The 126183-nt window shown below is 32.2% G+C and overlaps 10 protein-coding genes across 30 annotated transcripts in view; 5 read left to right on the forward strand and 5 right to left on the reverse strand.

The window, feature by feature from the left end:
* The window catches only part of LOC107066231 (uncharacterized), a 23852-nt gene extending 6121 nt beyond the window's left edge, over positions 1 to 17731 (reverse strand). Inside the window, exons 1-17 of one of the 11 annotated variants that reach the window (XR_016177303.1) lie at positions 15817 to 17731; positions 10563 to 10789; positions 10271 to 10505; positions 9372 to 9481; positions 8769 to 8885; positions 8552 to 8624; positions 8077 to 8276; positions 7819 to 7994; positions 7550 to 7623; positions 7326 to 7455; positions 7001 to 7222; positions 6455 to 6787; positions 5732 to 5788; positions 3421 to 3872; positions 2644 to 3352; positions 2274 to 2344; positions 1 to 1980 (exon numbers count right to left, since the gene is read on the reverse strand). The exon at positions 1 to 1980 is cut by the window's left edge and continues 4720 nt beyond it. Coding sequence is in view for 10 of the 11 variants with exons in the window: in XM_089174589.1 (XP_089030715.1) it covers positions 1920 to 1980; positions 2644 to 3352; positions 3421 to 3872; positions 5732 to 5788; positions 6455 to 6787; positions 7001 to 7222; positions 7326 to 7455; positions 7550 to 7623; positions 7819 to 7994; positions 8077 to 8276; positions 8552 to 8624; positions 8769 to 8885; positions 9372 to 9481; positions 10271 to 10505; positions 10563 to 10640 (3027 nt within the window). In the remaining variant the exon portion in view is untranslated. Of the gene's footprint in view, positions 1981 to 2273; positions 2345 to 2643; positions 3353 to 3420; positions 3873 to 5731; positions 5789 to 6454; positions 6788 to 7000; positions 7223 to 7325; positions 7456 to 7549; positions 7624 to 7818; positions 7995 to 8076; positions 8277 to 8551; positions 8625 to 8768; positions 8886 to 9371; positions 9482 to 10270; positions 10506 to 10562; positions 10818 to 15812 lie in introns of all 11 variants that reach the window. The other 10 variants (XM_089174589.1, XM_089174596.1, XM_089174595.1 and 7 more) reach the window with 10 other exon arrangements.
* A 29787-nt stretch (positions 17732 to 47518) lies between these two features.
* Positions 47519 to 85326, forward strand: MICAL-like (protein). The gene is given in 13 exon segments (XM_089174608.1): positions 47519 to 47841; positions 47960 to 48644; positions 63375 to 63685; positions 70053 to 70231; positions 74820 to 74908; positions 81827 to 83430; positions 83510 to 83682; positions 83771 to 84117; positions 84178 to 84313; positions 84397 to 84625; positions 84696 to 84808; positions 84919 to 85001; positions 85003 to 85326. Coding segments are annotated over 11 exon segments (3213 nt in total). The 5' UTR covers positions 47519 to 47841; positions 47960 to 48644; positions 63375 to 63533; the 3' UTR covers positions 85111 to 85326.
* Positions 85279 to 87009, reverse strand: LOC107066209 (protein-lysine N-methyltransferase EEF2KMT). Its single transcript, XM_015320631.2, has 5 exons — positions 86673 to 87009; positions 86450 to 86596; positions 86194 to 86379; positions 85608 to 86109; positions 85279 to 85525 (listed from the first exon to the last, which is right to left on the reverse strand). Exons 1-5 carry the CDS (start codon positions 86742 to 86744, stop codon positions 85419 to 85421), a joined length of 1014 nt encoding a protein of 337 aa, XP_015176117.1. The 5' UTR covers positions 86745 to 87009; the 3' UTR covers positions 85279 to 85418.
* Positions 87010 to 87332: 323 nt separating this feature from the next.
* On the forward strand, positions 87333 to 90161 carry LOC107066210 (CUE domain-containing protein 1). Of its 2 annotated transcripts, none has more exons than XM_015320633.2 (5): positions 87333 to 87646; positions 87982 to 88107; positions 88207 to 88582; positions 88644 to 88742; positions 88800 to 90161. In XM_015320633.2, the coding sequence occupies exons 2-5, from the start codon at positions 88000 to 88002 to the stop codon at positions 88934 to 88936; spliced, it is 720 nt and encodes a 239-aa protein (XP_015176119.1). In that variant the 5' UTR covers positions 87333 to 87646; positions 87982 to 87999; the 3' UTR covers positions 88937 to 90161. The 2 variants fall into 2 exon arrangements, with proteins under 2 accessions (XP_015176119.1, XP_015176118.1); XM_015320632.2 differs by having other exon boundaries at positions 87336 to 87646; positions 87982 to 88116.
* Positions 90162 to 90486: 325 nt separating this feature from the next.
* Positions 90487 to 94083, reverse strand: SWIP (strumpellin and WASH-interacting protein). The gene has a single exon (XM_015320630.2). The coding sequence runs from the start codon at positions 93941 to 93943 to the stop codon at positions 90695 to 90697; it is 3249 nt and encodes a 1082-aa protein (XP_015176116.1). The 5' UTR covers positions 93944 to 94083; the 3' UTR covers positions 90487 to 90694.
* Positions 94084 to 94198: 115 nt separating this feature from the next.
* On the forward strand, positions 94199 to 96248 carry LOC107066211 (G patch domain and ankyrin repeat-containing protein 1 homolog). The gene is made up of 4 exons (XM_015320635.2): positions 94199 to 94352; positions 94511 to 95827; positions 95891 to 96110; positions 96195 to 96248. The coding sequence occupies exon 2, from the start codon at positions 94610 to 94612 to the stop codon at positions 95708 to 95710; it is 1101 nt and encodes a 366-aa protein (XP_015176121.1). The 5' UTR covers positions 94199 to 94352; positions 94511 to 94609; the 3' UTR covers positions 95711 to 95827; positions 95891 to 96110; positions 96195 to 96248.
* Positions 96249 to 99232: 2984 nt separating this feature from the next.
* On the reverse strand, positions 99233 to 105113 carry LOC107066247 (Rho GTPase activating protein at 71E). 8 transcript variants are annotated; one of them, XM_089174599.1, is made up of 12 exons: positions 104957 to 105113; positions 104439 to 104537; positions 104286 to 104346; positions 103839 to 104110; positions 103558 to 103759; positions 103122 to 103133; positions 102475 to 102637; positions 102264 to 102350; positions 101954 to 102111; positions 101730 to 101852; positions 101494 to 101638; positions 99233 to 101405 (listed from the first exon to the last, which is right to left on the reverse strand). In XM_089174599.1, exons 1-12 carry the CDS (start codon positions 104974 to 104976, stop codon positions 101041 to 101043), a joined length of 1707 nt encoding a protein of 568 aa, XP_089030725.1. In that variant the 5' UTR covers positions 104977 to 105113; the 3' UTR covers positions 99233 to 101040. The 8 variants fall into 8 exon arrangements, with proteins under 8 accessions (XP_089030725.1, XP_015176198.1, XP_015176197.1 ...); XM_015320712.2 differs by having other exon boundaries at positions 104439 to 104714; positions 104957 to 105093; XM_015320711.2 differs by having other exon boundaries at positions 104439 to 104714; positions 104962 to 105092.
* Positions 105114 to 105217: 104 nt separating this feature from the next.
* mRpL23 (mitochondrial ribosomal protein L23) lies at positions 105218 to 106079 on the forward strand. 2 transcript variants are annotated; one of them, XM_089174607.1, is made up of 4 exons: positions 105218 to 105378; positions 105440 to 105459; positions 105595 to 105719; positions 105796 to 106079. In XM_089174607.1, the coding sequence occupies exons 1-4, from the start codon at positions 105365 to 105367 to the stop codon at positions 105940 to 105942; spliced, it is 306 nt and encodes a 101-aa protein (XP_089030733.1). In that variant the 5' UTR covers positions 105218 to 105364; the 3' UTR covers positions 105943 to 106079. The 2 variants fall into 2 exon arrangements, with proteins under 2 accessions (XP_089030733.1, XP_015176204.1); XM_015320718.2 differs by having other exon boundaries at positions 105440 to 105719.
* A 147-nt stretch (positions 106080 to 106226) lies between these two features.
* TTLL1B (Tubulin tyrosine ligase-like 1B) lies at positions 106227 to 109152 on the forward strand. 2 transcript variants are annotated; one of them, XM_089174603.1, is made up of 9 exons: positions 106227 to 106849; positions 107076 to 107207; positions 107303 to 107368; positions 107454 to 107632; positions 107893 to 108079; positions 108153 to 108354; positions 108501 to 108731; positions 108787 to 108896; positions 109011 to 109152. In XM_089174603.1, the coding sequence occupies exons 1-9, from the start codon at positions 106737 to 106739 to the stop codon at positions 109144 to 109146; spliced, it is 1356 nt and encodes a 451-aa protein (XP_089030729.1). In that variant the 5' UTR covers positions 106227 to 106736; the 3' UTR covers positions 109147 to 109152. The 2 variants fall into 2 exon arrangements, with proteins under 2 accessions (XP_089030729.1, XP_015176205.1); XM_015320719.2 differs by having other exon boundaries at positions 106227 to 106839.
* Positions 109153 to 109239: 87 nt separating this feature from the next.
* Positions 109240 to 117633, reverse strand: arr (low-density lipoprotein receptor-related protein 6). The gene is made up of 7 exons (XM_015320730.2): positions 117309 to 117633; positions 115191 to 117138; positions 114802 to 115086; positions 114120 to 114655; positions 112950 to 114044; positions 112359 to 112868; positions 109240 to 112262 (listed from the first exon to the last, which is right to left on the reverse strand). The coding sequence occupies exons 1-7, from the start codon at positions 117376 to 117378 to the stop codon at positions 111889 to 111891; spliced, it is 4818 nt and encodes a 1605-aa protein (XP_015176216.1). The 5' UTR covers positions 117379 to 117633; the 3' UTR covers positions 109240 to 111888.
* Between the last annotated feature and the right edge of the window lie 8550 nt (positions 117634 to 126183).

The raw sequence follows: 126183 nt of genomic DNA on the forward strand, positions 1-126183 counted from the left end.
ATGTGCTCGGAAGTGTGTGTGCGTGTGTGTTTATTTAACGCGTGTCACATACGATTAAGTTTAAATAATTTAAATCTAATTTCGCAGACTCCTGGCTCTGGGGCAGTTTCAGTTCCAGCAGTCATGCGATTTTAAGCGATTTATTATCTGCAATGACATTTTCACAATTATTATTTTAATCTAAGTTCAATCATTCCAAAGTTATTACACGTTAGAGACCGTAATAACTCATTTAGGCTCGAAATTATTCACAATCACAAATATCATTCATTCCTCTTCTCAAAAAGACGATTAATCGTAATATTTGCGTATAGGTTATCATCTTCGTTCGATCTTCATTTTATTTTATTTTTTTTTTTGGAAGGGGTGGCTTTTTCTTACGTTTTTCTATTTTTCTATTTTTTTTTCTTGAATTATTTTTTAAAATTACTTTTTTTCTTTTTATTTTAGATCGAATAATATATTCGTAACACTAACAAGTAGAATGAATTATTATTTGACGCGTTTTCGTTTATTAATATTTTATAATTAGACGTTTAATTAGCGGAAAAAACGATGAATAAAGCGACAATATCAATAGCGCAAAAAGACTTGTACATTAAATATTTTTATTCTAACGACACAAATTTATTATTATTATTATTATTATTATTATTATTATTATTATTATTATTATTATTATTAGAGAGACGTTTTATGCTTACGTTGTTAGCTTCTTTTTTTTCCTTTTTTTTTCTATTTAAAGCGATAGATTATAGTCGATTTATGTTAATCAATTTATTTTTATTATTATTATTATTATTATTATTATTATTATTATTATTAATATAAAATAATAATTAAATTATAAACATTTTCTTGTATTATTTTAACAAGAAAATAGGAAGAAATTTTATAGAAATAATTAACCAAATGAAGCTTAATTTAAATCTTATTAAAATCATACGAATAATTTAATTAATAATTATTAATTATTAATTGATAATTAATAACGTGGTCTTTGCGTGCGGTCAAGGGGCTCATTGTTGACAAGCATCCAAAGGCCACGCTGCTTATGGGGTTGTTAAAAATACCAAAATTTAAATTAAATATATATTAATTAAAGCAAAAAACTCGGAATAATTTTGTTCTCAAGTATAATTTATCGCTTTATTCGATGCATAACGAACGATAATCATTTAAAAATCATCTTCGATTAATATTTTTTTGTTCTTTTGTTTTTTTTTCTTTTCTTTCTTTTTTTTTGACACAGAAACATTTGAATATTACACACCACTACTACTGCACTATTAACGTAGACTAAATGCATATTTCTAATACAATTTGTGTATTACAACAATTTTCTCGTTTATTTCATAATCTTCATGAAATTATTATAACTAAAAAATATGAAAATTAATTTAAAATTAAAAAAAAAAAGAAAAAAAAGAATAAAATATTAGGTTAAGATAAAAATGGCTTTAATGGCTCAGTCGATAATCGTATCGATAAAAATCAAAATTTTAGGCCATATCAATTTGTATTAATTTGTTTTCAATTTAAAAATATAAAATGATCGTTTATAATAATCATATTCTTCTAATTCGTAGATCTAACGTTTTCATTTATTCGAATCTTTGAAACTTTCAAAATGCAATTCGAAGATTTACGCGAATCTGTTTTATCGATGGTGCATGGATCATCAAATCTGTTTGACCGATATCTAAAGATTTTTCTTTCGATCATTCGATATAACACCATAATCTTTTATCGAATTTCGAGAAATAACCATACGAAAGTTCATGCACTCGAGATCAGTTATAACAACTATAACAAATGAAGTAAATTGTTAATCGAATTTATGAATGTTAGTGTGTGAATGTGTTTTTTTATTTTTTGATAATGTAAAATGTAAATATTATAGCGCGTTAACGCTAAAGTTACAAATAACCTAATGTTGCATACGTTTTTACATAGGTTGTATCCACTTTACAGTTCTCCCTGAAACAGACGGTTAATCTTAGTACAAAAGACCATTCTTTTTTTTATACAAATCCTGATTACTTTCGTGGAAACGATGATAGAAGTTCAACCAGCTCGATGTATTTATCCGTTAACAACAATAATAATTAAAATTCAACAAAATAAACAACAAATAAAAAATAAATAAAGAAGAAATGAAAAAACAAAACAAAACAAAAAAAAAAGAAAAACGAATAGATGAAGAAAAATTAAATGTAAAGAAAAAAAAAGAAAAATAAAATAGAAAACAGTGAATAAGATAATCGTCCTACCTTCATACTCTATTAACGCGTCTCGTCTTCCATTTCAGTCTTCGATTCTACGCCTCTACGAGAAATTATACCTACAAAGGGGTGCAGAAAAAATGCGAGAACACAAAAAAAAGAGAGAGAAAGAGACAGAGACAGAGAGAAAGACAGAAAGATAAGGATATAGAGATCAGAAGCATATGTTTGCAAGGTGGATAGGATAAGAGTAAAGGAAGTATGTCTATATTTGTTAAGGTAGGAAAAACAATGTCTTCGTCATATTTGTTCGATATGACCGGAAAGGATAAAAAAAGGAATTTGTTAGGTAAAAAGAAAGCAAGATAAGGTGTGGTATATAGAGAATGAAGGTTTTTGTTATTTTTGGTTTACTTACTCGTCCTCCCACGGGCACACTTCGTTAACATTATTGTCACGCTTATCCCGAGTGGATACAGTGCTGGTTGTTGTAGCTGTGGTAGTTGGTGCCGTTTGGTCTTCCTGTTGAGTGTCTGGCTCCCAAACAGGAACAACCTGAGCTTCTTCAGTGAGCTCATCCTTTTGTAGTGTTTCGACACCAACTTCCTTGCTTACTTTTTCATCATCCTTTTCCAACAACATCACCACTTCTTCTTTTTCTTCTTCATCATCTTCTTCTTTTTCTTTATCTTTATCTTTTAATGTTTCCTTCTCTTCTTCCTTCATTTCCGTTTCTTTTTCTTTGTCCATTTCCTTTCTCTCTTGATTATCTTCCTCTAATTCAATTTCCATTAGAGTTTCTTTAGACGGCGTAGTAACGTCGCCAGTCGTTGTACCAATACCCTCGGAATCACTTGGCAAGTCTCCGACTATAGCACTGATGCTTATCAACGGTGCTTTCGTTGATAATCTTCTAGTACCTTTTTTCGTTTCATCTAACGTTACAACTTTGTCCATTTGTTGCGTTGTTTCTAACGATGATGTAGTCGTTGTAGTTATAATTAATGTTTCTGGTTCCTCGATCGTTGCCTCGGATATCGTCGCCTCGAATTTTTCACCAGCCGCATGGCTATACTCGAATGATTCCCGAGGCGATGGTAAATTGCATGATGTGGCTAATGGCCGACCTGTTTGTTACCAAAAATATGTATATCAAATTATTCAATTGAAAAAGTGAATAATAATGAAGATTTACCAATGTCCGAAAGTTTGACTCTGTTGCTAGTAGAACCAGTTGAATAATTTCTGGTAATTGTATGTCCACCTGATCCAGAAGCAATACCATGACGTTCCGTTCTGGCAGTTGGAACAGCACTGTGCTGAAGACTGCAGGATTTTCTCAACCTGTCCGAGACTTCGGTCATAGTAAGACTGACTTCGGAAGAGGAACTGCATGAATCCAATTGTGAAGAATTTTTTCGAGATGGACGAGCCACGTCGATAAAATGTATGGACGTTTTGGTAACGTCGTTCCCATATTCCCAGGATTCCTGGGTAGTGTCAGGCCACGGGTTCGTTCCAAACGTTGCCGCCGCAGTCACCACCGCCACCGCATCCGGCCCGGTTTCTGTACTTGGCCCTGGGATCGCGTCCCAAGGGCAAACGTCGTCCATAGGGCGAACCGTCGCCTCCGTGGCGCCAGCATCCCTGACAACACGAACTTTATTACATATGCTTTAGTCTCCACTTTTTTTTATCTCGCCAACAATGCCACGCGATTGTTTTCTTTGTATTTTTTACTTTTTCTTTTCTCGTGTCTTTCACGTTTCTCTTCAATCTGACAAAGCAAACACACATTTTCTTTACATTTTAATCATTATTGCAAGTAGGGTAAACAATCGTAGTCTGATTATAATTTGCATTTTAATTGTTTTTGGTCAAATATGTTACAATCCAATAAAAAAAAATCTATATGATGAAACAATCAATAATTTTATCGTTTACCCTACCCAATACATATATGTATTTACATACGAGCGATTTCATAAAATCGGCGAGAATTTTGGAAAACATTTTAGATTGTTCGGAATTAAGGGATGATGGTGGATAATGGATTATAGAGGTGATGGTAGGAATAATTTAGTTAACGTTCAAAATAGTACAACAAATATGGATATTCAGATCAAAAAGTGAATCCACACGTTAACGTGCTTGTTCTCACACAATGCATAACACAAATAATTATATTATTATTTGTACAGAATATTTCGATTTAACAATGGCATATACATATTTCATTGAACAATAATCGATGATTGCCAATTTCAATCAAAATATGCTATACATACACATATATGTATATACATATATTATTTATATAGAAAGAAATAGAGAGAGAAAGAGAAAGAGAAAGAGAGAGAGATAGAGAGAAGAGAGAGAGAGAGAGAGAAAGAAAGAAAGAGAAAGAGAAAGACGCGTGCAGTTACTCGTGCAAATATCTGCATTCATTTATAAATTATCGATTAGTAATTGAACACACGTATGTAGTTTTTTTTTTATTATTATCTCAATGACACTCTCGAGATAACACGTGAAAAAAATGTAACAAGTTTCTTATCAAATTCCTTATCAAAGATTTTTTGTTTTTTCTTTTTTTTCTTTTCAATGACAGATATTTTTTTTTGCTTTCATCACGAGTAACCTGTTTCTTTTTTTGATTTATTGTTGTTGTTGTTGTTGTTCTGTTTTGTTTTGTTGAAATATAGTGTACCGAAGAAATCCAGTGGGGAGCAATAAACAAAGATACATAATAAATATAATAATAATATATACACATAATTAATTGAAAAAAGAAGAGAAGCTTGCCACACAACAGACACCAAATATGTATATATATATATATATATATATATATATATCGAATAACCGAATATACAACTAACATAAATTACCACAATTTTATGTTACAGAGAGACGTAAGAAATCAACAAAATATTCTTAAAAACACAATGATAAAAATTATTTCATTCTGTTTTTTGTTTTGTTTTGTTTTGTTTTGTTTTGTTTTGTTTTGTTTTGTTTTGTTTTGTTTTGTTTGTAAAAAGAGAGACATTCACGTTGAGCTTCATACTGTTTTCAGGGATTTTATACAAACGTTTTTTTAGAGGTCAATTCTTTTTTTTCTTAAGTTCACACAACATACACGCAAATGATAATTTTAAAGAAGTGCGAAAATATTAATCAGATATAAGAGAGAAAAAAAATAACAAAACAAACACTCAGGATTATTTATAATTAATTTGAATTTTTTTTTGTATTTAAATTAATATTAAATTATTGATCTTTTATAGATAGTTAATTTGTATTTAAAAAGAAAAGAAAAAAAACCCGGTTTTGTACAATTAGAGAGAGAACAAAAATATCTAGAAGAAGATAATTAAGTCGTAAAAAAACAGGTCGTGAATGAAATATAAAAAAAAGAGAAGAAGAATAAGAATAAGAATAAGGCAACGACGTGACAAAATGGAGAGATTGTTTTCGCACGTATGCGTTATATGGGGACTTACTGAATACTATGTGGACTAGGCCTCGTAGGGGTCTTTAGGAGTCGCGCCAGATCACCCCTGAAAATACCGTACCGATAAAAGCTATCCTATGTTCTTTTTCCTTCTGACTGCTCAACCAATGATGCACACTTTCAACGCGATTACCGACATTATTTCGAACGAGTATTATTTCGAACTTCCTATTTACGATTAAATATCGTCAGAATAAAGAAGAAGAACGCGTTAACCTTACCGAACTATGTGGTTGTTGGGTTTGATTAGCCAATGTTCAAGGATTTCTAAGGGTACTCTGTGAAACGGCTCAACGTATTATGTGATACAAAATATAAAAAACAAAATAACATCAAAACATAGCCTATATCGAGAAAAAGATTACATTTCTTAAATTTCTTAATAATTATTCTATTTTTAAACCCTTTCGTTACAAATGTCGACCCCTATGTTGATCGTAGTAGTAACGAAAGGGGGTTGATTGAAATAATACAAGTTTTTATTAAACGAATGAAAAGAAATAACCCAAATGAGTAACAAAAAAATTAGTAATAATAATAATAATAATAATTAAAAAAAGAAAAAAGGCGAGCGATTCGTGTATCTGAAGAGGCACGAAAACAATTTGTTGGTTGTTTCGTTCGATAATTTGATTTAAAAGGATATATTGCTATGATGTGTTTGGAAAAAAAAAAAGGAAAATGTTGTCATATACGAACGTGTCCGCCGTACCTGTATGGAATATCGGTGAGATTTGATTGGCTATGAGAATGCGGGACTCTCGGCGTAGAACTTATTTCACGAACTCCACAAACAGCAAGTTCGTGAGCTGATCCCGAGAGGCTTCGATCGCTTCCTCTTCTTCTACCACCACCACCACCACCACTACCACCAACACTACCACTACCAACACCACCAACACCACTACTAACACTACCACCACCAGTACCACCTCCACTGCTTCCTAGATTGCCACCATGTTGTTGTTGTTGTTGCAATGTGCTCGTCGTAGTACTTGCGCTAGACGCCATTTTCTTTTTTGCTTGACCACCGAAGCTGAAGAATCTGTGAAAACACAACGGGTTGCGTCTACAGTTTAGAAATAACCTTCGCATATTATTCCTTACTTACAATCAACAAACTCGTCCAACCGAGTAAAAGAAAGAAAGAAAGAAAGAAAAAAAAACTCTTACAATTGCTATTTCAATTTCTTCTTCTTGCCTTAAAGAATAATAAAAGACGAAGATAGAAAAAAAAAGCAGGATTATATGTAGGTACCTTTTCTTTTGCAATGGTTGTACACCGGCCGCTAAAAGATTTCGATATTGATCCGAGCGAATAAATCTGGGATAACAATCCTTCTTCAGAAGTAATGTATATACATGCTCGGCTGCTGAATCGAAGGTAAATCTGCTGGGATTTCTCATCTCTTGATGGACCTTCTCCATTGTCTTTCCATCTATGTTGATCTCGCAAGGTGCACCCGGAGCCAGGAATTCTCTGTTTTGTAAAGAAATATTTTTTCATAACTTTTACAATTCAAATTGTAAAATACTCGTGCTAAAAAAAAAAAACTTCATAACAAAATGTTTCGATAACTTACCTGAAAATTTCGTTAACCTTTTCCGGTATTTGTGCTTGATAACTGTGTCTCAAATCTTTAACGGCCAACCAAAAACGAATATTTTCGTGACTGTATTCTTTTCTCAAATAATTCGTGAATTCTTGTAAGCCTAAAGAAGAGAAGAAAAAAATGTAATCGTTTAACATCCAATTAGATAATGAACAGAATTATTATTATTGGACAATGGAAAAAGATTTGATCACCTGTTGGATCGGACATAAGTTCTTCCATCGATAATTCCCATCGTTTGACACGCTTTTCCGTGGGGATTTCCACCCTGAACAAAACAACACGTTGGGGGAAAAAAAAAAAATAAACGATCGATTAATACGCGATAGGATCTTTTTACGAGTTTGATACATAATTTTCATGTTTATATAAATAAACATGATTTTTAATATTTTATATTAAAAAAATTAGATAAAGTATGAAAAAAATAATCTTTCTATAATATATATATATATATACTAACACTGGACTATTTAACGACCAGAATGTACTGTCATCTGTGATCCACGGATTTGAAGGTAACGGATGTACAAACATCGGGTCGTATTCCACGTATGTTTCAAAATATGATTTCAAATTTTCTATAGCAGCTGAAACCTTGATTCTCGTGCGTGTTAAACTGTTTTGAAGAAAGTCCACCTATTCAATGAAAAAAGAAAAAAAAAGAAACAAAATAAATCAAAGATAAAAATGAAGGAATACATTATAAAAGGATTATTACCTCTCGTTGTAATTCAGCGACAGTTCGTTTACGTGGAGGAGGACGTGGTAGTCCTGGACGAAAACGTGTTGGTCCTGGAACTACTTCAAGACTGCTAAGACTACCAGGTGGTGGTCGGTAAACTCTCCAAAATGCTCTTTCCTGTGAATCGCTTACTATCTTATCCCCCTTCTTCCGGTCTTTAGCTAATCGTACCTGAGCCCACAAAGTTAGTACCATTTCAAGAAGTTAGATGTTTCTACATTTAAATTTTCCAAACGATTTCACCCTAAATCTACCACGCTTCTGGTCAAATTTTACTACAACTTTATATTATAACTTCGAACAAGAATTTCGTAGAAATTTCAACGAAACTCATTTCATTTCGGTGTGTTGAAAAAAGTACACTAGTCGATCGATAACAATACTTTCTCCAAATAAAAAAGAAAGACAAAAAAAAGTTAATCGTTTAAACGGAATATAATTGAATTATTCACCTGTTCCTCGGCTTGCAGTTGTATAATATCCCATTTATTTTGCAGATTCTTCCGTAGACTGTTTAATGCTTCCTATATAACGAAAAAGATAGAAAGAGAAGAAGAAGAAGATACGTAACGTAAAACATATTCGATACGAAGAAAAACAAATTAAAAAATGGACAATAAGAAAAAAAAAAACGGAGATACGATTGAATAAGTGAAATTTTTACGTACGGTTTCGTAATCTTCAAGAGCGTGACGTTGTTTGTTCCGTAATGTTCGTTTAGCCAAATAAATAGCGTATTCCACGTTGTCAGGATTCTTATGTTGCCATGGCCAATAATACGGTGACTGTGAGATAGTTGAGAGATTGAAAAGAAAAAAAAAAGACAGAAAAAAAATAAAATAAATATGAAACACAAAACTCGTTAGATTGATTCAACAGCAGCAACCGGGAAAAAATGTTTTATCATTTTTTTTTTCAGAACTAAATTGATGCAATATTTAATCCTCTCTCACTATTTTTTCTGTTTCATTTTTTTTTAAGAATACTACGAAATATTAAATTTATTTAAGGCTTTAAATAATTTCTTTTGTTTTGCAAATATATTCAATTGATTTAGGGAACCAAGTATATATATATATATTTTTTTTTTTTTAGATGCTAAATTAATTCAAATTACCGAGTAATTTTTCGTATTAAAAATATTAAATTGATTCAAGGTAAACTATGAGAGATAATATTTTCTTATCTTCTCTATCTATTATTCTTATTTGTTTGATTATTTTATATGTATATACAATTGTATGAGGGTGGGATAAACAAAAAAAAAGTACCTGAAATCTATATAGCGAGCTATCATCCTTAACGGTAAGCGTCTTGGAGTCGTTCACCGGGAAGAAGTAGCCATACTGGCATAGTTGATTAGCAATATGGAGCGCCTCTACTGTCAACATAACCAATGCACTTTCATACCTGAGAAAATGACTTTTTAAATCTGGGAATTGTGGCGTAGGGATTTATGTTATTATAAGTACTAGAAAAAGAAAAAAAAAACTCCGTCTAGTTACGTGCAAAACACCCCTTTTATGTAACAACGCGAAACGTAGTCCAACTACGCGATATATATACGAATCGAATTCTCATAACCCCATATTGAAGCAAATCATTTTCAAAAGCATACATCTAACGTAACAGGAAGAGGAATTCATGCCGATTGTATAGCGCGTGTCTCTCGTCGTCGACGAACTCTATTCATTTAACACACGTTTTTCTTCCTTTTTCTATATATATATATATATATATGCTTTAAATGAAAAGAAGAAAAAAGAAGCAAGCAAGGAAGGAAGGAAGGAAGAAAAAAGAAATGAGCTATGCAAGGGTTTCTATTTATCGGGAACATATTAAGTTCATGTTGAAGAGGTTTCCGTAAGCAAAAAAAACAGCGAAGCTTCAATGAAAAAAATTAAAAAAAAATTACAAACCTTACGTGCTTTTTTTTGATAGAAATTTAAAACCAAATGATGACGATGATAATAATAATAATAATAATAATAATAATAATAATAATAATAATAATAATTAATATGTTAAATGGAATTGGTAATATAGAAAGTATTAAAATTAGCATTTGTAAGAGGCGCGAGAGCACAGCCGCAGGAGACCCTTTTTTTTTTGGAGACGCCAGGATAATCTGCATTAGACATCCATTAGAAGGGTCCATAGACATTCGTACCTGATTCCTCGATGGAAAGCCGATCCATAAGCCACTCGACGAGATCGTAACCTGCAACACGCAGGCAGTCTACTGTACTCTCCTGGCCGTGATGGCCGCTTACGTTTATGCCACAACGCAGGTACCGATGGCACTCACCCATGAACGCTGAAGGGATCAAGGTGAGAAATTGTTTTTGGCTACGCACGGGTACCCCGTTTTGAGGGTCTTGCATCTCCCGCACCAGCCCCTCCATCTGTTAATTCATTTGATTTTATTTTGGGTGATTTTGTTATAATGAATAATTTGTTACCTTATCAAAGGCATAAGGCCTGTGAACACGTGACTCCTTCTCTTTTTGTTGTAATTGTTGATTGCTAGAGGCCTCCATCGCGATCTTGGGGGCCCTCTGCGTCTTTGGCAGGAGCAGTGGCGATATTTATGGCGGAGGGGGCTGGGGAGCTGGGCCGGAGACGGGTCTACCCGAACTCCATGGGGCTCTGGCCCCATCCCATCACTCCAGTCACCCCCGCACGCCCACTGCACATATTCAAATCAAACAAACAAACTTGTTACATATTTTTTCAATTCAACTTTTGATCACTAGCACAACCCATATACGAATACTTATTAATTTGATTAACCCGTTAACTGCCAAATTATTTTTTGTTTGAAAAATATTTATATTTTTCAAAATGTCTTAAATGGGGATTATGGCTAGTTGCACGAAAAAAACTAATAAGAGACTATTATTTATTTCTTTTATTATTATCTTATACAGACAAAATAGCCATTATTATGCCATTTTTCCATACAGTCCATATAAAACCGAGTGGTGTACGTAAAATTCCAAAATCTCCAAATGGGGATCGTGCCAGCTAATGGGTTAATTTCTTTTCTTTTTTATAAATACACATTTACTTTAGAATCATGATGGAATGGATAGAAAATAATACAAATTTCTAAACTATTATATTAGAATTTTCCTGTTGGAAATATAATTGAACAATCCCCAACGTGTTAATCAATGCCACGAGAGTTTACTACTCGAAGCAAGGAGAAATAGTTTGTAATAGTAGTAATAGTAATAGTAATAGCAATAGTAGTAGTAGTAGTAGTAGTAATAGTAATAGAGAATGGTAAACTCGCCTACGTGAATATAATTCTTGCGTGCGCCTGTAAAGTATGCGACCGTTTCTACATTGTCGTAGTAGACATCGTAGGAATTTCAAGGAACATTGCTGTTGGGCTATAAAGTCGCGGGGCGTTATGGTAAAACGAGTTTTCTATTAAAATAGATTTAACCATACACTGGTTAACAAACACAACATCGTTATTTTGTCGAAGCAAATTCCATCACGATAAAATGGGAATGAAATTTTCAAAAGGAATTCGAATGATTGTTTAATATACTAACATATACGTAAAGAAGAACATGTCTGAAACAAACAAATTAATTGTTGTCTTGTTTATCGTTATTTAAAATCTTTCATTTGTTCAATTTGATTTCTCTTTCTCTCTCTCTTTTTATATTTGTTTTACTTTCATTTTCTTTTTATGTCGTTCGATGACACAATTCGTAATGAAAGAACCAAGCCTTGTGTGTGTTCTTGTAATCCCATCGGACAAGATTCTTTAGAACCCCTCCCCCAACCCTTATTTATTTCTCTTGCTTTTCTTTCGAATTAGATTTATGTCACTTTCGATGATCATGCCAATTACGTGTTAGACATAAGTCGTTCTATGCTCGGACTTATTGTCTCCAACATGAAGATACATATCGATCTTTATACTGAAATAATAAAACTGACCATATACGCGCAAAAAAATCTCTGTATGTGTGTTTGTGTGAACGTTAATTAAAGAAAGAAAGAAAAAAAAAGAAAAAAAAATTCCACCCCCCACAAGTTCCAACAGCTTATCACAACTTTTTCACCAAAAGGTTTTTCCTGCTTTTTTTTGCTCTTTTTTTAAATGACATTTTTGAGGCCCAACCCGTGACGTCAATCAAAATGTTTGACACATTTTCGTCGAAATTCTCTTCGTTAATTTTGAAACCAACCTCGATGTATGTTTGCATTTGTATTTTTCTTTTTATGTGTATGTTTGTGCATGTGTGTACGTGTGGGTTAAAGTTTCATTCGAACGTTCAAAAAGTTTTTCTTTTTTTTTTTGCAATTCTACCCTCATTAACGTTTATGGAACACAGTCGACGCGTTTAATATAATTATGCGCAAAAACGTGTACGCTCGCATATGTGCAAGAAGAAGAAGAAGAAGAAGAAGAAGAAAAAGAAGAAGAAAAAGAGGAAAAAAATAAATGGGGAGGGATGGGGAGGAACCGCATATTATATCCGTAATGATGAAAGAGCACATTTTTTCTTCTTCAAGGAGAATCAAAGGAAGGCATTAATGAGAATAATTTAAAAAAAAAAAAATAAAAAGAAAAAAAAAGCTATCAAAGTTCGTGCTAAGTAAACTTAAATATAATCGACTCTTTCAAACGATTTCTTTTAAATCATTTCGATCAAAATTATTTGAATACGCGTGATCGAGAATAAAATAAATTACATTACAGTAATAATTGTACCACATTTCATATCGAATTGAACTATTTTTTTTTTTTTTTTTACTAACAATTAGAACATTATTTGTTATTAAATTCAATACTTCTCATTTCAATGTCTTTTCTTTCTTTTTTTTTTTCTATATCGAAAACACAAGGGAATACAATGTGTAGCATATTTTATATTGGACTTTCTACTCTTATCATTAAAGTATACTTTTAATTCTTTTAATGTCATATAAAAAATATTTATATATACGTATAAAACATTTGAAATAAAAAATGCAAACACTAAATGTCTAAGGGTATTCAACATGGTTGATGAAACATAGAAAGGTGTGTTATAGAAATCCAATAACATTGCGTGCTAACAATATGTTCTGTATGTTTAAAGATAAGATTTTGGTGCTGTGAACAAATCCATTGAGGAAAATGAACATGTGACGATAATCTCGCGCATAATCAATAACACAAAATCACTTTGGAGAACGATGCATACAAACAAAATGTACACTAATGTGACAAATACACATCATATATAATAAATATATTTTTTCTCCAAAGTATATCAACAAAAATAAAAAATAAATCACGAAAAGAATTTGGTGACGTATTAAAAATGAAATAAAATTAAATTAAAATAATGATGATAATAATAATAATAATAATAATAATAATAATAATAATAATAATAATAATAAAAACAAATAATAAAATGTAGAATTGGGATTGAATTTCTATCTCACATTTCTCGGATCACCGATAATCGGTTGGGCTCTTTTTTTTTCGTGACGATAAAACGACGGCAGTCGCGTATTACAACGAAATGGCTCTCAAATTGATCGGGCGAACGGTCGCACGTAGTAGACGACGCTGATTTTAGTCCACCCCCTATCGTCCTCTTCCTCTCCTTTAAATCTCTCTCTTTGTCTCTTTCTCTTTCTCTTTCTCTTTCTCTAAATCGTTGGTAAATAAAACGCTAAAATTAAGCACCCGTCGAAAAAGCTCAATCTCTCTCGTTCGTGGGACGATGTCGACGATAGATTGAAATTTTAATTGGATTCTGCCTATGGAACATACAGAGGGATGAGAGAGAGGGAGGTGAGAGGGGGCGGAACGGAGGCGGAGGAGGAAATTTCAAATCGTACAAACGATTACGCAAGGGTAACAGCACTCATTCTACCTTTTTCATAATTATTGACACCTTGTTAACCAAAGTTTATTATTGTGATCGTTAAACTAATATTTTTCATATTATTCATATTTTTCATACAAACATGCATACATTTGTTTATGCATTTATGTAGATTCAATCAATTTAGAATAGATAATTAATAATAATAATAATTATTATGATTGTATATGCATGAGTATTTATTAGAATATTCGATGCACATATCAGTCAAATTAAGTCAACAATATTGGCTATGTGTTATTATTATTATTATGTTTGCTATGACGTTAATTGATTATTATTGTGTTTATTACTATTAAATATAATAATAATTATAATAAATGTGATTTTTATATGGTACTTGGTGTGTAATCACATTTCAATAAATTGATAATGTGTTGAAAAACAAGGCAAGAAGTTAAATCTTTTGTAACATGAAGCAAATAATAATCAAAATGAAATATTAATTTTGTTTCGTTTTAGATTCAATATATTCTATCATGGTAGAGGACAATTATCGGAACAGTAAATTAAAGAATCAGGACACGACATACCTTTTTCGTTGCCACAGAACCGTTAGAATGGAAAAGTGTTAGCAACGGAACAAGAAATAGAAAGAAAGAAAGAAAGAAATAGAAAAAAAAGAATAGAAAAATTCTTATAATACACATACACATACCTATACATAGAGACACGGATATATTTGAAAGGAAGGCAAGCCTAGTCGTTTCCAAGACTTTACTCGTTATCGAAGAACGATTCATTTTCTCGATGACTTGCAATCACTCTTCTCCCTTCAAAAACATCGAAGAAGAAGAAGAAAAAGAAGAAGAAGAGAAATAGCATGTTGCTAGCTACTCTACTTCCTAAGAGTAAAAGTCGAGTCAGTAAGCTCCTCTGCTTGGTAAAATATCGAAGCACGTTTTCATTTACAGCTACCTAGCTAACTGCTATTGCTTTGATCAAACGACTTGAACGAGTATCGTTCGTAAATACACACACACACAAATACACATTCACATACACACACCTTCTTTTTGCCAACCCTTTTTTTCGTATCCAGATCGAGTGTTCAGAAAACGAGGTCATCGGTGTTGTAGGCGAATATATGGTAGTCAACTTTTGGCCATGGACGTCGTAAAAATGACTCGCGAAATTGTAATTGATTGAAAGGAAAACGATAAGAAATCAGGATTCCTAATGTTTTAAAAACCTTCAACATTATCGATATACATATGTATGTTATATGTACGTAGGTATACATATATATTTTCTCATGATATTAAATTGTTTATTAAATTATATGCATTTTCGCGTCTAAACACATTCACACGAGGTTTACTATCTTAGATGGAAAATAATATGACGTGGCTTGGTTGGTTGGTTGGTTGGTTGGTCGGTCCACTTTTCGCTCGTCGCACGATATCTGATCGATATTTATTACGGTTTACTTGCCTTAGTCGGGACTCGGTATGCGAATGCTAGCAATGCTTGATCATTCCCCATTTCCATATTTATTTATATATTAGTTTCTTAGAGAGAAAGAGAGAGAGAGAGAGAGAGAGAGAAAACTTATCTCTGCCCCCCCTCCCCTTAGGAAAGCAAAACATCAAGAAAAACAGACAAACAGAGAGAGAAAAAGAAAGAGGGAAAAAATCTAAACAACGTCAGACCAAAACATTGATAAGTAAACAGTATCCCGCATACATAAATATGTATACATGTGTACGTATATGTATATATATATATATATAGGATACTCTGATGCTTTGTATACTACATGTGTCTATATGCATTTATATTGATGTGTATGTGAAAACGCACCCACCGAGATCGTATCAAGGTACAGAGAAGTGGTTCCGTTCGTCCCCGTCGCTAGTCAGTCGTGTTTCAAAGGAGGGAAGAACGTACGTACAGCCATCCGTCATCGTGAGATCCGCAGCGGAGATGCACGAAGCACGATCTTCCTCGTTCGAACGTAGAAATCACCTCTTCCTCTTTCTCTTCCTCTTTCTCTTCCTCGTTCTCTTCCTCTTTCTCTTCCTCTTTCTCTTCCTCTTTCTCTTCCTCTTTCTCTTCCTCTTTCTCTTCCTCTTTTTCCACCACTACCACCAGCAGCACAAGCAACTTCTCCACCACCGCCACTGGCACCGCCGCCACCACCTCTTGCTGCTGCTGCTCCTCCTGCGCCTCGGCCTCCTCCCTACCACTTGCTTCCTCGAGCTCTGGATCGACCGCCGTCGTTGCGACAGAGCTTGGAAAAACAACCGATGGGTACCAGAAACGGTTACAGAGAGACCACACTACTATACAAAAACTCTTCTCTTCTTCCCACAACCTTCTCTGTTGTTCGGCAAACGTTCCCCCGAAATTTTTTTATTTCACTTATTTCTTCTTGTTACCCTTCTTTAATTTTTTACTATGATAAAGATAACCAAACTTCAGCACTCTGGATTCACACGAGGAACACTAAAAAGCTTTTAATCCAGGACGAGACACTCCTTTCATTTGACCTTAGCTTTTTTTTTTTTCTTCTATCTTCTTAGATGAGGAAATTGCACAAGGATCTCATTATCGACCGGTACTCTCTTTCTTTCTCTCTCTCACGCACGCACACACACACTCTCTATCTTTCTCTCTCTCTCTCTCTTTCTTTCTTTCTCTCTCATACATTCAAGTTCGCTTGATAGCGACGAGCTTTTTTTTATTTTCTCCCTTGTTTGCAAATATGCATCTAATTGTATCTATTTTTTGTTGTTGTTGTTGGTTGTTATTATTCTTGCGTGCTTTTTACTCTCTCTTTTTTTCGGCTTATTATTTTAGCAATGAAGTAGTACACGTTGAGCTATCTGGTAGAGCTCGTACGAGCTTGCGAGATTTTCTTCAGTAGCTCGACGAGTCTCTCCAAAGTTAGCACCACTGTCGTTTCAGTAGCGTTCTAGCTGTTAAGGCAGCACCGCGCGCACCCGCGCTACGCTGCCACCAGCACCAGCACCAGAACCAGCACCAGCACCAGCAGCAGCAGCAGCAGCAACAGCACCAACACCGTCACCGCCTCCGACCATATTTTTGGGGGAGGGAGAAGCTTTAAGGGGTGGGACGAGGATCCTAGTCGGTGGTAATGGTGGTGGTGGTGGTAGTAATAATAGTGGGGGTTGGGGTGGTGGTGGTGCTACTGCTGCTGCTACTGCTGCTGGTGGTTGTTACCGCCACCAAAAAGAGAGAGGGAAAGGACAAGTAAAAAAACGCAGTTAATACTAAAGGGAAGATTCCGCCTTGTCCTCGTCCTCCTTCTCCTTCTCGTCTTCGCCTTTTTAAGGAATAGCAAACGTTCAATCGCATCCGTTCACCGATGTGTGTATTCAAATACTTAGCACAGCCAGTCTGGACAAAACCCGAACGCTTTTTACTTCATCGACGACAATTCATGAAGCAGCATGACCACCACTAACAACAACTGGGAACGGACATGCGCGTCTAACTAAATCTTCCCCTTTTTATTATTTTCTTTTTCTCTATATAATTCTATTGCGATTAAATATGATTCAACTGTAAAGACTTTTTTTCTTTCTTTCTTTCTTATATGTTCTTCTTAATCTTCTTATTTAATTTGAAGCCGCACGTTCGCTTCCTCTTATTCAACGTCGTATTCCTCATCGTTCCTCGAACGCAAAGGAACGACGACGGAAGCTCGACTCCTCAGCACGGACTCACAATATCTCGTTTCCTTCCTACTCCAACAACGACGTAGGTTCTCTCCTCCGCGTTCGCTGAGCTTTCGGTCGTATTCGTGCGTTTTCGTATACATTCGCGATAAACCGGCTAAGTTCGGCTCCTCTCGTCCACCCACCTTCGTGAAAGCTCTTTCCCTCTCTTCTCACAGGTACACATATGTGCTACATATAAATGTGTGTGAGTGGGTGGTGTGTTTGTGTTTGTGTCTGCTGCTGCTGTTACTGCTGCTGCTGTTACTGCTGCTGCTGCTGTTGCTGCTGCTGCTGCTTTCTCGCACTAGGTCTCCCCGCAAAGCCTGAGTATATACTTACCTGCACACACGAACCTCACCGAGTTTCACCGAAGTCCAGCGAGAGCTTATTCTCTGCACAAAGCCGCGACACGCAGCTGGGGATTTCGAACCTTTCTTCGTATGCCTTGGTGACACGTATCGAGAACGTCTTCTCGATATATTCCTCAGACATGTTTTTAGGGTTGGCTATTTTCTTTGGATCACTATTCTCTCGAAAAAATAATCATACATCAATCGTTACTTGTTCGTTAAATGAATGAGCTTTTGCAACTTTGTTAGCAAACGTTACTCATGAATAAATTTTTGTTATTTTTGTCAAATAAAATCCTATCAATCTCGATTTATTATTATAGGAAAATCATAAATTCCTTTTCGCATTGTTTCGATGTAATTAACGGATTGAAACTTTGTCAAATAGTTAAGACGATAAAGTTTGTTCATGATAGACATTTCCCTCTCTCTCTCTCTCTCTCTCTCTCTCTCTCTCTTTTTCTATCTATCTCTAAAGAGAGTAGCATGAAATTATACGAGTTACAAGATATTCGTTGGGTAAAATTCAGGGCGTTCGCTTGATACCCATATTACATAGAAGAGATCCAACGTACCATACATATATACCATACATATATGCGTGCATGCACAGGTATACTAAACTTCAACACAAACGCGAGATAATTGCTTTGCTTGGAAGAGTTACCAGCTCGATTTTCCTATGGAAATAAACGGAGATTGATAAGTTTGTTTTGCTCGGTTGTGTGTGAGAGGAGAGAAAATGGAATGCGTCGTAATAACTAACCGAATGTATAATGGAATATACATATCCATACTGAAATCTGAAAAACAAGCAAAATCCCGGATGTCTCTTTGCTCGTTTCATCGGCCCCGAAAAGAGAAACAAGAGTAGCAGGGTTTCTGTGTGGGTGGTGGTGGTTGTAGTGGTTGGTTATTTGCTGGGATGAGAAAAAGAAAAGAAAAGAAAAGAAGACAACAAAAAAAAAAAAAGGGGAATATCGTGAAAAACGAACGCTTTCAACGGTGGGCGGATTAAAAGAGATAGTAGTGCGAATACACGAAGGGATAAGAGATATCCTAAGAAGACGTATAGAGATTTGCCAAGGCAAAGGCCAGTTTCCTAGCAGATGGAAATATGTGAATAAAAAAAGAAAGAAAGAAGAGAGGCACTCTTAGTTATGAACATCCTTGGAATAAATAGAGACGAAGTGAAACACGCCGAGGTAAACTCCCGACGTGTCCAATGAGAGAATGAGTGCACGTGTCCTCGAAAGGGAATGAAGGGTGTAGTCTAAATCCCGAACAAGTTAATAAAATTAATAAGAATTTCATGATTTTTTGAATGTAATAAAATTATAGAAATCAATTAAAGATAAATAAAAAAAGAACTCTACCTTAACGTCTAGTTTTTCACGATAAACGAAAAAAAGAAAATAAAAGCACGGAGGAAAATAGTTCTGGATCCAATTGGATCCATTTAATTGCTAAAGGTTTTTTTGGAACAACAACAACAGCAGCAACAACAGCAGCAGCAGCTAAAATGCTACTTGAGACGAGCTTGGACATTGATGATCATTAAAAATATGCTTTGTGGTCATAGATGGTTGGGAAGAAAAAAATACTCAGGGAGAAAGAGAGTTAGAAGCCTCGGAACAAAAGGGTCTACGATCCGAATAAAAGAGCGTGTTGAGATATTTCGATCTCGTGGGAGTAAATGGAGAAGGGTCGGCGTAGCGCCGTAAAAAGGTCCTCGCAAAGAAGAGTAAACGGGGGATAGCTGAGAGACATCAGCGTGCTGACGGTTAGGGTGCTGCTGAGTAAAAGTAAAAAGAAGCTCCGCTAAATGTGGGAAAGAAGAAAAAGAGGGATACCTATATCTATATATATATATACTTTCCTTACTTCCTTCTTTTCTTTCTCCGATTTTTTTTCTTCTTCTTCTTTTCCTCGGTTAATCAAAACTCCGAAGAATAGTTGGAAGAAAAAAATGGAGGGTGGAGAGGAGAAGAGCTTTGCTCTAATGCGATGTATGAATTATACATTCACTGGTAAACTGTCTTGTCTTCAAAAATGGAAAGAAAAGAAGAAGAAGAAGCTCTTGATGAGGAGAGAAAGAGGAAGAGAAAAATAGTGTACGAGTTAAAAAAAATAACTAAAAAGTAAAGGATCAACTAATAAAAGGATTTATTCGAGCATTGTGACACACGTTAAACCGTATCAATTTATTTTTTTTCTTATAGTTGTTTAATTAGGATTAATAGTTCTCTCGTACCAATTTTTTGGATTTGTTCATAGATAATGGATATATGTAAATATTGAATCAGATATGATGACGAATGAAATGAATATTTTTTTTATGTATACATCTATTGATTAGAGAAGTTTCATATGAAAATCTGGTTATACAGGATTGATATTTATAGAGTTTAGCGAGGGGTGATTTTTTTGCTGATTTCATTTGACCTTGATAGAAGAGCGGCAATCTCTCCATCTCTCTCTCTCTCTCTCTCTCTCTCTCTCTCTCTTTTCTGCGTGTCACGATGTAATCGTCAGGTTCTTCTAACCAAGGAGGAGGAGCAGCAGCAGCAGCAGCAGCAAGTGCAGTGGCGCAATAAAAACTTGTGAGTAGCTTTGCGAGCGTTCGGGAATGTAAAGAAGGTGGACTCTGACGAGCGTAAAAAATCTGATGCATCGTTTGTTATTGGTCGTTTGCTTGCGAGCTTTAAAAGAGAGATTTGCACACGGGTTATGCCAATAAAGCAGAAGTAATAGCGCGTATGTGTGTGTGTGCGTGTGACGTTATTCAAATATAAAAGCATTCGTGTTTTTTATGCATAAAGAAATTTGCAATCGGTTGAGGGGGGAGTCTACGTCAAGCTGTATACTAATTAGACGTATGATAAAAATAAAATTGGATAAAATGAAACGGCGAAAATACGAAGGGTTGGCTGATTGTGTCGAGTTAGACGTTGAATCAAAGTAAAGTCACCTTTGCTAACACCCTTTTTTGGGGAATATCTTTTTTTTTTTTTGTTAATCATTTTACAACCGTATCTAAATTTGTCTAAAAGGGGATCACCTTTTTTCTTAATACAGCACTGCTTTCACCGAGGAGGTTCTTATTGATCAACGATCAGTATAGACACGTCTTGCAGCTTCTGGAGTTTCACACGAGCCAGGAGTTTCTACGAACGTATATGACCATATTTACTTCCAACTTCTTCTTCTTCTTCTTCTTCTATATATGTTTTTAATCTTATGTGTGTTTAACTCGTTTTACGGTTAGTTTCCTAATTAATGGATTATTTCGTTGAAAATTTAATTATTCTTATCTTTAATTCTAGGAAATAAATCTTTCTTTAAATCAACTTTCAAAGTTATCTCGACTACAATATAACTTGTATTATATATAATTTCAATATATATATAAATCGATATGTGACTTGTTCTTCTTAAGAAAATGCTATCATCTCTTTCATTGTTATCTTTATTATTATGTTGATAAGTTATGATCGATAGATACGTCAAAATCAGATGAGTTTTGAGAACGCTAAGGGTTCGATATCATCGAAAAGAGTAATTATGCGTAATTTGTAGAAAAAGGAGAATGAGAAAGAAAGAAAGAAAGAAAGAAAGAAAGCAAGAGAAAGAGAAAAAAAAGGTCGAGGTAAATTGTCCATGGACCGTATTAAATATCGCATGGAATAATTTACGGGTGCATCCGTATCTTGTTGCGCTTGACCTATTTTATCTTGGACTCTCGGGAACGTGGCAAGCTTGATGTGTTATTACTTCTTCGGAATTTAATTAATTCCTCCTTTTTCCCTGAGATTTTCAACCGTTTTCACAATTTTCAAGTCGTGATCTATAATATATTTTTCTGGCTATTGTCTTAATGAGAGAGATATTATTGTCCTTCGTCAATGAAAACTTCAAGGCCAAAATGTAGAATGAAATAATAAAACAAAAATTCAATATATATATATATATATATATTGAATTATTGTGAGGGTTCAGACAGAGAGCAATAATATAATAAACTTAACTGACTGATGAAATATATGTGTGTGTGATACTTTATTTAATTATGACGTGATGTCGAGCGGTATTTACATAAGTTTACACAAAGTGGCATGGTTACAAAAATACAGAATACAAAAGAGTTACAAATATAAGACCGACTGACTGACTTGCAGAACTGACTGATTTGCAGAATAACAGATAATACACAGACAGACAGATACAGACAGACTGACCAAAGACAGATACACATGGATTAACTAAGGACTGAAGACTTAGGACAGATACAGACTGAGCACTAAGGACTAAGGACTGATACAGACTAAAAACTAACTAAGGACACCTTCTTACTTCTTTCCACATATTTATATCAGAAATGAACTATACCCCTTTAGAGAGGGAAGGAGACTATGAATCTTATTGACCAATAGCAAAAAGGTACACCCCCTATAGTAAACCGATAGGTACAGCTTGTGTTTTTTAGGTAAAGATTGTAGTGAAAAATCATGCATAAAGGAACTTCGTTTCAAATAACGGAGTATTGTTTCTTCTTATGTGTCACACGTGTTTCCATAGAAATCCGAAATTATCCGAAGGACCTGACACTTGCACAAAGGGTTTTCATCGCACCAGTAGGTCCCAATAATTCTTAAGTTTTGTTTTATCATTTTATAGTCCTCCTAAATCTTTCCTTTTAGTCTCTGAATAGAGTTTTCCTTTCGAGAAAATAGAATATAAAGAAAAGAACTGAATACTAGTTTTTTGTTTACCTACAATATATATTTTTGTTTCTACAATGAACACACAGTTTTCTATGCAAACAAGGATATATCGAAAAGTGATATATGCTACTACGATGATATATGCAGTCCACTCTCCCTCCTTACCATAATATTACCGGGGTAATATGATCATTATCCAACATAAATTTACAAGGCACGCTCTTACCGCGAAGTATCACGAAAGCCCTACTTCAAGTAGTGAAAACTTTCTCGACGTATGTGTTTGATGGTGGTACACGCACGTGAGAAGAGAACTCCTCTTGTGGTGAGTTTAACCGACTGCACTGCATACGCGTTCGAATTTCATAATGAATGGAAATAGAAATTCTTTAAAAGAGACTCTCCTACCTATTTGTTTGTTACACCTTACCATTTAATCTAGGTTCAATTGCTTCAAAAATTACTAAATGTTTAAGAAAAAAAAAAAGATAAAAATCTCGACAGTAAAAAATAGAAGACGAAGAATAAAAAAATAAAAAATAAAAGCTTTAACAACAAAATAATAAAGTCGATAAAAGGGAAAAGCTTTAATTAACTAAACCAAACGCGTAACTAGTGATCATTAAAAGTTCTTTTTCAACAGAAGACTTTCTTTATTTGATAATTGGCTATGTGATTTTATTTCTATTTTCTTTTTTTCTTTTTTACTTTTATTTATTTGTTTAAATTGACCGAGAGGAAGTTCTCTTACAAAAAAAAAAAATATGTAACATACGATGATTTTATGCAAAACTAGTGTGCGTGATGTTGTTTTTTTCATCTTTTTCAGTTTTATTTTTTTTTCCGTCCTAATTGTTAACTCATCGCGTTCCTAGGCATATTCCGAGTACCGGAAACTAAAGTGAAAAGATATAAGTAGGTACATACCACAGTTTGCCATAATTCTTCATAGTGCGTGTGCAATCACGATTTACGCGGGCTCGTGCATATTGTATATTTGCATGCACATTCGTCCGTATTATGCATGCGTGATATTAAACACTATACGCACAATATGTAATATTATGATACATATTCGGTCAACATCACTATAGTCAGTCAATCAAATCCCGATTTCATATCGCGTGTATAATTATTATTCCCATTTTATAAAACGCGTACGTGTATATATGTGTCTATAAAAAAAAAAAAATAATAATAATAACAACATTTATAAAAAGAAATTGATGTCACGAGAACGAACATATGTATATTACGTAAAAAAAAAGGGTCACACAGTACAGGTTTTATGTTAGAGAAAAAAGTACGTATATTAAAAACCCATACACATATATATCATGTATAGATCTACATGGTGTCCTGTATTATCAATCAAACTTAAGCTACTTCATAATATCATTTTTCTTTAATTACGTATTTTGTGTACCAACAAAAAATATAAATACCAACAACAAAAAATTGGATAACGTTGATGTTTGATTGTACAGATTATATTTCTAATTTTAAATTAGAAAATTGATGAGAATGAAAAGTAGAACACAGTGTATATATTGATGAATATACCTCGATGGCACGCACGCAAGCAAACAAGCAAGCAAACAAGCAAGCAAACAAGCAAGCAAACAACACGGTCCAATTTTGTTCGTCGGTGAGGTTCTGTACTTCTAGTGCTTACGATTTGCGTGCACCAAATGTGACAGAGAAACGAATGCAACGGATAAGACTACACACGCCTTATGCTTCTTCCGTTCTACTATGCAATAGGTGGGGTCGAAAAATAATACGTGAATTTTACGATCGCATTGCAAACGTTTTACGTCCTTTCTACATATTTACTTACACATATTACTTATAGTTATATTTGTATGCGTATTTTTTGTATTCATTTATGTATGAGTGTGAGTGTGTGTGTGTGTGTGTGTGTGTGTGGTGTGTGTACAATAGATGTATTTTTCTTTTTATCTTGGGTTCCGTACGCGACGTGTTATTTTATGTACGTGTGTATACCATTTTTGCATTTGCACACGTGCCCATCTTGAAAATAAGAAATATGGATAAACGTAGAACACGTGCGACCTTTACTGACAGTTCTTTAACATTTTTCCCCGTATAAATCTCGATGACGTATCAGGATTTGTAGAAAATTTGTATTTATGAATTTTGTATTATCGATATTTTTTTATTTATTTGTTTATTTTTATTGAATAGAATAAACTGTTTAAATTTTTGTTATGTACAAGTTTAATACCTTGATAGATGTTATATATATATGTGGATTAAATTTGTATGACACGGATTATAATAAATCCTTCGTATATGGGGATAAAGAAAAAAAAAACAAGAAAAAAATAGTAATAAATTGTATATAGTTAGTTTATATAAAGTAGGATAGATAGCATAATTATTAGGCACTTTATAGTCATTTATTTAATTACATGTAGGTGAAAGTCGCAATATGTGTGTACTGGTTACCTAAATTATAGACCATTAATTTTTCTCCAATTGTTAATTGTGATTATCAACGTGATCCGATAATAAATTGTAGAAAAGTAGGCGAGGAAATGAAATGTATAGAATATTAATTTATCTAATAAAAAAATATGATAAGGGGAAATAGATTTGTTCAACTTTCGATCTTGAGCTTTCCCTAGTTTACATTTTTTTTTTTTATATCGATTCTACAACTCAAATGTTACGATTTTTGTGTGTGTTTTTTCCTTAAAATAAAAAGAATCTTAAAAGTAACGATAATCGTTTAGATCAAATGTTGTATTTTAGATCAATTTATCGAAAACGAATAGAAACGATTTGAACAACCTTTTGGTATAGTGTTTGATAGTTCTATTAAATCGAATTCATCAGAGTTGAAGTTAGTTGTAATACTTTAGGTAGATGACCACTACACCACCACTACTACTACTAGCCACCACCACTGCTAGGAAAACGTTTATTTCTGTCGTTCTGTGATGGTGATCGAATGTATCATGTCGACCGGACGGATATAATACATTCGAGTCCCCGTTTTTCACGGGACGATGAACACCGACCATAATGCTTCGCGATTTGAAAAGCGAGCGTCAAAAGATCCGGTCTACTTCCAACCGTTCAATTACCCACTTCGATGTGCATGGTGTCCAATGCTTCTTCGATACGATATTTTAATAAAGTTACCAAGTTGAAGAAGATTTTCATTTGAAGAACAAGATAGTTAGATAATAAATAAGAATTTTATGATTTTTAAATTAATAATAAAGTAATCAGAACGGTTGTTGTTGTTGTTGTTGCAATAGATGAACAAACTGTTTTTTTTTGTTTTTTTGGTACTTATGTATTAAGGCCACAACAGCAAAATTCCGCTAATGCGCCAATCTACACCTTAAATTGTTGCGACAAATCATAGAATAAAAAACTTTATTTAAAATCGAAACACTTTTAAAATTCAAAACATTTTATTTATAAAAAGTAGTCAATCGGATTTCGGTGGAAAATGAGCTGATATAGAATTTAACATAGATTCAAAACAGTCTCTATTTTCTTTAAGTTGATGCTCTCGCCATAACCTTGACAAAACCCTGACGAAACCCTGACGAAACCCTGACGGTTGCTGTGTGCAAACAACAAGATTGCTCTTTATTGGCGCATTAGCGGAATTTTTGCTGCGGTGGCATTAATACGTAAGTACCGTTTTTTTTTTTTTTATTATACCACTCTACTTTTGTTCATTTTTTCAAATAAATATATATTTCGATTAAGCCTTAGGTTATTATAAAAAAAAAAAAAAGAAAATAAAAGAAGAAAAAAAAAACAAGAAAGTCCACCTACTATCTCTCGACCCAAATAAATATATATCAGAAGTTATCGGGCGCGAATTAGAAAGCGACGCAGGACATTTAACGTTCTAATTTAAGAAAAATTTAAACACGCACATATGTATATACCCATACAAGAAATATAAATACGCTCTGCTTGTTTTATCGCATAGAAATGAGGATAGTTGCATATGTGGAAATTATTTTAAAAAAAGAATAAAGGATGATGACACGATTCGATGTTGGCACTCGAATATCATCATTTTTACATACGCACGCGTTTCTTTCATCCCCCAGAAAAGGATTGTTAAATAAATGAAACATCATCGTAGTAAGTTTATTCGAAACGTACAAGTCTATATTACTTCCTACTAGCACATTAAGAGCCGTGATCGATGAACTAGAGAAAGTCGAACAGGGTTTTACAATTTCCATTGTTCGTTGTTCGCGTTGCATCATGCATGAACGATAAACCGGCCCGAATCATTCGTATCGGCCATCTTGATACGATGTGAGGTAGCAAGTGATCAATTACGAATATTTCCATATAAATACGTAAGATATTTCAAATCAATAAAATGTTTATTCACACACACACAAATATGATATCAACATATTTCGTATATTATTTTTTTTATTACATTCGTAATAGCAAGATTAATTACGTATATCTGCGAATATAATTTATTAATATTAATTTTTCTATATAAAATTAAAAAAAAAAATGAATAACCGCTTGGGATCTTGAAGATTAGTTTGCACTTTTAAAGTCATGTAACTCTATGGGTTAAATCGAAAAGAGGTCAATTATCTTTACCGAACAGGATAACGACATTAATGTGAAACGTCGTTATCCGGAAACGTAGTAGATCAAAGGGCTTACGAAAACTGACTCGTTCGATTTACTCAATTCGTCCAGGCCTCTTGGGAATCCTTGCCTCTTCTCTTTGAACAACCTTAACACTTTTGCAAAGTGAAGAGACCGATATCATCTAAATGTGTGTGAGGGTTATGGATTATAGTTGCTTTGTGTGTGTTTGTGTTCGACTGAAAGATTGGTTAAAAGATAATTCCCCCAAAAAATAGACGAAACGTCGCACGATACTCGATTTTATGCAAATTGAGATGAACAAATTTTAACTGGGTTAGATTACAGTCACCAATTGTTGCCTCGTTTTACTGCGTTGAACTTGTTCTCCTTCGTTGGCTTTGAAAACGGAAAGTTTATACGATTGAAACATTTACGAATACTTGTAAATATCGGAATATCGCATTCCTCAAAAAATAAATATTGTATTTAGATTTTCTTTTTTATATATATACTTTATTATATAATTGATCAGGTGATATATCGTTTTCAAGATAACCAACATTTTAATATGGATGTTTTTTTTTCCGATAAAAATAAAAGAAAAATCTATATCTGAATATGAAAAAGATTTTTTTTGTGTGTTATATCAAAATAAAAAGAAATCTTGATGATATATAAAATATATAATAAAAAGTAGGACGAATAAAGAAAGCAAGAAGAAGAAATAAATCGTATCGGAAAAGTTGTCGAGATTGTAGCTTCTCTCGATGCTCAGGGAGTTTAAAGAGAGATATACAGTGAAGATTCCTTAAAATCGTACACTCTTACGCTTACTAGATTTTTACCCTAAATACATTATTGACATAATGTATTTAGAGTAAAGAAAAATAAAAGATAAACACATTAATATACATTAATTGTGTAATGTAAACCTATAATATATGTAGAGAGTGTATTAGAATATTAAAATTATTGTTAATTAATTGATGCAAATGTCTATTGTTGCCTAAAAGCTCGGAGTATATGATCAGAGTACCGTAATCTTCGAAATTCACCTTTGGACTGACAGGTTGTCCTCTATCAAAATTCTTTTATTAAATCTTGTCTATAAGATTTTCCGAAGCCGAGAGAATATGTTAACGCATACTGTCGTGACACGTTCGTAGCTATGGCGCAATAGAACGCTCAGAACGAAGATAATTAACGTCGACTTAAAGAGAGGTTAAATGGCCGCGAACCTAATAAGCTCAAGCTGATGGATGAAACTGGAAGTCCAAGAACAAGTTTACGAAGGAAGTCGACGAATTAGGAACTCGTTTATTCTGCTCGTTCTTAGCAACGTTCTACGAACTTTGCATTCTTTCTTTGTTAACGATCAATTTTACGTTATTAAGATTTCTATATATACATTGTAGTAGTTGTACAAACACACACACTTTAAATACTTTTTTTCATATATTGGGATCTCTAGCACTTGAATACGCTATCTAGTGGCTAAATTCAAAATTAGACTAGATAGGTCGAACTGCTACGTCACGTGGGATCTCCAGCACTTGAATACGCTATCTGGTAGCTAAATTCAAAATTAGAGTAGATAGGTCGAACTGCTACGTCACGTGGGATCTTTAGCACTTGAATACGCTATCTTGTGGCTAAATTCAAAATTAGATTAGATAGGTCGAATTGTTGCGCCACGCCTCTACCAGAGATCCCAATATACATTTCTTAGTTTAACAAATTACTTGATAAATCTAAAATTCATTTGATTATTTTTAATAAAACTCATGTGTCAGAAGGACCTAAAAAATGTTAATAATAATTAAAACATGTAAATGAATTTAAATTGAATCTAGCACAGCCATTCGTCTGATAGTACTTGCGTTACATAATTTACAATTAGATTTGGAATAGATCACAAACAATATCGACCCAGGTTTTACCGCGAAAAGGTTGCTGTGTTCGGAGACCCACGGGCTAAGACTCTACACTACTCTATAATTATCTTTCTAACTAGTACATTTCATTAGTCATTTGTTAGAAAGAAATTTCTAAAATTCAACCGGAAAAAAAATGTGTCACCAAATTTTTTATCCAACTTATTATTTAAGTTAGATGAAAAATCATGTACATCGTTTTAACCCTTTGGCATCGGCTGGGACATATGCTGTCCCAGTCGGAAAAATTTTTCAATCAATTCAAAACTCAATCGTGAAATCACTGTTGTTAATGGTGCACTGTTATGGGAACATTTATGCATCTCCAAGTCCTTTAATTTTTTAAGCATAAAAGTTATTTTATCTAATAATCGCTTGGAGAAGAAATGAACTGATTTTTGTAATGGGACGCACTCGGACTAATTTTTCACCGTATTGAAAGAGTTAAATCGACCTACCTACCGATTTACAATCCTAAATTAACGCACACATGTAAAAGCTGTGACGTAGATTTGGTGTTGGAACTTTAAATAATATAAAACGCAAGTTCCTATTAAGATAAATTATTAATAAAAAAAGAAAACATTATAAAGTAATTAGTTTCTATAAATTTGTTACATGAAAAGGAATCAAGGAAAGGAATACAAAAAATTGGATAATTGGAAAAATTTCATAGCAACTAATTACAATTATAATGTTTATGGTAAGCGGCCTTTGGCTGGATTTCACTTCCAATGGAATGTATAGCATATAAAAATATGTTAAACATTACATAGAAAGTAAAATACCATTGCCCGGGTCTAACCACGAGGAGGTAACCGCTTCTGAAGACCCAAGAGGGATGTGCATCTTGAAGATGACCACATCCGATATAATTGAAAGAAAAGAACCTAACTTTTAGGCCCAACCATAAGAGTACCATCCAAAAAATCTGCACAATAATTATAGAATAAAGAGAAAAATTTGAATACCAGAAAAACCCAAATGATAAATGAGAAGTACAATCTAAATAGAATTTAAGTGACATTGTTTATTCCATTGAAAATTAACACACCCTAGAATAATTTCAATATATGCACATATGGAAATTACAAGTTACGAATATTCTGTATTTAATAATTTTTAATTTACCTAAAATATAATATAATAAAAATAAATATATATAATATTAAATACTCTACCTGTAAAAAAAAAAGATATTAAATGCTACCTGTAGAAAAAGAAAGATATTAGATGGTACCTGAAAAAAGAATTAAAATACTTCAGTTATTTTTGCAAGTAATTATTTTATATTACCCTTTACCATAATTCAGTCCTCTTCTGGTCCATTTCCCTCTTTTCTTGGATAGAATTTTGCATCCTAGTTCAACCTGTTAACAAAACATTAAAAAGAAATAGGAAAGTTCGTAAGTGAGATTTTAGATAAGGGACATGATTTCTCCCAATTATTGGAGGTAGGAGAAAATCATGGCTTGCGTGGGCAGGGTCGTATCCCTGAAGTAGACCCTTTCTTTGCGAAGAAACCAAAGAAAGAATATACCCGCTACCCATTGAAAAAAAAAAAAAACTCGAAACGAACCTGAAAAAAAAAAAGAAAAGATTATTTTGGAGGTCTGAAAAGATGCAATGAATGCATCGAAGGGCAAGTTCTCGACGAAAAACCCGATGCACTTATAAGTGCATTTGAATTAATCATATCCTGAAACAAAATAAAATCAAAATTAAGTTCCTAATACCTAGAAAAAAAAGGATATATTAAAAAATATTATAAAATAATTAGTTTCTACAAATTAAATGAAGAATGAAAAATGAAAGGTGTGGGGTAATAGGAAATAAAAAAATGATATGATATTAAAGTAAGGGGGAGTTTTGAATGGGATTGTACTCTATAAAATCAAATTTATCAAATACTCGATTTATTTTTGGCAATAAAAATCTCTGGTGAGAGAGAGAGAGAGTTGGTGGTGGTAATTCCAACGATGTTCACCTATAACATAAAGAAAACTATATTAATTACTTACATTCTTAAAAAACCACTATAAATTATTGATGAACAAAATAATAAAACAATCAAAATATCAAATGACCAACGAGCTATTCGCAAAAATTCAACCATGCTGTTGAATTTGCAAATAACTCATTGAGTCTGTAGTTGCCCTCTTGAGCCACAATTAAGTGGGGGCCTCTTCGGCATTTTGCCTCTTCTTTCTTGATGCCTACTGTCGGACATTCCCTACGTGCGAGCATGAAAAGAATCATTGACTAAAAACGTCAATCGTTCCCAAAGAGTATTCTCATAATTTAGCATGTTACAACGATCAATGATATAGAATCAGAATCGTCCCTAATTCTAAATTATAAAATGAAAAAATCCGACCTAACCAACCCTAACACAACTCTGAAAATAAAAATGTGATTAGTGAAACATCCTGAGCTTTTTCTACATAGAAAATAATTATTACCTTTTGATCGAGAGAGATATCTCTTCGTCGAAAGGAATATTATTAACCATATAAATTATCGATTCTATTCTAATACCATGCCGTTGTAACATGCCAGATTATGATCCTACAATTTAGAAACGACTTCAAGACATTTTCACCCAATTACTCTCATCTGCTTATAACACTAATATAAATGAAATACATTTCATATTACAATACCTATGAAATAATTTCATTTATTTTCTATCATACATACCATTTTGCAAATAATTTCGATGTTCGTTATGACCCTGTTAAATAATTATTACAAAATAAATTTGCGTTTAACGTTAGCTATCCTAGCTCGTGGACAATCAATGAACTTAGAGTTCATCGACTGTGCACATGTTACACGAGCACATTTAATCGAATGTCCGAGCAGTTAATTAAGCTAATCGATGAATCCGATAATACTTCGCACTTTTTACTATCAAATAATAAAAACGAATTGAAATAAAAATCATACTAAAAATACAATGTATTTCTTTGCAATATTTTTATTTAATTTATATTAAATTATATCAAACATTTCAAAGATAAAATCGCGATAGTGCGAAGTGTTAAACCTGTTATACTTAAAACTAAGTATCAAATTCATCAAAGGTTTTGCTCTCTCGGTCTATCTCTCGTTCAAGATAGAATCGATAAATAAATCTTTCAAATGGTTGCAAATACTTTTGAATCATGATACATATTAAAAATGATAGAATTGTCACAAAATAAATTTACTCAGTAATCATGATAGAATAAAAAGATAAAATTTTGTGACAATTCTGTATAAAAAACCCGGAGGTGGGACTTGCACTATGAAAGTGTAAGTGTACCATGTACTTTTCCGGGGTCCTACTTACTTAAAATTAAAGTTTCACATTCACTCAGAAAAAAACACATACAAACCCACCCATTCACTCCACGATTCTCACACATACCACCAGGGTGCAAAAGCCTACACTAGAGAGCATGCCCCGGGGCACCTCCGTCACCCTAATTCAACCGCGTATTTCTAAACTTATATTCTAAAAGGATACGTACCAGTTGCTGTAATTGTCTGTCAAGGCTAGTGATTATTGCAAATAAAACTACTGCAAAAATACAAGTATACTCTAGTATATAAACTTAAAAACTATAATCCATGCAAACTTTTCCTCACCCATACGTATAACACCTGGGTAACACGCATAGATGAGAACGAAGAATGCAATGGGGGGAGAAATGGGGGAATTAGTATATTAGTTGCTGAAAATCCTAATCTAAAAAATTGATTAATACATTTAAATATTCTCAAATAAATCTAAGCGGGTTATGACTCTACAAGTCTTTAAGACTTTCAAAATAATATTTAAGAATTTCAAAATAACACGTAATAAATAATAAAAGTGCAATCATTAATTTGCACTATTAATTTAAATGAATTTAACCGATAAGACAAGAAGACCTATTTTAAACTAATAAAATATACATACAATGAAATATACAGTTTCACGAGCCATTTCAGAAAAGGAATAATCCTTTTTTGGAATAAACTCATGTGCTTGTCAATAATTATTTGGTAAAAATTACAACCAGTAGCTCGTGCCGATTTGGACCTTTCATCCTCGGCATGATTGAGCACTGGAGGGACTTTAAATTTTTGACTCACTCGTTACTAATGTTATATAACATAGATGTGACATTTTATTAGAATAAAATGTCATATGTATGATATATGAACAGTTGGCATTAGAAGTTCTGCGGTGGCTCGAAAACACTCCTACTTCGTAGAAAATGGTCCAGCTGCATTCCTTGTCCACCAGATCCATCGGAGAATTCCTTGATGCACTTTTCCTTGCACTTACTCACTCACTCGCGTGACTCTATTACGCGGTAAACGATTATAAGTCGCGATACCGAAATTTTTCTTATACGGCGAACAACACTGACTCTACATACGCGTATGATTTGAATTTAATTTATACGCCCGCCCGTGACTCTACTTCGCGATCAAAATTTTACTTTAATTAATCGAACAAACACTGACTCTACTTTAAAAACTGCATTGCACGCAGTCAAATGCAAACACACAAAAAATTCACTCCTGGCACTTCACTGACTCTACTTTCGCGAACAGTCTGTACGACTGTTATAAATAAAAAAATAACTTTATACGCGAACAAATACACTACTGTAATTAACTGCATTGCTCGCAGTTAATTTACTGTGTATATTACAAAAATAACGCGTACACGAAACGCGACGAAATTAAAATTAACAAACGAACGTGATTCTAATTCCGTGATTTTAAAATTATATAATATAAACGAACAACACTCCCGTACATTTCCAACATGCCCGATTGCAATGATATTCTGAAACAGGTAATTGAAAAAGAACAATTAATAATCATAGTCGCAATAAAATACCATTGAAATTTTGTAGATAATGATTGATAGAAAAATTATACTCACTTGCAGTCCTCGGCGATGAATGCCCGATGTGTCTCCTACCCTTAAAGATGACGATGACCAATAGATGGTAACGAAAATAAGAAACTTGTAAGTTTCTCATCGCGATCGCGCACTGACTCTACTTCGCGATAAAAATTTGATTTTAATTATTCGAACAAACACTGACTCTAATTCGCGATTAAATTTTACTTTAATTATTCGAGCAAACAGTGACTCTACTTTTACAACTGCATTCCAGACAGTTGAAATATCAAACACTAACACGTCCTGTCTGTAAAAAAAAGAAAGAAGAACAAAACGATTACAATCACTGCTATCATTTAAAAATCATACGAAATTATTGAAAAAATATTTAATAGAAAAATTCATTTACCTTCTATCTTGAGTGATGAAAGCCCAATAGGTCTCCTACCCTTAAAGATGACGTAGACGGTTCAAACGACGGAGAAACTTACGTGTTTTTTATCACGACCACGCACTGACTTTACTTCGCGATAAAAATGTTATTCTAATTATTCGGACAAACACTGACTCTACTTTTACAACTGCATACCGGACAGTTGAAATATCAAAACCCGACACACGTCTTACCTGTGAACAAAAAAAAAGAAAAATAAAACGATTAGAATTATTGTTATCATTTAAAAATAATATAAAATTATTAATGAAATGTTTAATAGAAAAGTTAACTTACCTTTTCATCTTTTTAAATGATGCCCGACGGGTCTCCCACCCTTAAAGATGACGATGACGTAGACGGTTCAAACGACGGAGAAACTTTATGTGTTTCTTATCACGACCACGGCACTGACTCTACTTCGCGATTTAATTTGACTTTAATTATTCGAACAAACACTGACTCTAATTCTTACAACTGCATTGCACGCAGTCAAAAAATTTAAACACTCACACTGCTTACCCTTCTGAAACAAGAGAAAAGTACCAAACGATTAAAATCATCGTTATCATTTCAAAATTATATGTTATTATTAAAGTAAATGTTTAATATCAAAATTAATTTACATTCTATCTTCAGTGATGAATGCCCGATGGGTCTCCTACCCTTAGGATGACGATGCGCGCGCGTTTAAATCGAATAAAAGAAACTATTGGAGTTTCTTTTCCCGAACAAAACCGAAATTTTTACATACATCAAACAAACACTGACTCTAATTCGCGATTTTGTTGAACGATGCAAACAAACGACCTCTTCATTGCCAACACGCACGATTGCAATGGTACTCTGAAACAGAAAAATGAAAAAGAACTATTAATATCATCGTCATAATATAAAATCACATTGAGTTTATGATCAAAATGTTTGATAGACAACTTATACTAACTTGGAGTCTTCTGTGATGAATGCCCGATGGGCCTCCTACCCTTAAGATGACGTAGACCAGTAGACGGTTACGAAAATAAAAAACTATAATACAGTTTTTTATTACAAACGCGAACGCGATCGCGACCGAGACCGAGACGTGCTTAAACCGACCGCACTACACGTCAAAAAATCGACTGAAAGAATGTACATGATTAAAGTTACTACAAAATAAATCGAGTATTATTATGTGAAATATAATATAAAGGGAATATTTAAGGGAAAACAATAAGAGGAATGTGAATATGATATTAACTAGGAAAATGAAAGAAACTAATTATTATTATAATATTAGTGGTAAGCAGTCTTTAGCTAGATTTCACTTGCCATGGAATGTATAGCATATCAAAATATGATAAACATTACATGGAAAGTTATATCCATTGCCCAGGTCTAACCACGAGGAGGTAACCGCTTCTGAAGACCCACAAGGGATGTGCATCCTAAAGATGCCACTATCCGAATATAATTCAAAGGAATGAACCAAACTCTTAGGCCCCTCCATAAGAGTACCGCCATAAAAACTTCTTAGAATTATCGAGAATATCAGTACAATAATTAAAAAGAGCATACAATTATGAGTTGTTCATAAACCTATAAATAAAGAAAATACATTAAAAAAATAATTATCACACATGTGCGATGCTACAAAGAGAATTATATAAAGATACAAATTTTCATTTTATTTATACAAATAATTATTTTATACTATCCTATATTACCAAGCCCACTTCTTGTTCCTTCATAGTCCTCTTTTGGTCCACCTGTGGTCCACCTATGGTTTCCTTACCATAGTCTTATCTGCAACAGAAAACAAAGGGATAAAAAAGAGTTAAAAAATAAAAGGGATAGGAAAAAAGGGGGATGGGTATAACTTTTAAAGCGGAACTTTTCATGATTTTTTTTTTTAAGTGGTTTCCCCCCGATTGGACTAGTCCACTGACTCTAAATTTAGGAGAAACCTACACTCCAAGGTACAGTCCAACACCAATACTAACAGCGAACTTACGGAAAAGAATCCTTGGGTCCATCTAACAAATAGCGGAAGATGCCTTTCCATACAATGAAGCTTCAGTTTCCCATGCTAAATGCATATTTATCTATGCATATCAAAAAGCCAAAAAAGAAAAAAAAAACGATAGTTCCAGTTTAAAAGTTAAATGAACATGATTCTATCCTTGGGAATAAGATAGAATCATGGCTCGCGTGGGCAGGATCGCATGCCTGAAGTAAATTCTTTATTCGTAAATGGTACCACCCGTTATGAACAAAAAATTTACCCGCTACCCATTAAACCGCTTCTAAAACAGAAATTTTAATGAATATTAATACAATTGTATTTGCGATGTAAGTAATTAGAACATTTTGTGTTACCTTCCGATCCAGGAACGCAATCAAGTTAAAGACAGTCATCTGATAAACTGAAAAAATAAATTCATATTAAAATTATTTTCTATTCAAAGTACGTTAAATGTGAATATAACGTTTAAACCAATATATATGCGTTGAAACAATCTGAAAAATAATTAAAGTGTGTTAGAATATTAAAATAATTGTAGAATAATCGAAAAGAATTCGTATTGTTGTTTAGAAGCACTGTGTATATGTTAGGTGGACCGTCTTCCTCGAAATTCCCCTTCAGACTGAGTCATTGTTCGTTCTCTATAACAAAACATTAATTAGAAAGTTGTTTATGTTTCTTTTTTTTATGTTGAGCATGTCCAACGGTAATAATAATTTTTATAAAGAAAATTCAATATTATAACGTTTGGATTTTAATATTCTTTTTATTCTAATGTAATTATTTTATTGTTCATGCGCAGTGATGACTTCCGGGACAAAAATATCCTGTAATATAAGTAAAGTGTATTAGAATAATTAAATAATTAATAATTAATCAATAGAAATATCGATTATTGTTTAAAAATACGAAATATATTTTCTGAGTACCTTCCTCTTCGAAATTCACTTAAAGACTGAGCCGTTGTTCTCGAGAACAAAACATTAATTAGAAAGTTGTTTATATGACTTTTTTTATGTTGAGCATTTGTCCAACGGTAATAATAATTCTAATAAAGAAAATTCAATATTATAACGTTTGGATTTTAACATTCTTTTTATTCTAATGTAATTATTTTATTGTTCATGCGCAGTGATGACTTGTAGGTTAAAAATTTACGTTTGAAAACCTTAACACAATTATATTTTCGATTGTTTCAAAGCATATACATTTGTTCAAAAATTCCGTACCTTTTAACATACATTAAATGGAAAATCATTTTGATATGTTATAAATTTATGTTTTTTTTTTTAGATAACTCTATTATTTGGTTTTGTAAACAAAAAATGTTCCCATTACTTTAAAATAAATAATTAAAATAATGAATAATAAATTACTAAGTTTTATTTATAAAAAATAAAATGTACTGAATAGAAAATAAAATTCGGCTTCACACGTACGTAATTCGATTTTCTTTCTAACCACCTTAGTTAAACACCATATGATAATTTATTTATTAAATAAATCAAAAATATTGAAGATATTGAAATTAACGCGTCGGTAACTAATCGATAATGTAGATCATTCCCGCGAAATTTTTATTTATCGATATAATTTATATTGGCATGCCTGAGAGAGATCTCAATTATTTTATGCATATCTATATTGATGGACAATTCTCTTTTGTACGGTTGTTATTCTTCTGTGCGATGCGATAAAGTTTTATCAGTGTCTACACTATCTTTTTTTTATTCTTTATTGTTAGAATATTTACAAGTGATACATACATCTAATAGATAAATAAAATTAATATTTGATTTATTTAATAAATAAATTATCATATGGAGTTTGACTAACGTGGTGTAGGAGAAAGACGAGTTACATACGTGTGCCGGTTAAGCTTGTGTGCGCGATGAATCTTGTGATTGGTCATGGTCATTGGTCATTTCAAGTCCGAAATAATAAATTAGCCAATGAAATGACAGCAATCTTCCCCCCAACGTACCCCGTAGGAGAAGCGTCTACCATTTTGAATTTGTCATCTATAGTGCAACTGTAACAGATTTGATCGTCCTGTAATTATCAGGTAATTAAAAGATATTTTCTAACGTTTACACCTTTAAATATATTCGAAACAATAACTAAAAACAAGATTTTTTTACATGAGTGTTTTCAAAACTAACAAATAAAAATTTCGAAAGATATCCGTGACAATATAATCGTCGACATTTCTCGGCTTCCCGCCATATCTCATCAAGGTCCGCTTATAATATTTTTTCTAATTTTTATCTTTTTTTCATGGTATCGATACTTTTTATCATCTCTAATAATGCTCCAATTAATAATTTTTCATAATTATGTCTTTAAAAATCGTATATCTTATTAAATTTGATTTCTGTCACATACACATATATACAGGCATATATATATATATATATATATATATATATATATAGGTAACTCGTACATGTACACTCATATATTTGATTTTCATTATATTGTACTAATGTAATTTTATTTCTTACTTATTTTAGTTTTCCGAGCGTTGGGAGAATCCAATACGAATACATATACTCAATCTAAGAATCGTGCTTCCTTTTACATCGGGGTAATGACTAAACTATCGAGGTAAGTCTATCTCTTTATTTTAAAGCAAAAATAGGTGTAATAGAAAGAGTGAGAGATAGAAAGAGAAAACAAGAAAGAAAGAAAAAGAATACAAACACTCGATTTCCAGGAAGTCAAATGTGTTCATATATTTCTAAGAAATTCTCCAGACAAAAATAAAAAAGAACAGCCGAAAACAAAAGAAAAACAGCTGAGCACCGAGCACTGAGCATCGAAAACCCGAGTAGCCCCGAACACCGAGTATCCGAGTACCCGAGTACCGAGCACCGAACGTTCGACACTTTCAAGGATAAATAGTAACGTCGTATCTCTTTCCCCTTCCGTCTTTTGACACGTAAAGACTGGCAACAATAACTAGGCATTAAATTATTTAATAATTTTATTTTTAACCTTATCGTTTTGATTTTAATAGTTTTAAAAGTTTTTCATTGCATAGAATGGTATAAAAACTGGTTTATTTTTTTACGTTACTCTATTGAATATGCTGATACATTTACTGTTTCATTTAGACAATTTTGAAGATTTTTAATGAATATTTTTACTAACATTACATACTTGGTATGTAATTTAGCAAGCAAATAGTTGTATACTTTGATAAATTTTTTAAATATTTAAAACCTTTAACTTTTAATTATGCCAATTTCTCATAGATTATTAAATTATTTCTTTCTATTTACCATTGAATATTTTATCAAAAATATTCAATGATTTTAATGTGTGCCCTGCCTTCAGAAATGATTTACAGGAAATATTGTAATAGAATCTTTAGTATGTTTCAGCTTTTCAGACTTTTTATTTAATTTTATTTTATACATCGTCATCCTAAGGGTAGGATACCCATCCTGCAATCATCCATGAAGATTAAAAGTTAGTATATTTTTCTATCATACATTTCTATGATAATTTCAATGGGTTTTTATTGCGACGATGATATTAATTGTTCTTTTTCTTTTTCTTTTTCAGAAGATCATTGCAATCGTGCGTGTATGCAATGAAATACTCGTGTGTTGTATCGCGTTAAAATAAAATATAAAAAAGTCGACAAGTAGATTCAGTGTTGATCGTCGCATGTTAAAGTTTCGTTTGCTCGGTCAAGAAACTCGCAAGTTTCTTTTATTCGGTTTAAACGTGTGCTCATCGCCATCCTAAGGGTAGGATACCCATCGTGCATTCATCGTGCATTCATCAAAGTGAGTATATTTTTGTATTAAATAATTCCACAAAAATTTTAATGGTTTTCTGTAATAGTAATGATATTAATAGTATTGTTTTTTATTTCTGTTTCATATTGCAATCGTGCGCGAAGCAATATGTGTAGTATATATGGTGGTATCATCAAACTGCGTGCAATGCAGTCTCTTGAATTAGTTGTAGAATCAGTGATCGGGCGACTAATAAGTTAAAATCAAACGCGAATTAGAGTCAGTGTTGTTCGTCGTATAATAAAATTTCGGTATCGCGATAAGAAACTCATCTATAGTTTCTTATTTTCGTTTATACCGCGTTTTTAGCCTCACGTGAGGTGCATCACCGTGGTGCAATAGAGCTGCATCTCATTGGAATGCATTGTAAGTATTCATTTTTATCTACATTTTATTCGATTTTATTTTATATGATTTTTGATAATATTCTAGATAACTTATCGTTTTGTTCTATTTTATTTTACAGATATAACCATGGTGATTCTCTTCTTTTCAAAGATGTTGGATGAATTCTTTGATAGATCTTCGATGGATCTTCGATGGATCTTCGATGGATCTTCTTCTATGGCATATCGAATATCATCTTCCATCGTCAGACTACAATACTTGCTGCTAAGTAGGAGTGTTTTGGAGCCATCACAGAACTTCTTAAGCCGTGAGTTTTTAATTAAAGTCCCTCCAGTGCTCAATCATGCCGAGGATGAAAGGTCCTAATCAGCACGAGTTACTGGTTGTAATTATTTAAATAAATTATTGACGAGCACATGAGTAAATCCTTTTTAGGAGTTACTCATGTAAATTATATATTTTATTGTATGTTTTATTATTAGTTCAGGATAGGTTTTCTTGTCTCATCGGTTAAATTCATTTAATTAATAATGCAATTAATAAATGCACTCTCTTTTTTATTACGTGATTTGTTCGTGGTCAGTAGTGATGAAATCGAGCATTAATTTACTCGTTTTCGTCCAGAAAAGCATCTAATAAATGTCTTACATGCATTGCTTCGTACATAGTTTATCTAATCAGAATAATCTATTGATATTAAATAAATAATCGATACTCTTTGATATTTTAAATAAATGAGCAAGAAGACAAACTCATTCGCGACGGATAGACTTTGGCGGTTAAGTGGCGGCTCAAAGCCCAGTTCTTTCATTAGAACAGCCATTTAGTGAAAGAGTCATCCGAGGTTTGCAAAAAATATCCATCATCATCGTAGAGTCTTTTAATACATATTTACCTCGAAATTATAATTGTTTCATATGGGGTAACTTTTTTTTTCATTCGCTTGTTTAAGTCATTATTCACCAAATGACTTGTAGAGTCCTTTGCCCGTTTAGATGAATTTTTATTAAAATCTTTTGTGATATATTTATATATGTTAATTATGTTTTTTTAGATCAGGCTTTTCAGCTTCTAATATACTAATCCCCCGTTTCTCTCCCCCTCCATACTTTCTGCGTTCTCATGTATGTGTGTGCCCAGGTGTTACACGTATGGGTGAGAAACAGTTAGCGTGGGTTTAATTTTAGTTTTTTCCCCTATTGACAGCTGTTATTGTGCTAGTGATTTCACGATGTACTTTACACCTGTGTGTGCGTATTAGGTAGTGTGTACTGTACATCGTTTCGCGTTATTTTTTATTCATTTAATACATCATTAAATACTTAAAGCATTACTTCTACATATCTATCTTCATTCTTATATTTGTATTAAATATTTCTCATTTTTTTGATAATCGTTTGCATAGTAGAGTTACTGCATTTATTTATGGAAACTTTGATATACTTGTATATTACTAGTATGCATATATATATACTAGTGTATACTTTTATTTTTGCTTTAGTGTTTTATGCAATAATCATTAGCCTTGGCAGTCGATTACAGCAAAAAGTACGTATACCCATTAGCATATAAGTTTATAAAACGTGGTTGAACTAGGGTGTCGGAGGTGCACCGGGGCATACTCTCTAGTTTAGACTTTTGCACCCTGGTGGTATGTGTGAGAACCGTAGAGTGAGTGAGTGGGTATGCATGGTTTTTCTGAAAATGGGTAAAAATATAGATAATAGGCAGGCAGGTAGCATACTTCTTTGAATGTATGTGAAAATTTTAATTTTAAGTAGGTAGGATCCAGGAAAGGCATTAGACTTCTTGCTTCCACTCCGGAGTGGAAATTCCATCTCCTGGTTTTAACAGAATTGTTACAATATTTGATCATCTCATTCTATTATGCTTAATATGTTAATTTATTTTGTGACTATTCTATGATCTTTATTATGTATCATGATTCAAAGGTATTTGCAACCATTTGAAAGATTTATTTCTACTTCGATTTTATCTCAAACGAGATAGAGTCGAATCAAATTCGCAAATTCTTGGATACATTTGATTCTTAGTTTTAAGTATTTCAGGATTAGCGCTACGCACTATCGCGATTTCGTCTTACAGCTATAAATATTTGATATAATTAAATATAAAGAATTAATGAAATGAAGGTATTAATAGAAAATGCATTACATTTATTGAACTATTTATTTCAATTCGATTTTATTACTCGACGTTAAAAGTGCGAAGTGTTATTAGGTCATCGAGGGATGATGATCTGCTTGGACATTCGATTAAATATTCTCGTGTATGGTCAATGAACTCTAAATTCATTGATGGTCCACGAGTTAGAAAAGTGAACGCGAAATGTAAATTAATTTTTTAATGATTGAGAATTAGAATCATAACAAAATAAGAGTTCATTTGCAAAATTAGTATGAAAGATCTTATCTTTCTCGCACGTAGGAAATGTCCAAATGCAGTTTTCATAGAATGAAGAAAGAACAGGCTTAATGCCGAAGAGGCCCCCCACATAATTGTGGCTGAAGAGGGCAACTACTGAGACTAATGAGTCATTTTCAAAGGTTCAACAGTAAGTTCGAACCTTTAGAGAATGGCTCTCTAGTCATATTTTATATTTAATTGTTTTACTTTTTTGCTCGTCATTAATTTGTAATTGTAATTGGAGATGATGGATCATTCCATTTCCTTGGTACACCAAGTTCGTGTCTAATCGTCAAAAAGATGCATATTTGTTTAGTTAGTTAGAGTCATAAATATATAGTCAAAAATTTTTTGTATTATTAAATTTTCAAGCTTAATTAACTTTTTGTAAATGTTACAGTAATTTCTTTTGTCTTGTTCCGTCTTTAATATTTTTCATTGTGATCGTATTTTATTAATTTGGCAATATTTTTCTTTTTTATATAATGCAGTTTAAAAGTATTATTCATAGTTATTAATAGATATTATTTTGTCTGCTAACTTAATATTTGTACTTTTACTTTTGTATTTTTTTTATTTTTTGCAAATGTAAAATCACGCGTTTAAATTTAATTACATTGCAACGGTAAATAGAAATTTGATAGAAAGTAAATAGAGAATTCAATTGAAAAGTGCATCTGCGAATTGGACGATTTATATATCAGGCTATTACTGTACCACTTGATTATATGTTTAATATAGTTTTATTTTTGTTACAGGTGATCCTCGTTGGATTTAACAACATACCTTTTTGACTCTCCTCCTGCTTTTTATAATATATGTATAAATGCATTTCTGAAGGCACACATATAAATACTAAATATGAAATATATATATTTAAAAGTCCATAATAAATAAAACATTGATTATTTGCACAGGTTTAAAAAAGATTTTAAATATGTTTATTATTAAAATGTTTAATTTATTAACATTGCTTTTTCAGATTTAAGACTTTAATGGATCTACTTGTTTTTTGTTTTGTTTTTACAGACATTTTTTTCTGTCTACTATTAAATATAAAATTATTTTCAAAATAAGATGAACACAACTATTCCTAAGAATTTAATACGTGTAACGAGATATGTGGTAACATCTTCGAACTTTGTACAAAATTGCTGGTGGACTTTGTATGGTTTTCTATTTCCCAGAGTAACATTCTCATCATCGTAATTCTTGTCATTAGTTTTGAACAGAAATATACGTGTCGAGATATAACGTAAGCTATCCGTCAAAAGTACAGGTTACGTAGTTAAACACATGCATACATGGGATACACTGTTTTATAATGTTTCGCAATGTTGCTTGCGGGTTTCATCGAGCTCCCTAGATGCACACACACGCACACATACATACATACATAAATATATATGGTATGATAGAAAAGAGAGAAAACTTTTTTACTAAATTGCGTCTTGTATGAAATATATATATATATATATATATATATATATATATATATATATATATATATAAATGTCTTAGGTAACGTTAGGTCTCAGTAGAATCGATAAACGAAATCGTTAGAAGGTTTGAAATAGCTAAGCAATCGAAGGAATTAGAACACCTGGACACTCTCTTTTTCCGTTGATGTAGATAATCGATTGCGATATCAAGAGAGATAGTTCCAACAGATTGCCTGGAAGGTGAATCAAGTTTGAAGCCCTGAAGGCATCGCGTCCTAAGATATTACGTTTCGCTTTACACTAGATATTAGAAACGCCAATAATGGCAAAGAGCTTAACTCTAAAACTTGATTTGATCAAACGATTCTAATGTCGATCCCGTAATGGTACTCAACCAACTAAAGGGATCATTAGGCTCCATATTTTGATTTTTTAATTTATTTTTTTTTTAATGCTAAAAATAAATCAAATAAATCATACGTCAGTAGATCGATGAATGAACAAGAAATTTATTTCAATTTAAATAAAAATATCGAAGTTTCTTTTTCTGAGGTCGAAAACTGATTATAAAAAAAAAAACTGAAAAAAGTAGAAGATATGAATAAATACGATAGGAAAGAAAAATCGATAATTATCGAAATATCGATCAACGATGTAAAAGAAAAGAAAAGAAAAGAAAAAGTAGATGTCATTATAAGTTATCCGTCGTCAGCGCTCGAAACGTTTCGAAAAAGGCCCTCGTAAAGGCGAAAAGGAGGCTCTCGAGGAAGGCTTTTCTCTCGCCAGGGAACAATCGAGTCTTCAAATCCAATGTTCGGTGGCTCAATGATAGGTACTCTCGGCAATGACGACAATAACAAGGCGAGCTCGACGAGAAAGAAAGAAAGAAAAGAAAAAAAGAGTTAAAAAGCGAGAGAAAGCTTAGGTCGGGAAATCGTCAAAAGGCTTGGAAGAAATTCTACGTGGGAGTGGAATTAGAGCATCAATAGAAGATTCTATCGATTGCTTCAAACCCGGAAGGTTTTTCGCGGTTGATTTACCATACTCATTCAAAAATTCTTAAGTGTATTTCTAAGTAAATCATGGAAAGTTATGAGACTCTTACTTTGATACATAAAAAAAAGTAAATATTCAAGTATGTAAATATATATATATATATATATATAAGATAAAAAATCGAAATGCAAATTTAAGCACTAAATGTTGAAATTTTCAATATATCAACTGCATTTGCATTGAACATTTATGTACAAGCTATGTAATTCATTTTCCAAAATCAAATATTGAACAAAATGATTGACATACGGCTAAATTGAATGTAATCCAAAATATGACCAAAAAAATCCATTAATTTTCTATTAAAATGAAAAAAAAAGAAGAAATGAAATAACTTTATGAACAAGTCATTCGAATACTTACTGAAGGTTCTATTGTAAATGTATATTAAAACAGTTGATTTTAGGATTACGAAGGATATACTCTAATCGAAAGGAATTATATTTCATTTGCGTGATCTTATCATCGTTTCCGATATAAATTAGACTTTTAAGGAATATCACAGATATCCTATAAACGTTATAAAAAGAATAAAAGGAAAGAAAAGAAAAGAAAAGAAAAAAATAAGGTAGATAATGATCGTCGTCATTATCGAAGGTAATTTTCTTTGAGGTAAAGGCCTTTTATACCGAGGACGTGTAAATCACACTTATCCATATACAACACAACAGCTTGAGAAGGCATTGACGTCGATTCCGATTAAATCCTTTTTATTCCTATTTTTTTTTCTTTTCTGTTCTTTTTTTTTTACCTAACGGAATATGATTTATGATTGGACACCAATTCTGACGCGTGTGTGACTCACGCACGCTAGTAAGACATTTTACTGTTACCGTCAATCTTATTACTCTACTAACTAATAATAATCCTATCAATCTGAACGTGTTCTCACAAAAATGTCTCTTTGCTATCTGTGACAAATATTTCTTATCGGATATGTTCTCAAATATTCTTCTTTCATTTACTTACTTTGTACTATCTTTAGCTGTGCGTCCTTGACTCTTAACAACTCTATCGTGCTCTCATTAAAAAAAAAAATAAAAAAAAAAGGAAGAAGAGACAAAAGGCAAGGAACAAAAAAGGAAAGAAACTCACTTGCTCCTCCTTCTCTTCCTTTTTCGTTTTGTACATAACGGACGAGAAGGCTGCGATTATTCGTCGTGCGATTTCAGAAGCAACATGGGAAAGGGAAAAGGAGGAGGAAAAGGAACGAAGGGGTAGAAGCCTTTTGTTATCGCCGACCAGTTATTCTGGTGGGTCAACTTTTTTTCTCACCTGATTCTCACAAAAGCCTTGTTTCCTCTAACGGAGGAAACTGCGGTAAAATTTTGCCAGGAACCATGATGCATGCACGCCTATAGTAACAAATTTCAATTATTCTATTTTATCTAACACGGTATATAAGTCAAATTTGTTTTCAAACCTAAAAATAATGGTGGGGAGGAAAGATGTTATAGGATAAAAGGATTTAAACAATAATAATAACAACAAAATCAAATAAAAGAAGAAGAATGAAATTTCTCTTGCGCAGCTAATAATTCGCCCTATCGAGCTGTTCACTCGTGTGAACTCAACGGAAAGATAGAAACTTGTGTGTTGCATGTTACGTTTGTACTTCATGTGTGTATATTAGAAAAAGAAGTTAAGTTAAGGAGAGAGAAAAAGGACGAGAAAGAGAAAAAAAGGGTAGAAAGTGAGAGAACGTTTGTGTTGTGTGTGTGTGTTGTGTGTGTTGCATGCATATGTTAGAGAGAGAAAGAGCGGTGTCTCACGGGCGGGGCCCGTAGAACGAAAGAGATAGGAATAAAACGGAGAGAAAGAGGGGAGCCTGAATCCCGCAGCGTAAAACTAAGCATGCCACTCGTGGCGTCTCAGTCGCAGGATCGCACGCGCATCGTCAACGCAGCGGCGACTGATTCTCCTTCCACTTTTACCGGTCATCATCGTCACACAAACACATACCAACATTTACACGTCAAGTTTATCACCACGATCATTCTATGTATCATACATATGGTATATATAATCATATATATAGAACTTTGCTTCTTATAGTGAGAGAAAGAGAGAGAGATAGTGAAAAAAGTATTGGAAAAGGAAAGATAAGGTGAGAAAAAAGGAAGAAACAAAGTAGAAATATATATATATATACATATATCTACTTACACATATACACCCATATATATCCCTTCTCTGTTTCTCTCGATATTATTGAACGGGTTAAGTTCGTCAGGGCGAGAAAAGAAAAAAAAACATTGTACGAGAAAGGTTATATATATATATTGTTTCTGTTTCTGTTTTACTCGGTTCTCAAAACGTGGCGCGTGATTTTCTTCTAAAGAAACACACACGACATACGTATGTAAGTTTTGAGGTTAGGAAGAGTCAGACTTTTTCATTCGTAAATTTTTTCTCATCGTATTTTATCATTTCAAATTATTGCTCGATTTAATCTCGATGTGTTTTATTTAGAAGAAACAAAGTAGTGTTTGTTGTTACGCAAAGAGAAACTGCAGGTGTGTGTTGTTTAGTTTTTCATATTCGGACGCGCCCGCGCACATGTTAGAAGGAATAAAAGAGAGAGAGAGAGAGAGAGAAGGGTAGACAACAGAGAGGGTAGGTCATCGTGTAGAGAGTAGTAGAGACGTCGCTTGAATCGAAACACTGCAGCCTGGTGAGACTAAGACGAACGACAACGAGCAACGAAGACACCATCAACATCGATAGAAACGAACTGAGTTTAAACGTTGAAGAATTAACAGTGTGCGAGAGGAAGACAGAGAAAGCGAAAAGGGGTACACGACCGTTGGTTATGTTCCATTGGAAAGAAGAAGAGACTGAGAGAGACTTAATGCCTTAGGATAGAAGAAGAAAACAGCAACATTCTATAAGTCATACCAATGACGTAAGGTAACGGATCTTTTGTTGTTTATCTTTATTTATATATTTATTTATATATTTGTTTTCTTAGAATATAAATATGTGTCGTCTGATCCTACTGTTGCTCTTATGATTATTGATTTATATATATATTCGAAATTATAAAGTTAATGATGCGTAGGATTATTTCAGATCAATTATTGATCATCTTTTATAGCTGTGGGTAGACATTTTGGGTAGGTTTGAAGTAGTAAAAGATACGTTTTATATATTTGTGTGGGTGTTGTGTATGGTGTGAGTGTATGTGTCGGGAGTTCAAGGAGAGGTTAGGTTTTTCGTTTTCCCTTTTGTATTTGCGTGTCCGAACTTATATGTCTTTCTTCAATTTTGAAGCATTAAAGTCACCAATCTATTTGTTAATTTTTAATCAACGATATTTTGATGCGATGCAATACATGCAGTTGATATAAATCGATATTTCATTAGGTTCCTTTCTCGTGTAACCAGATACGGGATAAATTCATGTAATATATGTGCTCGTATCGATTCTTTCAGGTCACGTACGTTAAAAGGACTATGTCTATCTCTATCTTATGTATTTTCTTATTAAATTTAATTATCTTTCGTAACAAAGAGTTGGTCTTTTGACTCTCTAGGTCATTTGCATTGATAATTCTATGATAATCTTATTTTAGTTTATGTTTTTAAAAGATATATGTTTGTGTATGTGTAAGCTTTGATCTGTAGGATGTATTTAATCTATTAATTGCCATAACCTTTAATGTTTTAAGACGCTCCTTTTGTAGTTTCAAGGAAATTATTGTCCCGCATTGCGATGATAAATTCCCTACGGTTGTTAGATAAATTTAGCTATAATTTTCCTCTTGTCGGTATTTAGAGAAGCTTCATTAAAGTAAATTAAAGGCTAGCCTTCGTCGAAGCGCGTAGATTTTCAACGAGTATCTCTTGGTTGGCTTTGTGTATAGCATAGAGTTCGTTATTAAATTTAAAGATCGTCTATCCTCGTGCTGTACGATCGTTAGAGATTATTTTCTTTATTGTGTAACTGATCTTCGTACAGTAATACTTTGGATACTACTATGTTGTTACGATAAAAATCGGAATTTGTTCGATATAAAAGAAAAAAAAATAGAAAAACATGGCATGAGTCATACGTGTATACAACACAAGTAATTTCAAATTAAACATATATATGGCAAAGAAACAGAAGTAACGTTAGATCTCGTATTATCTTATGATAATTATCAAATATGAATCAACACAATTTTCTTTGCTCGTTGAACGAATCTTGTAAGAGTAATAATGCATCAAATATTCGATGTTATCATTTGATAATAATTCGAGGAGTTATGATAAAAATTGGAATTAATTTGATAATGAAAATGTTTATTATCACAAACAACAAAAAACCAGTATGAGACGTTACTCATACATGCACACACACACAAACTAATCCAAAATAGAAGAAGAAGGAAAAAGAACCGAGAGAGATGATTAGCATTGAAATACAAAAATGACTTCGTAGAGAAAGAGAGTGAATAACCTAAAATTACATTAGAGCTTTCATTTATTATACGCCCTAAAGTAGAAAAAAAAGAAGAAGAAAAAAAAGAGAAAACAAAGATAGATAGAAAAGTTTTCTTCTTTTTTTTTTTTTTTTAATTTTCATGTTGCGTTCTTAGAGGATCTCAATTATAATTGAGAAATAGCGGCACGTAAGAGCAGTTGTTGTTGGAGAGGAGGAACATCATCTCTTTTATAGAGAAACTTGGTGGTGCGTTTCTTACACATAGACACACACACATATTTGATTTTATTTGAGCGTGTGTAAAGGCACTTTATCGAGTAGACGTCGACGTAAACATACGGAACGTGTAGAAGCCGCGCTTTGGATGGGTATATGTTTGTATGTGTGTATATATGAAAGATATATCTGTACAGAGAAAGAGAGAGAGAGAGAGAGAGAGAGAGAGAGTAGTAGAGTCAGAGTCGCGCACGGAAACGTGACGGTCTCGTACTACCTGTTATGCTCAGACTCGTTCCCACGGTTCACGCGTGGCTTTCGAGCCCCGTGTGTCCGACCCGTTTCTCTAGCGTGCGTGCGTGCACCAAGAGTTAGGGATATTCGTGAGAGAACCCTAACGCCGAATTAGTTTTCTTTCTTTCTTTCTTTCTTTCTCTTTCTTTTTTTTTTCATTTCATTTCATTTCATTTCATTTATCTTTGTATTCAGGTATATTACGTATATTGAGAGAGAACATTTTTTTCTTGTGTTTTTTTTTTTTTTTTTATGAATCTACCAATTGGTCTCTAATGCTTTTTTTCTATATGTCAATCATTAGTTATTTTTTTGGTCTCTTTTTTTTTATTTTGCTTCATTTTCTCATTAGAATTATTGACAATTGTTATGTATTATTTTTGATTAATTATTTGAATTTATTAAATAATTGAACGTTGAGATTGTAGAAAGATCTTGAGGAGAAGATACAGTTACAGTTCGAGTTCCCATAGGATTATTGAGTGGAAATTTATCTTGTTTTTTTCTTTTGTATGAATTAATTTCTAATCAATTTGAACATCATTTTGTACTATAATAACATCTAATTGTAAGTACTTAGTTTATATATATAAAAGTATATAGAAGTTGTCCTTATCGAGATACAACGGTCAGGAAATATTGCGTATCTACGATGTTAGCGAACCACCAATCCGATTATTCCCTGCTCGACGAACCGTAAAAAAGCCTGAGTCACGAGTTCGAAAATGTCGTCTGGTGGACTCTTTGAAAATACTCGTGAGAGAGAGAGGAAATATCCCGTTTAGTGGAAAGTAGAAAGATAAACGCGACCACTCTAATGGTTCTCCGCGGATTACTCTACTCCTTCGATAAGGAAAAAAAAGAAAAATAAAAAGAAAAAGGAGAAGATCAGCAGTAGCAGCAGCAGCAGCAGCAGCAGCAGCATCAGCAGCAGCTTCATGTTGGCCTATCTGCATGGGAGCTTGGTGACTCACGAGGCCTTCTAAAAGTAGCCGTTTGCCGATAAACAGGCTCTCCTATCGCCAGGAGTCACGTCCATCTTGAAAAACTCACGGATGTTTTGTATAAAAAAAAGCATGTCCATCATTTCTTTCGTTAAAAAATATTATATATACCGTGATATAACTAATCATTATTTTTCTAACAAGAGATAAGGCTTCACAGCAAAAGGATCACTTAACGTTCAAAACACACAAATAAAATGATCGAATAATCAATGAACCAATAAACCTTAACAAGTCGATCTAATAAAAGTCCACATTCGTTGGTGCGTAAGAAAGTGAGAAAGTATAATAAGATAATCAAAAGAAATGGAAAGGAAGTTGTTGGTGTTCGGAGTTACGTTTCATCGATCCTTAGAGGTTGTAGTAGTTTTATCAAGCTGCTTCGTCGAATAGAAACCACCTCTCCTCCTTCATCTTTTAACATCTCGAAAGCCTAGCAGGAAATCGCGAGAAAGTGCATAATGCGGCTTCTTGGGGAAGAAAAATATTCAAACGGGAAGTATTGAGTCACATAGTAGAGAGAGTTACGCAAAACCTTTCACGGTGGTTGGATCAAAGAAATTACGGAGGAATAGTCTCTCCTCTCTTTCCCCTCACTTTACCTTTCTCCCACCTTCTTCTCCTTCCCCCTTTTCCTTCTTTTCTTGTACACACACACGCGTATGCTGCGTGTGCACTCGAATTGAACGAGACGCAGATCTTGATAAATTCGTCGCTTTCTCTCTCGTTACCTTCATTATTTTCGTATCTTCCTTTTTTCGTGTTTGTTAGATAGAAATATGTAGTGTGTATGTATATCTGTCTCTGTGTGTCTGGCCATGTGCAATCATGCAGAAAAAAACCTGCATCATTCTTACTTGCTTGCTCGTTAATTCTTTCATTCGTTCGTTCATTCGTTCGTTCGTTCTTCTTTAAAAACGTGAACAAAACTCGTCCTATTTTTTTGAACAAAATTGTTTTTTTCATCTTTTATTATTATCGTATAATCCCTAGAAACGACCTAGAGTTTGAAATCCAGTTCTAGAGTTATCCGCGTATTACTAGGTTGCTTATATCGTACTTCCTACCTACCTAGCCTAATTGCAACTTGATGGTCTGGAAAGGATGAGATTTGATTAGAACAAAAAGGAGGCTACTAACAAGAGAGGGTTATGACGATTCTTTTCTTTATTCTACTTTACCCTATTCTATTCTATTCTATTCTGTTCTATTCTATTCTATTATATTCTATTCTACTCTACTTTAATTTTTGTTCTCTTCATCCTCTTTCGTAGAATTATCGAGTTATTACGTATATCTAGAAACGTGGAAATCGTTCTTCGATAATGTAATAGTCCTAGTGAATAGGAGGAGAGTATTACGTTTTTAGTTTGATAGAAAATATAACAAATATATTTCTTATGTGTATCATATTTTGATTTAATTACAAACTTAGGCAAGGAACGTTTTCAAAAGTAATTACCCATTTCGTAAATTTAAAAGTTTCCATCGAGATTTAAAAAATATTGTTAATTGAAATACCGACAGAGTAAACAAAAAATAACAAAAATATTTGATTATATTAGTTATTTTTTTATTTTATTTACAATATGGAATAGAATTTGTTGATAGGTTTAATATATATATACACATATAACTGACCTGAGAGTATAAAGAAAGAAAGAAAGAAATATTATCCCGAAGTTGAGTTCATCCAGACAGGTAGTCTTTAAGTTCGCTCGTGCTTGGGAGGTTTGGCCGATCGGTTTGCTTTGAGCTAAGTCTTCTCTCTTTCTTCGGGCGTTCATCTTTATTCTTTTCTTTATTCCTCTTTCTTTCTCCCATCTCTACCCCATCTCTACCATTTCTCTCGTTCCTTCTCTTTTCTTCCACATGAAAGACGGAATCGCGTGACCGCCTACCTACCTACCTGCTAACTTCAAATTACTTTCTTGGAAGAAGTGAGGAATACCGTTTCCCACACCAACGTGTTTTTCAAGACCCTATCTTCTTCCTTCTTCTTCTTCTTCTTTTCTTCCTTCTTCTTCTCATGTACTTCCTTCTCACCCGATAATAATAATTTCGACTTCATGAAAATTGTCTCCCTATTGTTTTTTTTCTTATGGCGTCTCCGTGATCCAACTTATCTACCAAATATTTCTCACTATTTTTCTTCACCATATCTTATTCACCCTAAAAAGGGCTCTTCTCTTCACTTTATTATCCTGCATTTTATTTATTTTTATCCCTCTCCCCTGTCCCCGCTTATAACATCGTTCCGCAATCGTCAAGTTGATTTGGTAATTTTTTTTTTGCGGAATATCGCTTACGAAAATTTAGGTCGAATAAAATTGTGAAAAGAAGAGCACATTTATATCTCGTTGTGTTATGAAAAATAAGAAAAAAACAATATAAAAAAGGGGTATTCTTATCTGTAGAGTCGTTTGAACAATAAGTTTTTATCAGTTTTGTTAGCAAAATTTCACGACTGGTAGATGAAAAATAAACATTTTTTTTTCTTGATAAAAAAGAAGAATCTCATATTAGATTTTGACATGAGTGGGCAGCAACATGTGTATATATATATACAAAATGTAACAAAAATACGTTAGCAAAACTTAAGAAATGGATTCCTTATAACATGGAAAAGAAAAACAGGCTAGATCAACATCAATCATACGGAAATGCTTAATTTCTCTCAGTTGCTGCGCAAGACTTTTCAAGTATCGTCTTATTTATAAGTGGTAGTTCAATTTTCTTCTTTAATTGTAAATATGCGGAATCCATTAGCGATATTTTTGTTACATCCTGAATAGAAATGTGTACGAGTGGTTTGTAAACGTTTAAAATATTCAGCAATGATAATCAAAGGAAGAGATAGAAAAAGATATCTCGTTTCTCGATCGTAGAAAAAAAATGAAATGAGCGTTATGTTTTCGTGAAAATATTATTAACTAAGTAGCTAAGCTGGTTGTGGTTGTATCTCGAATAGAAAATTACAGTTAAACCGTTAAAGTCGTCGGAAAGGCAAGACAATCCGTAATATTCTGTAGCCGCGTCGTTAAATCCGCCAACGGTTCGCGTTATTCACCTTTATGGATACTTAAGCATAGTTTTCATGCCTTGCAACAACCACCATGATACCACCAACCAACACTGTCCCTGGCTCATTGGATCAAATCGCTTTTTATTTAGTTTTTTTTCCTCTTTATCTCTACTTTCCACAGGGCTCGTTATTGAAATTAATTTCAGGATTCTATTTTCTTTTTTTTTTTTTTTTTTTATTATTACTTTTTATCCTTGATAAGATAATGTTATATATCGGCTTGACCTATATACAGTATTGCATTTATTATATCCAATTAAATAAAGCCACAATTATTAATTTTTCAAGTAATAATTAAATATCTATTATATGATTACACGTTACATTGATGTTTACAAAAGAAATATTGAAAATCTCGACATTAATTATCATCGCCAACTGGTGCGATAACGGATGATCGTAATGACTATCATTTCAAATGTAATTTGGCGTGATTCAAAATTAGGGCAATCGATATAACAGTGTGTATTCATTGTGCTGTCGGTAAAAACACAAAAAAAAAGTATCCTTTACGAGATGATATTTTGTTATAAAATCCATGCAACAATTAACCAAGTTTACAGTTTCAAACCAAATCGGATTATTTTCGTGAGAGCTTTATTATTATCATTATATATATATATTTTTTTTTTTAATTAACGAATTTTGTTAGGGGATTACATAGTAGTACGATCTGTTTTTCTTTGTATTTTTTTTATTTATTCATTTGTTCATTTAATTTACGTTTTTAGATGAATTCAGTTCGAATAATCCTTTGCGGTGATAGGTAGTGGTAGCACGTGATTTGATTGATCTCGTCTAGTTTTATTTTTAAGCGACTTGCCGGCCAATAAATTTCCTAAATGGCCGTCGTACACGAGCGCGTGCACCACCTTGTCGTAAGTTTATTCAAAGAGTATATGGTACTCTTTACGATTAAACGAGAGGAGAGTCCTCGACATTTTTAAGATCGTCGTGATTGCACACGCTTGTTAAAGTGCAATCCTTAATTACTGGAAATGGTTACACGGCGTGAGTTTATCAATAAGTCAAGTTCTTCAAATGAAGGCATATAACCTCACTCTCTTTCTTTCTTTTTTATTTATTTGTTAATATTATTATAATTATCTTTTTTTTAAGTTACAATAAAAATAGCAGAATAGTAGACCATAATAAACATTCTTTTTTTTTTGTTGGTATGTTTTTTGATGACGGTCGAGTGGGGTCCCCGGGTATCTTAAATAAAACATAGTAGGAGCTTAGAAAGCTTTTATTTGAATGGGCAGTCATAGTTAAAGAAAAGAAAAGAAGAGCACGTCGAGTGACACTCATCGTGCTCACGTCGTGTTGGTAGCTCGACAAATACCTCCAAGTACCCTTTCGAGGTGCCCTTAGTGTCCACGAAAAAGAATGCGAGTGAAGAGGAACTCGTCTTTTGTTATCTCGCCTCTTTTTCACGGTAATCAGTCTGAAATTCGTGCATCTGTACAAATATACGTATTATAAATGTATGATGCATATATATGGACAAATTTAAAAGCATTTGCATTATGTAAATGACAGTATTAGAGATCAAAATAATAAAATGAATAACGTGGGTATAATCGTATTGATTTATGCAACAAATAAATGACCGGAAATTTCAAATTGAAAATAATTTCAAAATTGTGCCACACGGCACAATTTGGTTCCAATAAAATTATTAGGAGAGCAGCAAAATAAAACAATATTGAATTTCATATTATCATCACGCTATAATTATAAGTTAATAAATTAAAGTTAAATGACACGATTAATTTGATTTGACTAATTTATATTATTTGAATCCCATAAAAGTATTTGTTGGAGTCGTGTGGTGCTTACACAACTCTTCGAATCGAATACACTCGCTCACATAGTTACTATAAAAGTGCATACGTGTATCTTTGTATATATACATAAGTTTACAGTGACGAGCATGGCGGTCGTCGGAGTTCTCGTTTCTCGAATACGTTCCACTTAACAAAAAAGCATGAATGAACTACACGTTCACCACGGACAGTAGTCAGTCAACGGTGATCGTTCGAGCGTAAGAAACACTACTCCTTTTTCCTTCGAAAGACGCGGGAAAATCGTTCCTACGTGAGCAAGTCACGGCCGCATTATCAGTACGAAGAAAGTTTTATTACAATGATATATAGATGGAATTTTATAAGAAAATCATTTCTAACAAATAAAACGAAATTTCTCGATTTAATTCTAATACCAACTTTCCAAATTTCATTATGTATACAATTTCATTTATGCATATTCATTTGTTCATTCTATTACAAAATTTGTTTATTCATCAGAGATGAATTAGAAACTTTTCAAACAATCCAACATATTTATTAACCACCATACATATATAATTAATATATATGGATTTATTATACAAGTTAGAAACAAGTATTCGAGGTCAGCAAATTAGGTAAAGATAGGATCAGCATTTTTTAATGTTACAAGTAAGATTGGCTTGAGGTATAGAAGAGATAGCTCGGTGTCTTTCTTTTAACCTTGTCACTTGCTACACGTTGAAGAGTTCTCTGAGATGTAAGGAGGAGGAGGAGGAATAGGAGGGAGAGGGAGGAGAAAGATAGCGTTGATTCCAGGACGAACGCGATTAACTGTAAAAATATCGAGGACGAGCTAATCTCTCGTGAAACTTGGCGCGTGTCCGATTCGTCGTAATGGTGGTGGTACGCTGTTGTACTGTTGTTGCTGTTGTTGTTGTTGTTGTAGTAGTAGTAGTAGTAGTGTAGTGAGGTGTGCGTTTCTTAGTTTGGTCGGTTGTTTGCAGGTGTATCAGAACGCCCCAGGGTACCTTTACAGAAGGGAAAAGAAAAGAATGAATCTTTCATGAGCCACTTCTCTCTTCTATCTTTTTCTTTCTCTTATGCACACCTTCGCTTTTCTCTCGCAAAATCTAAGAGGATTTTAACGTTTTACGTACAACAACTATTGTATATGCATGTTCCTTCTTTCTTTTTCTTTTTCTTTTTCTTTATTTCTTCCCCTCTATTTATTACATATAACAGCAGGTATCTCTTTGCATATGAGGTGTAATAAGCGTGTATGCTACCGTTTCGAAAGATTCGAGCGTGCTTGAGAAGCCCTTCTCAAACGAGAGTTTAACGAACCGACCTTTTGAGACAGAAACAGAGAGAGAGAAAGAGAGAGAGGGATCCATGGAATATACGTTTGATCCTTTTTCAGTCTCCAAGCTGTGAGAGCGTATTACATTCGAGTCTCTCGTCGCATCGTTTCTTACGTAATTGTATATCCTTCAAACTAAACACACAACCAACCATTGTTTCTTCCTTTCTTTATTTTCTTCCTATGATAGCATCTAAATGATTTTGAATCGATAATACAGAGATGATTATTATTAACTCGTTTAATTTATCTAATTTTATTTCTATGTTAAAGTCGTTAAGGTTTTTATTTGCCGATAAACCAGTATCATTAACTTTCGATCTGTCTTCATTTTACATGTTTAGATCTACGATTAATAATATCGTTCATTAAATTTAGTTTCTAATCTTGAATTTATTCGACAAGTGATAATTTCTAATTGATAAGAGAAAAACATTTAATAGAAAAATGATACTTTAATAGATAAAAATAAAATTAACGAGAAAGTTTCTCCTATCTTTTGTATCTAATTTAATATCTATTTATGGAGGGTAGAGGTAAGGAGAGTAACATCTCTATATATGAAAAGTGTCCGTCGAAATGCATGCAATTCGGGTGGCGCCACAGTACGCAGAGTGTCAATTTAAAAGTAAGTGCCAAATATTATTAGAGTAGGATTGAGAAATAAACAAGGAACACAAATTTCACAATACAAATTTTACCCATAACTGTTTTGTTATTCACATACTTTTTCATAAAATTAAATGATAAAAAATCAATAAACGTACTATTCACAGTTCACGAAATAAAATCACTCTAGCTACACGTTTTCTCATAATAATTCTTTAAGGTTATATTTACTACATTATTACATAACTCGGCATACTTCAATTTCCTTACAATTGCTACATTCATACCATACCTTTTGTCTACACCAGCGCCATTCTGGAAGGTTTTTGAACTGTTATTGATAGAAAACGCTGGACACTTTTTCACATTTTCTCCCAAAGGGGTGTTACTCCTTACCTCTACTCTCCATAATCTATTAAATGACAATTGAAAAAAGAACAAAAAATGTACGCCATGTTGAAAGGAAGACATTTTCCCTATGTTCGATATTATCGCCATCTTTTTTTCCCTTTAACCTAAGTTGAAACTTGTTTGAACTCGTCTGAACGTGTCTGAATCTTTGGAAAGAATTGTCGGAGAGCATCCGAATTTCTTAGAAAACATTTCTCGTTCTTCCGGAGCATCTACGGGTCGCACTTTTGTGCTATTCAAGGCATTTCGAAGAATCACTTAAGAACTCAGCTATTTTCACTCCCCAGGAGAGCTAAGCATGCTTTTCTTTTCCGCGTTTCTTCGACTTTTTTCTAGTTTACGCCTCGCAAACCGCTTCCTGCATCTTAAATTTCATTCTTCTCTCTTTTTCCCTTTTCTCTGTGTGTTATGTGTGTTTATTTTCTTTTACATTTCTTTTTCTTTCCGTCCTATTTATAACTACAAACATTTTATTGTCGTACAATCACACACATTACATTCTATTTTATGCTATTGTTCAATTTTTTTTTTTTTTTTAATAAAATGGGTCAGAAATTTTCTATAGACCTCTAATTTGTGTTACAATCTTTTTTCTTTCTCGAATTCGTATTCGTCATGTAATTTATGATCATTTAAATCGATTGTATTCGATTTATCAATCTTACAGCAACCATAATCACACGTGTCCTACCATATACCTTATGTATGTAAGAATATACAGTAAAAGAAGAAAATTTCTATCGAATTCTTCGCAAGCCTCATGAAATTCTTTCTTTTTTCAATTTTTTTTTCCTCGTTTACTTTCACCGCGATTGTTTTCAACGATTCTCTCACATTATATCTTTCAAATCGCTCGTTATAACGCCCGCGCAGAAACATTTTCACTGTAATGATTTTATCGCTACTACCGTGTGTTACACACACCACGATAAACACCGCGAAAATGTACATTGTTCGATCGTTAACTTGCTACACAACACATTCCTTAAAAAATAATTTGACGAAAAATCATTTTCTTTTACTTTATCGTATTATAATAATCATTCGTGCAGTTAATAACACTGAATTCCAAGTTTCTTAGCTACATTAAAAAAAAAACACAAAAATATCCCATATTATTTATCGAGATTCGATGAAAAACTTTGATTAGAAGGAGCTACGAATTAGAGGTCAAGCGGAATGAGGTCAGGCAAGCAAGTTTTTTTCTTTTTTTACTAATCAAAGATATGCAAATTATAAGTAACACAAAAAGAAGACAAAACAAAAGAAAAAAATAGAAGGAGATTAGATTAGGAAAAGTAAATTTAGTGATTCCATTTTTAGTCATTCCAACAATGGCGTATTAGAATACCTCGTGTAAAAGCTATCCTGGGATTTACTCAAACATCCCTCGTACAATTTGAACTATCTTTTATAGAATAGGTTAACCTAATTGGTTGATCGGTGTTTCTAGATGACGTCATTCTCGGTACTCAAATAGATAAACGTTGAAATAGATGAAATTGATGAAATTTATTCGTGCATCTGGTGCTTGCGTTCCCAAGAGTCCGCCATTATATAAATGAAAATAGCACACGCGGATGGGTATCGATGGGGTTGATCGATAGATCATCGATAGATCATCGATAGATCATCGATAGATAGATTTATAATCTCTGTTAAGATCTCGGGTCAATTCCTTCGTGACATCATCGTCGTATTTGTAGGAACGGCCTCAACGACCTCGCGGCACTGTTGGCAAACGGCGAACAAGGCCGACTACTTCGCCACATGTAACTTTTACTTATTCCGCAGGAGCACCTACGTTTCACTCGCAACGGATCGCGACCGAAAGGAGCATTAATCACCGGAGAGCCTTCGACTTAAAGGCAACCTCCTGTCGACGGTATTCGAGTAACTCCGCTTTCAAAGGACATGGAACACTTGTTCAACGAGTTTCATTCGAGAGTCACATTTTTCGGACTATTTTTTCTTTTTTTCTTCCGTCTTGTTAAGTCATCATGATTCTATTCTTGTAATTAGAACAGAATTTCAAATAATTAAAATATTAGTGACGTTAGAAAATGTAGTTTACCAACGTGGAATAGTAATCCTCCATTTCACCTGGAACTACCTGATCCCTTTGCATATCCAGTAGGGTACCTGAGTATTTACAATGTTTCGGGTCATCTAGATTTTTAAAATGATGTATCATAAAACAGTTATAAAATCAGGGCCATGAAGGGCCATCTTTAATCCCTTGACAATAACGAATTGCGTATAGGTAACAGGGTTTATGACAATGCGTATCGGATTGCCGATAGGTGTTCCCTTCTTTCCTTTTAACCCATTTTTTTTCTTATACTAATATTAATAAAAATACGATGTCCCATATATATATAGAACCTCCTATGCATATACATAAAACCCAGTTTCTTCTCATAATCTGCAAAGAAAGCAAATCGATTTTGTGCAGACAAAGAGAAAGACTTTCCGTGTCGGTTCACTGCTTCGAATTATTAAATTCGAGCTGGAGATATATCAGTGAGTTAGAAAAATGTAAGATTTATCGTTGAAATAGACATATATGCGTCCTAACGTAATACAAGTAAATACATACGTATAAAGTTTGAAACCGGTACCCAATAGGGTCCATCGTATACACGTTCACTGTTTTTCCGAGCTCTAGCAAACGGATTCGCGGCACACAACAGCTTGAGATTAATGCGCATGACTTGCCATTTGTAAAAGCTCCGAAGCCGAAGGCGGCATTTGTCGTGCTCTCTCTCTCTCTTTCTTTCTTTCTTTCTTTCTCTTGTATTTAGAAACCGGTTAGACCAGATACCGAATATATAAAAGGAAAGACGTTTTAAAGTACTTTCCCGTTAACCAACGTGAAGCGGTGCGTCACATTTACCACTTCTTCTTCTTCTTATTATTATTATTATTATTTTTTTTCTTTTTCTTTTTTTCCTTTTTTTTTTTGTTACATTCTTTTTTATATTATTTTCTTATCCTTTTATGTTTCAGCCCTTTTTATAAGTTTTTTTTTCTTCTTTGTTACTCCACCTATACAACTTTTTCCCTTTTTTTGCCTTGTTTGAAATACGTAGTCATAAACCAATCATCGTCGTTTACCACGACCCTCTTCGACCTGAGCGCACTCTTACGACGCAAACTTTCTAATATCCCCCACGTGACTTGTCCCATCCGGGACGAGCGCCATTTTCAAACATTTGCCGAGGGAACATTTGAAACGTGTTGGCTAATCGAGAACTAATCGATCTTAAACGACAACGTCGTTTGGATAGTAACTCTTATAGCTGTCATTTCAATCGACGAGAAAACGAAAGTGGTTTCGTTCTGGAGAAGTCGTTTCGAACAACTTTTTTTTTTCTCTTTTACTTCTTTCTTCTTTTCCCTCCTTTTCTCTCTTTCTCCTTTTCTCTCATTCTTAAGTTATGTCGACACGTAAGAAAAAAAACTTGTGATAAATCACTTTATGAAATACGTGTTACCTCGAATCGAGAATAATTCATTTCCTGTGCGAGTTGAAAAAAGAATTTTAAATGAAAAAATTTAACGTAAGCACGTGGTTAACCTTTAATTCATTATGAATTCGTATAGAGCTCGACTATTTTGTAAAGCCCTTACGCGTCCATTAGAATTTTTAGTTAATAATAGTAAAAAAAAAAAATCTTTAATTTCCTGCCTTGGTTGAGATGTGATTTTGATTTTATATATCTCAACTGAAAATGTGTAGAAAAATAAATGACTACAACGACATTGTGTGTCGTGAGGTTTTTTCTAGACGTTCCAAACGATCAGTTCGAAAGTTACTCGTCGAAGAAAGAAATAGAAAGAAATGTTAAACATTCGGTCGCGAGTGATTGGTCAACTGGAAATACAAACAAGCTCTCCAATCATTCTCTTTCTTATCGTACTTATCTCAAACTGGAACTTCGAGAAATGATCTTTCTTTTTTTCCTTCTCTCTCTCTCTCTCTCTCTCTCTCTCTCTTTCTCTTTCTGTTTCTATGAAATGATAGTTAACCGAGAGTACCAATTGCACACTTCACGCTCGAGCCGGTACATATTTTACACGACACAAGTTAGCGACTTTCACGTTCGACAAAACGTCCGCAGTAGTCTTTTCTAACTAACGACTACGATTTACAATCGTAATATAAATGCATTACTCTCAATGATACATTTCAAACTGGATCTTTGTTTATTTTTAATCTCAGAAAAGTGATTTAAAACATTCAAATAAAAAATGTCATTTTATTTCAATAATATTGTCATTATATATGTAGGTTTTATTTTTATTTTTTTTTTTACTGAGAATACTTGATTACCACGTATCCATTTTTATTCATATTGTTGATTATTATGCAGAAGGCATAATCTCAATGCTTCTCGAATTACAATTATAATAAATTTGTCTTTTCTTGATTTTAGATTTGAAATCAATCTTAACGGAACTAAAGCTAGAGGAGAAAGAAATCTCTAAAGATATTACATCATATTTTGGGTAAAAACTCGGAAACAAGGGTGATAAGACACGTGACGTATTTCCAGAAGAAAGCACAAAAGGGAAAACCTGAAAAAGAAGCGAAAATGGGTGAAAAACGTGGTACGAAAGCTCTCGAGCTCTGGTGCAGACGAATAACCGAGGGTTATCCGGGTGTAAACGTACAGAACATGACCACCTCCTGGCGAGATGGACTTGCATTTTGCGCCATGATTCATCACTTTCGTCCCGACCTCATGTGAGTACAACACCTTCTTCATGAAAATAATATTTTCCTATCTCAGTAATCTTTCTGCTAAACGATTCTGTCGTCAAATTTTAATCAAGTATTTGAATTATTGACAATTAATTAAGAATAATTTAAACAAAAAAAAAACACTTATCGAAATTTCGATAAGAGGGTCAAGCAGAAATCACGTTAATGAAATGAAATGCCTTATCATCGGTATAAACGTAGTCGTAAAGTTGTCGATCGCAAATGGCTAACTACCAAACGGATTACCCCCACTGTTAGACTCTTAGTTAGACCGATGATTCATCCACTTTCGTGCTGACCTCGTACATTTGTGTTACGATGACCCTGACTACTGTCTTGGTTAGAGGACGAGTCAGCAACCGCATGATGTGCAAAATGCAGAACGGCTTCGACCTTTCCTGTAGGAACACGTTATTGAGCTATATAGTATACCAACACCTTTTACGACTTGATAAGAAACCTAAAGCTTGTTTTCCGAGACTCTTTCCAAACGATCTTTATGCATCATTCACTTCTATTTTTATGTCGGATAGATAATATCTCGAGTAAGAGAGTGTCGTATTTGTTCCGGGTAAGATTGATCGACGTCTATGTTTTATTGAAAATTCAAAATGGCGAATCCTAACCTCGAAGACATTCGTATCTTTAGAGCTTCGAGCAAATATATAAATAAAAAAAAGGAATAGAAGGAGAAGTATATTGCAGCTGTTTAAAAGAACAATGGATTCCTTTCGAAGTTGTTATCTAATTTGGCGTTCTTATATCACATGAAATATAAACACTAGGGTGAGTCAATAATTATGTCCAATGTAATGGCGTTCTTTCGTGTGTTGACTGTACTATCTACTACTATCCCTCGTATTAATATTTGCGTTCTTCCTTCTATGTCGACTTTACTGTTCTCAACAGGCCAACTTTGGCTACATTTTGTTTATCGCAATATTAACAATGACCTTCAGTCACTGTCCTAAAACTCCGTAGAAACTTTTCGGTGGGCTTATTTGTCCAGTGTTCATTTTGTTTCAAACAAACACACACCCGCACAAAGCGAAGTGGTCATTGTTAATGTCACGATAAACAAAATTGAAACAAACCGGGAATTGTTCAAACCCTGTCCTCTCCAGCCTTAGTAACAGGAAAAGCTAAAATATAAATATACGAGCAGAAAGCCGACACACAGACAAAAAATAGCATCACATTGCGGATAATTATTGACTCACCCTCGAGTAAATAAATCATGAAAGTGGTCTATCGATCACTTTCGTATTCTTCTTTATGGGGGATGATGAAATGAGAGAAAGAGAGAGATAGAAAGAGACAGATCGATACTATAGCCTAGAGCATGACGACTTTAGGGCGCCTCCGGTCACTGACATTCGAACTCGACTCTTCTTCTATTATTTGCTAAGTTTCCTTTTATTTCCTTGACTCTACTGTGTTTTTTTTTTTTTTTCCCCCTATCTACTACATCTATCAAATGTATTATATCCACCAAGTCGTAATTCTAAAGTTCATAGTTCACCAATTAGCGTAGGAACAACAAAATATATCAATTAGGAGGAAACTAGGAATTAAGGTAACATCGAACAGTTAATTAGAAGCTTGTGTTATACGATTTTCAAACGGTTTGAATATTTTTGTTCACATTTCCAATCAATGTCCAAGCAGAAATTCAATTGGTCTTTGATCGATAGTGTCTCTATCTTTCTCTCTCTCTTTCACATATACATGCACGTGTGCTGCGCTCACACGCGCGCACACACACACACACACACGGCTAGGTCCAGACAGTAGAATTCTATCGAGGAAATTTCAATTTCCTGAATCTAATCGTTAGAAAGCAAACGGATATCCTTCGTAATGCGTGTTCAAGCATTCGTTTTTCTGGTCGATAAAAAAAAATTTTTTTACTCCATGGCTTTCCTCTGTTACACTTTGTTTTTTTTTTTTTCAACAACGAAATGAGAATTTTCCTTTTTTTTCCTTTCTCAAACCATCGAGTTTAGTTTAGTTCCTTCCTTTTGTGGGGTCCTTTGAAGCCCAATCAATGGTGGACCAAAATATGGGAGAGTAATATTTTTCGATGGCAGGTTTTGCGAGAGGTGGTGGTAGCTTGGGTTGAGCTTTGAACAGGAAGATTTATTTCTTCTCAATTATTCATGAACTACGCGAAAAGATATTAAACAAAGAAAAAGAAAAAGATAAAGAGAAAAAAAAACAGAACAAAATTCTTTAGGAACTTTTTAGCTACCTTACAATTTTTTCTTTTCTTTTTTGGCTTTATATTCCGACAGAGTGAGTCTAATGTTCCCTCATCATTCGAATAAAAATAACGGATTTTTTTTTCTTTTCTTTTTTTTTACCAAAAAGAATTCAAAAATCATTTTGCATTTATAGGAATAGAAATCGTTGCTATGATAAATAGAATTCATTCGTAAAAATATAGAATTGATCGTATCATCTCTGGTATAATTTAAAAACTGTATTATATATCTTCTTTTTGGTTGCTGTGTATAAAAAAAAAAAAAAAAAAAAAATTAGAAACGCGTTTGACATAACGAGATTGTAATCCGTAACATAAATCTATGACATAGAGGAAGGCGGGACTATGAACTACGCCTTCGACTATGCGGCTACGTTAGATCGCATGACTAACGATCTATGTATTCCTGCTTTCGTTATACGTCAAAATTATTTTACTTATTCCTACGTAAGGCTCTTCAAATTATTATTATGTTTTTTGTAGGGCACTACGTCGTGGTGCGTGTACGCAACAGTGCAGTCTTTTAAAAGAAATTCAAGTTTACAAACTACATGCGTTAAACAAAAAAAAAAAGGAACAAAATAAAACAAAACATTTTCAGACCTAAATTTGTACAAACTTCTTTTTTACACTTACCCGATTAACATAGAGTACAAAAGTTTGACCTCAACCTTTTTTTTTTTTTTTTTTTTTCTTTTTTAAATATCCTTTATATAAAAATTGTATAACCCAGTTTACGGGAGAGAATATAAAATAAAAATTATCCGTGAGGCATTTGCCATCGTCATAGTAGTAGTCGCTGTGAGGTTTACCAAAAAAATGAGAGAAAGGAATTTGTCGCTATCGTTTTTCACCCTAGTACTCAGCTCATTCCGCTTTTGTAATCGATCGGGAAACAGAGCATGATAGAGAGAGAGAGAGAGAGAGAGAGAGAGAGAGAGAGAGAGAGAGAGAGGAAGGAACGTAGTACAGCATCCCTCAATGATCAAGGGAGGAAAAATGTTGTACAATCTATGCGCATGTGCGACAACACACACTTTCGCCAAATCTCTTCTCCGATTTCTTTTGCTTCTTTGTTGATTAATGGTTTTTTTTTCCTTGAGAAACAAACAAAATTTATCGCCGTACTCCATTATTCTTGTATTATTTTCAACGATATATTTCTTTTTCTTTTTCATAATTTTTATTATGAAATCCAAAAAAAAAAAAAAAGAAATGAAGGATACAGGTTATAAATTGATTCAATCAGTTTTATTTTTGTGACGCATAACGATCCAATTTTCTTTTTTTTGTTTTTATGGTTGAAATTATTAGTGAAATTAGTTACATAAAAGAGCATTTCTTATTTCGTTTGGGCAATCCTCGTTGATGACCTTTGAATTTCACCGCTCAAAGGTTCCCGCCTTTTTTCTGATCCAACTATGGCGGCGTTTACGATTGGTAAAGAAGAAGGAACACCTGTTTGGTGTTTCACTTTCACCGGTGGAAGGAGGAAGCCTTCGTTCTTTGAGGAAATTCTCACGCGATTCTCTTTCTTCCTGAATCCCTCTCTTCGCAAGTTGACTCTCCGACGTATAATCTGATGTCTTAATCTCTCGGAACGCGAGATCTCACTTTCGGATTTATCCTTGTCCTTGGAAAAAAAAGAACAATTTTCTGTCGTATTTTAAGAAAAGATAACAATCCTTCTTAATTTTATGAAACAAAAAGAAAAGAATTTCCCAACCTAAGTGGTTAAATCGAACGCGTGTTTAGTCGTCTCCCTATGCTCAGGGATATTGGAAGCTGAGAATAAAAATGGCGGCCAGAAAAAGAAGATGCAACAAAAGAAGAAGAAGAAGAAGTTTTTGCTCGAGCAATAAACGGAGAAGAGAAAAACGATAGAGAGATAGGGTTATGGCACAAAGGGGAGAGCAAGAGGAAAAGGTGGATGTGGTGTAAGGGGAAAGGGGACAGGGGGTTCGGGGTGGGTGTGGCGGCACCGGTCTGCTGGACCTCTGAGTCATCGTCTTTCGTCTTTCGTCCCAGACAAGCACGTTCGGGTCGATTGCCAAGAGTCGAAGAGCCGGTTATGCACACATACAAACACAACATATGTATAAATGAGATATAGCTATTCGTACAAGTGAGCCCCACGTGTTGTCTGTATGTGTGTGTATTCTCTATATCAGAGAAATTACTCGTAGAGGTTCTTCTTCTTCTTCTTCTTCGTCTTCGTCTTCTTCTTCTACTTCTTCTACTTCTTCTTCTTCTTCTTCTCGTAACCATTCACCGATCCCACGAACGCTACTTGAATGCGATATCCTTCGCAAACGTTCCTGATTTCAAAGCTTAACCTTTTGTATTCTTTACATTTCCTTTCTTTCTTTCTTTATTCCCTTATCCTCCTTTGTATGGAAATATAATTAGAGGAATTTTTTTCTATTGATATTTTATTATTCAAAAAGAAAAAAGTAACACGTATATATATATATAAAGAGAGGAGCTTGTTCTTCACCGGAAGTAGTCGATGTTATTGAAGATTATTGTTGCATCAAATGAATAGTTTAAATAGCATTAATTATAGTTTTAACCCTTTCGTTATAAGTATCCCTCGATTAGCAAGAAACGTTGTAAACAAAGTAAAGCGAAAATTCCAGCATATTTTTCGTTTTCCATTCTCGAAAGATCAGCTTTAGTTTCAATATCGTCGGAAAGCTGTTTCAGCATGACAAGTACGCGCTTTGCGTCGGAATTCGAGCGTAATAGTCGATCTCCTCTTCTTCCTCCTCCTCCTCCTCCTCCTCCTCCTCATCCTCATCCTCATCCTCCTCTTCCCTTTTCTACGTTTCCATCGTTTCCATATGGAGGAAGAGGAAGAAGAGAAAAAGGAGGGTTGGAGTTAGAGGAGTCATAAAAACGGTCGGAAAAATTTTTGATAGGAAGATGCGACTCGTGTCGTGTAGGAGCGAGGTCAAGTGCCAATGTCGAATGTCCTGACGACTTTCGACCTAGAATTTCATGCTCGTTGCTCGGAATGACGACGAGTAATAAGCCGACGACGGCAGTAGCTGTGCGCGTATATGCTGCATATCGATTTGCTTAAAATAGAAACGTTTTTGGTATAAGGATAACCCTCTTCCTTTGAAGAAAAAAAAAAAAAGACAAAGAAAAAAGGAGTTCAAAGAAAAAATTATATTTTACATACCTACGCGCGTAATTCGATTGGTCTAGTTCGATATCTTTTTTTTTCTTTTGCAATTTCCAATGGTTTTTAATGAAATTATTAATAAATTATCGATTAATGTGAATATTCATAAGACATTGAAATCTAATTTTATCCAAGTGATTTTTCGACAGTACGTTGGAAGAGGAGACCAATAACCAATATCCGTTCTTGTTCTTCGAATTCTATCCTCGATTTTGACAAATCGCGTATTCACTGGTTTACATCATCGTAACTGATCGATTCCACGAACAAGCCCGCATTGATTTCTATGCATCTTTCAGTAACGTTAAGTCTCCTATTTTTTATTATAGCCTTTGTTAGGAACAAGTTTCATTTGACCCTGCTGGTAGTAGTATCTGCGTAGTAATAATAAATCGCCTCTTTCCCCCCCCCCCCTATAAAATATGCACGCTTTTGTGCTAATCCTCAAAATCGTTGGATATAACTTGTCTTTCGAGTAGAGCTTCCTTTTATTAGCACAACTTTCATACGACGATTTCATACCGATATATTACGTTCAAGTTTTAGCCAATCTTTGTTGACAGTGTCAGAAATATTCTTTCAATTGGGTGGACTTGTAGTTATTACTTCGGCTAAGATTGTTTTTAAGAACAAATTTTAGAAAACAAAATTGTAATATTATTTAATGATAATAATAATAATAATAATAATAATAATAATAATAATTAAAAAAACAAAAGTTAAATTAAATGTTAATTATGAATTGTTAAAAGGTTCGAATAAAACTCCATTTGCACGACACGACAGCGACGTCAATAGCGTTTAACGTCGTTAATGAATAAAACCTTGATCTCAATCTCTTTTTCTTTTCCTTTTTTCTTCTTCCTTTTTCTTAACCTTTTGTCTTTATTTCGCAGCGATTTCAACAGCCTTAACAAGGACGACGTCTACGGGAACAACGAGCTGGCATTCAGAATTGCCGAGCAACATTTAGGAATCCCCGCTCTTTTGGACGCCGAAGACATGGCTTCCTGTTCCGTGCCCGATCGATTATCGATTCTAACCTATCTCTCGCAATTCTATCAAACCTTCAAGGGTAAGCAATTCATGATTTACAAATTGTAACTAACAAAATTATTCTTTGAATTACTTCAAAAAAATCTTTCAAATGGCAGTTTTTTTAATGTTACAGTGGTCATTGTTCATAAATATTTAGCAAATTATTTCTTCGAAGTAAACTAGCGTCATCTACATTGAAGTAATAAGTTTTAAAATGGAGCTTTGAGATGCCATCTGGTTTAAATTTTCGTTGTTTGGTTTTTTTTTCTTTTTTATTTTATTTACATTTAATTATGTTGACTAATTTACACGCGAGATTTATTTCTTAAATTGAATCACAACTAATCACGAATCTTTTATTTACGTATATAGGAAGAAATACGGACAAAGTTTTGAATATAAACGAATCAAAAGTGAAGAAGACAGAATACAGAACGTAGAAACGGGATGGAAAATTGGCAGTATATTAGAAGATATATATACGGAAGAGGTGTTGTTCATGATTGTTTTGCTTTTGAATTTATCTTCTTAAGTTTTACAAACGGAAAATGGTTCCTACTATTACTACTATTACTAACTCTCTCTTTCTCAGTCAATAGAATGATTATATTATTTTCCTTACGGCGTAAACAAAAGATACTTGCAAACAAGTTTATACAGTTTAACATCTACAAGGGTACGCGTTTTAATTCTATTTTATAAATGTTACAAGTTGTTTCTTAGCTACTAACGAATCCAAATTTCTCTCTTTTTTTTTAGCGAATCTGCTCGACCAATAATGTTATTTCCTTTTTTTTTCTTAATTCACGCTTTGAATAATATTATTAAACGTATCGTGTAGATTAATTTCATTTAATTGTATTGTCAATTAAAAAATTTGGTATGAAAATTATAAAAAGTAGAAAAAATTGCTTTTGTAAACGTTTGAGATATTTATGCAGCGTGCACCGCATATAAATATTTCAAATGAATATCCATAGAGTATTATTTAGTTTGAACGCTTGCGTATCTCCTTGGGAGTGAGAAATCGAGTTGTAGATCCGTCACGTGCAATTTTAGTGGTAGACCATTCGCGGTTGGTGTTGCACGTCCGATCGACGGACGTGACGTTTCAAACGTCACATTGAGTTAACGTCTTGTCGTTACTAAATAGGCCAAATAGGTTGCAGCATTCCAGGAGAGTAAGAGAAAGAGAGAGAGAGAGAGAGAGAGAGAAAAAGAGAGAGAGAATTAGAGAAACGTTGCGTGTACTAATACATATCTTTTATTATGCAGGATGTTTCGCATAATTTCATTGCTTATCTTCGTTGTTTTTCTTTTTATTACAAAAAAAAAACCAATATCGTAGGATACAATTTTTTTATATAGAAAATAGGAACAATATTTATATAACACTTTTTTACTTACTGTACAATTATAATTTATGAATTAAATTTATTTTTCATAGAAATAATATAACAGTACTCTCACATTATATACAAACACATAGAGTTTTAAGTAGAACGTCGTTAAATAACTCGCTTACTTTCTTCCTTTTCATGATCCACTGGAGAACCGTGTGTGTGTGTGTGTGTGTGTGTGTGTGTGTGTGTGTGTGTGTGTGTGTGTGTGTGTGTGTGTGTGTGTGTGTGTGTGTGCAACTGTTGCATTGTTTCGTAGATTGACGTCTCATACAGTTTCCTTCATCGTTAAGATTAATCCGTCGTCGTCGTCGTCGTCGTCGTCGTAGTCGTTCTTCTCTCTTGAACCAACTCGTTGGAAGATAATGAACACCACAGAGAGAAAATAAAAGAATACCTTTCTCGTTCTTCTTGTTTCGTACGGAAGTATGCGTCAAAATCACCAACGAAGAAGATAATAATCGGTGGAAGAGACAAAACATACTCCGAAGGAATTAATTACTCCGATTTTTTTTCCACTTTCTCGTATTCAATAGGGGAAAGTAAATTGAAAATTTTTCTTAAACGATGAATGGTTTTCTTTCGATTTTTTCTTTATTTTTTAATTGTTTTATTTTTCTTTTTTAATTTTTTATGTTTGTATAAATGTCTGCCCCCCCCCTCTCCTCCTAAAAATTATCAGTATTTTTAATTTTGTGTGCTGTTGTTAAAAATAATTAAAAAAATGTTCACATGTAGTCGTTCGTCTTTGTTTTACAAAATGCTCAAATAAAATACAAATATTTATTTAATTTATTTATTTATTTATTTATTTATTATAATCATTTAAGAAAGTGTGAATAAATTTGGATCATTCGAAAGTTTATTCGCAATAAATTCGTGTCTTCTTCTCATCCAAAGAAATAAAACTTGCTTCTTGACTTATTAATAAGCTTATAAAGTAAATAAAGTTGTTGAGAGACAGAGAAAGAGAAAGAAATCTTTATGGAGTCCTTACTTGACGATAATTAAATCTTTTATTAGTATTGATGTATATATATATACGTATGCGTGTTTATGTTTAATTGTATTGAGACATCATATACGGCAGAAGTTTAAAAGCTTAAACAGCCACTTGTTGAATTTTCTTCACAGATTTCTATTCATTTATTTTGAATCTTTCTCTCTCTCTCTCTCTTTTTATTTGTTGTTAAATTTGAAACTATCTATGAATTTAATTAAAACGATACATAGTATTTTTTTGTAGATTATTTATTAAATTGTATGTTGTCATTATCGTAACTAGATCATGAAATTTTCATGATATTTTCTCTTTCTCTTGCTTTCCTTTCTCTTCTATTTTTTTGTTTGTCTCTATTGGGGACAGGAAAACGTAACTCTATGTATTATTTTCAATATCACAATCCAAGTTTCCTTTATGTGTTTTGTGTGTGTATGAATGACGAGAGAACACAACGATGACAAAGCTAGGTCGAAATGAAATTTCCAGCCTGTCAGAATTTATGAGTAATTGCGAAACTCAGCTGGCAGTCGAGAGTACCACACACATATATATATATAGTACTTTTAAGATTTGCAATTAATATATTTGCTGTATGTTAAAAGAGCATACTGTCATTATGATTATTTAAGAGAAAAGAAAGAAACATGTAGTAGACACTTGGAAATTGATGTGTGTGTATGTGTGTGTAAGAGAATGTAAACGTTTTGAGATCGTTAAAAGATCGTTTATTATTTAACTGATATTTGCTTATATTTATTACCATTGTTTCACCACGTTTCACCTGTTATTATACAACAGATGTGTGTTCCAAATGAATGAACAATTATTCAATTTGAATTACATTATTCTATCTGTTATTCAATAATCAAGAAATTTCAATTAACGTTTTTTGTAAAGAAATCTCTATGTACTATTAGTATTATTTTTCTTTTCAATTTTAGAAATATTTAACGATGTTTATATTAAGGTCGAGTCATAAATAATTTCCGTTTTTTATGAGACAAAGAATGGCGTTTCTACGACTGATAAGTGCAAGACACCTTTCATGGAGTTTTTTTTTTTGCACTATTTGCATCTGATGGACGTATCTATTGGATTTTGCTCCAATATTACCTTTAAAAGGTTCGTCAAAGTCGGAAATACGTCCTGCACTCGGTTCATCTTTTAAGATCGTATCTCCAGAACGGAATTTTATTAGGTGGTTTGAAAAGTCGTTTCGTTGTTCTTTTGTAAAAGTGAAGATAATTTTTGCTTCGAGGTTAAACCTTTCAAATGGTCATAAATAGTTGAATTTGATAAATTTAACGTCTCATCGATCTCATGTGTTACTATTTGTCGATTTGCATCAACTAATGCCATTATTGCATCAGCAAAAAGCGAAACGACTTTCCGAACCACCTAATACAAACCAATTTCTGACTGCCTTATCAATTATCAGTCCTGCACTGTATACGCTGCATATTTTTTCAGTTGCCACCTTAGTGCTATTGCCTTGTTTCAATTCCTAAAGCATTACATGTCGAATATGAACTTTTTACTATCGATTTCAGTGTTTAAGAAAAACGGTTAACCCCTTGAGTACTGAATTATTTGAAAATTTTTATGTATACATAACGAATTTAATTTGTTATTGTAATTATATATGGATTAATATGTAAAAGTAATACATTTTATTTGAAATATATTTATATTGATGATATAAATATATTTTTGCAACAACATTTTAATTACTAAATATTAATAAATATTATAAATAAAACAAAATACCCAAGTAAGCAGATGACGTGTCTCACTCGTCAAATGTACCCAAAGGGTTAAATGTAACATTGACTGCATAAAAAAGTTAACAGAAGACTAACTGAATCCTCATCTATATAGTGATATCAAAAATCCGTTTGTTTCAGTGACTTATAATAGGTAAATACGAAAAATAGATTCTACATAGCCGCATCGGAAGTTATTTATGACTCGACCTAATATATCTGTATCTTTGTAACTTTCTTTACCGTTAATATGTGTGACAACTGTGTTGCAGTGTGAAAAATTTATGAATGATTTAACTCTATAAACATTATTTCTCGATATTTTTTTAAGATAAATGAATAACTCAAACTTCCGGCTTAACTAGAAAAAGTAAACGAATCAAATTCGCGATAAAAATAATCGATGAATAATAATAAAATGAAATAAAATGTATTAACAAATGTTTGTATTTATTTCAGGATCATCTCCAAGCCGTTTAGCGACGAACAGAACAGTCGAAACAACGGAAGAAAGAATCGCCCCGGTTCCAGAATCACCAAAAACCAAGGTATCGATGCAACAACATTTGCAAATAATGTTAATTATTAAATCAAAGCGTTAGAATTCTTTAAAAACAATAAAAAAAAACAATAACAAAGAAACGGGGGATGTAATAAAAGAAAAATTAGAAAAAAAAACTTTCGCTTTTCGTAACTTTTCTTTTGCCGGCTCTATTTTTCTTCATCTATTATATAATTTTTTTTTCTTCTTCTTCTTCTTCTTCTTCTCCTTCTTCTTAATTAATATACATTATTTGATATTCCGTAGTTGATTGTTATTATCATTATTATTTATATTATTATTATTATATTATTGTTATTGTTGTTGTTGTTATTGTTGCGCAGCAGCAGGCTTATGGAGCAGCTCTCATTTTTTTAAAGCTTTAAATCAAAGCGTTCGTCAATGAAGCTATTTTTTATTTTCTATTTCTATCTATTTCTCCTTTTTATTATTATTTCATCGAGCTTTTTAATCATTGAGCATGGGGTGCTTAAATGTTGCGAATAAATTTTTAATTATATTATTTATATAATTATTATTTTATATTTTTTCGTATTTATTGATATAATAAAACAATGAAACAAAATTTTTAATCTTCAAATGTATTCGCAATATTTTATAGTACGCAATTCTGCGTTATTACACGTCCATTTGCGAAAATTCGTTGTCATCGTCATAGCTAAGATCATCAGCTGTTAAAAAAAAGAAACAAAATATATCCTAAAAATTGAAAATACAATTACAAGGAGGAATCATTGCTAATGCTGCTGCTTTTTTCTTTTTTTTTTTAAATATCGTAGCTTTTTTTCTCAATAATTGTTATTATTTAAATAAAAATGTCATCTTTCTTTGTTAACCTCTACGAGGAATAAAAAATGGCGGAGGATATATTGTCATGTGACACGAGATAAATTTTCAATGGCGTTCATCGTTCTTTTCTGTTAATCAAATTTTCTTCTTCTTCTTCTTCTTCTTCTTCTTCTTCTTCTTCTTCTTCTTCTTCTTCTTCTTCTTCTTCTTCTTCTTCTTCTTCTTCTTCTTCTTCTTCTTCTTCTTCTTCTTCTTCTTCTTCTTCTTCTTCTTCTTCTTCTTCTTCTTCTTCTTCTTCTTCTTCTTCTTCTTCTTCTTCTTCTTCTTCTTCTTCTTCTTCTTCTTCTTCTTCTTCTTCTTCTTCTTCTTCTTCTTCTTCTTCTTCTTCTTCTTCTTCTTCTTCTTCTTCTTCTTCTTCTTCTTCTTCTTCTTCTTCTTCTTCTTCTTCTTCTTCTTCTTCTTCTTCTTCTTCTTCTTCTTCTTCTTCTTCTTCTTCTTCTTCTTCTTCTTCTTCTTCTTCTTCTTCTTCTTCTTCTTCTTCTTCTTCTTCTTCTTCTTCTTCTTCTTCTTCTTCTTCTTCTTCTTCTTCTTCTTCTTCTTCTTCTTCTTCTTCTTCTTCTTCTTCTTCTTCTTCTTCTTCTTCTTCTTCTTCTTCTTCTTCTTCTTCTTCTTCTTCTTCTTCTTCTTCTTCTTCTTCTTCTTCTTCTTCTTCTTCTTCTTCTTCTTCTTCTTCTTCTTCTTCTTCTTCTTCTTCTTCTTCTTCTTCTTCTTCTTCTTCTTCTTCTTCTTCTTCTTCTTCTTCTTCTTCTTCTTCTTCTTCTTCTTCTTCTTCTTCTTCTTCTTCTTCTTCTTCTTCTTCTTCTTCTTCTTCTTCTTCTTCTTCTTCTTCTTCTTCTTCTTCTTCTTCTTCTTCTTCTTCTTCTTCTTCTTCTTCTTCTTCTTCTTCTTCTTCTTCTTCTTCTTCTTCTTCTTCTTCTTCTTCTTCTTCTTCTTCTTCTTCTTCTTCTTCTTCTTCTTCTTCTTCTTCTTCTTCTTCTTCTTCTTCTTCTTCTTCTTCTTCTTCTTCTTCTTCTTCTTCTTCTTCTTCTTCTTCTTCTTCTTCTTCTTCTTCTTCTTCTTCTTCTTCTTCTTCTTCTTCTTCTTCTTCTTCTTCTTCTTCTTCTTCTTCTTCTTCTTCTTCTTCTTCTTCTTCTTCTTCTTCTTCTTCTTCTTCTTCTTCTTCTTCTTCTTCTTCTTCTTCTTCTTCTTCTTCTTCTTCTTCTTCTTCTTCTTCTTCTTCTTCTTCTTCTTCTTCTTCTTCTTCTTCTTCTTCTTCTTCTTCTTCTTCTTCTTCTTCTTCTTCTTCTTCTTCTTCTTCTTCTTCTTCTTCTTCTTCTTCTTCTTCTTCTTCTTCTTCTTCTTCTTCTTCTTCTTCTTCTTCTTCTTCTTCTTCTTCTTCTTCTTCTTCTTCTTCTTCTTCTTCTTCTTCTTCTTCTTCTTCTTCTTCTTCTTCTTCTTCTTCTTCTTCTTCTTCTTCTTCTTCTTCTTCTTCTTCTTCTTCTTCTTCTTCTTCTTCTTCTTCTTCTTCTTCTTCTTCTTCTTCTTCTTCTTCTTCTTCTTCTTCTTCTTCTTCTTCTTCTTCTTCTTCTTCTTCTTCTTCTTCTTCTTCTTCTTCTTCTTCTCCTCCTCCTCCTCCTCCTCCTCCTCCTCCTCCTCCTCCTCCTCCTCCTCCTCCTCCTCCTCCTCCTCCTCCTCCTCCTCCTCTTTTTATTTTATTTTCGTTTGTTTTTCTTTAAAATTTTTTCCTTCCATCTTCGTTCCTCGATAAATCGATAAATCGATTGATTTTGCAAAAAGGTGCGCCAATATCGTATCTCTGTTCTTACACCTTTTTCTTCTTCTTGTTTTTATTGTACATCGGTGTTTCGCAATCCAACTACGTTCAGGCATTCGAAGAGGATCCTCTTAAGAATCTTCACGATAAATACAACACATATATAGGTCATTGACTGGCACACCTCGATGATTATCATGATAATGATAATGATAATGTTGATGATGATGATGATGATGATGATGATGATACATCCGTCTCTTTTTCTCTTTTTCTACTTCTGTTTTCTTTTTCTTATCTTTCTTCAGTTACCCGCAAAAGTTCCTACGAATATTGTCAAGTAAAATCTACACAACATACGTTTTCTCATCGTATGCAGTTTACCTTGACATCGACTAGCCAACAGATTCCTCCTCATGTTGTAACCGTTGCAACAACAAAATACCACTCAACCAAGATGCACTTTTGCATAATTTTCATTTGTATTACGACCTAAAAGGGTTAACTTTCAATATTTCTATCGCAACAATTTGTTTCTAAAAAATTGATTGGAGAATGTTGGAATTTTAGGTCCCCAGACAATTGTCCTTTTTTGCCCTTTCTATCCTCGTAAGATAAAACACTGTTTTGCAGAACCTCTCGGAAATACGTCGTTGTATATTTTAGATTTCTCTTCTCCTATCTTTCTTTGATCGTTAATGAGCAATCAAAGAGACGGAATTACTTTGCGATAAAAGACTATTAAAAATAGCAAAACATCGTCGTCGTTGTCGGATCCATCGTAAAACGATAATAATATGAATAACTACTTTCGAAAATGTGCCAACGGGTTTTTATTTTTTTCTACTTGAAACGAAAACACCGTAACTTCTTTAACTTCATTTTGTCGATTCATTCTGACCGCGTGTCTCGTAGTATTTCTTTTTAACATGACAAAAAGAAACAATATGTTTCCTTCCAACGAACAACACCGTTAACCTTTATGCATGAATTGCACAAAAATAATTATCCTATGTTTCAAATAGCTATTATTTGTTATTTATATACTCGGCTAATTATGAAAGTAGACAAAGTCAAAATTCATTTCAATTATCATTTCTATTAAATAAAAAAAAACAGATGTGTGCAAATCACACACAATAGAAGTAAAAAACCTTCAAAGTAAACCAAGCTTTGAGACGTAAATATATCGAAACAATTGAATTGTAATACAGCGCCATCTATTGAAAGAATCTTACAAAACCTAGATAACTTCTACATAAAAATCTTTAAATTAGTAATAAAAAATAATTAAAAAAAAATCGCGATAAAAATTGTGCTATGTGCTAAGTTGAAAAAAATCACGTGAAATAAAATAAATTTCGTTAAGATAAGTTGAGTAGTTTCGAAATTATTAGTGGACAAACATATTGTAACAATGAATTTTTATATATAAAATTTGATTAATTAATTAATTAATTAATATATAGAATTAAATATACAGAATTATATAGAAATTATATATAAAATTAAATATATGGAATTATATTATATGTTGAATTTTATTAATTAATTAATTATTTTTGCTTCATCGGTTTCACGTTCTTCCTTTTCTTGATTTTCAGATCACCTAATTCTAAAGAAGTTTTCACTTCAAAAAAACTCGTAGAGAAATATTTGAGATAATTAGAAATGAATAAAAGTTACAAAATTGATGTTAACAATCTAAAAGATTATCATTTGTTAATATTACTTTAAATAGAAACAATCATATAGAAATTTACCCTGTGGACTGTACAACGTTTCGTGTTACGTTATCTTATCAGAATATGGAAAATGGGACATACATCGTTGTCTCGAAGGATTTATATAATTTTTACCGTTGGCCATTGTCAAAATGACTCATCGTTTCCTCGCAAAACGTGACTCCTTCCTACATGTCCACATTTTCTGTCCTGGTTATAGTAATCGTTGTCATCGTTTACTTCTGCATCGTTGTCGTCGTCGTGTCGTTGATATTCGTTAACGTTATTTTTCTTGTTGTGTTGTGTTGTTATTGTTGTTGTTGTTGTTGTTATTGTTTTATATAGGAAACAAATTCCAAGTTTAGCATATTGAAAAAAGAAAAAGAAAAAAAAGAAAAGATTTAAGAACGAATCGCGAGTGGACCAAATCATTCGATTTTCTTTTCTATTGGAAACACGTGTTAACTCCTCTCTCACCGTTTATTTTTGTTCCCCAGGAGGAAAGCTTGGACTTAATGGGGCAATATAAACCTGAAATATTCTGCTAGAAGGTAATTCGCTTTGTCGTTTATTGTTTTGTTGCTTGTATCTTTATTCTTTTTTTTTTTATTTTATTTGTTTGTTGTTTGTTTGTTTGCTTGTTTTTCTTTTACATATTTTCTTTTATTTTATTTTTTTTTTTTGTGTATTTTTTTGTGCAATGTTTGATTTTTTTCTTGGGGTTATTATTCTTGCATGTGCTTTTATTTATTCTTATTTTATTTTACTCCCCTTTTTTTTTTATCTTTATTTTGTTTTTCATTGTGTGCTCTGAGATTTGCATGACTTATAATAATAACATTGCTGAAATTATAATCCCTACTCTATTTTCCTGTAATCTTTCCCATTAACATTGTTACATCTTTCGCTTATTTTACTTCTTTATTTTCATTTATTTGTTTTATTTATCCATTAGCATCCCTTTTAAGATTAACCCCCCGTTGACTGCGTTGTATTTAAATTCTACCATATTTTTTCAAAGAAAATTCTATAAAACATGGTAAAAGAAAAAAGAAATAATGTCAATTTAAAATACAATAATAAATTATGATTTAGAGTTATTAAAATACAAAAAAAAGTTTAGAAGAGAAATTTAGAACAAAGAAAAATAATAGATAAACGATCGAGAGGATAGGTTTTGGTTGAATTCTATCGGGCACGGATGGTACGTTATTCTATTTATACGTCGTTGGCTCGTGCGTGCGAAGGAAACGAAAAGAAAAGAAAAGAAAATAAAAGAAAAACAAAGAAAATAAAAGAAAAGAAAAGAAACAAAAGCTCTAAGGAAAGTCAAGAGGAGGAACGCACGCGTCGATGAGAAGCGAATAGAAATCGGGCTTACGGTCACTACACTCTCTTCTCTTCTTCTAGTCTCTTCTTCTTCTCCACTTGACTCGAGTAGTAATACCCACTACCAAAGACAACCAACCAACCAACAATACTTATACAACGCGTCACGTATTTCTTTTATCGTTTTCCCGCCTTTCAGAACAATTTTTCAAACGAGAATAACTGAAAGAAAAAGAACGAAAAAAAAAAATACCAACAAAATTCGTTCCTCGTACGTGCGTTAAAAGAAAATGGCTTTTTTTTTCTTTTTTCGTTCAGTGCTCGAATTAAAGAAAACGTAATTTACAGTAAGTAGACGCATTGAAAAACTTCGATAATAACAATAACAATAATAATAATAATAATAATAATAATAATAAGTAAAAAAAAATGAGACGAGTAGATAACTTGAAATGAACATAAATTAACACGGCTAAGGGACAGTGTATCGTAGTGGTTTTGTGTGGTATTAACGATAGTCCCCTAACAAGAGTCGGCAGATAAACTCGTTAACTCGTACTCGTTGAATTTGCATATGAGTTGGCGAGAAAAAGGAGTAGCGACCTAACACTCCTTGACTCCTATATCCTCTTATCGTTTCTTCAACGTGAAAGAAGGTGTAACGAAATGATGGTAATGGAAATAAGTGAGCTTTTTCTCTTTCTGGCACTTTTCTTCCTTCACAAGATTTATTAACAAAATCAACAAAATAGTTTAGTATATATACATAGGATGAAATTAGCATTCTAAAGTAACTGTAAATTATTTATTTTATTTATTTATACTTTTATATATTAATTGTCTTCTGATTTTTGCTTTTTTAGTTAGCATTAGTTATTTAATGAGGAAAGTTGTATAAAATACACTCCCTGTATCTACCCTCTTCTCTCTTCCCTCTCAGTCTGTAAGATTTATTCACAAGATGGTGGAAGGCATGATGCCAGTATATGAATAGAAACGGAATAGTGTAAAATATTGTACGTTTTAATACATTTTCCTACCTATTTCATCTTTACAAATTATAATACAATAATCAATATTAGTATCCCTCTTTGTATTTTTCTATTTCTTGCTTTATCTCTCTCTCTCTCTCTCTCTTTCTAGAAAAATGTGATTAACTAGCGTAAACCAAAAAGAAGAAGTAAATAATTAAAGGTAAATGAAGAAAAATAAAAGATGATATTAATGGATAAATTTCGGTGATTTCCAGGTGGGGTCGCGTCTGGGAATGCGTCGAGATCCGTGCGCGTCGTGCGGACTTCCGGTGTTCCTTGCGGAGAAGCTGGTGATCGGACACGCTGCTTACCACCGTACCTGCTTCCGTTGTGCCCGTTGTGGGCACCAATTGATGCCTGACAATTATTACGAGACCGAGGAGGGCCAGTATTGCTGCGAGACCTGTCCCGACGAGGAGAGAACCTTTTTGTCGACATCCACGTCTTCGTCGTTGTCTTTATTGGCAAATCGTCGTTTAGACAATTTTAGCGACAAAAGTAACGGAGAACAAGAAGACGAAGAGGAGGAAGAAAAAGAAGAAGAAGAAGAGATAGAAGAAGTTGAAGGTGGAGAGGTGGTTGTTGAACAGGTTGAAGAAGTTGAAGAAAAAGCGAAAATGGCGGACATAGTGGATAACCGAGTTTCCGGTTACGGCCACCGAAGGTCTCTCAATGATGGGGAAAAAACTGAACGGAAAATGGTATTAGAATTAAAGGACGATGAGGAAGTCGTTCTTGCTAGGAAACGATCGGTAGACGCACAGATACCAGATTTGATATCGCAGACCTCGCGAATGAGGCTCGACTTTATGGCGAGTCAATTATTCTCGGAGAAAAATCTTGAAAACAGAGAGAATGTTAATAATGATGATGATGATGATGATGATGATGTTGGTGATGATGTAGATAGAACTGTGAAGAAGATATTTTCTGGAGAAAATAATGAAGAATTAAGGGAGGAAGATAATGATGATGATGATGATGATGATGATGATGATGATGATGATGATGATGATGATGATGATGATGATGAGAATGAGGAAAAGGATAAAAAGAAGAAGAAGGAAGACATTCGTATGGAGGAATCGATGAATCTCGATGACCGACCTCGACCAAGATCGTCAAGTATCGAAGATACTACCAAGAATTCCAAAGAGGAAGCCAATCTGCTTCCAAAATCGGAGTCAATTATTATTACTTATTCGAATTACTCAGCGACGACACCTTCGCAAGATGAAACGACGCTTTCGCTAAGTGATTCGAATAAAGTTCAAATACCGTCCCCGCCTGTTAGAGCACACAGGAGGAACAATGTGCCAAAGGAGGATATTGTTAAGGATATTGTTAAGAGTCCCATAAATGAGAGTATCGAGTATAGGGATGATAGTGGAATTCAAGATTCTATAGTTGATGAGTCTGTTGACAGCGTTACTTTCTTAACTACTCATGGAAATGATCCTTGCACCAGTAAACGATATCCGGAAGAATTGAATCCTTTTAAAAGCGACGAAGAAAATGAGGATGAATATCACAGTGTTTCGAATGCCGCTCAAAATATTAGCAAGATCTCGACGAATCCATTTGACGATGATATTGCTAATGAACAAGTGGATGAAGATAAAATCGAAAAAGAGGAGGTGCTTCCTTTGCCAGCATCGAAACCAATTGTTTTACCAGCCAAACGGCGTTTGACTGCACCACAAATCAGTCTCAACCCGTTCTCCAGTGACGAGGAAGATGAACATGATAGTGATACGGAGAACAAACGAGGGCTCGTGGTACCTGGTACAGTACCTATACCTAAACCACGTACCATCACGTATGTTATTCCTTTTTTACTTATTTTAAATTACAACACTTTAATTTATACAATAAACGTTGTATTTGTAAAATGATAGAAGTACAGCCGAGTTAGGATTGACTCTACGTAAATCGGAGTTAAATCGTAAAGGCGTTTATGCATCAAACAGTTCCATAACTAGTTCGGAATCAACCTCTACGCCAGGTGGAACGTATAGAAAGAAAAAACCAGCACCGTTGCCACCGACGGCCAAAGAACTGTTCCCTTCCCTGGCTATCGCGTATGTTTTATTTCCTATTTGATCATCCTATTTGGTTTATTTTTCATTCGTACGTTCTCTATATATCATGTTCTTTTTTCAATTATCAGAGCGTGTCTCCTCGTACTACACCACGAACACGAAAGACGAAGCCAGCTCCTCCTCCACCTATAGTTACGAGCACTCCTAATGAATCAGTCAATGCTCCTTTGCTTCTTGAAGAATCAGCGATAATTCAGGCCGATGATATTGCCAATACTCGTGTTAATATGTGGGAAGATCAGAAAAATAACAAGGACGAAGCTAATAGAAATAGACAGAGCTTGACTAGTATTTCTTGCTTAGAAAGTCCTCCATTTAAATCTTATCCGGATAAGAGTGTTCAAGGAAAATGGAAGAGGAAGAAGGGTCCGGCGCCACCGCGTCCAACGCCACATCGAAGAAAAGTATGCACGCATCCTTCTAATTTCTCAACTAAAATTTAACTTTTTCATTTTTTATTGTAGATTAAAGTTATGTCAATGAAAGATGTCAAATTAGAATTGGATGAAATAGAATTACAGCAACAAGGATTGGAAAGACAGGGTGTACGTTTGGAACAATTAATTAGAGATAAATGTGAAACTGGACCTCGAGCCGATGGTAAATTTGAAAATGAAATGTAAACAAATTTTAGTTTGTCAAATCCATTGACAATTTCATGACGAAGAAAATAATTCTTTTAGAATCTTCTCTCAGTATGGATGTTGAAGAATTAATTTTGGAATTATTTGCTTTGGTAAATGAAAAGAACGAATTGTTTAGGAGGCAGGCCGAATTAATGTTACTTCGTAGACAACAAAGATTGGAAGAGGAGCATGCTGATGTTGAATATCAAATACGTTGTCTTATGTGCCAACCGGAAGCTACAAAAACTGATTTTGATAAACAAAGAGAAGAAGCTTTAATACAAAGGTTTATACGAATGATTTTGACATTAAATATAATTTGAAATAAATTTCTAAATAAATTTATTCATCATCAGGTTGGTAGAAATCGTAGAAAGGCGAAACGAAATAGTAGAATGTTTAGAAATGGATCGTAAAAGAGCAGTTGAGGAAGATAAAAGTATTAACAAACATATGGGATTATTTGCTGGTAAGTATGATGATAAACATTTTCAAAAAATAAATCAAATATTAGTGTAAAAATAAATGTTTTGTAGAAAAGATGAAAAATGATAATTGTACGTTCATGTTTCTATACAGCTAGAAACAAAAGCGACGCTACCAATAGTAACAATGATTATTCTCCTAATTCGAGTAAAACGAAAAAAAGTAAGATAAAGGAGAAAAATTAAAGAGAAGAAGTTTAAAAAATTATCTAAAAAGGATGCCGATAAGGACGTGGATGAGACTGAAGTGAAACTCAAACGCCATAACAAACGGAAATGGTTTTGAGTTTATTTACAAATATTAACTGTTAAATATTACTAGCTATATTAAAAAATAACAAATAAGTCAGTTATCGTTTAATACTTTTATAAATATTTTTAACGCAAGATCTGTTATTTATATAAATAGGAAAGATTACCATTAAAAAAAAAGAAAAAAGAAAAACACTAGGAGTAAATCTAACTAATCGTTTAATAAAAAAATGAATATATATATTTCTTACTTGATCGCTATGATAAGAAAGTCGAACGTGATATTTGAACGTTAAAATATTTTCTCGTACCACCACCACACACTTTCATTCGATTGAATTGCTATTTTTTTTTATATACTTTCAGTATCTTTACAGGTGCATGATTCGATTCGATTGAAATTGTTTGTTCTGGTATGTCACATTCCAGGTAGGTAAGATCATGCTCTCCTGTAAAGAAAATTATTATTATTAATAATAAAACGAAACTTTTAATTTGTAAAATTGATAACAATTTATTACTAAAACGTACTTAATTGATCGAGAAACATTTTGACAGTGTCTTCGTTACGAATAGTCGCGGCAATGATGGCATAATTATTAGACGTTAATAAACAATTTAATCCAATTATTAAGGAATAAAACGAAGTGCTTTCGTAAAGAATATCCGCGCCTAAGATAACGTCGTAAACTGTATTATCTTCCTCGATATAATTTTCTATATCTTTCCATTTCAAATTGATTACTTTAACGTCCGAATGATTATATTTGATTTGTAATTGTGTCCTATCATTTAACGTACAAATTTCATTAGATATTTTTTCTTGCAATACGGATAATAAATTCAATTTCACATTTTCACAAAGAATATCTAAAACACTTTGATGACAATCTGAAAAAACGTATTGCTTGGGTGAACAGGCATTGATAATACTCAAACCAGTTAATCCAACACCGCATCCAAGCTCTAAGATATTTTTCCCATTAAATTGATTCCTATTTTTGTAAGACCATTCTGCCAAATGTAAAGCACCCTATATATATTTGTAATATACTTTTTATTATATATGCATATAAACATTTAATATATAATTGTAAATAATTTCTATTAAATGCACCTGCCAAACGCATAAACCAGTTGTCCCATTGGATACGATATTTATACTTTCTTTTATTGTTATAAATTCTAAATCACCATGTTCTTGTGAAAAGTGACGATAATGCAAATCCTCTCCAGGAAACAAAATGAAATGACAATACAAAGAATAAACGTCATCGTAAATTTCCTCACCAATTGATTCTAACTGTAAAAACAATTAAAAAAAAAAATAGGATAATAGTTATTTTCAAACATAAAAAAGTATAAATTTATACCTCGTTCATTAATAACTTTACAAATGCTCTCTGATAGGAATATTTAACAGGATATTGCTGAATCAAAATATTATTTACTGTACTGTCCAGAATTTTCTTTTGAACGTCAATACTAATTATTTTTTCTTTTTCTTTCAATTTCTGTAACTGTATAAAGTGGCATAAGAATTATCTGACATTTGGACTTGAAATGAAAAATAATCATCTCTCTCTTTCTACCTACCACTTGTTCGAGATTATTTATTGGAGCACAACAACAAAATAATTTCTTTAAATCAAGAATACAGTCATCCATAATTATTATAGTTTAAATTAATTGAACGTGAATATGGGTTAGAATATACAACATATATTTAAAAGTATTTTATTGATTAAACCTTTTTTTCGCTTTAGTATTCGTACACTATTTTAATTCATATTTTTTGTATTATTATTACAATGTTTCTAATTAAAATTATAAATTGTAATGCTAATTTAAAACACCAATTATTCTTTTCGTTTTAAAAACTTCAAATTATAAAATTAAATGTATCAAAGTATCATATAACCACGAAATACTGAAAATAGAGAAATTATGGAAATCTTTTCTTTTTTTGCGACGGAAGTCATACTTCAGCCATTTTTTATTTTTGTTTTTTTTATCAATCATTTCGTTTGGAAACACAATAATTCAATATGTATAAATTACTCTATTACAAAAATGTATTATCTAACCATATAAGTGTAACATTAACATTTAATTATTATTTGAAAGTTTACAATTTATCCGAAGCGCGAATATTTCAAATTTGCCGCGAAGAATATTGACCTATCGGAAAGGTGGTACTTCCGTCGTATACCACCTTAATAAATGTTTCTTTTCACTCCTTTGATTCTACGTTATTACGTAGGAAAAGAGTAGTCTCCCATCTATAATAACACGAAGAAGGGAAAAGAACAAGATTTTGACAGTTGACAGATGTTTCTGTTAAAAGACAAATAGAAATTTGATTTTTAAATCAAGCCTATCAAAATTTATCGAATTATCGGTTAGAAAGGATTTCAAATAAAATTGATTTTTTTTTTCGACATTAATAATTTAGCGATGTAAAACAAATCCGTAAGCCGGTAAGAAGCATTGGCAATGCTTTTACCGCTGTTACGTTTTCAGAATCTTCGTTAATCCAGCTATGTGTTACTGTTAAAATTAACTTGAAGGTATGTTATCATCAAATGTCAACTATTCATTATCAATTGTAATTTATGAACATGCGATATATGAGTTTGTTTTTAATTTGATCATATTTCTTTTTCTCTCTAATCTTTTTTTAATTTCTTAAAAAAAAAAAGTACATTTTGATATCATAATTGTATCAAACTTTTGTACCAATAACATTATCATTTTCTTTTTCGATAAGAAAATGTTAATACATTTCTAAAAGTATAATCATTAATTGATAAGAACTATCGCTTCTCAAATGTTACGTTTGAATTGATAAATTTAAAGTAACAATGTGTTCTTTTTAATAATACGAATAAATATAATTGAACAGGTTCATTACTATTCAACAATGGCATCGGCTACCGAACAGCAGCAGCAGCAACAACAGCAGACCACCCTGGAGTTTTATCAGGCGATGGCTGATTTTAAAAATATGTTTCCACAAATGGACGATGATGTAATCGAAGTAAGAATGTACATTTCAACGTACATTCATTGTAACGAATTGTTCTGTTTTGTTTTATATATATTGTTATAATATAATGTTATTTTTTAGGCTGTGCTGAGATCCAATCAAGGTGCCGTAGATACAACGATTGACCAATTGTTATCTATGAGTACGGACAACGAGAATGAAAAAATAAGAAGCGAATTGGAGCAAAGTGAAGAATTTCCTAACATTACCAAATCTTCCAAGTCGGATTCTAATAAATCATTAAAACATCTTCATAAATGGCAACCTCCATTATTAGGACCATTACCGGATACATTTCTTAGACTTCCTCAGCAGTTATCAAAGGATACCTTAGACGGGGTATATTCCCAAGAAAATTCAATGTTGGAGGATGAAAGAATTGCCATGTTTCTCCAAGACGAAGAATTTATGGCGCAACTACGTTGGAACGAAGATTTTCTGACTACTTTAGAAAATGGTAATATAAAACGTATAAATGATTTATATCATTTATATAATATTATTTGATTTCTTTACAGATTCAAAGTTACAAGGTACAAGTTTGGAGAAATGTAATAATCAAAGTGGGCATGACGATGAAGATTTGTTTAGAGAAAGATTAAGAAATATGGGTAAAGGTACGTTAAATATTATCAAATTAATACTTTAGAATATAATTGAACGTATTGTTTCAGTATCGCGTCGTAAGTTCGCCCAACTTACAAAAGTATTCACACGTAGCAAGAAACGAGGTGGACGGCAATTATTACCACCGACAGCATCGTGCGATGATCTTCTAGATCCGGAAGAATCATCTAGACCGCAATCTTAAAAGTCATATAACTTAAAAACATAATACTTCTTGAGAAAAAAAAGCAAAATTATTTCATTCTAGCTTGCTAGTTGCCACCCAAAAGACAAGCGTATATATAACTAACATTAACAAATAATAAATAATATGAAACTGCAGTTATATTTACAGGTGATCTGTATAGTATAACTTATGCAATAGGTTTATTTTTAATTTACGAGGAAACGATAGATACACGATGATCAATTCTCGTAGGATAATTAAATTTAAATGTGAAATATATCACACTCGCGAAGATCATAGAATAACGCTAATTAAAAAAAAAAATTACATAGTAGTATCGTAAAGTAATGAATTACTTTTAAATTTATCCAGTTGAATATGCATAATACTAACAATAGTTATTAATAAAATAGTACACTATGGTACACACATTGATGATAACAATAATGATAGATGCATTACGTAAACGGGGAGATTTGTAGCGTTACGATAATGAAAATTTTAAAAACAAAATTATTAACTTTAAGACCCTAATTTTTAGTTTTGGTAATCATTGTACCATATTATTTATATTAATGGATATAAATAATATTGCGAAAAGAAAACTTAATATTAGACAAATGATGTGATTATATTTAAAAATTCAATCAATTTTTGAAACTTAGATTATTTTATATGAAATTAGAATCTTATGTTTATACAAGTTTATACAAATTTTATTTATATGAAATTTAGTAGAAAGATTACAATATTGAAAATACTTTCTATAATTGTTTGAACTTGTATTTGTTATATTTTTTATTGTAGTTTTTAATGTCTGTTCAAAATACTGACATTATGAATAATATCATTCGATATACAAGATAGAGCGTCGTCAGATATTAATGATACCATGTATTAAAAATGATCATTTTATATCCATTTAATCGCGCGTTGCATTGAAATAGTGATACATTAATACTATTTTTTGGGAAAGAAAAAGAAAATATGATGAATTGGTTGTGACACGTAGTCATAATTCTTGTTTATGTTATATTATTACAAGAATGATAAAAAGCTAGTTAGGAATCTCCAAATGTAATATAGTCTAGTCATACAATCTAGCCACCATCTACATAATGACTATTACGGAGTGATACCGATAAATGTAGTATGTTTATATAAGCGAATATACATTACAAATTAAAAGATAACTTGGCATGTGTTAGAAAAAAACACAAAAATAAATTGAATATGATGCTGATTTGATGAATATTAATTTAAAACAAAAAGACAAATAAACAAGCTAAGCCTTTGATTGTATGTGATAAAGAAATAAGACAAAGGGAGAAGATAAAGAAAAGAAAAATAATAATGAAAGAAGAATTATATAATGATGTATGGTATGTACACATTACTTGTGCAGATAAATGATAGTGATGCAATGCCGATAATGCTAATTCATTTAAACCTATAATGCTAATCAATACCTTGACTTTATTTATTATGTGAAATATATATAATGTAGATGCTAGATTTTAAAAGGATGATTAGTAAGGGATTATACAAAATTCAAATATAGTTTGAAATAAAGTTTGAAAATTTTATGAAATAGATTGTTATAATACAGTGGCTGCTTACAAGGTTTCATTTAACTAAATATATAAAATATGAAAGAGAGTTAAACTTAACAATCAAAACTTAAGACTAATTGTCATCTTATTTTCTTTTAAAGAAACAGAGTAAAATTGATTTTAGAAATATTTCAAGTATTTCAATCGCAACAAATAAACTTCACTATGAGTCCGGTTGTTTAAAGAACACCCTTGCACCAGAAAGACTGTAATACAATAATTGAAATTCAGCGCTTCTTTCTCCTAAACGTTTCATAGTTAGTGCCCTGGTTTGTTGCAACTTTTCATCGCCACGATCATCTTTACTTTCAGCATTGATATGATTTTCGACAGTTTCAAACCAATGCAACGCATCTAATTCGGTGCTTTGATCAAGAAGTGCATTTATATATGCCACTCCCATTGCAAAACCGTCATCTGTAAATGCTCCACCAGTTTGATTTCTTTTAAACATTTTTTCTTTATTTGATACCGCATTGTCGACGAAACTCAATGTCAAAGGTGGTACAATAGCGTAGAATCTTTGCAAATGATGCCATTTAGGATCTCGAAACGTTGATACGAATACATCAACGAGTAATTTAAAATAATGCATGCCTTCCGTAAAATTGTGAACCAAGTTTCCAATGTCATCCTCCAAACGTTTAGCTGCAGCCTGCGTCGTTTCGTTATAATTTAAATTCTTACACATCGTTTCAAACGACATATTCGAACGAATATCTGGTAAAAATGAAACCGCGTTTGAGCTAGCATGTAATCCACCAGATCTAATCAATCGTACGTATCCAAGAGCATTTCCAATATGAGTTATCAATTGACGAAATTGATCCAAGTAACTTAATCCATCGGGAGTCATTCCCAATTTTCTTATTCCTTTTTGAAATTTTTCTGCTCTCTCGTAGGTATACGGTATGGCTCCATTTTCTCGTTGAGATTTGATAAATCTTATATCTCGCATCAATCTTGATTTGATTTGTTCGTCGAACATAAATTGCGTAAATGTTTGTAACTTAACACTAAGAAATTGATAGACAAAATTGACGGTAGTACTCATAATACCAGTTCCATGAGTTCTAATAGAATTGGCTATATGACGAATACCGATGGTATTTAAATGTTTATTATTACTCGTGTGTTCTATAAATGTTTGCGTATTTAAATTGTATAAATACTTGGATACAAAGACATGAATATTTCTCATAATTTCCAAAGCATCTACACCTTGCTCCAAAGTTTGCGTCGGCAAATGATTTTGTACAGTATCGAGATTTAATTTGTATTTAGCCAAAGCATGCATAGTTCTATAAGTTTTCCAATCATGCAATGCAACTGTCGTAAGATTATAAAACATATCATCTAGATAATGTTCGACAAATCTTTTAGGATATATCATTGTATCAACTAAAGGTAATGGCAATGAATGTACTATTCTTCCACCATCTTTAACACCCTCCAAAATCGGAATACGGAAATCCAATTCCAAATGTGCATATACGTGAAGTCGTAGGCTTGTTTCAATTTCACGGCAGGCTGGTTCTAATACAGATTTAAGTAAATCTTCTCTTAAATCTTTAATTAGTTGTTCATTCGTGTCGGATAATTCTTCTTGGTCTATAACGTTATCAAATGCACCAAAAAAATTAGTTAGATGACTGATATTGATATTTTCTTGAATGACAGAAGAAAGATATGCAGGTATCATTTTGCTATGATGAAACAATACCGAATAATCACAGAGTTCATCAACATTGTCTTGTAGTTCCGCAAAAATATCATAATTATCTAGCAAAAATTTAAGTTTTATTATATCCTCATCTTTGAATGTTTCCGTCAATTGACTGGCACACGCAAGAGCACATCTGACTATTAATCTTCCATCGGCGCTAATAGGGCCACTCATTAGGCGCATACTTAGTCCTATTAACGATAATGCATCAAGTCTTTCTTTGCTATAGCCTCTATCTTTTTGAATCAAGCCTTTCCTGGCTGTTACGAGTATGACTAAAATATAATAACTGAGATATTGTAAAACTTGGTCTTGTGATCGCACCACAACTGGACCCAATATGTAGAACCATGTTTGAAGAGATTTTTGTATTTCTATAAGTTTACAAATATGTTTAACCGTGTTTCGATTCATAGGTTTGGCCAGATTAGCGTGAAGATTAGTTATAAAAAATATGATTTCTTTAATTTGTCCAAATAACGTTATTATATCTGTAAGTAATATACGCTTGTCTCCTATGTCAGAAATTTGAAGACTACCTTTCTTTAAAATGTTCTGCATCTCTAAGCACCACGTCATAGCTTTATTTATTAAAACATTAATGGTAACGGATAATTTCTGCGTTCTGTTTAAAAGAATTTTTGTACCTATTTGTGAACTAACAACACTTCCAACTTCCTTTGGTAAGAATTCGTGTAAAAATTTACTGGGTATCCAAATGATGTTTCTATATAATGTTACAGCATAAAACTTTTTGTTAGCTTCGTTTACTCGCTTAACTAATTTCTTATCACAGGTTCCAAATAATTTAGTTATTACGACAACACCGACATTAGCTCTAATCCAATATTTATTCAATGCAGCATTGTCGTTAGATTTACTCTCGACGTCTGACATCAAGTTTTTCAAATAATTAACAATTTGATCGTTCATAATTGGACCTTTATTTACATCCATTACATATTCGAGTGCTTTAGAAAACACAGTTTTCCCCAACAACTGATCCTTCAAATCTTTGAGCAATTTATCAAGCATATTAAGTTTAGCATCGGATATTTCAAACTGCTGCTTCATATTACACCTTAAGAAAGATATATTCATCTTGTATTTACCACAGTAACCAGATATCGATGGGTGTGCATCGATAATTTCATCAAATATTACAAGAAGTACAAACAAATCTATGTAATGTTCTATCAAAGCAGGCAAATATATCTCATGGGATCCTCCGGCCAAACTGAATAGCTGTTGTGTAGTTAATTGTAAAACTGTCATTATTCTATTTACAAAAGTTGATAAACATTGGAGATCTGATAAAAAGCTAGCAGCGTTTTTTAGTTCGTTGTCCATACTCTTTTCGCTTAGCGCGAAGAGTTTAGCATAGAAAGTATTAGCTTCTTTCTTTAGCAGTCTTATTTCTCTACATGTTCCAGCAACAGCAGCTAGTAGCTTGGACAAATCTTTGCTTTCCATTTCTACCAATGATATAATGCTGATATCTTCGACAGTTTGATAAACAAGTCTAATAGGACCTTCCATAAAATATTCCAATGTCGAATCATTTAACCAAAATCTATCAGCCAGTGTTTCAAAAAATTGTCCATACTTTCGTAATAACATGGAACCGGCAGCTTTGTGTATGGTTTCATCTTTTTTCGAATTCCACGATGACGATTCATACATCATTAGTTAAAAAATTCTTTATTTCTATTACCAATTTAAATATAAACCTATATCATTCGGTTAAATACATTAATTATACTATTTTCTTTTTCTTTTAATTGTACACTTTTTTTTACATATACTTTGACACATAACAACACAGTTTTGACATATTACTACAAACAGAATTGCCAACTAGATTTAAGGTTAAAATAAAACTTACCACGGAGTATTTTGATTGGATGTTGCTTGCTACCTCCTCAACTTTACTTCAACACTGGGAATATTACAGACGTATTTATACGTTCATCAGTTAGCAGAACAAATTTTATAACCCTTTATTTCTTACTGTCAATTTGAAATATTTATTTTACGAATATTATTATTCTTTATTATACGTATTTCTTAATAAAACCAACATGCAGATAGAAAGGTATTTATTTTATTAACATTATAACCTATAAATTTTAACCTACATTTTGTTCAGTTTTTTTTATAAAATACGTTTCTATAATTTAAAATTTAATTATATATTTCACACATGTGTGATAATTATTTTTATTAAATATAACCAAAATCGTGTTGTTACAGATGTAAATACAAATACAGTGAGATAAGGAGCCATATTTATTTCATCAATTGAAAGAGAAAAACATAAATAAAAGACTGATAATTTTAATTAATGATAATATGGAGAAAACGTCCATAGGAATTTTATGGAAAGCTTTTATAAGAGGTTCCAATGAATCTCGTGAAATATTACCAGAAAAAACCAATTACGATTTAAATTTTCAAGGTGAAGAAGCACGACTAACTTATGAAGAAATAATCAAACAAGAGGGTGAAATAATTACGACGAAAAAACCTACATCTCTAAGACTGAAAAGTAGTAATGCACAGAGCATCTTGCATACAAAATCGCTATTGGATTCGGTTCAACAGAAAAAAACTCATGCGACTGAAAATACAGTCATAAAAGTTACGATAAATGCCATATTAAAAGCAGTAGAACAGAAGGATTTAAAATTTTTACAGAAACATATTACAGTGGAGAATGTTAACGTATCGGACGACTTTGGTTGGACTCCTTTAATGTCGGCTGCTTATTGCGGTCATTTAGAAGTAATCGAATTTTTATTACAGCTAGGGGCAAACAGAAGAATAAAAGAAAAGTCTGGCCTTACAGCGGCTCAATTAGCTTTGAAAAGAAATCATTTGAATATAGTTGCTTTGCTGAGGAAAAAGCATGATTTAACGAATATAAAAACTCAAACGGATAAATTAGAATTAACGGAAATATCAAAGAATTCTAAAGAAAGCATATGTGGTGACGACGAGGATAATGTCAAAGACAAATGGCAAGAGAATACGCATTTTTATTGCGACGTATGTAAAAGAAATTTTCGAGAGACGACGGTGAAAAAGCACGAAGCCTCTACTTTACATATTTTTAATACCAAACCAAAACTGCCAAATGCAATATACGGTATATCGAAACAAAATAAAGGTTATCAAATGCTTTTAAATACTGGTTGGGATGAGGAAGGGGGACTTGGTCCATCCGGCAAAGGAATTAAATATCCAATTAAAACGACACTTAAAATGGATCGCAAAGGTTTAGGACAACCTGGTGAAGTAGAATCTAGAATAACACATTTTATGCCCGGCGATACAAATGCAGTTAAAAATGTTAGAATTTATAAACAAAAACCATTGAAAAAGAGAGACAGAGAAAAGTTACTCAACAGAGAAGCTAGAAAAGAAAGAGCGCTTCGTATTGCATTGTCTTAATGTTTAAATTGCTTTTTACAATTTCACTAATCTTTATGTGAAACCTAAGACTGAATAGAAACAATGTATAAATTGTCATAAATACTGCAAGTTCATACTATTTCTTTGTGCTTACATGTTAGTATTTTTTACTTAGGTTTCCGGTTATTCAATCATATTAATTTCTTTTTATCTATCTAGGTGATACAATACAAATAAAAAAAAGGCTACAACGTTTGAAACAGTATCAAGAAGAAAAGCAAATAAAAAAATAATTGTTAGTTTGTCAAGAATAAATGTCCAACTGTAAGATAACATTTTGAATGTATAAGAGATCAAGATTGCGAAAGGAAGAAAAAAAACGTGAAAAATGAGAATAATTAAATCGTTTTTACTTGATATCTTGAAGCGCTTTAATTGCGTAAGAATCATATTAATATAATTTATGATATATTTACATAATATATTTTATTACATTTTATAATTGTTATACCTTACATTTCAGATTAAGAAAGATGTAATATTCAAATTAATATTCAATAAAGTGAAATATAAATAATTATCAAATTAATATGATGTGATAGAAAAGAATAGAAACTTATTGAAATTATAATAATTAAGATAAGGCTATTTTATGTTTATACTTAGGAATATACATTCTGAAATATCAATTATATATATACAGAGTGGGGTCACCACATTTTACCATCTAGATTTACGTTATTATTATTACGCGTAGCAGACAATGTTTCACATGGAGTTGAATGGCTTTAAAAGGGGTTCATACTGATAGTATTTTTTTGTAGGTGGACGTGTAAGGACATATGAAGGTCATTAATGTTTTTTTAAACGGAATCATATATTTTTTATTGCATCATCTGATGCTCTTTCATATTATTTACAAAAAAAGTATTAATCTATTTATGTAAAAAAAATTATTACTTTAGGAGAGATATTTTAATTTTTATGTCTATTTACAAAAAAGGTTCAATATGGCGACCATTTGCATCAGAACACTTTCTGAATCGAGAAATTAATGACTCATTAACGTTTCTTAATGTATCTGATGTTATTTTCTTGCATTCATTGACGATACGATCCCTCATATCGGCCATTGTAGTCGGAGGCTCAGCGTAAACTTTATTTTTTAAGTAACCCCATAAGAAAAAGTCGAGGGGCGTTAGATCTGGTGATCTAGCCGGAAAATGAATGGGCCCACCCCGTCCTATCCAACGATTTGGAAACATTTGATTTAATGTATCTCTTACTATTCTTGAATAATAAGCAGGGCAATCATCCTGTTGTATCCACATTATTTGTCGTGTATGCAATGGTAAATCGTCTAAAAATGTACATAGAGTGTTTGATAAAAAATTTGCATATTTTGGCCCGGTTAATGATCCTTCGATAAAGTATGGACCAATAAGTTTAACGCCAAGTATGCCCATCCAAACATTTACACTCCATTGATGTTGATTATCCATTTGTCTAAACCAATAAGGATTTTCCGTTGACCAATAATGGGCATTTCTTGAATTCATTGATCCATTTTTCGTAAACGTTGCTTCGTCCGTGAACATAACATTGCTGAAAAAGTTGTCTCTTTGAGTGAGAGCCCAATTACAAAATTCTAAACGTTGATAACAGTCATTTGCGGTCAGTTCTTGAACCTTTGATACATGATATGAATGGTATTTGTGCTTTTTCAATATGCGTAAAATGCTTTTACGACTAATTCCAGATTGTCTTTCGATTTCGCGAGAGCTAATGAATGGATTTATCGTAACTGCGGCTAACACTGCAATTTCGTTTTCTTCATTTGTTATTGTTTTATTACGAATTGCCTTTTTGCGTACTAATTGCCTTGTCTGATGAAATTTTTTAAAAATATAATCAAAGGTACGACGTGATGGAGTATTTCGTTGAAGAAATCTATTGGCGTATAATCTTTCTGCATGTGTAGCACTTTTCTCAGCTTCAAAATAAATTGATAACATGTCTATCTTTTCTTCTTTAGAATACTTCATTATGAAGTGATAATTCACCGTATCGCCGTATTCACCGAATCAGAGATGTAACAGAGACACTAAATTTCATAATAAGTAGGAGAGCAAGAATTATCAATGTAAATATATTTACATTTTCTGTGCTGATAATTCTTGCTCTCCTACTACATCATCACATTGAATTCATAATTTTGACCAGAAAGTAACGATTTCTTAACCAATTAAATCTATCCGTTAGCTCGCGCCACTATCATAAATAAAAATTAAAATATCTCTCCTAAAGTAATAATTTTTTTACATAAATAGATTAATACTTTTTTTGTAAATAATGTGAAAGAGCATCAGATGATACAATAAAAAATATATGATTCCGTTTAAAAAAACATTAATGACCTTCATATGTCCTTTACACGTCCACCTACAAAGAAAAGTACCATCATTATGAAACCCTTTCAAAGCCATTCAACTCCATGTGAAACATTGTCTGCTACGCGTAATAGAGCAAGAGCCCACGACGGCTAGACCTTCGTTATTTTATAAAAGCTGAAAATTTATTTGTGCATGTCCCCTATATAGGTAAAAACGACCAGAGACTATAGAATTTGGGTTGTGTTTACTTGGGAAGGTAACAGGTAGTAAAGGTGTATAAAATAATACCTTAAATTCGTTAAAGTATAAAGTTCTATTTTTTTATATTTTCTTCGGGATAACTTTAGAAATCTCGTCATCCGTTGTCGGATACTTATGACAGTTGCTACCCCCTGCCAGATACCCCTAAACTGCATGCTGGATATCTCAATGGAGATACCGGTAAAGCAATCTACCTGGTCTCTTTTATACTATAACGAAAGTATAATCATAATTTATTAAAGTTTATAAAGATGACGAGATTTCTAAAGTTATCCCGAAGAAAATATAAAAAAATAGAGCTTTATACTTTAACGAATTTAAGGTATTATTTTATACACCTTTACTACCTGTTACCTTCCCAAGTAAACACAACCCCAAATTGTATAGTCGCTGGTCGTTTTTACCTATATAGGGGACATGCACAGAAAAACTTTCAGCTTTTATAAAATAACGAAGATCTGGCCGTCGTGGGCTTTTTAGCTATAATAAATAATAACGTAAATCTAGATGGTAAAATGTGATGACCTACCCTGTAGATCTAATGAAAAATGTCTCTAGGAATTCAAAAAAAGTTTAGTAATAATTATTGTCATTATATTGTTCAATTTATATTATTCAGATTATAATTCAATAACTTCATAAACTTATAAAACAAAAACGAAATTATTTACTACCATATCACTACAAATATTTTATATTATATAAATTGAAGAAAAACTTTACTTTTCATATGAAAATAATAAAAAAACAGAACAGCACGTGAAACCGACATACAATTGAAATAAAACTTCTTAAGTTTCTTATGTCGGTAACTTTATTTAATTATTAGATTATTAATTATTAGCACAATAAATGAAAGGAAATATTAAAAGTTGCAAAGGAAGTATTAAATAAAAAAAAATACCAATTCCAAATGAAATTTTTTTTAATACAGTTTAAAATTATTCAGAGTTCCCCGACCTAATATTTGGGTCTATACGTAGAATCTTATATATTTGGTGTTAAATAATGATACATCGATATTACAGTCATAATAAGATTCTCTTATCATCTATATAATAATAATAATAATAATAATAGAACACCTTTTTTGGAGCATCATTGAATAAATTTGTACGCATTTAAATAATATATCCAATACACAACTGATATTATAATTAATTAGTCACTATAGAAAATAAAATTTAAATAATAGATTAAAATATAATTAATCGTAGTCATTAATAAATAATTTCATGATATTACTATAAATTTTTCGATGCTTATATAATACAGATATAAATACCTTTTAATATTCCATATAAAATTTACCTCTTATGTATTACGCACAAAGTTGTATCTGTCATTATGTAACGTTACATAGTTCCTTTTAAAGGATTATACTTCTTTTTAAGTTTTATAATGACAATGTGAATTAAATACCGTTCAGCTGTTTAAGATAATACTAAATGCAAACAATTCGTAATAGTTGATTGCAATAGATATACATCTTCAATAGATACAAAATATATTAACTAGAATAACATAAAAAATGGAAATACAAAATCTTGTTTAATTAATACATTAACACATATTTAATTATTAAGAAAATATTTAAATTAATCAATGTAATTAAAGCTATAGAACATTTCTATTAATAATTAAAATTAAATAAATAAATTTCAACGCTTTTACAGAAAAGAAGAAAATTAAGATAAAAGATTTTAGAGATTTATAAATGCATTTGGAATGGTGAAGTATAAATGTCTGTTGGAGACATAAGGTAAATTAAACATTTTGAATTAATCTTAGAATAGAATATATAAATGGATAAATAGAAAACGCTAAATGCGTCTAATCGATAGTAGGAAGGTACGTTAAAAGCGAAAAGTATTAGTTCTTAATTAATCAATGTTCATATATAATAGAACACAGAGTATACATTTAAGAGAAAATTTAATAGTAAGAAAATTTTTGGACTCTTCTTTCTTTATAGTACTTATATTAACTGAGGCTTATATTTAAAAATTTTATATATATGTATATAAAACTGTTATTATTAATATTAAGATAAAACCTAGATAATGAGAAAATATATTATTTATTTGATATAGTTGTTTAATTAATAAAAAAACCCCGATCAAATCTCTTCGCTTTTAACGTTGTGTTACGATCATTTTGTACACTACACATAATATATAAAAATTTCTCTAAGTTATCTGTAACATAAAGCAATATTGTAAAACGTAATATATATGAAAACGAAAAAATACAGTTTCAAGATTAATTAGACACTCTGAGAATGTATGTAAATAGTTTTAGAAGCACTATGTTCAGATAATGATATGATATGGATAGTCCTATACATAGAAGCAGTCTTACGATTTTAGAACATCATTGGTTATAACATAATTTGTCATATTCATAAATTTAAAATACGTGCGTATTCTGCAAATATATAATACACATGGGTCTTCGATTTACATATAATTCATTACTCTTAAAGAAATAAAATAAAAAAGAAATAAAATAAAATTAAAAAAAAAAATGCAAACACACTATCTTCATTTTTGGAGGGAATATAGTTTAAAAACTTGTAATTAATTCGCTGTCATGTCGAAAATTCCATCCTTAGACAATAATACAACTAAATTTGTACTTAGATCTAATATGCACTAAAAATAGTTTTCCGAAATGTTAGTATAATTTTCAGTGCTTTATAAGTTTTCCAAATATCTATATTCTTGGCTTGTACGTTAACGTAACGTGAAAACTTTGTACATCCATTTCAGTGCAATCTTGTGGTCCAATGGGAACATCGCTAGTATTTACTTCTATACGTTCCTCATTTCCGAATTCTTTTATTACATCTCGGCTACTTTTCAACATTTTTTCCACTGGTTGATCTATTGCGACTCTGACAGTTTTAGTTTTAATAGTTTCCATAGATCGTGACTTACATGCATCAATGGAACGTCCCTTAGCCCCATTTTCCTTATTTCTACGAGTTGAACTACGATGTATACGTGTTTTATCTCTTGATGATGTTCTTCGTAAACTTGGACGTTTAACTGATTCAGCACTAGCACTTAAACCTCCTGCTAAAATTCATATTTATATTTTATTATAATTAATATTCTACAAAATATGAACAATTTCAACGTATTATCGTTAATCTATAAAACATACCAATGTTTCCAGATGATGATCGATTTGAACCACGAAGCACATGCATTGCCGTAGGATCACTATCAGTAGCAGCTAATATTTCTCCTACAGGTGTTAAAAACCATTCTGATCTTGTACGCATACGTGCTGTTTGTCTCTCATGTACCTGATAATAAGAATTATTATGCTTCAAAAAGTTTAAAAGTATTTTGAAGCATATGAAGAGATATAAGTATAAATAGTGCATTATATTTAACCTGTGGTAAATAACTAAGGCTTTTAGTACTTTCTGCATAACGATTGATTGCTCGAAGTTCATCTAGTGTCATTCCTGCGTGTCGAGAATGATGACTACCATTACTTGAAGATCGACTGGATGCCTATACAAAAAAATTAAATCTTCACACAAGTTCACGTAAATAGAGGGATTATTGTATAAAATCTTGATACAAAATTATTTAAAAAAAGTCTTATACCATACCTGAAATAAACCATTTTCTTCCAAGCTAACTGACAAACGTGTATAACTTTCTAATAATGTATTTTCAGGAATTATGCCTAATGAAGATGTAAGATCGAGAGTTTGTGGTACATGAATTAAGGCTGGTGTTGACTGCGATTCCTCCTGATGTGACATAGCTAAACAAATTATACGATTAGAAAATTTTGTAAATAATTTTTTACAAATAAATTCAACTTTCATATAAAATAATTCGTTAAACTAGTTGTTTTGTTTACATATAATTAAAAGTAATTTTTACTTACATTCTAAATTAAATTTTAGACCCCACCTTTCACATTCATATTGCAGCCAAGTCTTTTCAGCTTCAAGAGAGAGTTGTCCTGAAATATATCCAACTGTAAGAGCCCAGTGTGCACTAGTTATGAAATAATACATAAGTTAAAGAAAAATATTTTCAAATAATCAACTTACTATATATTAATAGAATGCATTTATGTTTGTCAATACATGTTCCAGCTAATGATAATTTCAAAACTTACTAGATACTAGAGTATCCGGAGGATATCGAAAACTGAAAATCCAATCCTCTTCTACTTTTAATATTCTTCCAGTAATGCGCGCATAAAATTCATAGTTTTCTCTTCCGAATAAATTAGATACTCCAAAATTATCTATCATAAATTTCATAACGCATGTGGCAACCTAAAGGAATATATAATAATATAAGCTACTAAACAATTTTTTGATCTCACTTATAATAGACATTTTTCGTGCTTATATATATATATATACTATTAGTACACTATTGTTATTGTGAATGCATGTGCATATTTGAATGTAATATTAAGAAAAAAGAAAAAATGAACATTTTATTTGTAAAATAATATGAAATATCTACGATGAAAAAATAAGAAATATAATTTTAAATAAAAATGTTATTAATTATATACTTCACTTTCATTTTATACAATACAATGTTGCCGCATTAATCATATTTCATATACAAAATATAGAGATTTACTAATATTTATTACAATTTCTGATATCATGCTATCAAAATATACACAAACATATAAAACTTATATAATAAATTTTACAATTTGATAAAAAAAATTATATTGAACATTAACATTTATATATATATTTTACACGGTGCTTAAAATTATTGTCATTATAAGCAACTTACTGAGACCTCCGCCTGATGGTAAATGTAAGCAAATGCATGGTGTGAAAAAATTATGAAACATAGCATAGCTGTGTATAAAACAGTGTACAAATATTGGCATGCTGTCTTAAATATATTATTGTAAGAAAATATTGTATGTAACTATATACAAGAAAAATGTAATATGATTTAATATTTTTTTTGTATAATATAGAAAATTAATAATGTGTATATTTAAATGAATATGTATTACACAAGTGTATACTATATAAAATACTGTAGTATAAGAAATTCATGATAATATTTTTAAAAGCAGAGATAGTATTAGTTTTATGTTCAACACGAATGAATAATTATTGCAGAAAGTAACAAAATAATGTGATAGTATTTTAGTAATAAGTATATAAAATAGTAAATGAAATAATAGTTTTTCATACAAATATTTTTTTAAACGTACCTTAAATCTGAGAACGTCTTCCATTTTAGCAGTTTTTCCATCGCTGACACAGCTCTGGAAGAATGAAGGGGCTACAGACACACCCAATGCTTCACTAGACATTCCTGTGCAAGCTCTTTCACTATTTACTGCTACAACTCTAAATGTTCCAAATAATAATACTAACAAACGTTGCGTATACTCTGGTAAAGAAGTAATTAATCTGCAAAAGTTTCATAAAGTTTATTAATCATTATAAATTATTTAAATTAAAGATTAATAATTAAAAGATTATTAATTACCTATGAATTTGATCTCTTTGTTGTTCCATGCTGTCCAATTGAATAACAGTGAATAATTGTTGTTCCCCTTCCTTTCCAAAAACACCGCCAGGTATTTTGCGCAAAAATTTCTTTAAAACACTGGCTATCGTGTAAACACTAAAGTTGTCCATATTGACTAAACGTCCAGTCTGTAGAAAATGTATGAGCTTTTTCATATTACCCTGATGGCCTGGCGCTCTAAAAATATCCTTCCTTAATGGTGCTTCTTTATTTAATTTCAATATCAGTACCTAAAAAATATGACTATTTATTACAATAAGAGTACTACAGTAGTAAATAATATGTAATATAGTTACAATAATAGTACTACAGTACTAAATTGAATCTTTTATACTCCTTCTTTAAAAATACAATGTATTCAACCAATTACACATAAATTTTAAATGATTAAAAGCACATACGTACCAATAATGGGCCGGGTATATCATGTTTACAAACTTCATCCAAGGGTACTCCGAACTTAACTCTATAATCATTGATATCAAATTTGTATATAGTACATATATATAAATTCACAAGTTAGAATATATTCAATATATAATTAAAGTTATCACTGACTTTTCTAAACGTCTTGGATACGGTGGTACAGATGTATGTCCACAACTTGTAACCACATTACCCAGTGTAGCTGCTCGACGATGCATTCTTTCTGTCCAGCTGCTCATTGTATAATACATAAGGGGATGGCAATATGATATAAGAAATACAGTTAAATAAGTGTATCTTATAATATCCAATAAATACAGAATTCTGTATTTCTAAGTCATAACTTAGGTCATGTCACTGACGATAGAAGACTCCATTTCGTTAATCATTCGAGTTATTTGCTGATACCTACGATATATTTTATCATGACAAGTTCGTAGATATGGTCATTTAAGCAGAAACATTTAATACAACATAACCTAACCGCATCAGCTCACACATTGCGCGAATGCGGCTGGTAGCTTGCCCTGATATTTTTATTTTAATAAAATACACGTTTTCAATGAGCGCTAACATTTCATTAATTGCATCACACACTTGATAAACAATTTCTTATAAAAACATTTAAATACATTTCAGAATATACCAACCATACCTTCCCTCGTTTCATATCAAAAAATCAATATGGCTACGATGGCTTTATAAACATTTGTCAAAAGAGTGAGTTTATAACTATCACCGAAATTGGATACCTTTAGAGAGAGAGTAATCTATGTGGAGAAATTATTTTGTTAGACTCTTCTTTAGCATACTAGATAGAACTTAAAGTCTAACTTTAATGTTTTACAATATATTTTAATGAGGAACCAATAGTAACAATTTAAATTCTATTGTCGCACATTGAAAATCTTCCTCAAAGTTTAAATTCACACATTGATACAATTTTATTACCTATTGTTATCTTTTTATAGGTTATAAATCTTAAATTTAATTATTTAGGATAGTGTGTACGTTTAAAAATACAAGATAATTGATAAAATAAAAATATCAAGATCAAAATGTCCACAAGATGGTAAATATATATATTAAATGGTATTTACCTGCTAAATATCATTTATAATATGTTATTGTAGGTATCCTCTGTATCAAAAAGGTAATCCCCAACTTAGAATATTTTTGCCAAACTTTTGGCTGAAATTAATTGAACCAAAACATAAACAACCCAAAAATGTAGTACAATTTGAATGTTCTATGGAAATGACAAAATTTGATGTGATTAATTATTTAGAAAAAATTTATAACGTTAAACCTGTTGATGTGAGAACAAGAATAGCACTTGGAAAATGTAAGAAACTACACGGTCGTTATTATGTTATTAAAGAAGATGATGTCAAGCTTGCTTACGTTATTTTGGTAAGGTCTTAAAAGTTCTTAAAGGGTCTCAAGGTCTTAAAAATATGTTTAAATATATAAGAATTTTTCATTTCAGGATAAAAAAGAATCATTTACATTTCCTGATCTTTTCCCACAAAAAGAAAATAAAACCGAATCAGCTTTGGATGAAGTAAAACAAGATTTTAAATTATATTTAAAAGATTGCAAAGAACCAAGTGAACCTGGATGGTTCAGAATTTAGATTTTATATTTTGATCACATTATAAAGAGTATTTTTTAGTTCTCTATTATTTAAAAATCATTAATCTAATGTAAAAAAGAAAAACAATAAAAACAATTTAGTTTTTAGTAAGATAAAATAAAATTTATAAACATCGAGTGTTAATTTTATCTATTGATAAATTTCTTTTCACTTTGTCTAAAATTAGTAATTCAGTAAAAAAGTAGGTTAGTTATATAAAATAATAATAATGTACAGATTAATTTATTGTAATTATCATCACATGAGATCATGTTCTTAACGAAGACATTTCGTAACATTTTATAATAAAATAAAAAAATATCAAAAAGTGCAACATTACGATGATTGTTACAAATACATTGATATAATGAAAAATTCATTCTCAATATATTTCTATTTCTTCCAATTTGGGAACCACTGGTTTATATTAATAAAAGATTGTTTTAACGAATAAATATTAAGTAAAATGTGATAAACAACAATTTTGTTACAAGGATGAATTATTTTTTACAAAATTTGTGTTCATTATAATTGCACTAAACATATAAACTGTTTAACATTTAGCGAAAATTATTCATTATTTTTTAAAACTTGTTTTATTTAAATGTTTTTTTAATTTAATAAAAATCTTCGTTTGGAATTTTATAAATATTGAAGACATGGCGAAAAGGTAAATTAAATTTGTTGATAATTTTAAGAAATTCAAATGTTAGGAGTAAGAAACAAAGATATAAAAATATAAAAAATAATACTAAAATATATAATACAAATTATGAATCTTATTAATTATATCTATGCAAATGATTTTAAATTATCGATCAAACTTGATTGAAAAAATGGCAACCAGCATAGAAACGGATAAATGCATAGAGAGTTCTCATTTTTCTATTATAGGAGGTAAAATATTGTATATTATTATTATTATTATTATTATTATTATTATTATTTTACGTAATTAAATATAAAACAATTATTGTATATAAAGTTAGCAGAGACATTTTTTATTAGCTAAATGATTATTTATTAATAATAATGTGCAAACATCTATTAAGTATTATTTGTAGATAAAACGTTTCGATATACATTATAAAAAATCTATTAATGTAATAAGATAATTTTATAAATTTTTATAGAGTATTGACATTTGGAATGGACAGAACAAAGACTGCATTTTGCACAGATATGGATAAATCCGTAATAGTTCATAATTTTGAAAAAAGAGGTTGGTCACAAGTTGGCCCACAAGATGATTGGAATTTTTATTGGTAATTATTTTTAAGAATAATCAAAAAAAGGAAATATATACATCAAATAACATTTAAAATTAATAATTCTATATTTTTTAAAATTCTTTTAATAGGGCAGCCACACAATCGTGTAGAAATATTTTTAGCGTAGAAACTGGATATAGAATGAACGATAATCAGTAAGTTTGTTTCGATTTATTTTATCTTGTAAAAAAAGATTTGATACTTCAATCTTTTACGTTACATTTATTTCGAATAATTTAGGATTATAAATCATTTTCCAAATCATTACGAATTGACCAGAAAAGATCTTTTAGTGAAAAATATTAAACGCTATCGAAAAGATTTAGAACGGGAAGGAAATCCTCTTGCAGAAAGAGGAAGTGGATCAGGAAAGTATCTTCATTTGGATTTCATACCTGTTACTTTTGTTTTACCGGCAGGTAAATAACAAATTTTTTATATATTAGTCTTAAAAATAATCAAAATAAAAAATATGATATTGAAATATTTAATAAAAGGATTTCAAATTAATAACAATGGCGAGATTTGGTATTTGCGGCAATGAACTTTCGAGTTCCTAATGCCAATTAATAATAATAATATAATTTCAAATTAATATAATATAATATAATGAAATTGAAAAAAAAACATGTATAATAAGTATAAAATATCTTTATAATCTATTAATGATTTTTTATAGATTATAATATGTTCGTGGAAGAATACCGAAAATCACCACAAAGTACTTGGATTATGAAACCATGTGGAAAATCACAAGGCGCGGGAATATTCTTAATAAATAAATTAAGTAAATTAAAAAAATGGTCACGGGAAGTTCGAAATCCATTTAATCCAAATCTTACTAAAGAATCTTATGTTATATCTAGGTATATACTAAATAAATTATTAAATATGTTACCTAAATTACTTCTTCTATCAATTAATGATGAAATTATTTAGATATATAGATAATCCACTTTTAATTGGAGGGAAAAAATTTGATCTTCGTTTATACGTTCTTGTTGCATCTTTTCGTCCGTTAAAAGCTTATTTATTTAAACTTGGTTTTTGTCGTTTTTGTACTGTAAAATATGACACCAGTATTCAAGAATTAGATAACATTTACGTACATTTAACTAATGTTTCTGTACAAAAACATGGTGTAAGTAATTTTCTATGATTTATTTCTATGAAATAAATTTATTAATAAATTAATAGTTAATATATTAATGATATGCTATATGTGTATTAAAATGCAATTAAAAACGAAGTATTATTCAAAAATTAATATCTATTTTTCTTTCTTAGGACGAATACAATAGTATACACGGTGGAAAATTAAGTTTACAAAATTTACGTTTATATTTGGAGAGTACGCGCGGTAAAGCTGTAACTGAAAAATTATTTTCAAACATCTCATGGTGCATTGTGCATTCTTTAAAAGCTGTTGCACCTGTAATGGCAAATGATCGTCATTGTTTCGAATGCTATGGATACGATATTATTATTGATAATAAACTAAAACCATGGCTAATCGAGGTAATTAATTGATATGATTTATATAGAAATGAATAATAAATGTTTCATGTTGTAGGTCAATGCTTCGCCATCGTTAACGTCTACTACAGTAAATGATCGAATATTAAAATATAAATTAGTAGATAATATTATATCTATAGTTTTATCACCGAGTGGAACACCTGAGTTAGTAAATCAAATATTTTCATTTATATTAATTGTGCATAACTTATTATGCACAATTATTTTATACGTATCATCAATATTATGTATATATGTGATTTTTTTTATTTTATACAGTGTAAGATGGAATAAACGTCCACGTCCAGAAGTATTAGAAAATTTTGAACTTCTTTTGGACGAAGAATTATCGACACAAGATGAGAAAATTAATTCAGTAGATAAATATAGAAATTTATCTAACAAATGGAAATAAATGATATAATTATAAACAATATACGTCTATTCCTCAACACGATGATTTTCTTTATAAATGGCATAAGGAAATCAATTAACTAAAATGCGCACATTAATTTCATTAATTTAATTAAAATATACATTAATAAAAATTTTATTTTTTGTACAAATATCTTACAAACATACGGCGCTTATAATCATACAAATGTAAAAAAAATATAAACAATGATTTCAGTCTTTGATACTAGACATATTAATATTATTAATATTATGATACGATAGATTCCTTCAAGGCAATGTAAAATGGCAGTGCGAGGTCAGAATCTTTAAGATTCTTAATATATTTTATACAGGATTCGATAACGGTGCTATACATTATAATGATACTATTCAAATGATTATGGCACAATTTCCTAATTGAGCTACATTTACAGGAACAATGAAGTGGACGATGTGTACATCGGATAAAATTTTACGTAATGTAATCGTTATTACACGTGTTTCATATTATACATCAGACCTCAAAATATTTAACGAATATTCAAATATATTTATGATGTAATAAGTTGAAATTTGTCTATTTACATATTACAGTATTAGAGAAAGATTTTCTTTAATATTACAATATAACTACAAAATGGTTTTTCATTTGTGCAATTGTGTGTAAATGTTATTATATATATTTTGATATCCTTATTATCTTGTATGTACAAATTGCAATAACATATTTGATTTATATCTAGGTATTTTGTAAGTTTTTTAGGCATTCAATACTTAAAATACTTTTGATATTATTAGCTTATTAATGTAGATATCAAGTAACTCTTGCATGCTGCCTGTTTTGTATTAAATTGCTTCAAAACCTGATATGATTATTATTTCAAATGATGTATTTAATTCTATATAATACCTATGTACATGTATCAGAAGTTAAGACTTTCTACAAGAGATCAGTAATTTCTGATTATAAAATGAATAATAAAATATAAGTTGCAGCCTTTGGTTGAATTCTACCGTACTTAAAAAACATATAGATATACTTAAGAGTAATGATATGTAATGCTTCTCATGTATATGTAATACATGTGCATATACATAAAAAGCTACTCTTATATTATTAATAAGAATATTAATAACAATATTATTACTAATAATAATAATAATAATAATAGTAATAATTTTATGATTAATAAAATACTTCCAAAAGTACGTCATATTTTATAACAAAAAGAAAAAAATGTTGTGTTATCTATTCGAATAAAACCATTGTTAAATTTTAATAGTATTATAGTCAGGCTTAGAAAAAACATATATCTTACAAAATAATATGATTATACTTAACATATTTTATCCAAAATATTTGTACAAGCATTTGCACATTTTCATAGTACATATATATATATATATATATATATATATAATATATATACTACTGCATTTAAAATTCCTAAATTATGTATAGTATATATATATATATATACTATATATATATAATACGTAGATAACCATAGTAAGTAGGCACAATGGGTTTATATGCTAATCATTGAAAAACGTATTTAGACTTTTTAAATAAATCAAATATGTACACATATAGTATATGTGTTGCATCACATATATGTACCACACCTTTTAGAGAAATGTAACATTTGGTATAAAATATAATTTAATCATATTATTTATAAAAGAATACCTAAAATTGGTATTTATAGAATCTATACAGAATAGTATTCATCAATATTATGTAAACCAAAGACGTGCAAATTTTTTCTCGAAAGGGAAACTATTCTTCTACTACTGTCATTTATTTAACTTTTTCCACTGGAAAATAATTTAGCTGATGCAGCATAATTTGAATCTTTTATTAAATATTGAAAATAAATAATAAAAAATTTAATAATGTTTCAGAGAGATTTTAGCAATAAACAATAAGCGACACCCGTAGCACATATTTCCAGCGTAAGAGTTTAATTATTGTCACTAAAGTATGTTTGCCTCTCTTTTTAATATTTTTAAATATAATAATTACTAATAAATTTTATTTATATATGAACATTTCTGTGCAGATATTCTTCAAAAACATTGTTGACATTATATTGTAACATCATTATGTAGCACGAAATATACAAAAAGTTTTTAATTTAAAAATAAATATCATAATCTAATTAAAATTGATTATGTATACAAGGTATATTTTATAACTGGACCAGACTCGGTGCAATCATTTAGTTTTACAATTGCACATATATATATATATATATATATATATTATATATATGTATACATATATATATAATAATATATACATATATTTATAACGTAACAACAATGAACTAATATTGGAGAGTGCTAATATAAGACAGAATATCCACTAAGCAGAAATAAAAAGTAATTAGCAATATGTTAACTTTGCACGCCTTTAGTGTAAACGACAAATATGTCTACAATTTCTACTTTAGAAAATATACTGTGTATGCAACTTGTTATTACTTTTATAATCTTTAATATTTAACTAAAAAACTGATCTTAAAATATATAAAAGAATTTGTATAAAAGTAACATAAAAAAAAAGAGAGAGCACAAGAATGAGGTATAGGTGAATGTATTATGCTAATAATCCAATAAAATGATTAGCTGCCAATTGTTCATATTACTCCAAAAAAAAAAAGATATATTCCTAAATGTATTTATAATTATATGAGGAATTAAAAATATTCATCTATATTTACCTCATATGTGCTCTGCATTATACTCGCAACATACCTTATGGAACCGGCGATGGTGGTGGTGGTAGTGGACTGAAATATGTAGATGACCGAGAACTAGGTGATGGTGGACAACTCATAGCTGCATCGCTATGATAAATAGATCTTGGTGTAGGAGGTGGAGGAAATGGTTCACTTTCGTAACGATACCGAGCTGGATAGTTACTATCTGACTCATCACAAACATCAGTACTGCAGGGAGTTGGAGGTGGCGGTTGATTTATACTTCTGTAATATCTATATGGTTTATGTCTAGAAGCATTACTGCTTGAACATCTTGTAGAATTTGCTGTTGTGGCTGGACTAGGTGGAGGATTAAGCGTTTCTTGAGGATATCCACCAGTGGAGCTGCCCCTGGTTGAACTAGATGCACCTACAACATAAAAAATTTATATGATACTGTAACGACCCAATATCATATGAAATATTCTTGACACGTATTAAATATAATATAAAATCATTAACGTACCCGTTATATGACTACGATCATAACTAGATCCAATGCTGCTTCCATTTAATGCAGACATTCTTACATTTTCTACATCAGATTTAAGATTTCTACCATTTTTGTGTGCTAATATTGGCTTAACAACTCTATTTGGTTTAGGTGAAAGTGGATCACCAGCAGAATCATGTAAAATATTTGGTACATCTTCATTACTACCGAATTTTTTACGATAATAACATAAGCCTAAAACTATGGCAATAATTGCAGCCATCATTATAACTATTGTAATAATATATGGACTTTTGGCTGATTCTGTTCCAGAACCGGGAAATTGGCTTTGATCGGTAGTAGGCGTACATGTTTGAGGCATTTCATCACTTCCATCTGCACAATCATCCCAACCATTGCAAAGTGCAGATTCAGGAATGCATACGCCACTTCCGATACATTGAAATTGTCCCGATCTACAGCAATGTGCTTCGTCGAAACCATCATGACAATGTTGTGTACCGTCACATACCCATGAAATATCTTCACATAAATAAAAATATTTATTTTTAATAATATATTACTCAAAAGATTAAAATATTTAACAACTCAAGTATTTCTTACCAATGCAGTGACCACTTTGACATCTAAATTGATTATGATCACATGCTGGACAACCCAATTCATCACTTCCATCAGTACAATCCCTTTGACCATCACATTTCCAAGCAGCTGGAATACAATCTTTATCGAGTTTAGAGCTTGAAATAGCACATGTATAATGATCGTCACCACACGTAGGTGCTGCTCTACATGTACGCCCATCTTCGGACAAAACTAAGTATTCAGGACAAGAACATATTGGTGAAACTGTACCAATACAAAAATGCGAACACCCGCCATAATCGAGGAAAGGACTGCAAATATGTGATTCCATCATTTGATCATCTGGTGTTATGACAGTTATTAAGTCGCTTATGGTACGAGACATAATAACCTTTCTTCCATTGCCTGATCTTTTATTTACTCTTTCTAATGATTGTGTTTCACGATTAAACCAATAAAGGTAATCATATAGAACAGACATATGTAAAGCCATACCAGCTGTTCCAGTTGATACTAATATTCTTTTATTATTACCATTAAAATCAGAAAATTCAATATGTTTACCATTGGTCCAATATACAAGATTTGCTACAGTGTCAACCGTTAAACTACTCGGTTGGTCAAGATCAGATGTTATTATCACTCTTTGTTTTCCATCCATTTTGCTTTGTAGCAATTGCATTTTATTTCCCATATCTATCCAAAATAAAAGTCTTTGATCTGGATGTATAGCTATATATCTTGGTTTTTCTCCTTCGCCCTTTACAACTACTCCCAAGGCAGATCCATTATCCAGTTTAGTAACATTAATTGCATCATTCGTAGAACAAGACCAAAAGAGTAATCTTCCAATAGGATCTAATGCTAGATCAAATGGATGTCCAAATCCACCAGATATAACTACAGTAGCATAAGTTCTGTTATCAAGACTTTTTCTTATAGATGAAGAGCGCCCGTCTATCCAATATGCTTGTTGTGTAATTGGATCAAATTCTATAGAACGAACATTTTTTAATCCCTGCACGCGCATTACTGTATCAGGACAATCCGTAGTATCCGGCAAAATGCGACCTATTATGTTACGTTGGCTGTATATCATATAATTTTTTGGTGCTGAAAAAAAATAATCAAATCATTAACAAAAACTATAATGTAATAAATATTTCTTTTCAAAAACTTACAACTTACCAATACAAGTTTTATTATCAACATCAAGATTATAGTGTGTAGGACAAGAACATTGGTATGAAGTTGATGGAGTATCATTTTTTCCTGGTAAAGCGAAACAAATATGACTGCAGTCCCCATTATTAACTGCACATGGATTCCGTCCTGACTGTCTTGAAGCATGGAAGACTATTAGATCTGTCACTGATTCTAATTTATTGTGTATTTTAGTTCTGTTAGCTCCTGTCTTTTTGTCTGCTCTTTCAATATCACCAGTATTCCAATCGGTCCAATAAATGTAATTCTGATATTGAGTAATACTAAATGGGTAACCGATGTTTTTTGTAATAATAGACTTTCTCCTTTTTGTTTGTAAATCATAACTGTCAATTGCTGTTGTGGATAAATCTGCCCAATAAAGTTTACGAGCTGCATGATCTATGGTAAGGCCATTAGTTCGACCAATAAATTCTAATATTACTTGACGATTAGACCCGTCTAATCCTGCACGTTCAATACTGCCAGAATTACCTCCCCAATCAGACCAATACATATGGCTAAAAGATTTAATAAACTTCACATTATTACTAATATAGAAATAATTAAATTATATATAATTAATTATATCTAAATGTTTCTTGAATAAATTGTATTATTTTTTAAGAAATGTAAATTTATTTATAAGAAAGATAATTACAATTACCCTCTTTCAGGATCAAGTGCTAAAGATGCAGGTTCAATTAAGTCTTGCCATATAAGTATTCGTCTACTACATCCTTGTAACCGTATCATCTCAATCCTGTGTGTACCAGTATCACTCCAATATAAATTATGGGTAATCCAATCAATAGCTAAACTTACAGGAGCTTCCAATCCAAGATCTACAACTTTTTCAACATCAGAACCATTCATAAAAGCACGTGTTATAGCTTTTACTTTCAAATCTGCCCAATAAATACGGTTATCTTTCAAATCAAAATCAAGAGAGCTAAAAATAGTAATCGAACAATAAATTAGATATTGATCTAATTATATATTCAATTTAATATAATAGTACTACAGTAATAAAAATAAATAATACTATAATATTACCTTGCATCTTTAACACCTGTAACAGGTATAATATTATCATTATTAGCATTTTCGATACTAACGCGACCAATATTTTCCTTTTTTGAAAATAATAAAAAAGCATCTGGTATCACACATGTACGTTTATCTTTTGTAAGTTCATATCCAATTTGACAAGCACATACATATTTATCAGGTCTATTTAAACATAAGTGACTACAACCACCATTGTTATAGGCACAAGGACTTGTACCTTTTATTTGGCCAAGATGTATAGCTTTCAATCCCATTACATTTGGAACTTGTTCAACGATAACTTCTCTTTCACCACCAGTAAGTTTATGAGCTCTATCGATACTACGTCGTTGCCAGTCGGTCCAATAAAGGTAATCACCCATTAAACTAAGACCAAATAGATGAGGTAAGTTATCAGTAATAACTTCACGCCTATCAGTGCCATTCATATTGCAAACTTCTATTTTGTCCGTTTTAGCATCACACCAATAAAATTTTTTTCTTTCATAATCTAATGCAATACCATTTGGCCAAATAATATCTTTTGTAATTAAAATTATTCTGTCAGTACCATCCAAATTACTGCGTTCTATCTTTGGTCGTTTTTCATTCCAGTCAGTCCAGAACATCCATCCAAGTTCAGGAGCTACAGCTATAGCTCTAGGCTCTACCAGATCTTCATTAATAAGAACTTTTCGGCTAGTACCATTTAAACGGGCAACTTGAATTCTATCAGTACCTGTATCAGTCCAATACAAGTTACGTGCTAACCAATCAATAGCAATTCCATCTGGATTAGCTACTTCTGCTGTGACAACATTTTCTTGACCTGATCCATCAAGATAAGCTCTTCTGATGGCAAAAACTTCTTCATCTGTCCAATATAACATTTCATCTATTGGATCAAAATCTACTGCAATTGCATGTTTAATATTACTCAATGGTAAAACAAAGTTAGTGTAGTCGGGAGAATCAAGAGATATTTTACAAATCTCATTTCTTTGAACTATAAGAAGCAACTGTTCCGGTCTATCGGCACAAGTAAAATTATTTATAAGTTTCACACCCGTTGGACAGGCACATGTATATCCAGGATCCTTTGTGCTTAGCAAACATAGATGAGAACAATTACCATTATTTAATCTGCATGGATGATCTGCGTATGGTTGTCTTCTTGCATCCCAAACTTCTATGTCACCTGGTATATATTCTCCACGGAATAAGTCACGAGGATGCCCTTGCATTTGTCGAACATCATGTGCATGTATACACCATGTTTTCCAATCTGTCCAATAAAGTCGATTATCAAAATACGTAACTGCAAATGGATACTCTAATCCTTGGCTGATAATCTTTCGCCTATTTTTGCCATAATAATCCATAACAGCAATAAATTTCAGTCTACCATCTGCCCAAAATATTAACTCATTATCATAATCAACTGTAAGTCCATTTGGCCAGAATATATCATCGGAAACAATGACTTCACGAGTAGTTGGATCTCCATTCATTGATGCTCTTTCTATCTTTGGTACATCTCCCCAATCAGTCCAAAAAAGTAAACTTTTCATAGGTGCAAGAGCAACTGCCCGAGGCTGATAAATATCAGTCCAAAAAAGAACTTTTCTATATAGTCCATCGATACTAGTCACTTCAAGTCTATTTTTTTCTCCATCTGTCCAATATAGTTTACCAGTAAACCAATCACATGCCAAACCATCAGGAGATATTAAACTAGAATTTACTACAATCATTTTTTCACCCGTGTATGTACCATTTGAATGAATACATTGTATCATTTCCAAACCGCTATCGGACCAACACACTAAACCACGTTCATAATAAAAATCCAGAGCAGCACCTTCAGATAAATCTTTGACAATAACTTTATTTGATCGTGAGGCATTAGCTATTCTTATATCTTTATTAGTAGCAAAAAGTAATACGGGTGTGCCTGTAAAAAAACATTATTATAGATATATATCAGATTATAAAAATATATATAAATATATGTACACATATATTTATTTTGTATTATTCATGTATGTGTTGGTATGTGACAATTGGCTGTGTTTGTTCGAATATACATTAATTTAAACATCATTTATACGTTTTTATACTCACCATAGCAAAAGCCAATGCTACAGCATAAAAACCAAGCAACTAGAATGTTTTGAAAATTTCCTAAATCCATTCTAGCATTGTTACGATAAAGTGAACATTAATAAATGATGCCATCCATGTTTAAACACACTGTATACAATTCGAACCATTGTCTCGGACTCAGCCAAGCTTCTTTTCATCAGAAATGATCTTGATTTCCAGTTAAGCGATGATCATCCATTTTCTTTGAAAAATAAGCTTTACGTATTTCCCGTAACTGTGAAACTTTTATGAAGGAGCATTTTCATTGGTCACTTATTTGTGACAAATGCGCGCCACTATTTTATCAAAACTTATACTTTCCACCACATAAGGTTTTAGTTACTATTTTTGATAATGAACCAAGACACGTGGTTTGGTAAAAAAGAGACTTTATTCCTTAATATAAGATTGCGATGTAGATTAAATTAATTATAAAACACGTTCTTCCTCTTTGGTGTTAGGATTAAGAAGGAGTGGAGAGAAATCCTTTTATATTGTCTTTTCCTATTTGTGTAACTACCAACCAATAAGATATTAGTGATCAACTGACCGCCGTATTGATGGTGCGCTCTTATACTAAAGTCCGCCTTAAGCATGGTCTTAAGCTATCGTTTACATTCATAGACGCAATCTTAAGATATGCTTAAAAGTTTGATCTTAGCCAAGATGTGCAATTGGATAGATATTCATAGTCATCGCTTAAGACGATCTTAAGAATTACAAACTGTTGATGTATTTATTTATAGTCAAATAAGATCATCTTAATAACCTTACTTTTTACTCAAAACGAGAGTTTTTTTTATGAACCTGCTCGGTGCTGACACCCCATGGTTGACTATCCGTAACCAGTACTGTCAGATCGTGGGTAAATCTTACCCTCTCCCTGTGCCACTGGGATTGGGTAATAGTAACTTCGGCTTACTTGGTCAACTTCGGTTCCACTCGGCTTCTTTCGATATCCCAAACACACGGACATGGAAAACTTTCATTGTGTGCAATCCCAGTGGCACAGGGAGAGGGTAAGATTTACCCACGATCTGACAGCACTGTCCGTAACTCCGATGTCTTGCACCAGGACGGTGCCGACATCTCGCGGCTGCCAGCACCAAGTTCGGCAGACGTACCAAAAAACTACTAGAGGTTGCGCGTGTATTGCAGCGACACTTTCTGCCTCGGCTTTGTAACCAAACCGTGATGTGGAGGCGGCCGATTGGTCAGAACTCGCGGCGTAATTGCGCCTAGGAATCTGATTGGTCGGGCCTAGTAACGAACATCCCGGATCATCTCCTCGCTTCTCGGAGATCATCGATCCAACGGATTTTTGGACAGGAGTTCAATTTTACTCGCCAAGCTTATCAGTCGACTGCGCTTGCTCTCTCTTCCGTATTAATTTATCATTCTGTATCTCGTTGTGCGTGTGTGTATAAAATTTGTATTTTGTTGAATAAAATCTGTTCTGAGAGATCGCAAATAAAAAAGGTGAAATCCCTTGTTGTGTCCGGCTTTCTCATTGGTCGTTACGGTGGTCAGTAACTAGCCATTCGGCCCGCGGACATTGGATTTCCCACACTGGTGACCCCGACGTGATCTCCGGAACCAGTTCGACCACGTGTTTTTTCTCACTTCTCTTCGCTCGCTCGGTTTCGCCACTGGTCGGCCATCTTCTCTTGCCTGACTTGGCCCTGTTTAACGGCCATTTTTCAAGTCGTGGTCTTGTCTTCGACGGCCATCTTGATTCGTGGCATCGACTAACGGCCATTTTCAAGTCGTGGTCCTGTCTTCGGCAGCCATTTTGTTTTTTGTTCCTTTCGCACCACTCTCGTACGTACGCTCCTTGACTTTTTCCTACTTCGTGTGTGCTTTTCTTTCCGAGAAGATGCCGACCAGGCCATCCGAAGCTTCGCAGCACGCTACCGGCGGCCAGCCAGATGCGGTTGCGGCGAGAAGTCCGCCCACGCAAGACTTTGCTAGTCAACGGGCCCCAGTACCGGCTCCTGCACCGATCACGGCGCCGACCGTCGCACCAGCCTTCACCACCGTGGTTCCTGCTCACACCAACGCCATCAGCTCCGCTCCAGACGACGCCGGACATCAGTCCAACTACCCTTGGCCATGCTTTTCGCGTTGAAACCCGGAGACGTGGTTCTTGCTAATGGAATCATTTTTCTTCTGCCATGGTATTCGTTCTGATTCCGATCGGTATCATGCGACTGTAGCGAGGTTGGACATCGATACTTGGGAAGAGATAGAAGACGTGCTCTACCACCCTCCCCCACCGGGAAGTATGAGCATCTTAAAGCGCAGATCCTCGCTCGCTTCGGCGATACTACGGTTCAGCGGCTTCAAAAGCTTTTCTCAGGGTTGACCATGGAGGACCGGACACCGTCGCAGCTTGTTCGACAGATGCGCTATCTCGCCGGCGACAGCGTCGGCGATGACGTCATCCGAATTCGATGGCTTGACCTCCTGCCTCCTCACCAGCGATCCCATTCGTACGATAATTTGAGGCCCTGTACGATCCAAAATTCGTGGTGTACGATCCAATTTGGAATTTCGAAGATTTGATGACCTTTTTTTTTTAGTCAACAAATTTTGGAAAGGTGCAGCACCACCACCCTTTACCCCCCTACCACCACCAACACCACCACCCTTTCTCTCCCCCCTACCACCACCACCACCCCTACCACGATCCGTGTACGATTTCTGAAAAAAAAGGTTCAAAAATCAAAATTTTATTTTTTGCGAAAATATTTATTTGCAAATAAATATTGTCATTATCAATAATCTCCATTATTTTTTACCACTGCATTCCAAAAATTGGGCAGTTGTTTGACTTCAATTGAACAAAAATATTTCGATATTTCATTAAAAAACTCTTTCAAGTAGGTTTTCCCTTTTCCGAAATTGCTAAAGTTTTTACTTCTTAATGAACCATTTAATTTACTGAACAGGTCTTTCGACAGCAAGAGATCTTGTGAATAGTAGGGTGGATGAGGTAAAAGTTTTAATCCAAGCTCCTTTAATTTTCTATTTATTATTTTATTTTGCCGGTAGGGCGCACTGCTTTTCACAAAGTACTCGTTTAAATATTTACGCGGAAAGTCTTGTTGCTATTGACAGCTCCGAAAAAAAAATATTTTAAGAAACGTGGAATTAATATTATCTAAACACTACACAAATGTAATAATCAATTATTAGTTAACATAAAATTTTTAATATTATTTTGAGGTTACACACTTTTGGTGCTTTGAATAAAGCCATTTTTTTGATCCACCCTAATATGCATGCGTTTTGGGGACCGAAAAGTAATCAAAATTTTATTTTTTGCGAAAATATTTATTTGCAAATAAATATTGTCATTATCAATAATCTCCATTATTTTTTACCACTGCATTCCACAAATTGGGCAGTTGTTTGACTTCAATTGAACAAAAATATTTCGATATTTCATTAAAAAACTCTTTCAAGTAGGTTTTCCCTTTTCCGAAATTGCTAAAGTTTTTACTTCTTAATGAACCATTTAATTTACTGAAAAGGTCTTTCGATAGCAAGAGATCTTGTGAATAGGGTAGATGAGGTAAAAGTTCGAATCCAAGCTCTATTAATTTTCTATTTATTATTTCTGGAACATTTCTTGTGAAATTGTTATCTTGAACTGAAATTTGTTTGCTTTAAATTTTGGTCTTGACGGTCTTGCGTAGTTTTTGTTGAACTTTTGCAGTAATTAAGAATACACTATCACACCATGATTATTCATCACAAACAATAAGTCTGTAAACAAACGATAATTTATAAGTTTGGTTTGTACATTTATACTTGTAATTATTAAATGAGTAAATTAAACTTACAATTATAGAAAACTACTAAGTGCTCTCGATAATTTTACTGTTTCTATTTTCTCTTAATATATGCACTTTGTTATCAACAAAACAATTAAATATAAATATCACAATAAAAACTATAAGTATTTCAAACTTAAACTGACTACAGCAGTTATTTACCATTCTGAAGATAAACACGGCTGCGCGTTGCATCGGAAGCGGTCCCCCAAAATTTTCAGCCAATAGCAACTCCAGCATTATTAAAGCACTGATGAGTACTCCCATCTCGTGCGTGTGTGAGCACGCCTCGCACATAACGATGTCACACGCACACACGAAATGTTACGTATCGGTGTGTCGGGAAATCGAAAGAAGCCGAGGGAAGCCGAGTTTTACACATTGTTCAAATGTGTATTGTGTTCATGTATTTCTCCGCGACGCGTGGTGGGGGTATTATTTCTCCTCTGTCGTGCAGCTATCTCGGCTTCCCTCGGCTTCTTTCGGTTTTCCGACAAACCGACAAGTAAATTTTGTTGTGCGCGAGGCGTGCTGGGCTCAAGAAAAGGGGTAGAAATGTTCCGCGATCTGGCTTCAGTGGTGCCGACTCGTGCTCAGTCTTTAAATGTTCTTAGATCGTCGGCTGTTAATGTGTTAAGTAAAAATCATTTATGCATACCTGAAATTATCAACAAATGTATGTAATTATTGCTTATTAAATTATTTATTTAAAATTTGACGAACAAGCAAACTAATGAATTGAAAAAATTTTTAAATAATGATATATATTTTATATTGTTTATTAATTAATAAATTAATAACAATGAAAAATGACATTTCTTATTCAATGTAAAGTATATAACGCATTTATAGATCTAAATTTATGAAGAAATAGTTAAAAAAAAATTGTTTTTCTATTATAAAATAATGTGTTATCGATAAAAATAAATTGAACTTTATTAATCAATCAACTTTGCAATACTTGTTGCCATTTTATTAATTTACAGAAATTTAAGAAAAATATAAAATGAATAACAATTCCAATAGTAAATAATTAAATACTCTGTGAAAATAATTCTTTATAAAACATTTATGAACGTAGAATTTGTTTATAACACAATAGTAAATACATTCGCATATTAATTCTAAATACTTGACAATAGTTTATATGTTGGAAACTAACGTAGTTATGAACTATACATGTTAAAAAAAAAAAAATAAACTACATATATGTATTGTGTTTTCTTTTACAAATACGCAATCGCTAAGGCAATGATCAACGGTTTTCCGTCACGTTAATAAGATTACACTGATCGTCATATCGACCTAATGGCAAAAATAAGTATTATTGTATTTAAATTTTTTTTGGCAAGCGAAATAAATATTATTCTTGATAATAATTTCCATTATTTTCTAACACTTTACGCCAGAGACAAGGCAGTTCTTCGATTTTTTTTTATAAAAGGAGGATATCGATAGTTCAATGAAATACTTTTCCAAGTAGAATCTCATTTCACCGACATTGTTTAATTTTCTACATTTTAATGAAAGTTCAAACATTTCGAGGAAGTTACTCGATGGCGAGAGATCTAACGAATAGGGTGGATGAGGTAAAAGTTCCAATCCAAGCTCTATTATTTTTTCCTGTATTATTTTTGAAGCATTTCGTGTCGTGTTATCTTGTTGAAGGATCCTGTTTTTTCCATTGACGAACAAAGATTTTCTTTCTATTAGCTTTTGTTTCATTCGTTCGAGTTGATTGCAATACATTGTAGCTGTAACAGTCTGATCAAGCAATTCATAATGTATGATTCCAAAATAATCCCACCACACACAAACAAGTATCTTCTGTTTTGTTATTGATGATGATGGTTCAGGTGTCGAAACAGTTGCTTCTCCGGAAGAAAGCAATTGTTCTTCTTGTACAATACTATTGTATTCCACCCACATCTCTTCTGCAATTACCAATCGTGGCAAAAACGTTATTGGCAACGGTACTGTCTCGGATTCATACCGAGACAAAAGAAACGCGCAGATGTTACGCCGTTGATGAAATAGCGTCTCAATCAATGCTCCAGGAACCCACATTCCTTTCCTCCTCACTCTTCCCATGCGATGAAGATCACGATAATTGTTTTCCCTGAACAGCCCATCTTCAATGATAATTCCTGAACTGTTTGACGAGGATTTAAATCCAATAACTCCTCCAATAAATGATCATTAGTCATTCTTTTTGGGACACATTCAAAATTCCTATTTCCATTTGAGAACCTGAGAAACCACATATGACACTCTCCTTGTGTCGAAACCTCCCCATAAATATCGTTTATTATTTTCACTGTTTCGGCTACAGTTTTTCCTTGATCGAACAAAGATAGCATACATCTATGGAAGTGTTCTTTTAATTTTTGTGACCCTGACATATTTCCTCCTTGGTAGAAGAAAAATTTTTTAACCGAAAGATCAAATTTACAAGCAAGATTGAACGTAATAACAAAATTTCCGTGTTTGCAGGACCGTGTTTCGACACAAACCAAAATGAAATTTAAATTTTTTTTTTGATAAAGTTTATCAACTAAATCAATCTAGTTTAGTATTAAACTAACGTTATTTCAAATATTATCATTGTTAGATCTATGAAGTATTGTAAATAAAACTAGTACGGATCATATTTGAAAAATAAACAGTAATTTATAAAACCCGTTTTAATTGTTTGTTTACAGTTTTATTAAGTTCTTAACGCAACTTTTTTTTTTTTTGAAAAAAAAAACCGGCCAGAAAAAATCAACTTTTTTTTTTATGTAAAAGAATACAATTAAAAACATTGCCTTCGCAAAAAAATTAAAAAAAAGTACAAAATTAATCAAAATTTTTATAGCAGCATAGAATACAACGCCGCTCGGAATTAACCCTAGTTAATCTATTTTGGATATTACAAAAACATAAAAACTATGATCAACATTTTTGTTGTCACAATTTTATCTTTCCCATATGATTAATATACAAATTTTAAAGTTAATTCTTGTTTTCTTTGTGTCTTGTGTCTTTGTCTTGTAAAGAAATAGAATCTATACTAATAGCAAACCAGTTCATCTTATTTTATTGAAAAATATTCATAGTTATACTAATTCTGTCCAATGAAAATTTTACCTTATCTTATATTTTACAATTTGTATAAGATATCTTTTTTTTAAGTAAAATTACATAGTGTTTAAAAACAATTGGAAAAGCTTAGGACAGGTTATATTTTATAAGTCTTAATTTTACAAAAAAGATGCTGTGTGGAATAAAAATGTCGAAATATAGTGAAATATTAACTCAGGTAGAAACAGCAAACTTGAATTTAAACATTTTATTAAACAAAATGTCAAAGATGAGAGGCAATTCTTTATAAAAATCTGTAACATTAAAACGGAGATATATTTATTTATATATGAATATATATTGAATTATTTAAAAAATATTATATATTTCAGTTAGGTGTACCCAAATACAGTTGTACATATTATCACTGTATAAACCGCAGTGTTTACAAATACTTGAAATGTTAAAAACAATAGAATATAATCAAAATGCTTTTATTGAAGTTCCTTTTGTAGAAAAATTACATTTGTTATTCAATAATACATCATAAATTATAGAAAGTGATTGTTTCATTCAAATATTTGAAATATAAATATAGATATTGTTTATATCATTTAGTTTTTTCATATTTGTACTGTTCTTTATGTTTAGATTAAATATAACTACAAATACATTATATTTAGATTACAGGATTTATAGGTAAAATATAATTATCACATCAATACAAATGAATGATTAAATATCACAAAAAACACAAATAAGTCATATTATAATTCATACATTTAATTTATTTTAACAAATTTTGCATTATAGACGTTGATGTATTTTTATGTTCTGTATTAATGAAAGGCTGATAATACATTTAAATAACGAGAGAATTTGTATCCTATTACAGATTGAATATTGTTTATTGTTTCAGGCTGAACTGTGAATACGGAATGTAACAAGATGCTGATATTTCCTATATTTATCGAGGTAAGTGCCAAATCATTTTCGCCGTCTTATTGTTACGATATAATCGTTATCCTACCCTTTTCTCCTCCATTCTTCTATTTTGTCAACAACGGTGACCAAAGAACGATTTTGTTAGCTGATGGTTTCCTCATGAATGGATGACTGAAAATAATTTGCGACTTATAATAGGGGTTTTTCTTTCCAAATTTACGCTGCCATCGGTGAGATTCATGCTGGAGAACAAAAGTCATTTTTATTATAATGTTAATATTATGTACTGTTTTTGAAGGTGTTTACACATGAAAATACAAATGATAGATATAAATACGCAGTTATATATGCATCTGCATGTGTTATGCAGGGGGCCGAAATTAAAACTTAAGTTTTTCATATATATATCTGCATTTACACAATATTCTCCATTATTTTTTAACACTGCATTCCAGACATCAGGCAGTTGTTTGATTTCAATTGAACAAAAATATTTCGATATTTCATTAAAAAACTCTTTCAAGTAGGTTTTCACTTCTCCGACATTGCTAAAGTTTTTACTTCTTAATGAACCATTTAATTTATTGAAAAGATCTTTCGACAGCAAGAGATCTTGTGAATAGGGTGGATGAGGTAAACGTTCGAATCCAAGCTCCATTAATTTTCTATTTATTATTTCTGGAACATTTCTTGTGAAATTGTTATCTTGTTGAAGTCTCTGGGATCACTGCTCCTCACGTCTCCCAACTACTGCGGCTTCTACGAACGGCTGATCTGGACGAGCTCGCTGCCACAGCTGACAGCTTAATCGAGTTCTTGCCTCGTGACGTCTCCGCCGTCCGGCAGATTCCTCCTGCCCCGCTGCCGGCCGCTGGTTCTCCGCCAGCTTTTGCCTCGCACAGGCCCGGATCCATGCCTGACTTCGTCGCAGCGGAATTAGCGGCGTTTCGCTCGACGCTCGCCAGCTTGGTCGCGGCGATAGATCGCAACACCGATCAGCTGTTTCA

The sequence above is a fragment of the Polistes dominula genome, unplaced genomic scaffold (genome assembly GCF_049000335.1).
Source record: "Polistes dominula isolate Pdom_NZ unplaced genomic scaffold, Pdom_raw_medaka contig_16, whole genome shotgun sequence".
In the NCBI taxonomy this organism is placed as follows: Eukaryota; Metazoa; Arthropoda; class Insecta; order Hymenoptera; family Vespidae; genus Polistes; species Polistes dominula.

Excerpts from the sequence above, each read along its gene's own strand:
- SWIP (XM_015320630.2), bottom strand. The coding sequence starts at position 93,943 with ATGATGTATGAATCGTCATCGTGGAATTCGAAAAAAGATGAAACCATA.
- mRpL23 (XM_015320718.2), top strand. Across the intron at positions 105,720-105,795 it reads AGCTTGCTTACGTTATTTTG|GATAAAAAAGAATCATTTAC; the intron begins GTAAGGTCTTAA and ends TTTTCATTTCAG.
- TTLL1B (XM_089174603.1), top strand. The coding sequence starts at position 106,737 with ATGCAAATGATTTTAAATTATCGATCAAACTTGATTGAAAAAATGGCA. Across the intron at positions 106,850-107,075 it reads ATTATAGGAGGTAAAATATT|AGTATTGACATTTGGAATGG; the intron begins GTATATTATTAT and ends AAATTTTTATAG. Across the intron at positions 108,355-108,500 it reads TTTCTGTACAAAAACATGGT|GACGAATACAATAGTATACA; the intron begins GTAAGTAATTTT and ends TTTCTTTCTTAG.
- LOC107066209 (XM_015320631.2), bottom strand. The coding sequence starts at position 86,744 with ATGGATGACTGTATTCTTGATTTAAAGAAATTATTTTGTTGTTGTGCT. Across the intron at positions 86,597-86,672 it reads TAAATAATCTCGAACAAGTG|TTACAGAAATTGAAAGAAAA; the intron begins GTAGGTAGAAAG and ends CACTTTATACAG. Across the intron at positions 85,526-85,607 it reads AATGTTTCTCGATCAATTAA|GAGAGCATGATCTTACCTAC; the intron begins GTACGTTTTAGT and ends TTTTCTTTACAG.
- arr (XM_015320730.2), bottom strand. The coding sequence starts at position 117,378 with ATGGATTTAGGAAATTTTCAAAACATTCTAGTTGCTTGGTTTTTATGC. Across the intron at positions 112,869-112,949 it reads TCAAAGTGGTCACTGCATTG|ATATTTCATGGGTATGTGAC; the intron begins GTAAGAAATACT and ends ATTTATGTGAAG. Across the intron at positions 112,263-112,358 it reads TGATCGTAGTCATATAACGG|GTGCATCTAGTTCAACCAGG; the intron begins GTACGTTAATGA and ends TTTATGTTGTAG.
- LOC107066210 (XM_015320632.2), top strand. The coding sequence starts at position 88,000 with ATGGCATCGGCTACCGAACAGCAGCAGCAGCAACAACAGCAGACCACC. Across the intron at positions 88,117-88,206 it reads TGGACGATGATGTAATCGAA|GCTGTGCTGAGATCCAATCA; the intron begins GTAAGAATGTAC and ends GTTATTTTTTAG. Across the intron at positions 88,743-88,799 it reads ATTAAGAAATATGGGTAAAG|TATCGCGTCGTAAGTTCGCC; the intron begins GTACGTTAAATA and ends GTATTGTTTCAG.
- LOC107066211 (XM_015320635.2), top strand. The coding sequence starts at position 94,610 with ATGGAGAAAACGTCCATAGGAATTTTATGGAAAGCTTTTATAAGAGGT.
- LOC107066247 (XM_089174599.1), bottom strand. The coding sequence starts at position 104,976 with ATGAAACGAGGGAAGGTATG. Across the intron at positions 101,639-101,729 it reads GCCTTAGTTATTTACCACAG|GTACATGAGAGACAAACAGC; the intron begins GTTAAATATAAT and ends TCTTATTATCAG. Across the intron at positions 101,406-101,493 it reads ATCATCATCTGGAAACATTG|CAGGAGGTTTAAGTGCTAGT; the intron begins GTATGTTTTATA and ends TATGAATTTTAG.